Source organism: Dendrobates tinctorius, unplaced genomic scaffold, assembly GCF_039654945.1.
Source record: "Dendrobates tinctorius isolate UK_male_01 unplaced genomic scaffold, ASM3965494v1 ptg000039l, whole genome shotgun sequence".
Classification (NCBI taxonomy): domain Eukaryota; kingdom Metazoa; phylum Chordata; class Amphibia; order Anura; family Dendrobatidae; genus Dendrobates; species Dendrobates tinctorius.
This window is the reverse complement of record NW_027361707.1, coordinates 32,890,416-33,012,311: the sequence shown is the minus strand read 5'-3', so window position 1 is coordinate 33,012,311 and position 121,896 is coordinate 32,890,416. Positions and strand designations below refer to the sequence as shown.

Genomic DNA, 121,896 nt, shown 5'->3' with positions numbered 1-121,896 from the left:
GATACCGGCAGGGGGGCCACTCGCTGATCGCTGTCACACACAGCGATCTCGCTGGTGAGATCGCTGTTACGTCACAAAAGTTGTGACTCAGCAGCGATCTCGCTACCGAGATCGCTTAGTGTGACGGGGCCTTTAGGGCATCTGAAGGCTGTAGATCCAGTCCTTGCAATTTTATCCATGGGCAGCAGTGGAGCTTAAAAGGAAATCTTGTAAAGCCACCAATTAGCAAATTAGAAAACTGTTAGCCAAACGAGGCTTCATCCAATCGTTCAGCTGGCAGCTATCTTAGCCATTCCTCCCATACACCGTAGTGCTCGTTTGGCCAAGTGCTCCTGTGTTCTCTATGAGAGAGCTGGTGATCGGCATCTCTCCCAGAAGCTTATCTCTGGGAGAACAAATCCAACTACAGTCTCAAATCAGACAACTCCCTCGACAATCAGATGGCTGGTGACCCCATACACATTAGCGTGTTGTCCACACATGTCGACATCAGTTGGTGCAGTCAACATTATTCTACTGTTTATTAGATGTGGGGGATACTTTATATCTCCCTGCCACAAAACATGAAGGTTTATGGCATTATTAGAAATTTCACTGCAAAGTGGCCAATTCCTTTAAACTCCTATTAATGGTGTAAAGATATCAATAAATGTGCTCCGTCATATCAAACACTATTACCAATACTGCTAAAAAGTTATTTTTTATGCTCTTATTTTTTTTTGCAACACTTATAGAATATTATCCAATCAGAATAACAGAATTTATCAGGGAGTGCAAATATCTTATTTATTCAATTAACGTCCGTTTCCATTATTAATACAAAGAGAAAACCAAACAGTCATCACTGTCATCCATGATGGTGTCAATCCACTTCCACTATTGGGACTACAAGCTGGGTGACCAGGAAAGTCCACGCACTGCAGGATCCGGACAGGTCTGCCGGGGAGATGGGTACAGGAAAATCTGTCATTATATAGAGTATACTGTGCCAGTAAAATCAACACATTGTGTGGAGAACTTATAAAAGCTAAAAATCACAGGGGTGGAGGAATCTACAATAACCTCCATTGTCACCAGCTGTAGCAAGCTGTGACATACCGGCTGCCAGTCGTAAAATAACAAGACCCATATCTGGTGCCATGGACACGATAAACTAAATTATTGCCTTATTATAATCTTTGCTGCTTCTCCTCTACGAACCAATTTAAAGGAAAGTCAGATCCTTTATGCTGCCTTGTCTGAGGCGCAGCGTGGGGTAGTGAAACATTGATTTTAGTGGCCTGTCAATTAGGAGTTAATGTGAAGTCGCTTTTGAGATCTCCCATCTTAATCTGTGCAGAGTACAGTCAGCAAGTAGACAACTGACAAAACTGATTATTAGGTTTCTGCCTATGCACAGTAACTTAGAGAAACCTATCAATGGCTATGGACGCCATTGACATGGAAAGACCATAATGTATCCATGGTGCGGGGATCTGGCATTATAGAACTTTTCATATGAAAGGTTCACGATTGGGAAGAATAAAAATCTAACCCTGCAAGTGCAAACCTAATATGAGCATAGGCTGAGCTGTACCAAGAGCCAGGGAATATTGGCTACACAATTCAGATTCAGGACTGCAATTGCCAGATTCAAGGGCTGACATATGTACAAGGCCGGCTTCACATTTGCTTATGGAGGAGCTGTGGACGTCTGCGGACTTCCTCTGTGAAACTCCGCCCACGGCCGCACCTCCTCCGGTCAGCTCCGCCTACGTCCGCATACTTCTGCGTACCCCATCTTTAACATTGGGTACGCAGGTCGTGCGGATGTATGCGGATACCTCCGCATGCGTCGTTTTGACAATGCGGCGACCTGCGTCAAATGCATCATGTTGTAATTTTATGCGGGCGCCGCATCGTCAAGATGACGCATACGGAGGCATCCGCATACATCCGTACGACCTGCGTACCCAATGTTAAAGATAGGGTACGCAGGTCGCATGCAGAAGTATGCGGACGTAGGCGGAGCTGACCGGAGGAGGTGCGGCCGTGGTCGGAGCTTCACGGAGGAAGTCCGCAGACATCCACAGCTCCTCCATATGCAAATGTGAACCTAGCCTAACACGTACAATCTTCACGTGTAAACGTTTTATTAATGGCGCTCTACTAATGTATTGTTACTTACCGATAATTGTCATAGCAGTGGTACAAAAAACCTCTGTGAGACAAGACAGATTCTAATGTAGCTGTGCTGTTCCTTCCACAGGAATCCCTGAGAAAGAGGATATTAAGCATTATAACCTTTGATCTATCTATTGAGATGCTGTAAAAAAATGAGACAAATCCTAGTTGGCTTCCACAGCCAGATTTGGCGCCATCCACTCAGCTTTGCAGGATCGGGCAGCTCATGGTTTTTCACCCTATACAGGAATCTGGACTTCTCAGCAATGGCCCCTGGATGGCATATGTGGACTAGCTGATGACTGATGGAGGGAGTTGAGTGATTAAAGAGGTCCTGTCACCAGGTCAAAAGTGCCTAGTTTTTGCTCTTATTTTATTCCCTCTGCTCCACGGAGTATTAAATTTTGTTTTATATCAAATCCTACATTTGGAGAGAAATTTTTTATTTAATTTTTATGGTCTTTAGTTACTAGGGGGGCATTCCTCACAGGTTTCTCCGGTGACGTGTCTTTAGGCTGCTCTGTGTAATTTCCCTGTAAGAGAAAAATCAGCAAGGGTCTGATAGATACCAAAAAGCTAAATAAATGCTCAATAGGCAAATTCTAATACCAGCAAGGAAAGATAATCTGTTCTATTATTTCTAAACACTGTTTTTCGGTGATTCCTTTGTATCTCCGTTCATACTGCACCCAAACACACAAATGATACACTATTTGAAAGGTAAACTTGCTCTCTTCAGCAAGAAAATAGCCAAACAAACCACTCATCCACGATTTGATCACAAAATACAGTTTAAACATTAATTTTCATAAACCTGCAGTAAGGAAAATTGACCTGCAGGTGGCACCACAGTACGCCAAAGCACACTACCAACACATTTGTAAGCATGCACTGCCTTTTCGCTGATTACTTCGCCCCACACACACACACACTATACACCATTTGAAAGGTAAATTTGCTCCCTTCAGCAAGAAAACAGCCAAACAAACCACACATCCACGATTTTATCACTAAATGCAGTTTAAACATTCATTTTCATAAACCTGCAGAAAGACATTATGACCTGCAGGTGGCACCTCAAAAGGAAAACATTTTTTTGGCCTCTACTTATCAACACAATTTATTGTATTACCAATCTACTGTAATGCAGTGACCCCTGTGACAGCTAGGGGGCGCTATGTGGGCTCCCCAGGTCATGCATACAGGCATTCCCTCTGTGGTGATGCAGAAACAGTGACTGGCAAGGTTGTGAATGGCTGATGTATATCACAGGGATGGATGCTCCCTGAGATGCAACCCGGAGTGTTTTATTATTAGTGCACGTGTGCCCTAATATAACGGTTAGTGCACCTGGGTCCGGGTTATGGGTAGCTATGAGAGATGGGAGGGTCAGGCTACCCATATTACCTCACCTTTGGATGAGGGTGCTGGCTGTACCCGTTTTCCTTCAGGACCTGCAGGTATTTTCAGGACCTGCCGTGAGGTCATGACCAGGTGACCAGCCATGTGATCCATACCTCACCTGGGGGTGGGGTTACAGCTACATAATGAAGGTGTGTTTAGCACATGAGAGAGTGTTGGGAGTCTGGATTGTGTACAGACTTCCATGTGTCCAGGTGGGACACTACAGAGTTGTCTGTGACCTGGGAGGTAGAAGGCCTCCTGTGTTATGAATGGGTCACCGAGGAGGTTAGCAGGCCCAGGCTAAGCCACAGAAAACCAGACAGGTTGGTAACTAAGCAGATTGCAGACCCCTGATCCTGTCCACACAACTAGCAGTAGCTGTGGAGCGTACCTATGATGATCCTAGATGCCTCGGCACAGCCGGAGAGCTAACTAAGCCTAAAGCAAGAAAGGGGAAATCTAAACTTCCCCGGAGCAGACCCCAAAGGAATAGACATCCCCCAGACATATATTGTTGGTGAGACAAGATGAAAACACAAACGCAGGCAGAAAAATAGACTGAGCAAACGATGGGGCCCCACACTGACTAGACAGGACAGGAAAGGAAAGACACTGTCTGCAATAACGCAAAAAAAACCTGCAAAAATCCAACACGTCTGATGCACAAAAAACACTGAAGTCGCATGACTTCGCCCCCACTATATCAGCACTCTGGTATATTCTGAAAGCAAAGCAAAAAGAGACTAATATAACAGGGGACAAAACAAACTGGCACAAGAAGTAACATATGGGCGGTGATTCAGCACAGCCCCAGCCGGAGCTGGCTGACCCGTAGAAAACAGAGATAGACAAAGCCAGGTAAAATGCAAACAGAGTAGCAAATGAACCCCTCAGCTGAACATGCAGGGACAGAGCAGGAGTCATCAGACCTCAGGAGGCACAGGAAGAAAATCACCAGCAGGGATAGAGGGAGTCGGCTGTCTTAAATCCCAATCTGAAACCCCAGATCTCCAATCGTCATCCTCATTTTCAGTTGGCAAGCCTCTGTCAATCAGATCAGCTCCACTACCTCCAGTAACCACCAGAGGAAGCCCAGAAAGAGAACTCGCAACCCCTCTGTCAATCTGACAAGCACCACTAACTTCAGTAATCACCAAAGGGAAGCCAGAGAGAGAGTTCACAACACTCCTGTGTGTGTGGCTCCAAGCCAACCCTGCTTGCTGGATATCGCACAGCCTGGGGAAGCAGTGCTGGCTTTCCTGAACCAGAGGAACGAGGTCTGTGAGATACCTCCAGAGTGGATGGTCGGACAACCGTGAGTGTCACTGACCCCGGTCAGTAAGAGACTGTACTGTCCTATGGAACTGAGTGTTTAACGGACATTGCCCTGGCCCTGTGCGTGAACAGGGTCTGAGGGAGCAAAGCCCTGTTTATGGACATTATTGTTTTATGTTGCCGGACGTAAAGGCTGACTGCTCTGTGCTTGTTTACATTTAACCAGCTTGCTTTTTCTGAAATTGCCTGCGCCCCCCCCCCCCCCCCCCCGACGACCAATGTGCGAAAATTTCGCCAGGGCCAAGGTAGTCTTATGAATAGAATAAATTATAACTTTATAGATGAGTAAAAGGACATAAAATAAAAACAAAACAAACACAAAGATCACCTTATTATCTAATAGATAAAGATCAATGTGGGTGTGCATGTATGTATGTGTGTGTATGACCGGGATTGGCATCCGCACCGTCGCAGCTACAGTCACAAAATTTGGCACACTCACACGTCTGGACCCCGAGAGCGTCATAGGCTATGTAGTGAGGCGAAATTTTAACCCCGCGCGTTCCAATTCACCAAAAAATTTTGGCCCTATCTACATAATGGGGAAAAAGTGAAAGGAAAAGTGTTGGAGGCAAATTGACAGCTGCCAGATGTGAACAAGGGGGACTGAAAGAATGAGAGCGATGGTGCCAAATAGTATATACCGTACAGTTGCTAAGGTGGGGCCCTGACATGGGATACTCACCACACACGGGGATATGAACACACACACAAAATGCGTCACACACTACCACGTGCTTCAACACATAGACCACCCTCAGCACACATTTCACCACACATACACCAACCTCGCCACATAAAAGCCGAAACACAAAAGTCGCCACTCAAATCTTGCCACGCTGTCCCAGAGCTGTTTAAAAGATGAAAAATGAGCTGTGATTGGTTGCTATCAGCAACAGTTTTCTTTGTAGACAGTTGTGGTAACTGAGGCCTATTATTCTTATCATTTCTATGGTGTTATCGTCCTTCTGTAAAGCTGGAAATGACACAATTTATTACCGTGCCAACACAGACCACCCTCTGACACAGACTGCAGGGGGAGCCCAGTATCACACAGGATAGGATTAGATACACGGCTCAGCACACAGTATCACACAGGATAGGATTAGACACATGGCTCAGCAGTCAGTATCACACAGGATAGGATTAGATACGCAGCTCAGCACACAGTATCACACAGAATAGTATTAGATACATGGCTCAGCAGACAGTATCACACAGGATAGGATTAGACACATGGCTCAGCAGACAGTATCACACAGAATAGGATTAGATACACGGCTCAGCAGTCAGTATTACACAGGATAGGATTAGATGCACGGTTTTTATGTGCAATATAATCATTACAATTTGTTATAGCTAACCACAGTTGGTTACTATGCCCAGGCAACGCCGGGCTCTTCAGCTAGTAACTACATAAAATGCAAGTGCTCAAAAGATTCGATCTCACCAATGTGCCATGATGAAATATATTCTTACAAACAGGATTGCAGGAGCAGATATTAAAGGGGTAATTTCTATTTTGCCCGGTCGTGACCCATGTATTGCTCTTGACAAGGACAGTACCAGAGTGTGGCAAAGTGCACTTCCACTTTATATGGTTATACTAGGTGGTCTTTGTGTGTTTGTTTCTATTCTAGGTCCTTTTAATCTTAGAATAAAATATAAATTTATAAGATTATCTTTCCTTGCTGCTATATTTTCACTATAAGCAACACCCCCTTAGTAAAGACCATCACAATTAACATATTGGCCACATTTCCAGAACCATATGGCAGTTTAAAAAAGCCAACAAAACTCAGAGGAGCAGCGGGAATAAAGTAAGAGGAAAACTGGTCACTTTACCTGGTGACAGATAAAGCAGATTGTTCAGTATTAGAAAGACAGCGAAAAGGACAAAATCAGATGCAAATGTGAAGTCTGGTCAGATCATTAGTAAAAGAATGGAAAACCAGACATCCAACTTATATGCTTTTAAGGAGCCTCAACAAACATATGTAAATCAGATCCACAGCCACCTGGCTGTCCACAACATGACACTGACTACTTTCTTGGTGAATAGGAAAACAGCTAAGAAAGGTAAAATAAAAAACATCTTGTACTTGCCTCCTGTGCCAGCGCCGGGTCTCCCAGGGCTCACAGGACATTGTTATGTCAAGGGAGCCCTGAAGCCAACCATTAAGAGGCCGCCTCACTCTCATTTCACTTGTACGTAACTGACATCTGGAGAAAGTCAGAGGAGCAGCAGCAGCTCTGACTTACACTGGATGTCACTTTCATTTGAAGGTAGTGGGAGTGAAGGGACCCATTAGCGGCCACCGATTGACTTCAAGGCTCACGTGACATAACGTTCCGAGAGACCCGGCACCGGCGGGGAATACAAGCCATTTTTATATTACATGATGGAATATTATAATTCAGAACGGGTTGTCCAAGCAGGGAACAACCCCTTTAATAAAATATCTGAATTCAGGTTTCATAACAATTATTTATATATTCTCCATTTTCTATATCTAATATATAAAGCTGAAGTGTGTGTGTGTGTATGTATGTATGTATGTATGTATGTATGTATGTATGTATGTATGTATGCATGTCCGGGATTGGCATCCGCACCGTCGCAGCTACAGCCACAAAATTTGGCACAGTCACACGTCTGGACCCCGAGAGCGTCCTAGGCTATGTTGTGAGGCGAAATTTTAACCCCGCGCGTTCCAATTCACCAAACAATTTTGCCCCTATCTACATAATGGGGAAAAAGTGTGTGTGTGTGTGTGTGTATCAAGCCCCGCCCCTCATTATGATGTCATAATGGTTGCCATTGCGACGCTGATGTCATCATAGGTTGCAAGCCCCGCCGCTCATTATGATGTTATAATGGTTGACTATGGGAAGGAGGATGTGTGATGGGTATATGGGCACTGGACTATGGGATGGAGGATATGTATGACGGGTATATGGGCACGGGACTATGGGATGGAGGATGTGTGATGGGTATATGGGCACTGGACTATGGGATGGAGGATACAGTCATATGTTAAAGTTTGGGCACCCCTATTAATGTTAACCTTTTTTCTTTATAACAATTTTGGTTTTTGCAACAGCTATTTCAGTTTCATATATCTAATAACTGATGGACTCAGTTATATTTCTGGATTCAAATGAGGTTTATTGTACTAACAGAAAATGTGCAATCTGCATTTAACCCCTTCACTACCAAGGGTGGTTTGCACGTTAACTACCGGGCCAATTTTTACAATTCTGACCACTGTCCCTTTATGAGGTCACAACTCTGAAACGCTTCCGTGGATCCCGGTGATTCTGACATTGTTTTCTCGTGACATATTGTACTTCATGTTAGTGGTAAAATTTCATTCATATAACTTGCGTTTATTTATGAGAAAAACGGAAATTTGGCGAAAATTTTGAAAATTCCGCAATTTTCCAACTTTGAATTTTTATGCCCTTAAATCACAGAGATATGGCACACAAAAAAGTTAATAAGTAACATTTGCCACATGTTTACTTTACATCAGCACAATTTTGGAACCAAAATTTTTATTTGTTAGCAAGATATAAGGGTTAAAAGTTGACCAGCGATCTCTCATTTTTGCAACACCATTTTATTTTTACGGACCACATCACATTTGAAGCCACTTTGAGGGGTCTATATGATAGAAAATACCCAAAAGTGACACCATTCTAAAAACTGCACCCCTTAAGGTGCTCAAAACCACATTCAAGGAGTTTATTAACCCTTCAGGTGCGTCACAGGAATTTTATGAATATTTAAAAAAAATTAACATTTAACTTTTTTTCACAAAAAAAATTACTTCAGGTTCAATTTTTTTTATTTTACCAAGTGTAACAGGAGAAATTGGACTGCAAAAATTATTGTGCAATTTGTCCTGAGCACGCTGATACCTGATATGTGGGGGGGAACCACTGTTTCAGCGCATGGCAGAGCTCAGAAGGGAAGGAGCGCCGTTTGACTTTTTCAATGCAAAATTGGCTGGAATTCTGATCGGATGCCATGTCGCGTTTGGAGAGCCCCTGATGTACCTAAACAGTGGAAACCCCCCACAAGTGACCCCATTTTTGAAACTAGACCCCCTAAGGAACTTATCTAGATATGTGGTGAGAACTTTGAACCCACAAGGGCTTCACAGAAGTTTATAATGCACAGCGGTAGAATTAAAAAATCATATTTTTTCCACAAAATTATCTTTTCACCCCCAATTTTTATTTTCCCAAGGGTAACAGGACCCTAAAAGTTATTGTGCAATTTGTCCTGAGTACACTGATACCCCATATGTGGGTGTAAATGACTATTTGGGCACATGGCAGAGCTCGGAAGGCAAGCAGCGCCATTTGACTTTTTTGGCTGGAATTGAGATCAGACACCATGTCGCGTTTGGAAAGCCCCTGATGTACCAAAACAGTGGAAACCCCCCACAAATGACCCCATTTTGGAAACTAGACCCCCCAAGGAACTTATCTAGATGTGTGGTGAGAACTTTGAACCCCCAAGTGCTTCACAGAAGTTTATAACGCCCAGGCGTGAAAATAACAAAAAAAAATTTTTCCACAAAAATGATATTTTTGCCCCAAAATTTTTATTTTCCTAAGGGCAACAGGAGAAATAGGACCCCAAAAGTTGTTTTGCAAATTGTCCTGATTAGGCTGATACCCCATATGAGGGGGTAAAACACTGTTTGGGTGCATGGCAGGGCTTGGAAGGGAAGGAGCACCATTTGACTTTTTCAACGCAAAATTGGCTTGAATTGAGATCAGATGCCATGTTGCGTTTGGAGAGCACCTGATGTGCGCAAATAGTGGAAACCCCCAATTCTAGCCCTAGCCCTAACGGGAAAATGGAAATAAATACATTTTTTTAATTTTATTATTTTTCCCTAACTAAGGGGGTGATAACGGGGGGTTTGATTTACTATTTATGGCGGGTTTTATGTTTGACAGCTGTCGCACGCTAAAAGACGCTTTTTATTGTAAAAATAGTTTTTGCATCACCACATATTGAGAGCTATAATTTTTCCATATTTTGACCCACCGAGTCATGCGAGGTCTTATTTTTTGCGGGACGAGTTGACGCTTTTATTGGTATCATGTTCGGGCATGTGACATTTTTTGATCGCTTTTTATTTCGTTTTTTGGGACGCAGAATTTACAAAAACCAGCGTTTCATGAATTTCTTTTGGGTGGTGCGTTTACGCCGTTCCGGGTGCGGTAAAATTTATAAGGCGGTTTTATTCTTCGGGTCAGTACGGTTACAGCGATACCTCATTTAGGTCGTTTTTTTATGTTTTGGCGCTTTTATGCAATGAAAACAATTTTATATAAAAAATAATTATTTTTGCATCACTTTATTCTGCGAGCTATAACTTTATTTTTTCGCTGATGCTGTATGGTGGCTCATTTTTTGCGGGACAAGATGACGTTTTCATCGGTACCATGGATATTTATATGCGTCTTTTTGATCGCGCGTTATTGCACTTTTTGTTCGGCGGTATGATAATAAATTATTTTTTGCTTCGTTTTTTATTTTTTAAGGGGTTCGCTTAAGGGGTTAACTATTGGGACAGTTTTATAGGGCGGGTCGTTACGGACGCGGCGATACCAAATATGTGTACTTTTATTGTTTTGTTGTTTTTTTTTATTTCCAAAAAATGAATTTATTGGGGAATATTTTTTTTTTTTTTTTTTTTTTAATTTGGCGATTTTTTTAAAATTATTTTTACACTTTTTTTTACTTTATTACAATGTCCCATGGGGGACATCACTGTCCTGTGACAGATCGCTGATCTGTCACATCACAGATCACTGTGACAGATCAGCGATCTGTCACAGGCACTGCACAGGCTTCCTCATGCCTGCGCTTTGCAGGCACTGAGGAAGCCAGCTTCCTGCAGGCCCCCGGAGGTCCCCGTCGCCATATTGGATCCGGGGACCTGCAGGAAAGGAGTCCCCCGCAGCAGCGCTGCACATTGCGCTGCCGTGGGGGGCTCAGGGAAGCACGGAGGGAGCCCCCTCCCTGCCGATGCTTCCCTTTAACCCCCGGTACACCGCGATCGTGTTTGATCGTGGTGTGCAAGGGGTTAACGTATCGGGGGCGGTCCGTGACCGCCCCTGACACATTGTGCCGGGTGTCAGCTATGATAATTAGCTGACACTCGGCCGCGATCAGCGGCGCTCACCACGTGGGCGCCGCTGATCGCGATGACGTAATATTCCGTCCATGGTAATTAGGTCCATGGTCACATGGACGGAATATTACGTCAATTGTAGGTAAGGGGTTAAACAAAATTTGACCGGTGCAAAAGTATGGGCACCCTTATCATTTTCTTGTATGTATGTATGTATGTATGTATGTCCGGGATTGGCATCCGCACCGTCCTAACTCCTAACTACTTTTTACTGACTTCCTGAAGCACTAAATTGGTTTTGTAACCTCATTGAGCTTTGAACTTCATAGCCAGGGGTATCAAATCATGAGAAAAGGTATTTAAGGTGGCCACTTGCAAGTAGTTCTCCTATTTGATTCTCCTATGAAGAGTGGCATCATGGGCTCCTCAAAACAACTCTCAAATGATCTGAAAACAAAGATTATTCAACATAGCTTTTCAGGGGAAGGATACAAAAAGTTGCTTCTGTGCAGGTGCCGGCGAGCAATGCTACTTCTGCTCCGGTGACCTGCAGCGCTTGTCCGCCCCACTTTATTCCACCCTGCATGGTTAGTAACAATATGATTGTACGATTATTAAATATATATAATATATGGATCTTCCCAGCCTGAGAATATCAGCTCCCAGCTGTCTATTTTACCTTGGCTGGTTATAAAAATGTTATTTACTGTATTCAATCATAAAAAGCTGTCCAATAAGCTCCACAGGGTGCAATTTTAATATAGGAAGATGGTTGTGCAACTATATGCCTATCTATCTCATATCTATCTATATCTCATATCTATCTGTCTATCTATCCTGTTACGAGACTGGTGTAGCACTGCTGGAATCCAGTGGCCTGATGAGCACGAGCAGAAACCGCAAACGGTGATAGAAGTCTTTGGAAATAGAAAAGGAGTTGTAGGAAACAATCTGGTAATAAGTAAGAACAATCAGGGTAAGACAGTTCAGAAACTGGAGACTGGAGCTAGACTAACAGCTAGACACGATACTCAAGCAATGAGTGAGATATCCATGTGGCTTTAAGTAGGCCCAAACAGGAAACAAGACAGATTCCACAGGTTCAGTATCTGCCATCTTAGTAAAGGTCAATTGCAGAACAAAACAGCAGCCTCCAGTGGTAAGGAGTAGAGATGTGGCACAATTATCAAGGTGAACAATAGCAGCCACTAGTGGTCAAACTGAGAAGGGCGACAGTAATTCTGACACTCCTATATCTATCTCTCTATCCCATATCTATCTATCCATCTAAATAGATAGATAAATAGATAGATAGACAAAAATATTCATCAACATATATGAGACAACCAGATCCACGTAATATCGCAAGTACCACACTCCTTTTTAGTCCATTATTAAAAAAAAAATGTCTTTGACCTAATAAGAAACAAAGGCAAACTTATACAATAATAAAGATGGCAGCCGCGTGGGCACTTTAATCTCAAAGTACTCTGATTGGCTTATGGATGATGCTGCACACAGACCTACGCAGTAAGCTTGCCAGGAAGGCGAGAAAAGAAGGTTTTTTATATCCTACAGCAGTTTACAGCTGGGTGAGCCCCTTATTCTAATATGAAACACACGATGCAATTATATTAATTAAATATGAATAGCACTGTCATATGTTTAATTTCTTATGAAATATGTTATAAATACTGCACTGTCACTTTAAAGAGCATGCCTAAAGGATATCACTTGAATGAAATGTTTATATAATGTACCACAGTATATTTTTCACTTGATATGTTCACAATGTTGTAACACCTCCTTAAATTGTATGTTCACCCTCAACATTGCTTGAGAAAGTCTCATTGCAGCCGAATTGTTGCCACACCACCATGGCTATTAAAGTACCCTTTGTATTTTGGTAAATACTTTAGTGCTGCCTTTTTTTCCCAGTTTTTAGATATGTTTATCTCATATCTATCTATAATTGCACAACCTATGCATATAATAAAACTGCACCCTGTGGAGCTTATTGGACTGCTTTTTATGATTAAATAAATGACAAAAAACGACATAGGGTCCTCTCCTTTTATTTTAGAACCAGCCAAGGTAAAGCAGACATCTGAGGCTGATATTATCAGGCTGGGAAGGTCCATGGTTACTGGGCCCTTCCCAGTAGTGATGGGATTTAGTTTTCCTCGTCTCAGCTGCATGATTTGCGACTTGTAGACAGGCTGAATACTTGTGGGAATTCCCTAACAAACAGGCATTCCACACATGTAGCAGTCGCAAATCATGTAGCTGAGGCAACGAAAACTAAATCTCCAAGCACACCAGAATACTTGGAGACCACCCGAGCATAGTCGCTCATCACTACATCCCAGCCTAAAAACACCAGCTTGGAGCCACCCCTGAAGTAGGACATCACATGAGATGCTCCAATTCTGGTGCTTTGACTGCTTTGAATTCCCCTGGTGTGGTGGCAATTGGGGTAATGGTACTTGAGATTGATGTCAACTGTGAATTGTCCAAAAAGACAGATGCCATCAACCCCTGGGGTTAGTAATAGAGAGGCATCTATCAGACACCCCCATTACTAACCCAGTAATAAAAATTCTTTATTTAACCAATTTAATTGAAAAAAAACCCCATGCAAGTCAGATATAGTCAAACAATTCCGACGTAGTCCAGAGTGGCAAAGAACGTCTGAAGAGCGGTGAGGTTACTGACCTAGTGATGCTTCACTTATGGGACAGTTGGTATTTTTAGGCTTGGAAGGGCCCAATAAAAATAGATCTTTCCAGTCTGATATTAGCTCTCAGATGTCTTCTTTACCTTTGATTGGTATCAAAAAGTGTGGGAACCCCACATTTTTGCATTTTTTTTAATTGTGTAATTGTAAAAGTAAACTTCAGATGGTGAAATTTTATAATATGTTGGGGGACACATATATATATATATTCTGCAACCGTCGGAATTCACTGGAGCGGTAGTAGCATTGACTTGCCGGCACCTGCACACAAGAAACACAAAGATAATGCCCATAGAAAACTAAAGTGGAATATCGCAATTGCAAGATGATTTCTGCACAACAAGACCACTGATATGAGGCACACAGGTATGACTATTTTAAGCATTCTATAACCTGTATGCCCATATAGATAGGTTAGATACGTGCAGTGGGTGACAAATTCCTCTTAACATGTATGGCTGTATAAAGACACTATAGATCGGGCAGCATGGATCAGCTGTCAGGTTCCCTTTAACCCCTTAATGACCGCCGAAACGCCTTTTAAGGGAGGCAGTTAAGGGTACTTATTCCTCGGCGCTGAGATTAGGGTTAGGGGTGTGTTGGGGTTAGGGTTGGAGTTAGAATTGGGGGGTTTCCACTGTATAGGTACATCACGGGGTCTCCCGCCATTGATTCCAGCCAATTTTTCATTCAAAAAGTCAACCGGTGCTCTCTACCTTTAGAGCCCTGCCATGCGCCCAACCAGTGGATTTCCCCCACATACAGGGTATCGGCATACTCAGGAGAAATTGCACAGCAAATTTTATGGTCCATTTTCTCCTGATACCCTTGTAAAAATAAAAAAAGTTTGGTTCCAAAATAAATTTTCAGTGAAAAAAATATGTTCATTTTTTACCTTCCACATTGCTTTAGTTCTCGTGAAGCACCTGAAGGGTTAATAAACTTCTTGAATGTGGTTTTGCGCACCTTTAGGGGTGCAGTCTTTAGAATGGTGTCACTTTTGGTATTTTCTGTTATATTGACCCTGCAAACTCACTTCAAATGACAGGTGGTCACTAAAAAAATGGTTTTACAAATTTTGGTGGAATAATGAGAAATTGCTGGTCAAATTTTAACCCTTATATCGTCCTAACGAAAAAAATGATGTTTCCAAAATTGTTCTGATGTAATGTAGACATGTGAGAAATGTTATTTATTAACTATTTTGTGCGATATGACTCTCTAATTTAAGGGCATAAACATTAAAAGTTTGAAAATTGCATCATTTTCAAAATTGTTGCCAAATTTCCCTTTTTTCATAAATAAACGCAAGTCATATCAAATAAATTTTACTACTAACATGAAGTACAATATGTCATGAAAAAACAATCTCAGAATCAGCAGGCTCCATTGAGGCGTTCCAGAGCTATAACCTCATAAAGTGACAGTGGTCAGAATTGTAAATATAAAACTCCATGGAAACCAGCTGTACACAAGGCAAGATAAAAGCTCTCATCGCAGGAGAATGACAACAAATAGAAAAAGAAAGTTGCTTATTTTCATGCAAATTAAAGCAATTTTTTTAACTTGAGAATACCCCTGTATAAAAAGTAATAAGTAAGAATTCTGAAAGCCTTGAAGATCTATTTGTACTTACACATTCACTCCATCAATTTCATCCATCACCCAAATGTTGATGCTGGAAACTTTGTCTTTTTGAAAATTTGGTATTTCAAAGTCAGCTAAAAAACTTGATAGGATAAAAAGAAACTCAAAATTATAAAATGTTATGAAATATTGACAGTTTACAGTAATACAATAATATAATGGAAAGCCGGGTTCTAATTAAACTGCCTAAACTTTACACCGAAGAATTGGCCAAATATCAATCCTCCACTTCTGTAGTAAATTGGTCCAGCTGACTTAAAGGAGCAAGTCACAAACTTGGCTGATCATGTTAATACTGGCGAATCAGATCTTTTTTTAAAAAAAGAAAAAAAATCGTTCAATCTTATGACTTCTCACCTGGGAACTGGGAATGCGCCTCCCGGTGTTGATCCATTCAGCATGATCTGTATTTCACCGTGGCTGTGCTTGGCATACTATAATGTAAGGAAGACACAGAAAAGACAGATAACAGATTTTTATTAAGGTGGTTGCTTTTGATCTGATAATTTAAGTAAATTCTTGTAGTCTCTATGAAAAATAAAAATCTAAGGAACCTTTTCTTAGAAATGTGTGCAGTATCTCTAGGGAAAATGACTTTTCTTTACACATTCTTAGGGCAGGTGCAGAAGGCCGTAGATTCGCTCATCTAAGAGAATCAGACGATTATGCAAATGACACTCTGATCAAACTATGATCAGAGTGTGGTTAGAGATGGGATCAGAGTGTGGTTAGAGATGGGATCAGAGTGTGGTTAGAGATGGGATCAGAGTGTGGTTAGAGATGGGATCAGAGTGTGGTTAGAGATGGGATCAGAGTGTGGTTAGAGATGGGATCAGAGTGTGGTTAGAGATGGGATCAGAGTGTGGTTAGAGATGGGGTCAGAGTGTGGTCAGAGTGTGGTTAGAGATGGGGTCAGAGTGTGGTCAGAGTGTGGTCAGAGTGTGGTCAGAGTGTGGTCAGAGTGTGGTCAGAGTGTGGTCAGAGTGTGGTCAGAGATGGGGTCAGAGTGTGGTCAGAGTGTGGTTAGAGATGGGGTCAGAGTGTGGTCAGAGTGTGGTCAGAGTGTGGTCAGAGTGTGGTCAGAGTGTGGTCAGAGTTGGGATCAGAGTGTGGTTAGAGTATGGATAGAGTGTGGTCACAGTGTGGTCACAGTGTGGTCACAGTGTGGTCAGAGAGTGGATAAAGTGTGGTCACAGTGTGGTCACAGTGTGGTCACAGTGTGGTCACAGTGTGGTCAGAGAGTGGATAAAGTGTGGATAGAGTGTGGTCAGAGTGTGGTCAGAGTGTGGTCAGAGTGTGGTCAGAGTGTGGTCAGAGATGGGATCAGAGATGGGATCAGAGATGGGATCAGAGTGTGGTCAGAGATGGGATCAGAGTGTGGTCAGAGTGTGGTCAGAGTGTGGTCAGAGTGTGGATAGAGTGTGGATAGAGTGTGGATAGAGTGTGGTCACAGTGTGGTCACAGTGTGGTCACAGTGTGGTCAGAGAGTGGATAAAGTGTGGTCAGAGTGTGGTCAGAGTGTGGTCAGAGTGTGGTCAGAGATGGGATCAGAGTGTGGTCAGAGATGGGATCAGAGATGGGATCAGAGTGTGGTCAGAGATGGGATCAGAGTGTGGTCAGAGATGGGATCAGAGTGTGGTCAGAGATGGGATCAGAGTGTGGTCAGAGTGTGGTCAGAGTGTGGTCAGAGTGTGGATAGAGTTGGGATCAGAGTGTGGTCACAGTGTGGATAGAGTGTGGTTAGATTGTGGATAGAGATGGGATCAGAGTGTGGTCACAGTGTGGTCACAGTGTGGTCACAGTGTGGATAGAGATGGGATCAGAGTGTGGTCACAGTGTGGATAGAGTGTGGTTAGATTGTGGATAGAGATGGGGTCAGAGTGTGGTCAGAGTGTGGTCAGAGTGTGGTCAGAGTGTGGTCAGAGTGTGGTCAGAGATGGGATCAGAGTGTGGTCAGAGATGGGATCAGAGTGTGGTCAGAGATGGGATCAGAGTGTGGTCAGAGATGGGATCAGAGTGTGGTCAGAGATGGGATCAGAGTGTGGTCAGAGATGGGATCAGAGTGTGGTCAGAGATGGGATCAGAGTGTGGTCAGAGATGGGATCAGAGTGTGGTCAGAGATGGGATCAGAGTGTGGTCAGAGTGTGGTCAGAGTGTGGATAAAGTGTGGTCAGAGTGTGGTCAGAGTGTGGTCAGAGTGTGGTCAGAGTGTGGTCAGAGATGGGATCAGAGTGTGGTCAGAGATGGGATCAGAGTGTGGTCAGAGATGGGATCAGAGTGTGGTCAGAGATGGGATCAGAGTGTGGTCAGAGATGGGATCAGAGTGTGGTCAGAGATGGGATCAGAGTGTGGTCAGAGATGGGATCAGAGTGTGGTCAGAGATGGGATCAGAGTGTGGTCAGAGATGGGATCAGAGTGTGGTCAGAGATGGGATCAGAGTGTGGTCAGAGATGGGATCAGAGTGTGGTCAGAGTGTGGTCAGAGTGTGGATAGAGTTGGGATCAGAGTGTGGTCACAGTGTGGATAGAGTGTGGTTAGATTGTGGATAGAGATGGGATCAGAGTGTGGTCACAGTGTGGTCACAGTGTGGTCACAGTGTGGATAGAGATGGGATCAGAGTGTGGTCACAGTGTGGATAGAGTGTGGTTAGATTGTGGATAGAGATGGGATCAGAGTGTGGTCAGAGTGTGGTCAGAGTGTGGTCAGAGTGTGGTCAGAGTGTGGTCAGAGTGTGGTCAGAGATGGGATCAGAGTGTGGTCAGAGATGGGATCAGAGTGTGGTCAGAGATGGGATCAGAGTGTGGTCAGAGATGGGATCAGAGTGTGGTCAGAGATGGGATCAGAGTGTGGTCAGAGTGTGGTCAGAGTGTGGATAAAGTGTGGTCAGAGTGTGGTCAGAGTGTGGTCAGAGTGTGGTCAGAGTGTGGTCAGAGATGGGATCAGAGTGTGGTCAGAGATGGGATCAGAGTGTGGTCAGAGATGGGATCAGAGTGTGGTCAGAGATGGGATCAGAGTGTGGTCAGAGATGGGATCAGAGTGTGGTCAGAGATGGGATCAGAGTGTGGTCAGAGATGGGATCAGAGTGTGGTCAGAGATGGGATCAGAGTGTGGTCAGAGATGGGATCAGAGTGTGGTCAGAGATGGGATCAGAGTGTGGTCAGAGATGGGATCAGAGTGTGGTCAGAGTGTGGATAGAGTTGGGATCAGAGTGTGGTCACAGTGTGGATAGAGTGTGGTTAGATTGTGGATAGAGATGGGATCAGAGTGTGGTCACAGTGTGGATAGAGTGTGGTTAGATTGTGGATAGAGATGGGATCAGAGTGTGGTCACAGTGTGGTCACAGTGTGGTCACAGTGTGGTCACAGTGTGGTCACAGTGTGGTCACAGTGTGGATAGAGATGGGATCAGAGTGTGGTCACAGTGTGGATAGAGTGTGGTTAGATTGTGGATAGAGATGGGATCAGAGTGTGGTCAGAGATGGGATCAGAGTGTGGTCAGAGTGTGGATAGAGTGTGGTCAGAGTGTGGTCAGAGTGTGGATAGAGTGTGGATAGAGTGTGGATAGAGTGTGGATAGAGTGTGGATAGAGTGTGGATAGAGTGTGGTTAGAGTGTGGTTAGAGATGGGATCAGAGTGTGGTCAGAGTGTGGTCAGAGCGTGATCGGATTCTTTCAGATTAGGAGAAGATGGAGAGAAAAATGTCTCCATCTTCTCTATATGAGGCCTTAGAAATCAGTCTTCACTCAGATGTAATCCAAGTGCAGTCCAATGTTTCCGCACACACAGACTTGCATGACCAATTGAGAGCCGAATATTGGATCAAACTCTGGCATGCAAATTTGAACATGTGCACGGCCCCATAACATTACATTGGTCCGGAGTGATCCGATGTTTTGTCCGATTGCTCTCTGACTGAAAATACGCTCATCTGCACCTGCCCTAAAGATGGCCACACAGGTTCATTAACTGATGGATTGTTCATTCGACTGTTATTCCTTCCAACCTCACCAAATACATGCCAGGTCGTTTTGGCCAATCGTGCTGGTGTTCTCTATGGGAAAGGGGAGTAACTCGCTGCAGCATATTTACTTTGAGAACAAACGATAAGTCATATTGAATTTCAATATGCCCAACATTATTTTTCCTATCTGACGTCTGCCAAATATTAGCTGATCATCCACTGTAATACATATTTAACTTCTGGCTGTTACTAAAATTGATGGGGTCGGCCAACTTCAGTCTAATATATAAAATCACCTTAATCTTAGTGCTGACTATCAAAACTAATACGGAATCACATTGAATAAATTTAGAGTATAGAGCTAGTGGTGCGTAGAGTTGAGCGAAACGGGTCGGTCAAATTCAAAAGTCGCCGACTTTCGTTAAAGTCGGGTTTCGCCGATCGAAACCCGACCATAGCGTGAGGTCGGCCATGCGGTCGCCGACCCGAGCGCCAAAGTAGGATTTCCCAGAATGCTTGCACGTGACTTTTTTCAGCCACTGAGCAAGGACGTACACTGGGCGACGAAATGACATGTGCAGCGTCCGGGGAGAGAGAGAGTTTTTGCGCACTTTAAAAAAGCGGTCCGGCATGTAGGTGTGTTTCCTGTCCTCCACTCCCTGCCGACTTTGCTTCCCCATTGACTTGCATTGGGTTTCGTGTTTCAGTCGGACCTCCGACTTTTCCCGATAGTCGGCCGATTTCGTTCGACTCGACTTTTGAGAAGTCGGGTTTCATGAAACCCGACTCGGCCCTAAAAAATGCAAAGTCGCTCATCTCTAGTGGTGAGAAGTCAGATACAATGACATTTCTTTCATGGGTACAGTTACATACCCTATTCAATAAAACTGTTCTTATTTTGGAAAATACTACCCTGAAAAAAAAAATCTCAGGCCGACCCCGAAGCTTCTTCCTTTGCAGTCTTTGCCGCTTATGCCTCTCTTTATGTGGATGAGTCCCGTGAATGCGACTAATTTACACGTGGCTGCCCAGTGTTCTCACCGTTGTTGTATTATTTGCTGCAATAAATTATATGCCACTTGCTATAACCACGTGGACAACAATGTGAATCTCTCCTAAATGCAAAAGCAAGAAGTTTGTTGATTTTGGCACAGAAAACGTGCCGGAATCCACATGGAAAAAAAAAATTGGCAACACCCCGGTAAGGCTGGTTTTACACATTGCTTATTTGGTGAGGATTTTATGTGCATATCATTAAAACTGAATTCTTCCGCGTTTCTGCATCACAAATCAGCGCATATTCTTTTTTTAGATGTGTATTTTGTTACAGAAACCAAAAACCACAACAATACAATCTTAGGACAGCTGTTTAACCTGAAGATTTGGGGTCCGTATTGAAATAAATAAGTAAAATCCTCACCAAAAAGGTGCATTTTCTCAATGGAAAATATACTGTGAATTTACAAAAATGGAGCAAAAGCCAATTTTTTGCAGGATTCCGCACCCAAAAAGAAACGGCAGATGTGAACGAGAGGGAGATAAAACTCATCCACTGCGCATTTTAATATGTAGAAAATCCACTCATAAAATCTGCACCAATTACATGATGTGTGAAACCAGCCTGAGAGGACACCTAAAGAATGAAGTAACCAGGAAGTGCTCTTCCACATCTCCACCATTTCTCTCCATCCCATTACAAATTTTGCACTATTAGCAAGTTTGTATTGGTTTTTATTGTGGCCTCGGGGGTAGAGTTGAGCGAATTTGTGCAGATTCAGCTCCGAATACGATCGGAATCGAATATTGTTTTTGCAATATTTGTCGAATGCAACCGAACGTCATTAGAGTCAATGGGAGTCGAAATTACCAAAAATGTTCGGAACCGATCATAAGACAAACATTCGGCATGAATATTGTTCGAATATGTCAAAATCAGATTCAGTTCAGGGCCAAAATCTGAACAAATTTCCTCATCTCTACTCAGGGGTATCATATATAGACCCTCAGTAATAACTTACAGTAACAGAAGCAAGCCTCCAGAAAGACTCCTCAGCATTGTGTTCGCACTCCGACGTAACAGGACAAGAGTCGTAGTTAAATCCTAAAGCCAGAGATGATATACTTACATATACAGTTGTGCTGAAAAGTTTACATACCCTAGCAGAAGTTTTGCTTTCTTGGTCTTTTTTCAGAGAATGTGAATAATAACACCAAAACTTTTTCTCCTCTCATGGTTAGCAGTTGGGTGAAGCCATTTATTGTCAAACTACTGTGTTTTCTCTTTTTAAATCATAATGACAACCCAAAACATCCAAATGACCCTGATCAAAAGTTCACATACCCTGGTGATTTTGACCCGATAACATGCACAGAAGTTGACACAAATGGGTTTGACTAAAGGTAATATCCTCACCTGTGACCTGTTTGCTTGTAATCAGTATGTGTGCATAAAAGCTGAGTGAGTTTCTGGGATCCAGACAGACTCTTGCATCTTTCATCCAGCCACTGATGTTTCTGGATTGTGAGTCATGGAGAAAGCAAAAGCATTGTCAATGGATCTACGGGAAAAGGTAGTTGAACTGTAGAAAAAAAACAGGAAAGGGATACAAAAAGATTTCCAAGAAATTGATAATGCCAGTCAGCAGAGTTCAAACTGTGATTAACTAATGGAAAATCAGCGGCTCTGTAAAAGCAAAACCACGGTCAGGTAGACCAACAAAAATTTTGTTCACAACTGGCAGGAAAATTGTTCAGGGTGCAAAGAAAAACCCACAAATAACATTAGCTGAAATACTGGACTCTCTGAAAACTAGCAGTGTGGTTGTTTCAAGTTGCACAATAAGGAGACACTTGAACAAAAACAGGCTGCATGGTAGAGTTGCCAGAAGAGAACCATTACTGGGCAAATGCCACAAAGTATCTCGCCTACAATACACAAAACAGCACAGACAAGCCTCAAAACTTTTGGAACAAGGTAAAATTGGAGTGATGAGACCAAAATTGAACTTTTTGGCCACAACCATAAATGTTACATTTGGCGAGAGGTCAACAAGGCCTATGATGAAAGGAACACCATTCCTACTGTAAAGCACGGAGGTGGATTGCTGATGTTTTGGGGGATGTGTGAGCTACAAAGGCACAGGTAACTTGGTCAAAGTTGAAGGGAAGATGAATGTAGCATGCTATCAGCAAATATTGGAGGCACATTTGCAATCATCAGCCCGGAAGCTGCGCATGAGACGTACTTGAATGTTCCAACATGACAACGATCTAAAACACAAGGCCAAGTCGACCTGCCATTGGCTACAGCAGAACAAAATGAAGCTTATGGAGTGGCCATCTCAGTCTCCTGATCCTAATATCATTGAGCCACTCTGGGGAGATCTCAAGCGTGCAGTTCAAGCTAAACAGTCCAGGAATTTACAGGAATTGGAGGATTTTTGCCAAAAAGAGTGGTCAGCTTTACCATCTGAGAAAATAAAGAACCTCATCCACAACTACCACAAAAAAACTTCACGCTGTCATTGATGTTAGAGGGGGAAATACACGGTATTAAGAAATGGGGTATGTGAACTTTTGATCAGGGTCACTTGGATGTTTTGGGTTGTCATTATGATTTAAAAAGAGAAAACACAGTAGTTTGACAATAAATGGCTTCACCCAACCACTAACCATGAGTGGAAAAACATTTTTGGTGTTATCATTCATATTCTCTGAAAAAAGGCCAAGAAAGCAAAAATTCTGCCGAGGTATGTAAACTTTTGAGCACAACTGTATGTAACTGATAATTATGGAAGAAAATTATACAAGATTTATTTATACACTTCTGTAAAGCGATAATACATACATATACCAGGTAAATTTACCTGGTATACATATATGCACATTTTTTCCACAGACAATTTTGAAAAATCTTATCTGCATCTACCGTTATGGTTTTTTTTAAGCCCTTCATGGCGATTTTCCATTCTCATTTTTTCCTCCGTTTCTTCCCAGAGCCATAACTTTTTTTATTTCGCAGTCAATATATCCATATGAGGGCTTGTTGTTTTTGCGGGACAAGTTGTAGTTTTGAATGACCCCATTGATTTTATCATAAATTGTACTGAAAAAAAGGGGGAAAAAAAAAACCAAGTGCGACAAAATTGCAAAAAAGTGTAATAGTTTTTGGGGCTTTTTATTTACTATGTAAAATGGTAAAACTGACTTGGCACTATGATTTCCCAGGTCAGTACGAGTGAGTGCACAGATACCAAATGTGTAAAGTTTTTGATGAAAAAAAATTTGGAAATTTGTAAGAAAAAAAATACTTGCTTTTGTCACCATTTTTGGGATTCCGTGCTGTGTGATGGATTATTTTTGTGCTCCAATCTGACGTTTTTGCTAATACCATTTTTGGGGTAGATACAATGTTTTGATTTTATGGCAATGTTGCGTAATTAATGTAATTTTGGCATTTAATTTTTTTTTTTTTTTACGCTACACCATTAGCTAATCGGATTAATTTATTTTATATTTTGATAGATCGGACATTTATGTATGCAGCGATACCAAATGTATAATTTTTTTTTTTTTTTGTAATTGCTTTATTTTCATTGGGACAAAAGTTGGGTGATTTGAAAGTGTTTTTTTTTTTAAATTAAAAAAAAAAAAAAAAAATTGTCTTTTACTGTACGAAATGGTCCCCTTAGGGAACCTGAAGTTGTGTTCATCTGATTGCTTGCGCTATATGCAGCAGTGGATCAGCACTGCTAAACAGAGAAAATCACGATCTCCTACGATCACTGCCATGGACCGGCGTTTACAGGAGGATCATAAAGACAGGTGTTGGGGCTGTCAGCAGACCCCCGGCTGTCATGACAACCTATCGGCTCTCTGCGATCCCGTCACAGGCGTGAAATGACACGCTCCCTGTCAGCTCAGAGATTGACAGATGGATTTAGCAGGTGAACAGTGACTGTCAGAGCTCCACTCCACCTGCGGCTGTTAAAGGCACATGATGGTTGATAAAATCAGCTGTCATGTGCCAGGAAAGACGCGGGCTCAGTATGCGAGCCTGCATCAAAGGCAGGGACATGACATATGACTTACATGTACATCATGCGTCGTGAAGGGGTTCTAAAGAATTTTATCATTGAGATTTGCGGGCAGAGAAAATACTCTCAGACAGTAGTATATCCTTTGGCTCACTGATAGTTCTTCTACCACCCAGACACAGTATCAGGTCTTGAGTTTGAGTCTCAGTCAGAATGGAGGTACAAAAAGGGTCTGAAGATTAAGTAAATGTATAGCGAAATCCACTGGTCCCAACTACTGTGGGCATTATTCCTGTCTCGTGACATCATTGGGCTATTTCTTGCATTCTCATCAGTCACATATATATACTTTACCTTGACGGTTGTCTCACCTGAATGACTGCTCATCCCACAAAAGTACAAGTTATCGACCAGCCATCCCATTAAGGTGTCACCTAGAGGCAAATAGCGGTTTCCACGATCTGACAATCTGTGCACTAGATGTTTGTTGTTCTCCCAGAAGAGCGACTATAATGAAGAAATAGAGTAAATATCACTGTCCATCCATACTGTATCACTCTAGATTCTCGTCTCCTGCTCTGGAAATCTCTGTGCGGCCACGTATTATATATTACGCCTTTTAATATCAGACTAGGGCGACACATTTTTGAAGATCAGGGAATGGATGGCGCTCCTGCTGGATGGGCGCACAAGTAAGGTTCCACCCTGAATTCTTGTGGGTCGGGACTTGTAATCACAACTAATGAACGAGTTTGTGCTGCAACCAGAGAATTGCCGGGTCCATGACAAGATAGTTATCAGAAATCCAGCTCTGCTCGTGTGGCCACAAATCCTAACCCGATGGGTGTCACATAATGCACATTTGTCCAGCAGTGGCCACCCAAGAAGAAATCTGTGGCACCCTTGGCTTTCACTGACCGGCAAAGACCCCTGTCATTATAATTAGTCCGGCTCCATCTATACAATCACATTAATCTATGATTTTGTATATAATACATTTGATACTGAACCTTATTTATGGGGATGTCATGGGAAGTCAGGTTGATGTAGTGCTCATAATCAGATGGGAATACAGAACATGGATCCTTGCTGACAAAAGCGCTTTTAAAGGCTAACCATATTGCTGAACAGTTCTTGTTCCTGTAGTGATTATAAAAAAAAACAGAAATTTACGGATTATTTATTATTATTATTATTATTATTTTATTTTTATATCTGGGTGTATAAGTAAGATTTGCTTAACATATGAGGCTTCAACTTATTCCACTGCATAGCCATATTGCCCTTTTGCAGAAAAACAAATAAACAATAGTGCATTGTGCAATACAGCCTAATGCCTTCACTATTTAGAAGTTGTATAGCGGTATTATCTGGACACTTAAATGGCAGTTTTATTTTTTCTACAACAGCTGCAGGCTTATGTTGGTGAAACTATCTTGTGTTGACTTGAACAGTTTGGTTATATGTGTGTACTTCCGCTCTTTACCGTACTGCATGACCTTTCGTTTGTGTTTTTTGTCACTTTCCTTCCTGTAATCCTCCATGTTGTGCTAATGAAGATAATGATTGCTGTATGTCCCAAGTAAATTAGCTCAATAAGAGCGCTGATGATTCTACTGCAAGATTTGTAACATTACTGTACTTGTCCATGAAATGCAAGTACTCTAAGGTAAGTGTATAGCAGTGAGTTATGAGAGTACTATATTTTAGTATTATTTGAGTCCCATATAGAGGTATTGTTTAGGCAATGTAAGGCAGTGCGATTTCGACATCATACTGTGCATCAATATTGTGTGGGGATTGTACAGAGGTCCTTTAATTATTGCCACACCAACCTGGGGGATCTGGGGGTAAAAGATCACTGTGTATTGTGAATCGCAGATTTTCCATTTAACCTGTATTTTTAGATCTCATATTAATTTGATTTCCTTTGGTGCTGAAGAGGTTAACAACCCTTTATATGCTGGTCAGAAACATGCAGCTCCATTTCAGCTGCTTGGGATCTGGTCCTTAAGGCTATGTGCACACGCTGCGGTTTTTGCTGCGGTTCCGCTGCAGTTTTGGCCCTGCGGAACCGCAGCAGTTCCGCAGACATGGTACAGTACCATGTAACCCTATGGGTTTTCAAAACCGCTGTGCTCATGCTGGGGTTTTTTCCGCGCGGTTTTGCTGTGTTTTTTTTCCCGCAGCATGTCAATTGTTTCTGCGGATTCCGCTGCGGTTTCACACCTTTAACATAGTAGAGGTGAGAAACCGCAGGGCAAAACCGCAGACCAAACCGCAGGTCACTTTACCTGCGGTTACGCGGGAAAAAACCCGCAGGTGAATCTGCAGCGTGTGCACGTAGCCTAACTCTTCCTATAAAACCTGGCCAGAATCTGTCTGCCTTGCCAGTGAAAGCTCTGCTTTCTTGCTCTTAGGAGACGCTGTGCTGAAAAGGAGTTTGTTGATGCTATTGGAGATTCATCTTCCTGCTTATTTTATTTTACATTGTCAGAACTGCCTGAGAATAGTGAGCAGATGATCTTATATTTTATATAACTAACCATAGCCTACCAAAACAGTCTCACTGTCCTGAAGTGCCCTATAATGGAGAACCTAGTTGACCACAAAGCATGAGGACGGAGCCATCGTCTCAAATGTGGCCGCCTGTAGGAGATCCAAAAATCAAAAAACTGACCAGCACCTATGAACAGGATAAAGCAAGTGTGAACAGGTGCAAGTTGCTATGACTCCACGATATACAAACAAGAGAATACAGCCGCCTCTGTAAGAAATGCCATCTCCATTAGTGCCTGGGAATCGGCTCCCACTACAGCAGACACATTGGGTAACCTCTGAAAAGCGGCAATACTGATTATTGTAGCTCACGGCACTCACCCCACAGAAGGATTCACGGTTTCAATGTAGTCATAACACCTGCCAATGACAATATTTTCCAAATTTGGGGTGGTACCTGGCCCCTTCCATTGATCCGTGCCTTCCAACTGCATGGTGAAGATCATTCCAAAGAACAGGGTTTCGAAGGTGAAATGGGAGGATTTCATAATGCATAAGAAGCAGATACACCTGCAAGAAAAACAATATTCTCCACTAGCACACGGCAAAATTCTTTGTAGAGAATCCCCCCAAAAAACCCTGTACGCCTTTGTATAACATTGGAGAGACATGAAGGTAGATAATGATGCTCTAATTCACTTACAGCAGCCTTAGTGCTGCTGAGCTGTAAAACTGTTGTGTGTGTATAAGCACCAAGAACGTGTTATTGCTCAGAGCAGGGAAGTCTTTCTTAATTGCACAAGAAGAAATCCAATCTATTTTTGTCGCAAAGTATATGGCTCATGGATGGATCGATAATATTTCTGCATTGCCATGACTGCACGCACACAACCATATGCTGAGGTTTCCCATTAAATAGGGCTGTGTAACAACTGTGAAAATGCTTAGGTTATGTTCATACAGTTTTTATGTGTTTTTCTTTTATGTGTGCCTTTTTTAAGTTTTTTGTGCACAAGGCAATTTTTGTTTCTATTGATTTAATGGTCAACTTTGTAATGATTTTTCTAGCAGAAACAACTCAAAAGTTGATATGTTGCTGAAAAAATGTGAAAAAGAAGAGCACGACGTGTACTGCAATTGTTTTCCCATTGATAGTAATAGAAAGCTTATATTTTGCGGTTGTTTTTGAGGCGTATAGCACATCCCATCAGGATGTACTATCATAGCCTGTATAAAAGCCGAGGCAGGGAACGCAGCAGCCAATTAAGGTTGATTTAAGATAGTGAGAGGAGATCACAGCTCAGCAATAAAGATGGGACCTAAAATAATGACAAATATTCCAGACATCAATCTATATATAACTGCAGCAGTGAAAAAGAATAGTGTAGTAGTCAGTGGAGATGGGCAGAAATTCACATTCGATTACTTTGACAAATTTTCCTTCAAAATTTGATCTGCTACAAATAAATTAGTGCATATGTCAACATTGGAAAGCTGATTGCTTGGTAAAATAAACAAGGGGGAAAGGGATGACCCCATTGACCATAAGAGCTTATTCTCTACAGAACAGAGAGACTTAGATCAGTTACACACGTCAGTGGCTCCGGTACTTGTAGTGACATTTTACTCACTGTAAGGTAGCGCTCACTGTTTGTGTTGGGGGACACTCACTTGGCTGCGATATTGAGGCACACAGGAACACTTTCTTACGTAAACAGTCCATACGGTTTATTTTTACTCAGCATAAACCATACCGTAGGTCGTGTTGCACATCACAGACCTAACTCATAGTCCAGAGCACTTACAGGATATGGCTTCTCCTTGCAGTCCCTAAACACGTTGGACCTCTCTGTCCAATGACCGTGGGCGACCGCACGCCAAAAAGTTCATTAATGTTCATAGAGCAATACAAGCACCAACAGTCTGTGGAGGTACCTTACAGGAGCTCCTGCTCCAGACGCTGACTCTTTGTTAGTCCTCTCTCCCAGGGAAGCTGCCTTGCTGGGATCACCGTCCTTGTGACCAGGGCATTCCAGATAGTCCAGACCCGCAGAAGGTCAGTAGCTCCCCCAACGCAGGCCGGGTGCTATTCAGGACGTCCTTCCCCTCCTGGGACCATCCAACACACAGGCCTCACCGAGTGCTATTCAGGGATCCGATCCTACTCCCAGGATCTCCCAACACACCGGCCTCAACAGGTCCAGGGCCTCAGCATGTGTTCTTCCGGAAGGTAGCACATCTTTCAACACCTAGACCTTCCACACAAACGAATTAGGTCCATGCCCGCTCCCCCCCATGTGACCAGACCCCAGGCACATTATATGGTACATAAACACACCCACAGGTGAGGTATGGATCACATGGTCATGACCTCACTACAGGTCCTTTTACACACCCAGCCACACACACACAGGCTTTACTTTGGGGGTTCAGACATACGCCCCTGGGTGGGTTTGTAGGTGACTGGTACCACCCATCTCACCAAGTCACCTGGAAGCTTCCACAATGTAAAACAAAAGCATCAGCAGTATATTCCGGCTTCCATTACAGGGCACCCACCCCTGTGATACGTATCGGCCATTTACAACCCTGCTGCTCACCTTCCCCATCACAATAAAGGAAACACCTGCATGCATGTCCTGGGAAGCCCATACAGCGCCCCCTAGCTGTCACAGGGGTCACTGCATCACATCACGTACCAGAGACACTGACACACGTAGACCCATTCAAAAAATGGGTCTATGCACATGTCAGCGTGTTTTCACGGACCGTGTGTATGTGTACAAAACACGCTGACATGTTCATTCGACTCACGGCCCGCAAAACATGCCGCACACGTGCATACAGAAAACAGTGCACACTGTCAGTTTTTCATTCATTCTCCTCAGCTCGCCGGCAGGGAGAATGATGACAGCCGGCTTCAGCACCAGCCGCCGGGGGACAGCGCCTTACGGTAACGTTACTTCCCCGGCGGCTGTCTGTGTGGTCCTGATGTGTCACACGGGTAGCACACGGTTGCCACACGTGTGCTGCACGTAGAACACACATGGACACACGGACACTGATATCTTCGGTACCGTTTTTTCTGGTGCCAGAAACATCAGGACTTGTAAAACCGGCCTTAACGAGTGATCTGGATTTGAAAAATGACTCTGCCGTACAGACTGTGCTCCAATGGGAGCCACTGATCTGTGATGGCCTAGGTACTGACCACCAATGTACAAGGTGTGATCATCTGCTACATGTCTTCATGGCCCAGCCTGCTCTCTGATGCCTGCAAATTGAATCTCAAACTTCGTGTTTGCGTGAAACCGCAAAATTCAACTAGAATTTGATCCTCCTTGGATCCATCTCTAGCAGTTAGCGAATAATACAGATCTTCCGTTGATAGAAGCAGCAAGATAGAAGAGGTGCCTCCAAAATTGCTGGACTCAGTGTGATTGATCAGTGATATGGAGGAGCTGACATCTGTCCTGCTGCATTTGAATTTTTTATTTTATTTCTTCATTCATAATGTGCTATAATGCAGTAGAAAGCCAGTACAAACAATACTTTTAGAAGAAAAAAAATCTGATCTCAGCATCAGGCAAAATGTGCTTGATTGCCACAAACGATTGTACTGAGTTTTTGTATTTCTAATGGAATCGTATTTGTTAAGGGGGAACTATTTTATTTTGGGTTTATTTTTTGCATTTCAGAGAAGAATTTTCACGAAAAAACAGAAATTGAACTGCGACTGTCTGCTGGAAAAATTGAGTGTGTGCTAATTTTTTTTGGGAAATTTGTTTTACTAGTCAAATTTTAGGGTATATGTACATGCCACACCAATACATCGTTCTGTAGCAAATGCTGACTTTTTGGACATGGACCTCACCTACCTACCATTTCTTTTGACATCATGTTTGGGAAGAAGGTTCACTTTTGTTTAAAAAAAAAAAAAAAAAAAAAAAATCTATACATTCAACTTTTCAAGTCTGTATTTGCACACATGGTTTATCAATCCAGTTTAACAACTGCATACACCACACCTATATTCCAGTCTGCTGTTAAATTTTGCTTTTTCTACCTACTGATCTAGCATTTTTTGTTATGCCTTTTTTGGCAAGGGTTAAATAACTGTGGTTGGAAAGTTTGTCAAAAGTTAATTATAGTGTTGTACAAAATGTATGATAAAAGAAAAAGTCGCAATGTCAATAGATAGAGTAGAGTAAAGGAATAAAAGAAATCATACCATGGCTAAAGGCCCTTTTACATTTAGCGATGCACCGGCGATCCCGACCACGATACGACCCGGTCAGGATCTCTGGTGTATCGCTAAATGATCGCTAGTGAGCTGACACACAGGCAGATCTCACAACGATGCAGCAGCGATACAGCGGACGATACTTACCTTTCAGACGTGGCGATGAAGACGTCCTCCCGCCCACCTCCACATGTCGCTCATCGGCACCACAGGAAGCCCAGCAGGAAGTGCCCGACGAAAAATGGAGCCGGCCGATCTCGCGCGATCAGCGATGGACAGCGGGGGAGCCGGTCGGAGGTAAGTATCACACATAGCGATATCGCTATAACGTCACAAAATTGGTGACGTTATAGCGATATTGCTAGCGATATCGCTATGTGTAAAACCCCCTTAAGAATGTGGGAGATGCTAAAAGATAAGCAACAGAATCACCATCATTGGCACCAGATGTGCAGCAGTAGTACTAACAAGCTCAGGCCTCAAATTGCATCTATTGCCTCCGGCAAGCATTTTACTGGAGAGGAAGAGGTGCGGCGGAATCTTTGGCACATTACTTGTCTGAGTCACAGCAGGATGATATTACCTCTGACAGCGACACCATCAGTTTCAGTGTTCTTCACAAAATGATCTTCCTGATCACAAATGTGTGAACTGTTTTTAACTACCAAAAAAAAAAAATGAAAAGTCTGTTAGTGAACTGTTAGTAAATGTGTTAACAAAGCCTTGGTAATATCAAAGAGCGTGAAAAGAGGTTGTAGAAAGTCCTAGCAGTTTGAGGCTGGACAGTATTGTGCTTGATACAAATTTACTGCCAATTAGTGATGAGCGAGTATACTCGTTGCTCGGGTGTCCTCCGAGTATTTTGGCGTGCTCGGAGATTTAGTTTTCGCCGTCTCAGCTGCATGATTTGCGACTGCTAGACAGCTTGAATACATGTGTGGAATGCCTGTCTGTTAGGGAATTCCCACATGTATTCAGCCTGTCTGCAAGTCGCAAATCATGCAGATGAGAAGACGAAAACTAAATCTCCGAGCACGCCAAAATACTCGGAGGACACCCTAGCATGCTCGGGAAAACCCGAGCAACAAGTATACTTGCTCTTCACTACTGCCAATCAAATTTTGGGTAAAAATTATTGGAACCTTACAAATTCAAATTTCAAAAAATATGATCAACTCCAGCTTCTAAATCCCAGACCCAAAATCCAGTACCCCAAATTACAGGTACAGATTTTTACAATACTAAGGCCAACCACCTCAGTGGCACATATCTACCATCTAGGACATTACTTCTTGCTTTCTTAGGCCAGGTTCACATAGTGTTAATGCAGTCCGTTCAATGCATAGCTCAAATAGATTTAAATGGAAAATCTGAGGGTTTTTTTGTTTTAAAAATTTTTCTGTGGTATAAAAAAGTAACATTTTGATGTTTTGATGCAGAACACAATTTGTATACTGCTCAAAAAAATAAAGGGAACGCTATTCCATTTGCAACAGGCTGTTTGTGTTCCCTTTATTTTTTTGAGCAGTATATATTAAATTTAATGTCCTTCTGCAAAAAAACTTGCAAATGCGTGGGATTCTGACTATGTGCTGTGGTGATTCGCCGGTTTCTGAGCAGGGACCAGATGGTAAATATGTGTTATACGTACTCCCAAGCCCATCCAGTGGACGCAGCCTCACACTTTTTTGGAGTGACGCCGTTCAATTTCCAGCAGGACAATGACAATAAACATACTGCCAGATGTAAAATGAATGCAAAGTATATTCATGTGTGTGAACGTCCCAGTTACAGTCCTGAAATCCCATTTAGACAATTTAAGTGCTCTAATCGCTGCCTCCGCTCCACAGAAACTGAAGTTTAATTAGACAAGCTAATTAGGGTGCTTGGTGAACCCAAGAAGTTTAGTGCACCATTCCGCCCACTGATTTTGCATATCATCGCTTCCCTCACTTGTGATTGACAGCACCATCTTGCCTGAGCTTTCTCTGCAGACTGTGCTCCCTACATGTCCCTACAGCACTGTCAATCACCAGTGAGGGAGGCGGGGACATGCAAAACCACTGCACTTTGGCTCTTGGCCACATCCAGGGTGCACCGAGCAGCCTAATTGCCATGCTTGATTAAACTTCAGTTTCTGCATAACGGAGGCAGCGACAAGATCACTGAAAGTGGGATTTTTATTAGTGCAATATCCCCTTCAAGGCTATAAGCTTAGATTATACTGTCAGTTTGCACCACCAGACTCCTTTTAATATCACATGGAGCCTCAGTCTGATCCCCCATCTCCTTTCTGAAATTATGAGCTTGTGGGATTCGCATACGCAAGTTATTTAATCTGAGCTTTCATCATACCTTCCCCTTTAACCGTTATTAGTCAGTATGTTATCTAGGCTATGCTTCTTCTTATGTAACATCCTGTTTACTTACAAGTGCTTCTCACAAAATTAGAATATCATCAAAAAGTTAATTTATTTCAGTTCTTCAATACAAAAAGTGAATCTCATATTATATAGGGTAATTACAGAGTGATCTATTTCAAGTGTTTATTTCTGTTAGTGTTGATGATTATGGCTTACAGCCAATGAAAACCCAAAAGTCATTATCTCAGTAAATTAGAATACTTTATAACACCAGCTTGAAAAATGATTTTAAAATCCGAAATGTTGGCCTACTGAAATGTACACTCAATACTTGGTCGGGGCTCCTTTTGCATCAATTACTGCATCAATTTCCATCTCCAAAAAGCTTGTCAGCAGAGGGAAGCATGAAGTGCTCTAAAATTTCCTGGTAGACGGCTGCGCTGACTTTGATCTTGATAAAGCATAGTGGAGCTACACCAGCAGATGACATGGCTCCCCAAACCTTCACTGATGGTGGAAACTTCACACTAGACCTCAAGCAGCTTGGATTGTGGCCTCTCCACTCTTCCTCCAGACTCTGGGACCTTGATTTCCAAATGAAACGCAAAATTTACTCTCATCTGAAAACACCTTGGACCACTGAGTAACAGTCCAGTTCTTTTTCTCCTTGGTCCAGGTAAGACGCTTCTGGCGTTGTCTATTGGTCATGAGGGGCTTGACACAAGGAATACGACACTTGTAGCCCTTGTCCTGGATACGTCTGTGTATGGTGGCTCTTGAAGCAATGACTCCAGCAGCAGTCCACTCCTTGTGAATCTCCCCAAAAAATTTTAATGGTCTTTTCTTAACAATCCTTTCCAGGCTGTGGTTCTCCCAGTTGCTTGTGCACCTTTTTCTACTACACTTTTTTCCTTTCACTCAAGTTTCCACTAATATGCTTGGATATAGCACTCTGTGAACAGCAAGCTTCTTTAGCAATGACCTTTTATGGCTTACCCTCCTTGTGGAGTGTGTGTCAATGACTGTCTTCTGGACATCTGTCAAGTCAGCAGTAGGGAGGAGCAAGTATACTCGTTAGGATGCGGTACTCGGCGAGTAATGCGGTACTCGCGGTACTCGAATCCTGGCGAGTATTTCAATACTCGCCTTGCAATATTCGGCACAGCCTAGCACAGTCCCCGCACAGCCCAGCACAGTCCCCCACAGCCTGGCACAGTCCCCGCACAGCCCAGTATAGTCCCCGCACAGCCCAGCACAGTCCCGCACAGCCCAGCACAGTCCTCGCACAGTCCAACATCCTCCCACACAGCCCGGCATAGTCCCCACACAGTCCTCGCACAGCCCAGCACAGTTCTGCACAGGCCAGCACAATCCCACACAGCCCAGCATAGTCCCCGCACATAACCTGCAAAGCCCAGCACAGTCCTGCACAGCCCGACATAGTCCCCGCACAGTACCTGCACAGCCCAGCACAGTCCCACACAGCCCGGCATAGTCCCCGCACAGTACCTGCAAAGCCCAGCACAGTCCCGCACAGCCCGGCACAGTCTTCGCACATGCCAGCACAGTCCCGCACAGCCCGGCACAGTCTTCTCACAGACCAGCACAGTCCCGTACAGCCCGGCACAGTCTTCGCACAGACCAGCACAGTCTCGCACAGCCCGGCACAGTATTCTCACAGGCCAGCACAGTCCCGCACAGCCTGGCACAGTCTTCTCACAGGCCAGCACAGTCTGGCACAGTCTTCACACAGGCCAGCACAGTCCCACACAGCCTGGCACAGTCATCGCACAGTCCCAGCCCAGCCCAGCACACACACAACCCATTACTCGAATTCCCACAGACTTACATTGGACTCGTTACGAGTACAGCGAGTCCGAATACTTCACTAGTCGTTCATCCATAGTTAGCAGTCTTCCCCATGATTGTGGAGAATACAGAAACAGACTAAGGGACCTTTTTAAAGGCTTAGGAAGCCTTTACTGAGATAATGACTTTTGGATTTTCATTGGCTGTAAGCCATAATCATCAACACTAACATAAATAAACACTTAAAATAGATCACTCTGTTTGTAACAACTCTAAATAATATATGAGTTTCACTTTTTGTATTAAACAACTGAAATAAATTAACTTTTTGATGATATTCTAATTTAGTGAGAAGCACTTGTGTAGTTGAGTGCAGGCTGCAGCAAAACATATATATTTTTTTGTGTATAGAGATAGACCTGTCAGAAGTACACATTTTGGGGAACACTTGCGTAAATCGATATCACTTTTAACCATTTTATGGCATTTTCTGTAAAAATGGGACAATTATTTATAAATGGGACAGTTGGTGGAGATTCATTCATTCATTCTATACGCTATAATTGTTCAAAACAGTAAACGTCCTGAAATATCTGGTAGTAAGAGATCTGGGAATTCATTAATAGTTGCACTAATGTATAGACCTCCATCAATGAAAATGGAGGAAGGGTTGAAATATTGCATATTTCAGTCTTTGGAAGTATAAAAATATTCCCCATTACACAGTTTTTTGAATACTGTATATAATAATAATAATTTTATCAGCAGTCAATTTTTGCTGCAAATATAACTGTTGAGATATAAAATAACGATGGAACATTATAAGTAAGCAACATGGCGTCATCAAAAATATCAAATACCCTGATGGGCTGTGTGCATCTAAAATTCAGGCCTTCATCCAGGAATTTCCAAACGAGCGGCACCCACATCCTGAAGAATGTGACACCCACCCTTTCCGTAAGCCCTTCGCTATGGCACTACAGATGGACACGATTTTCCCGTCTTCCAGGCGTTCTCGTAAAATATCTTGACAAGTCATTGCAGAATTTAGTTTCTATCAGTTCATACATAGATCTCACCTTCATTATCTGTAATTAAGACCAACCATAATAAACTGAGAAGGTTCTGGCTAATTAAATCCTCTCAATTACCAGAAAAGGAAGCCAAGAGGCGGCAGTTCAGCTGAGATTAAACCTCAGGAATGCCGCTAATCCTATCTTTTGTTTTGCACTTGGGATATCACCATCACTGAGGGAACGTCTTCTCCTGGATGCATAACCATAGCTGTCACTTGATTGTGTGGTCAAGGAGAAGAATTAACTACGCTGTAACCTTCATTCTTCTTACACTTATCTGGATGATCACAACAGACTTGTTGTTGTACTCGTACAGAGATTAAGGGGAGGATTTTCTATCATTGACGTGTAAGTTCTTGTTCCTTTGAATAAAATGATTTGATGCACAAAACCAGTCATCGTGAAGCAGAATTAAAGTATAAAAATGTAAGTTCCACAGGGAGCGTCTACAAATCATCTACATACCGCCAATGTGTAATCTGAAGATCCTCCGAAGAAAAATTATATGTTATGTATCTGCATGAAGTTGGCAGAAAGAACGAACGTAACCTGACGAGTGCCTCAAAAACATAGTAAAAAAAAAAAGTAATTACACATAATAAATTATTGGATGAACTACATAACTAAAATTTTGTAGTGCCCCTGTTAGTCTTACCTGGTGAGGTGGATACTCAAAGCCCAAGATTGGGGTGGGGATACAGGCCATGGGCGCTCGTGCAGTAAGAAGTTCCGGCATGTGGAAACAAATAGCAGAGGTCCTCGAGACCGCAGACAGGTAGCAGAGGTCCTGGAGACCGTAGACAGGTAGCAGAGGTCCTGGAGACCACAGACAGGTAGCAGAGGTCTTTGAGACCGCAGACAGGTAGCAGAAGTCCTGGAGACCACAGACAGGTAGAAGATATCCTGGAGACCGCAGACAGGTAGTAGAAGTCCTGGAGACCACAGACAGGTAGAAGAGATCCTGGAGACCGTAGACAGGTAGCAGAGGTCCTGGAGACCACAGACAGGTAGCAGAGGTCTTTGAGACCGCAGACAGGTAGCAGAGGTCCTGGAGACCGCAGACAGGTAGAAGAGATCCTGGAGACCACAGACAGGTAGCAGAGGTCCTGGAGACCGCAGACAGGTAACAGAGGTCCTGGAGACCACAGACAGGTAGCAGAGGTCCTGGAGACCACAGACAGGTAGCAGAGGTCCTGGAGACCGCAGACAGATAGCAGAGGTCCTGGAGACCGCAGACAGGTAGCAGAGGTCCTGTAGACCACAGACAGGTAGCAGAGATCCTGGAGACCGCAGTCAGGTAGCAGATGTTCTGGAGACCACAGACAGGTAGCAGAGGTCCTGGAAACCGCAGACAGGTAGAAGAGATCCTGGAGACCGCAGACAGCAGAGGTCCTGGAGACCACAGACAGGTGGCAGAGGTCCCGGAGACCGCAGACAGGTAGCAGAGATCATGGAGACCGCAGTCAGGTATCAGATGTCCTGGAGACCGCAGACAGGTAACAGCGGTTCTGGAGATCGCAGACAGGTAGCAGAGGTCCTGGAGACAGCAGACAGGTAGCAGAGATCCTGGAGACCGCAGTCAGGTAGCAGATGTCCTGGAGACAGCAGACAGGTAGCAGATGTCCTGGAGACAGCAGACAGGTAGCAGAGGTCCTGGAGACCGCAGACAGGTAGCAGCGGTCCTGGAGACCGCAGACAGGTAGCAGAGGTCCTTGAGACCGCTGACTGGTAGCAGAGGTCCTGGAGACCGCTGACAGGTAGCAGAGGTCCTGGAGACCGCAGACAGGTAGCAGAGGTCCTGGAGACTGCAGACAGGTAGCAGAGGTCCTGGAGACTGCAGATATTGGATGCGGTTTTCTCACCTATGATTTGCAGTAGCTTACACATGAAATCCACATTAATTCTGCAGCACAGTGTTCTCTATTATAGACATCTGGGTATCATAGTTAGAACTGAGCAAATTTTTTTGGATTTGGATCCGAATACGATAGGCATCGAATATTGTTTTTGCAATATCTGTCAAACACAGCCGAATGGCATTAGAGTTAATGGAAGTTACCGAATATGTTCGGAACCGATCGTCAAACATACATTCGGCACGAATAGTGTTTGAATATGGCAAGAATATGTCAAAATCAGATTTGGGGACAAAATCCAAACATATTCGCTCATCTCTAATCAGAGTGCGGAGACTCGAAACCTCTTCTGTGGGTCAGGTTGGAGAACTGAGAGAGGGAAGAGTTTATTGGAACAGAGGAAGAGGGCAGAGCAAAGTGCCCAGGATGGAAGCAGCACAATGTATGTAACATGTGCAGGGCTGTATTTGCCACTAGGCACTTGAGGGCACGTGCCTAGGGCGCCAGGATGCGAGGGGGCGGCACCTGAGCAAGCTTTTTTTTTGGTCTGCGGTCATCCCGCCTGCGGCTGTGGATGTCAGGGGGCACACAGTGTAGAGCAGACTCCCCGCACACAGCGCTACGGACTGGGGCAGAGATACCTCAGCCTCTGCCCACTCCTAGCTCGCTGTCACACACTTCTGGAAACCTTACACAGTGACGTCAGTAACCGCGTCACTTAGCTAATCAGGCCTCGACCGGCATGCTGACGTCATCCGACTCCAGCCATACCCCTCCCCATCCAGAGAAGACCCCGCCCCTCCTGCCGCCGGCTAATTCATAGTGTGACAGCTCGGCGCGTCGGTGCAGTTAAAGGTGTGTGGGCGCGTGGCCGGGAATCATCTGTGTGTCGCGTGAGGGAGTAGGATGCAGATCAGCACGGGGTGCGGTGGGCTGAGGCTGGTTCCCATATCCCCTCGGTCATTATACAAGAGGTGGGCGCTTACTATGCAGCACTCTGGGATGTATGTATAGTGTATATATCAGTGTGTAAAGTTTCTTATGCGGTGTTGCTATCAGTGTGTCAAGAGTTGGAGAAGAGGGCTGCATTGACAATCCAACACAATGGGCAGCACTTTTAACACATTTTATAAGTGGTCATAAACTTGTAAATAACTCATGAAAGTATAACGTTACGTTAAAACCAAGCACACCATTGTTTTTCTTGTGAAATTCTCAATAATCTTGATGTGTCACATGACCCTGTTCCCATTGAAAAAAATAAGGTTGGATCCAAAATGTTCGACTTCAAAATGGCCACCATGGTCACGACCCATATTGAAAAGTTTCCCCCCTCCCATATACTAATGTGCCACAAACAGGAAGTTGCTATCATCAACCATTCAATTTTATTTAGGTGTATCCATATAAATGGCCCACACTGTATATATATATATATATATATATATATATATATATATACACTGCTCAAAATCAAACTTCTGTGAAATCAAACTGTCCACTCAGGAAGCAACACTGATTGACAATCAATTTCACATGCTGTTGTGCAAATGGAATAGACAACTGATGGAAATTATTGGCAATTATCAAGACACCCTCAATAAAGGAGTGGTTCTGCAGGTGGGGACCACAGACCACATCTCAGTACCAATGCTTTCTTGCTGATGTTTTGGTCACTTTTAAATGTTGGTTGTGCTTTCAGACTCGTGGTAGCATGAGACGGACTCTACAACCCATACAAGTGGCTTAGGTAGTGCAACTCATCCAGGATGGCACATCAATGTGAGTTGTAGCAAGAAGGTTTGCTGTGTCTGTCAATGTAGTGTCCAGAGGCTGGAGGCGCTACCAGGAGACAGGCCAGTACACCAGGAGACGTGGAGGGGGCTGTAGGAGGGCAACAACCCAGCAGCAGGACCGCTACCTCCACCTTTGTGTAAGGAGGAACAGGAAGAGCACTGCCAGAGCCCTGCAAAATGACCTCCAGCAGGCCACAAATGTGCATATGTCTGCACAAACGGTTAGACACTGACTCCATGAGGATGTTCTGAGGGCCCGACGTCCACAGATGGAGGTTGTGCTCACAGCCCAACACCATGCAGGATGCTTGGCACTTGCCAAAGAACACCAAGATTGGCAAATTCGCCACTGGCGCCCTGTGCTCTTCACAGATAAAAGCAGGTTCACACTGAGCACATGTGACAGACTTGACAGAGTCTGGAGATGCCATGGAGAGCGATCTGCTGCCTGCAACATCCTTCAGCATGACCGGTTTGGCAGTCGGTCAGTAATGGTATGGGGTAGCATTTCTTTGGAGGGCCGCACAGCCCTCCATGTGCTCGCCAGAGTGAGCCTGACTGCCATTAGGTACCAAGATGAGATCCTCAGACCGCTTGTGAGACCATATGCTGGTGTGGTTGGCCTTGGGTTCCTCCTAATGTAGGACTATGCCAGACCTCATGTGGCTAGAGTGTGTCAGCAGTTCCTGCAAGATGAAGGCATTGAAGCTATGGACTGTCTCGCCCATTCCACAGTCCTGAATCCGATTTAGCACATCAGGGACATCATGTCTCACTCTATCCACCAACGTCACATTGCACCACAGACTGCCCAGAAGTTGGTGGATGCTTTAGTCCAGGTCTGGGAGGAGATCTGTTGTGAATTCACTTTCTGGCCTCGCTCTGGCTATTACTGAAGGTAGTGGAGCTGGTCCGATTGACGGAGGGGTTGCGAGTTCTCTTTCTGGGCTCCCTGTGGTGGTTACTGGAGGTAATGGAGCTGATCTGATTGACAGAGGCTTGCCACCTGATAATGAGGATGACGATTGGAGATCCGGGGTTTCAGATTGGGATTGAAGACAGCCGACTCCCTCTAAGTTTTGAAGGCTGCAGGTCCTGACGGCATCAGTACAAGGCTAATCAGAACCTGCGGGCACCAGCTGAGTGAGATCATTAGATATCTGTTCAATATGAGCCTGAGAATAGGTATAGTACCACAACTGTGGAAATTATCGTGTGTGGTACCAGTTCCGAAGAAACCTTATCCGAAAGACCTTAATGACTATAGACATGTAGCATTGACATCACACCTGATGAAGGTACTAGAGAGATTGGTTCTCACACGTCTCCGTCCTCTAGTGAGCTCGGATATGGACCCTCTCCAGTTTGCCTACAGGCCGGGCATTGGTGTGGAGGATGCCATTATCCACCTTCTAGATAGGACTCTCTCTCACCTGGAGAAACCTTGGAACACTGTGAGAATAATATTCTTCGATTTCTCTAGTGCTTTTAATACCATACAGCCAGGTCTACTGAGAGACAAGCTGGGCCTTGTTGGCGTGGACCTCCAACTCTCCACCTGGATCCTTAACTACCTCACGAACCGACCTCAGTTTGTAAAGGTTCGGGATAGTGTGTCAGACACGGTGATCTGCAATACAGGGGCACCTCAAGGTACAGTTCTTGCCCCTTTTCTCTTCACACTGTACACTGCGGATTTTAAGTGCAACTCATCTAGCTGCTACTTGCAGAAGTATTCTGATGACTCTGCAATAGTAGGCCTCATCACAGGAGGAGATGAAAGAGAGTACAGAGATACTAGCCAAGCTTTTGTGGAGTGGTGTCAGAGGAACCACCTTAGGATTAATTCCGGGAAGACCAAGGAATTGGTGGTGGACTTTCGCAAGGGAAAAAATCCACCAGTAGTGGTGAACATTCAGGGAAATGACATTGAGATAGTCGACACCTATAACTACCTTGGTGTGATCCTCAATAATAAGCTTGACTGGGCCCATCACTTGGATGCAGTGTACAGGAAGGGCCACAGTAGGCTTTATCTGCTCAGAAGGCTGAGAGCCTTCGGAGTTAGGGGGGCACTCCTTGCATCCTTCTTCAACTCTGTTGTGGCATCAGTCATCTTCTTTGGTGTGGCGTGCTGGGGTAGTGGCATATCAACCAGGGACAGGAATAGGATGAACAAACTGATTAGAAGGGCCAGCTCTGTCCTGGGATGCCCCCTTGATCCAGTTCAGGAAGTAGGCGACAGGAGGATACTGGCCAAGGTGAGCTACATGGTGCAGAATGATTCCCATCCCATGCATGAGACCATGACAAAGATGTGCAGTACTGTCAGTGACCGGCTACTTCATCCTAAATGTGAGAGGGAGCGCTATCAAAAGTCCTTCCTTCCTGCTGCAGTTAGGCTGTATAACCAGCACTGTCCAAAACGGAGAAGACCCAAACAGTGAACTGATAGATCCAAAGTTGTGATAGTCCGGTTATATATATATTTTTTTTTTTTGTATATGTACCTACCTACTGTCAATGTAATGCCTTTATGCATCTGTATCTGTACTTGTTCCTGCCTTGCTGCTGTAATGCTCTGAAATTCCCCATGGTGGGACGATTAAAGGATTATCTTCTTATCTTATCTTATCTTATCCCTGCTGGTGATTTTCTTCCTGTGCCTCGTGAGGTCTGATGTCTCCAGCTATGTCCCTGCATGTTCAGCTAAGTGGTTCATTTGCTATTCTGTTTGCATTTGATCTGGTTTTGTCTATCTCTGTTTTCTGAGGGTCAGCCAGCTCCGGCTGGGGCTGTGCTGAATCACCGCCCATATGTTACTACTTGTGCCAGTTTGTTTTGTCCTCTGTTAGATTAGTCTCTTTTTGCTCTGCTTTCAGAATATACCAGAGTGCTGATATAGTAGAGGACGAAGTCATGCGACTTCAGTGTTTTTGTGCATCAGACGTGTTGGACTTTTTGCAGGGTTTTTTGCGTGATTGCAGACAGTGTCTTTCCTTTCCTGTCTAGTCAGTGTAGGCCCCATCATTTGCTCAGTCTATTTTCCTGCCTGTGTTTGTGTTTTCATCTTGTCTCACCGAAAATATATGTTTGGGGGCTCTCTATTCCTTTGGGGTCTGCTCTGGGGCTGTTTAGATTTTCCCTTTCTTGCTTTAGGCTTAGTTAGCTCTCCGGCTGTGCCGAGGCATCTAGGATCATCGTAGGTACGCTCCACGACTACTGCTAGTTGTGTGGATAGGATCAGGGGTCTGCAATCCGCTTAGTTACCAACCTCTCTGGTTTTCTGTGGCTTAGCCTGGGCCTGCTCTCCTCCTCGGTGACCCATTCATAACAGTGATCCCTCAGGAGATCATCCGCCGCCTCATCAGGAGCATGCCCAGGTGTTGTACAGTAGGGAGGTCATACAGGCACATGGAGGCCACACACAATACTGAGCATCTTTTCCTTGTCATGAGGCATTTCCACTGAAGTTGGATCAGCCTGTAATTTGATTTTCCACTTTGATTTTGAGTATCATTCCAAATCCGGACCTCCATGGGATATTCATTTTGATTTACATTGATAATTCTTATGTTTTATTGTTCTGAACACATTCCACTATGCAATGAATAAAAATTTGCAACTGGATTATTTCATTCAGAGATATCTAGGATGTGGTATTTTAATGTTCCCTTTATTTTTTGGGCAGTGTGTATCAGTTACATCTTTATATCTATGTATTCTATGTGTATATGTCTATTCTATCTATTCTATTCTAACCTGTCACGCTGTGATTATACTGTACTGTATGTGCTGTTCCGTCTAAGTTATGCTTCTGTGGTTTGCATAGATTGTATTATTATTTCCATTCTTGTTTAATTGTCTTGCATTTCCGGGTCAGGGTTCAGCTCTTCTCGTCCTTCTAGCAGCCATTGTTAGTTTCACTTTCACCTGGGAGAGACATGCTTGTACCGAGCTGTGAAAGGCATCAGTTTTTCGACCACTTTGCTGTATCACTTTGTTAACACTCTGCATGTCTGGAGAACTTATTGTACTACCAATCATACGCTGTATGTCCAGAAATCCAATTAAACAAGTCTGGACTGTACAACCCCGGGTGTGCATCATCTCTCCGGATGCTGAGCAACATGGTCCTGTCTGCCCTGTATTAAGGAAACAAAAGTAGGACCTCTCCCAGCCCCTATTCACCAGCCACATCTTCATTCGCCTCATGCGGGGACAGAACAATCGAAAAACTGCCTTGAAGCCTGGCCAGAATTACCCTTATTTCCCTATCCACATGCCTGCGCTCTGCCTGCTCACATACTGCAGCCCTGCTCTGCTAAGAAACTGTCTGCAGCGTCACCCCAGACAGCATTGTGCATAGAGACTCTCTGTATATTATACAACATCGCTGCAGATTGTCGGACTGCAAAACCCCACAATTCTCCAAAAACAGCTTGGGAATCTTGTCAGGACGTCTTAACTAAGCTGCACTGCGATTTCCAGCCTCCAATTCAAAAGTTTAGTTTCTTAAAGAGACAGTGCACCTTCAATCAAAATGACCGAAAAAGACCCTGCACAGTCTCCCACTGCTGAAACAGAGCAAATACAACCTGATACTACCCATTATGAAGAGCGGAAAACAGAGCCAGCTTCAGAAACAGGTCAAGACTCACAACCGGTACGCTCCCTTAAGCCAAGGCTAAAGGTCTTCGAGTACTATCGTTCCACGAAGGATGAGTTCAATGACAACCTGGACGACCTATGGGCACGAGTCACCTCCCTCATGTCAAGCATCCAACGCCACAAAAATTATGCAGGGAGTCTACAGGACACTGTAAAATGGCTAGATACGGCCCACGGAAGATACAAGAGACTATTCACAAGGTACGCCGCCTTCCTAAAAGACTCTAATATTGATGAAGCTTCATCAGAGTTAAGCAAAGTAGATTCCACAGACAGAGAAAGGAACGCCGCCGTGCAAGACGCCAAAGATAAAGCGGAGCTCCGTATAGCTCATCTGCAAGAATCAAGATCCCACAGGTCAGGCTCATCCAGACACTCTTCTTGGTCATACAAATCATCCTGCTCAAGAACTTCAACCCTCAGCGACAGAATTCTAGAGGCCCGTTTAAACGCAGAGCGATCCAAACTAAGACGTTCCTTTACAGAAAAGAAAGCAGAAGCAGAGGCAGAAGCCAAGAAAGCAAAAGCAGAGGCAGAAGTCAAGAAAGCTGAAGCAGAGGCTCAAGCAAAGAAATTGCGCTAGCTGAAGTAAAAATACTTGAGCAAGCATTGAACCAAACCCTCGAACCGATTTGCCTACCACCACTGGAAGAAGATGACCCAGCTGTCCATACCAGTGATTACTTGCAGAAACAGATATCTGCAGCACACACCTTCTCCAGCGATGTTCAACCCAACAATGTGGAAACGTCCAAGTCAGCCCAACTTATGGTGCCAATGTTACCCACAGCATCTGCAGAGACCCAAGACCAACGCCATAATGTGTCCCCTCAGGAGCAGCAATCATAACAAGTCGACCACAAGACGCACTCCAGTCCATCTCCACAGTTTAAGCCGCAGTCATCGAATTCTCCAGAGATTAAACCACAGCTCAACCCTGCAGCAACATCATTCTACCCGGAAACAATTCACCCCTCCGCGCAACACAGCTTATACGCCCGAGGGGCACCACAAGCTAACATGGTAACAAGGAGTGAAGGATCAGACATGTCCGAGTTTGCCAGGTTTATGTTGAACAAATAGCTAATCAGCACCAGCCTCTCAAAGTTTGATGACTGTGCAGAGAACTACAGAGCCTGGAAAGCAACCTTCAAGATCGCCATTGCTGACCTCAACCCATCCATGGAACAAGAACTCGACCTCATGGTTAAATGGTTGGGTCCTGACTCCACAAACCGTATCAAGAGTTTTCGGACCGCTTACGTGGGGAAAGCTGAAGCAGGTCTGGCTGTTGCCTGGCTGAGACTCGAAAAACCTATGGCAGCGATGAAGCCATAGAAAAGTCCTTATTCAAGAGACTGCAGAACGTTCCAAGGATCAACCTTAAGGAAGCCCACAAGCTTCTGGACTTAAGTGATCTGCTTATGGAGCTGGAACTTGCAAAGAGAGACCCTCGTCTGTCTAGATTATGCTACCTGGACACTGCCCATGGGGTGAACCTAATCATCTCAAAGCTGACACATTGTCTGCAAGAGAAGTGGGCAGTGTGTGTCTCCAGGTACAAAAGGTCACATGATGTCACCTTTCCTCCATTCAATCAATTCTGCAAGTCCATCGACGAACAGGCCCAAATGAGGAACGACAATAGACTTCCTGGAGTCTAACACTGCAGCTCCAGCAACACCCTCATCAAGGTATGAAAGTGTCACACATAGACGCAAGGACTAGTGTAAGCGTCAGAAAGACTAACCTGCCACTACCTGTAGTAACTGCCGATAAACAGTACACTATTCTGTCGAGGGATAAGTCTTTCAATCGTGAGTGTCCCATTCACAAAAAAGCACACTCATTGAACAAATGTAGAGGCTTCAGGTCCAAAACCATGCAGAAGCACAAGAAAATCCTCAGTGAACTTGGGGTGTGTTTCAAGTGCTGCGCCTCATTAGAACATATGGCCAAGGACTGCAAATCTGCCATTAAGTGTGAAGAGTGTCATAGTGACAAAGACCCATCAGCTTTGTATCCAACCTCAGCCACCAGCGATCCAGCAGTCGCAGTTACCTCTAGTCCGGCTACAAGCCATGGCGGAGAGCCAGAGAATAATGCCAAATCTACCATGGCTGTCTCCTGCTCATGCTCAGAGGTATGTGGGGAGAGCCAAAGTGATAAATGCTGTGCCAGGATATGCCTAATCAGAGTTTATCCAGAAGGGCAACCAGAGAAGGCAGTAAAAATGTACGCCATCAATGACGATCATAGCAATCGATCCCTAGCTGGACCTAAGTTCTTTGAAGCCTTTGAAATCAAGGGACCAGCAACACCCTATACTCTGAATACTTGGTTGGGCCACATAGAGACTAGCGGCAGGAGGACACAAGCTTTCATTGCTTCTCCTATCAACGGAGGCATAGAAATACCCCTACCTGTGCTAATCGAATGCGACCAAGTACCCAATCAAAGGGATGAGATTCCAACCCCAGAAGCTGCGTTCCACCAACCACACCTAAGGCACCTAATCAGCGTTATCTCACCTATGGACGCAGATGCTGAAATCCTACTTCTGCTCGCCAGAGACAATTTAAGGATACATAAGGTCCGCCAACAGTGTAATGGTCCTGACTATGCCCCCTATGCACAGAGACTCGACTTGGGGTGGTAGTCATAGGAAATGTGTGCTTCGACCGAACAAGTGTCGATTCATTTAAGACCTATGTGCGCCGGGACGGAAGAACTACTTTCTGCAAACCATGCCCTCATCACTATGAGGTGATAGAGAAGCCTCCAGATCGTGTACAGCTGCCTGATGTCATTCCTTCTCCCTATGCAGAAGACTTGGGAAGATTGGTGTTTCATACAACTAAGATGTATATCTTTGTACTGTGTTAGCCAGTGGATAGAAAAATATTCAGGATTGAGAGTCCTCAGTAGTTGATACCTTTTAATGGCTAACTGAAAAGATGGTAATACATTGCAAGCTTTCGAGACTACTCAGGTCTCTTCATCAGGCAAGACTAATACAAAATCTGAAGTATATGTGACTTCAGATTTTGTATTAGTCTTGCCTGATGAAGAGACCTGAGTAGTCTCGAAAGCTTGCAATGTATTACCATCTTTTCAGTTAGCCATTAAAAGGTATCAACTACTGAGGACTCTCAATCCTGAATATTTTTCTCATACAACTAAGGATGACAACGAGGTAGCCCCGTCAATGGAAGACAAGGAATTTGTCAGGGTAATGGACAATGAGTTCCTTAAGGATGAGACCAATCACTGGGTTTTTCCCCTACCCTTCCGAGCTACCAGGGTAAGACTCCCTAACAATCATGAACAAGCCTTGTCCAGATTCAACTCTCTCCAGCGCACACTTAAGAACAAACCGGAGATGAAATAACACATTGTCACCTTTATGAGCAAGATATTCTGTAATAAACATGCGGAGCCAGCACCTCCCTTAAAGGAAAACGAGGAGTGCTGGTACCTACCCTCATTCGGAGTATATCACCCACGGAAACCTAAGCAAATTAGAGTTATCTTTGATTCAAGGGCCAAACATCAAGGCGTATCTCTCAATGATATCCTCCCCACGGGTCCTAATCTTACAAACAACCTAGTAGGAGTGTCGATGAGGTTCCGGAAAGAGCCCATTGCCATCACCACTGACATTGAACAGATGTTCCACTGTTTCATAGTCAGAGAAGACCATAGGAATTTCCTCAGGTTCCTGTGGTGCAAAGACAATGACCCCAGCAAAGAGATGGTGGAGTATCGCATGAGGGTGCATGTATTTGGAAACAGCCCTTCCCCTGCAGTGGCAACCTATGGCCTGCGGAGAACCGCACAAGAAGGAGAGTCCAAATATGGAACAGACGCCAGAGACTTTGTAGAGAATGACTTCTACGTAGATGATGGACTAAAATCTCTACCCACAGAAGAAGCAGTGATCGACCTACTCAAGAGGATCCAAGGTATGCTGTACCAGCTAAGCTTAGATTGCACAAAATTGCTTCAAACAGCCTGGCCATCATGAGAGCCTTTGAGTCAAGTAACCACGCACCAGGATTCAAGGACATAGACCTGGGACCAGACAGTTCGCCTGTGCAGAGAAGCTTAAGGTACTGTCACACTTAGCGATGTACCAGCGATCCCGACCAGCGATATGACGCAGTCAGGATCGCTGGTACATCGCTAAGTGGTCGCTAGTGAGCTGCCACACAGGCAGATCTCACCAGCGACATCGCTGGGGACGGGGGTCGCTACTTACCTGTCACACTAGGCGATCCTGCGTCCTCCCGCGCGCGTCCACGCTCGTCGCTCGTCTCTCCACAGGAAGCGCCGCAGGAAGCTGACGACGAGAAGCGATCCTGAACGTTCTCGCGCGATTAGCGATAACCAGCGGGAGAGCGGGTCGTAGGTAAGTATCAGACACAGCGATATCGCTAGCAATATCGCTATAACGTCACAAGTTATAGCGATATTGCTAGCGATATCGTTTAGTGTGACAGTACCTTTAGGCTTGAGGTGGAACCTGTCAGTCAACACCTTCAGTTTCCAAATCAACTGTGCAGGCAAACCATTCAATAAACGTGGTGTCCTGTCAGTGGTGAATAGCTTATACGACCCACTGGGATTCGTAGCACCAATTAACATACAAGGTAAATCCCTTCTGAGACAGCTTTCCGAAACTGTCAAGGACTGGGATGCCCCACTCCCTCCTGTTAAGGAACCAAAATGGGAAACCTGGAAGCAGTCATTGTGTGCTTTGGATGAAATCCATATACCAAGATGCTACTCCAGAATCTCACTTGCTGCTAGCACTAGGACGGAACTCCATGTGTTCTCAGACGCATCCACAGAAGCCATTCAAGCCGACAATCAAGATCACGTTGGGTTCATCTTCGGCAAGGCTAAGTTGACTCCCAAGCCTGACCACACTATTCCCAGGCTTGAACTCTGTGGGACCGTGCTTGCAGTGGAACGTGCAGACTTTATACAGCATGAGCTGGACACCAACATAGACGACATACAATACTACAGTGACAGTAAAGTTGTCTTAGGTTACATCTACAACCAAACAAGGCGCTTCTACATGTATGTCAGTAACTGCATCGAGAGAATAAGAAGGTCTTCCAAGTGTGAACAATGGCACTATATCCCATCTGAACTTAATCCAGCTGACCATGCCACTAGACCTATGTCTATAATGTCCTTTGCTAACTCTTCTTGGCTTTCAGTTCCTAAGTTTCTGTTGGAACAGAAAGGAAGTGAACGTGTCCAGGAAGTCTTCAGGATCCGGATGGCGATTCAGAAGTCTGCTCCGTGGTCAGTGCTTTGGCTACGAACACTAAACCAACCTCCAGCCTCGGTTGACAGTGCTTCGAACGCTTTTCCAATTGGATGAAACTTGTCAAGACTATAGCAAAGTTAGTCCAGATTGCGAGATCTTATCACAACTCACGTGGAGACAAAGAGTGTCACGGTTGGCACGTCTGCCATGAACCACTCTCTGCCGAGGACATTTCTCACTGTGAGTCTCTTATAATACGTTACGTCCAGCAGAGCGTATTCAGTACTGAATGGGAATGCTTATACCACAAACAGCAGATCCCTCTGAAAAGCCCCATTGCCCAATTTAATTCAGTAATGGACAGCTTCGGTTTGCTGAGAGCCGGTGGTCGTTTAGATCGAGCCAAGATTGTGGTTTCAGAGCAACATCCTTGCATCATTCCCAGTATACATCACATCACCGATTTACTGATCTGGCACTTTCATGAAAAAAACGAACACCAAGGCAGGCAGATCACAGAAGGCAAGTTACGGTCTGCAGGACTTTGGATTATAGGTATGAAAAGACGTGTAGCAGGATCACTACATCGCTGTGTGCAGTGTCGTAAAACCAAAGGAAATGCATCAACAAATGGCTGACCTGCCCACTGACAGACTGAGTGCCGAACCGCCTTTCACGTACGTTGGCTTAGATGTCTTTGGGCCATGGATGGTATCTCCACGCAAAACTCGAGGCGGGTATGCCAACAGCAAATGTTGGGCCGTACTATTCACTTGCATGAGTGTCCGTGCCGTTCACATAGAGGTGATAGAGTCTATGGACACATCCAGCCTGATCAACGCTCTCCAGCGTTTTCTAGCGATCAGAGGACCGGCGAAACAGTTAAGGTCCGACCGCGGAAGCAACTTCATTGGTGCATGTCGAGATCTGGATATTGACACCAAGCCAATTCAGGATCAACTGTCAGAAAGAGGTTGCACCTGGATCTTCAATCCTCCGCACAGTTCTCACATGGAAGGTTCCTGGGAAAGGATAATTGGGATCTCACGCAACAACTTGAACTCTATGCTTATGGACATAAACTCTTCAAGGCTTACGCATGAGACCTTGATTACTCTTCTGGCTGAAGTTTCTGCCATAATCATCTCAAGACCACTTGTCCCAGTGTCAATGGATCCCGAAATGCCAACCATTCTTTCGCCAGCTACTCTTCTTACCCAAAAGACTGGGAACCCGCTAACAGTCAATGGAGAGTTTACTCACGCAAAAACCTAACAGAAACAGTGGAAACATGTGCAATACTTCGCTGATTACTTCTGGAACAGGTGAAAAAAGGAGTATCTTGTGATTCTGCAAGGAAGAAGAAAATGGCGACAGAGTAAACCGAACTTGAAAGAAGGAGACATGGTGATAATGAAGGAACAACAAGCTCAAAGGATTGACTGGCCTATGGGAATCGTTACAAAAACTTTCCATAGTCAAGAGGGTAAGGTCCGGAAGGTGGAGCTGAAGGTCCTTAGGAAAGGTGAGCCTAAGACATTTCAGAGGCCAATCCACGAGCTCATATTGATACTACCAGTTGAGCATGTTCCGGTAGGATGAACCATGAACAGAACACTGCCCTAGTACTTCGTCCATTGGATTACCGTTGGGTTGGAGATAGTTTGGCCTAGTGTGGCTTCTCCGATCCGAAGATGGGTATCTTTGGATTGTCTCAGGAACTATCTGTCATCTACCTCGTTTTGACATTTTTATTGCATTGCATGCATATTTGTGTTTGTTTTCTAGGTTGTTGAACTTTAATTAAAAAAACAAAACAAAACATTAATATGGTGAATTCACTTACGGAATTTCAGACGGGGAGTGTGCTGTTCCATCTAAGTTATGCTTCTATGGTTTGTATAGATTATATTATTATTTCCATTCTTGTAAAATTGTCTTGCATTTGCTCTGCTGCCACCTGCTGGTCTTTTTTCTATATAGCAGCCTGCAGCTAATTAATCCTCATGGCATGCCTTCCACTTCTGGGTCAGGGTTCAACTCTTCTCTTCCTTCTAGCAGCCATTGTTAGTTTCACTTTCACCTGGGAGAGACATGCTTGTATCGAGCTGTGAAAGACATCAGTTTTTCGACCACTTTGATGTATCACTTTGTTAACACTCTGCATGTCTGGAGAACTTATTGTACTACCAATCATACACTGTATGTCCAGAATTCCAATTAAACAAGTCTGGACTGTACAATCCCTGGTGTGCATTATCTCTCCCGACGCTGAGCAACATGGTCCTGTCTGCCCTGTATTAAGGAAACAAAAGTAGGACCTCTCCCAGCCCCTATTCACCAGCCACATCTAAATTCGCCTCATGCGGGGACAGAACACTGGACGCGGCGCATGAATTGCTGGCTTTTCAGCTCTGTCTATCTATCTATCTATCTATCTATCTATCTATCTAATATATATGTGTGTTTTGAAGAATATTTCCTTTAAAAACGATGTGTAAATGACATGGAGAATTTCTCCATGTAAATACTCATATGAAACTTGCATTGCAATCGGATAGCAATCGCACTGCATTCGCATGTAAATTGGATGCTAGGTATGAAAACTCGGATTGTAATCCCATGAAAAACGCATTAGGCTATGTGCACACGATGCGGTTTCTGCTGTGGATCCGCAGCGGATTTGGCCCTGTGGATTCGCAGCAGAACTGCATCTGTACAGTAGCATTAAAGGCTATGTAAAGCAAAATCCGCAGTGCACATGCTGCGTTTTTTCCACGCAGATTTGCTGCGGATTGAAAAATACAGCATGTCACTTCTTTTGTGCGGTTTTGCTGCAGTTTTCCACCTGCTCCATTCTAGAAATCCGCAGGTGGAAAATCGCAGGGGAAAACCGAACAAAACATGCAGTAAAACCGCACAAAAAATGCTCTAAGTCCGCTGGAAAAATGCAGGTCATTTGACCTGCGGATTTGGTAAAATCTGAGCGGAAAATTCCACAGCAGATTCCGCACCGTGTGCACATAGCACTCATCCGACTTTGCAAAAACAAAATCGGACTGATTTTAAAATCGCTAGTGTGTCTCTGCCCTTATACTCACCTCTCATTATTATGTCATGTGATCTCTGAGACCAATCAGCACTGGCTTCACTCTCCTTTCCTACAAACGTAATTGACATTCAGAGGAAGTCAGAGCTGCGGTTGTCCTCTCACTTCCTCCGGATGTCTTGATTTTTCCTAAGGCGGGGAGAGTGAAGTTGTAAGGAGGAAGACAGGGCTGCAGGTACCTGTGCTGTGCCGGGTCCGGAACTATCGAGGCTGCGTTTCCTGGGGGAAGGAATAGGGGACCGAACAGGCCCCATGACCCAGGAACCCGGATGGAAGCTGAGGGAAGAAGTGCGCGAAGCTGCAGAGAGGCCCCCTGCCGTCAGCGTGCGAGCAGCAATGCAGGCAGCGCGCTATGCACCCGAACCGCTGGCACTGCGATGAACTGCAGCAGACTGACAGCAGAGGCTAAGAGGAAGTGCGCACAACGGCAAACAGTTTTGGTGTGGACAGCGACATGCAGCAGAGAGAGAGAGGCGCTCCGTCCCTTGAGCTCCGGCGCTCCGCAGGCCTGCGTCCGTTTTCTCCCACCGCTACCAGCGGGGACTTGAGAGAGAGGTGCAGTGTGCCCGGTGACAGCCAGAGAGCAAGGTGTCATATGCTACTCTTCCGTGAATACAGTGCACGTGCCACATAAGAGAAACCGGGTACGGGACAGACATTTGCTTCCTGATTTGCCAGTTTATACTTGCCGGTCTACGTTGGACGCGGACAGTGCTGTGGCCTTAACTGTCTCGGCCGCATCAATTTATGGACTAGGGGCTCAGCGGCAGGTACCGGAGACCGACCGCTGCCGCCAGAAGACAGATTGTCACTTAAAGGACCGCATCTGTGATCCCAGCCGTCGACCGGACTACAACCCCCAGCAGATCATCGGGTGAGGAGCATAAAGGACACGATAGGTTTACTAACTGGACTGTTATTATTCTGCATTTACTGTTCTTATCATCTACTCTCTTAACCATTCATCTCCCTGCGAGGAGTTAACCTCCTGTCCGTCACTTCATCCCGCAACCTGCTTACAAAGTCAGCGTTGATTGGCCGTAGGGGTCGCGTGACATGATAATGTCATGTCAACTCCGGGAGAGCCAGTGTCGACATCACTGGAACAGCACCACCACCAGACGTGAGTACAGTTGTGGCCAAAAGTATTGACACCCCTGCAATTCTGTCAGATAATACTCAGTTTCTTCCTGAGAATGATTGCAAACACAAATTCTTTGGTATTATTATCTACATTTCATTTGTCTTAAATGAAAAAACACAAAAAGAATTGTCCTAAAGAAAAATTGGATATAATTCCATACCAAACATAAAAAAGAGGGTGGACAAAAGTATTGGCACTGTTCGAAAAATCATGTGATGCTTCTCTAATTTGTGTAATTAACAGCACCTGTAACTTACCTGTGGCACCTAACAGGTGTTGGCAATAACTAAATCACACTTGCAGCCAGTTGACATGGATTAAATTTGACTCAACCTCTGTCCTGTGTCCTTGTGTGTACCACATTGAGCATGGAGAAAAGAAAGAAGACCAAAGAACTGTCTGAGGACTTGAGAAACCAAATTGTGAGGAAGCATGAGCAATCTCAAGGCTACAAGTCCATCTCCAAAGACCTGAATGTTCCTGTGTCTACCGTGCACAGTGTCATCAAGAAGTTTAAAGCTCATGGCACTGTGGCTAACCTCCCTAGATGTGGACGGAAAAGAAAAATTGACAAGAGATTTCAACGCAAGATTGTGCGGATGTTGGATAAAGAACCTCGACTAACATCCAAACAAGTTCAAACTGCCCTGCAGTCCGAGGGTACAACAGTGTCAACCCGTACTATCTGTCGGCGTCTGAATGAAAAGGGACTGTATGGTAGGAGACCCAGGAAGACCCCACTTCTTACCCCGAGACATAAAAAAGCCAGGCTGGAGTTTGCCAAAACTTACCTGAAAAAGCCTAAAACGTTTTGGAAGAATGTTCTGTGGTCAGATGAGACAAAAGTATAGCTTTTTTGGGCAAAGGCATCAACATAGAGTTTACAGGAGAAAAAAAGAGGCATTCAAAGAAAAGAACACGGTCCCTACAGTCAAACATGGCGGAGGTTCCCTGATGTTTTGGGGTTGCTTTGCTGCCTCTGGCACTGGACTGCTTGACCGTGTGCATGGCATTATGAAGTCAGAAGACTACCAACAAATTTTGCAGCATAATGTAGGGCCCAGTGTGAGAAAGCTGGGTCTCCCTCAGAGGTCATGGGTCTTCCAGCAGGACAATGACCCAAAACACACTTCAAAAAGCACTAGAAAATTGTTTGAGAGAAAGCACTGGAGACTTCTAAGGTGGCCAGCAATGAGTCCAGACCTGAATCCCATAGAACACCTGTGGAGAGATCTAAAAATGGCAGTTTGGAGAAGGCACCCTTCAAATATCAGGGACCTGGAGCAGTTTGCCAAAGAAGAATGGTCTAAAATTCCAGCAGAGCATTGTAAGAAACTCATTGATGGTTACCGGAAGCGGTTGGTCACAGTTATTTTGGCTAAAGGTTGTGCAACCAAGTATTAGGCTGAGGGTGCCAATTCTTTTGTCTGGCCCATTTTTGGAGTTTTGAGTGAAATGATCAATGTTTTGCTTTTTGCTTCATTCTCTTTTGTGTTTTTTCATTTAAGACAAATTAAATGAAGATAATAATACCAAAGAATTTGTGTTTGCAATCATTCTCAGGAAGAAACTGAGTATTATCTGACAGAATTGCAGGGGTGTCAATACTTTTGGCCACAACTGTATATGTGTTAGTATTTTTCTGGGGGGAAATATAGGGATTCAGCAGGGTAGTCTAAGTAGTGAACAAACCCTGTAACGCACCACTCCAGCGTTGTTGTTTTTTTTAAAATTTTACTCTTGGAGTGGTGCCACTAATGTAAATACCCTGCCTCTACTCTTATACTTACCAGCCGCCGTCTTCCTCTGTTCTCGGTGACACCCTCGCGTGTCTTCTGCAGGTTGTGATCTGCCGGATCGCTCCTGTGTTTGCTTGTTGGACCGAAAGTCACAACTCAATGTAAGGGAGGACACAGTTGTGTTTTTCCCCATATATATGATATGTGTGCCCCGCCCGCTTACTTTATCACAATGCACATGCTGCGGGTGAGGTACTGACTCGCTGCGCTGTGTCCTGCAGCTTCCTACTAACCCTATGAGATGATGAATAGAGTCGTCCCATACCTTGGAGAATCTGTGAGTCCAGAGTGACCCCACTTCTAATGGCGGAAGATTATGCTTGCAGGAATACGTCTTACTACTTTTCCACTCAGCTCCTGGTAGTTAATATTCACTTATTACAAAGCTCCTGTGTTATTAAGTCTCTGTGGCCATTATCATTGCACTTTGATCCTCTCGACTTCTGCACAGACAACACTAAAGGGAACCTGTCACCCCCCCCAGGTGTTTTTAAGTAAAAGAGCCACCTTGTGCAGCACTAATGCTGCATTCTGTCAAGGTGGCTCTGTTACTTAGCTTCCATTCCACCGCAGAAATAATCGCTTATAAAATTGTTCAAAAATACCTGAATTTTGACAGGGGGGCAGGTCTTTCCCCCTCTGACAGACGCCTCGCATCCTTCACTCATTTCGTATTTGGCGCCGCCTCCTCAGTTTTCTTTTGAAATGCGGCGCCTGCGCTGTACTATATCTTCTTGGGCATGCGCAGTCAGCGCTGCCCGTGCTCTCAGATCACATCCCGACCTTCATATCGCGCGGCCACAGATCCCGCCCCGCAGTCGCTTATGATTTATGCACACTGCGGGGCTGGGAATCTTGGGCATGAGAGCCGCAGATAACTACTGCGCATGCCCGAGATTCCCAGCCCCGCAGTGTGAATAAATCATAAGGGACTGTGGGTCGCCCTCCCAGGGCTGTGGGGTACTCGGTACTGGGCCGGTCTCTCAGAGGGGATTGTCACAGCAGCGGTGACCCGGTCCGTGGCCCTGGGCGCCCATGTAAAAGGGGTTTGAGTGGGGAATAAAGTTTATAAGTGATTCGTGACGCCACCTGTGGTGTTCGGCAAGGGAGGTGTTAAGCCGACGCTGCAGACAGATCCTCTGGGACAGATGGTGTGGTGCAGCAGTGATGGTGTAGCCCTCCACAGGTAGGGCTGTTGGTCCCAGGGCAGTGCAGCAGAATGCTTATGAAGAGGGTGCAGTGTTTGGCCCAGAGATGTAGCAGTGCTGAGGATGTTGCAGGAAGGAGGCAAGGACACAACAGGGTGCAGTTTCTTTACCTTTACTTGGCAAACGCAGTCCAGGGTCCTGATTACAGATTGCACAGGAGCAGGCTAGCCTGGAAGCAACTCAGGGATCTCTCTATCAGATGGGTTGTGTAGTCTCCTTCCTAGCGCTGGCTTGAGGTACATGCAGTACAGTGTTACACTGAAGTTCCTCCTTCTTATCGTCTCTTAGAACTACCTCGTATGGCAGACAGCTGTAGCCCTCTATCTCTCTTGGCTCACCCATCGCTGTTGTGCCTCTGAGTCTTAGTTGGGAATAGAGCATTTACAGCTTCCTATTCCTCTGGTTTCTGTTGCAGGACCTTCAGTATCCATACAACCGTGGAGACCAGACTCCAGATCATGCGCTCTCACTGTGAGGGAGCTCTCTTTCCTCAGCTCAACCTCCAGCTTCTCTCCACATGTCTACACTTGTTGCCCTCCTCACACTAACTGCTATTTCCGCTCCTGGCCCTCAGAGCGCGCTCCTCCCCCAATCTTGGTTCAAAGCTCCCTCTGCTGACCTGAGTGGGAACTGTGTTGCATGACATGGTTAACTGCTAGAGAGACCCTTCATTGCTTCCAAGCATGACATCACCCTCCCTGGAGGAAGGCAATGCCATTGTGGCGACCATATTCCTGGGGACGCCACATTCCCCCCTAGTGCAAGTCAGCACTCCTGGGCTGATAAAAGAAAACATGAATAACATATAAACATGAAAACAGTATGAAGGTTACAAGATTTTGAAAAATGAAAAAAATGTACAAAAACCACAAGTTCCAAAAATAGTCCTATGATGATAAGTCCAAGCATCATTGTCCATGGGCCATTCCTGGGCAAATGGTGAACTATATACAAATTGGTGACCACACAAGTCCTGTGGTACAATGTCCATAAAACAAAATTGGCAAATTCAAAGGAAACTCTTACAGATTACCTGTAGGCACAAACTTGAAGACAGTGACATATATACACAATTTCAACATTCACATAAACTTAGCTAGATACGATATCTGATGGGTGGTATACCTTGTGTAGTATGGGTAGACCTGCGTAACACTGGTGTGACTGGGGATCTTACTGGTTGTCTAGAGCTAACTACTGGTGTAGTTAAACTAGGTAGTATTCTCCTACTGACTCTTAGTCTCACCGTGGGTATGACAGATTCACCATTGGCAGGGCGAGGATTCTCTGGCTCCACTGCTGGTATGGCATCTGCTACCTGAACTTCCCGATTTTCAGAGTTCTCATGAGTCACTTCTTCTTGTACTACCAGTTGGGGAAATATCAACACTGGCACCACTATAGCATCATTTACTTTAGTCCAATTTGCAGGGAATTCTCCAAGTATGGTGCTGACCTTTTCTTCTTCCACGGGTTGGATGTCATTTTGTTCTTCCATTCTTCTTTTAGCTGGTCAGGGCATAATTTCAAATGATCCCTTGATATTTCTGCTGAGGTTTCTCCTCCATCTTTACTAATAAGGCACACCTTGGTATTGTCAAAGTTTGAGGGTAGAATGGTGTAGGGTTCAGCTTCCCATTGGTCATCCAGGTTATGCAGTCTTCTTTTCCTCTTGAGGACTTGTTCTCCTGGTGACAAAGGAACTGCAGGGGCATGCTGATTGTAATTCCTCTCTTGTTTTTGTCTTGCCTGAGCTAGACTCTTTTCCACACATTCTTGTACTCTTCTGTACTGTTGCTGCCTCTCTTGTCCCAGTCAGCATCTGGTGACGTCACCTCAGGTGTCAGGACTCCCATATCCAAATCAATAGGCAGTTTACCAGGCCTCGCTCTCATTAGGTAGGCTGGAGTGCAGTTGGTGGAATTCACAGGAATGTGGTTGTAGAGGTCTACCAGATCTGGCAACTTTTCTGGCCACAGATTCCTCTCCTCCAAAGGCAAGGTCTTCAGCAGGTCGATCACCACCTGGTTCATCTTCTCACACATGCCATTGGTCTGTGGATGGTATGGGGTTGTCCTGATCTTCTTACAACCGTACAAGTTACAGAATTCCTGGAACACTTCTGCCTCCAAAGCTGGACCTTGATCTGTAAGCACTCGCTCAGGATATCCATGCGGTCTACAGAAGTGCTGTTGAAAGACTCTGGCTGCTGTCCTGGCTGTTTGATCTTTGACAGGCACAACTACCAGGAATCTTGAGTAGTGGCCCACGATGGTAAGAGCATAGATGTAGCCCGACCGGCTTGGGACCAACTTCACATGGTTCAGGGCAACCAACTCGAGTGGCTGCTTGGTCACTATTGGCTGCAGAAGAGCTCTCTGGCTGTTTCAATCCTTTCCGCGCAGGTTACATTGTCCACACTCCCGGCACCACTTTTCAATGGCTATCCTCATACCAGCCCAGTAAAATCTCTCCCGGAGCAAGGCTTCCAACTTCTTCCATCCGAAGTGTCCAGCTCCATTGTGGTATGCTTCCAGGACAATTGATGCCTCTCTCTTTGGGACTACCACCTGCCAGACCAGCTCATGAGTGCGGGCATTGATACTCCTCCGACACAGCTTTCCTTCATAAATGAACAGCCGACCTCTTTCCTTCTACAACTGCTGAGTTTCTTCAGGAGCATCCGACTCTGGGTGTGAGTCAGCTTGTGACAGTAGCTCCTTCACCAGGCGGACTGCGGGGTCACTATCCTGCGTTTCTGCCCAATCGTGATGGGGCAATGGATTTAGGTAGACCTCTTTCAAGCCAGACCTTCTGATTCTCACTCCTTGGGCACGTTGGGCTGCAATTGGCCGGTGGAAGGGAGGTAACTCTATTTCTTCAAGAGCCTCAGGGTCTTCTCCTGCATCTGGCAGATTAGGCATCCTGGACAGCGCATCAGCATTGGCATTCTTGTGCCCTCGGTACTTGATGGTAAACTCATAGTTAGACAGCTGAGCCATCCATCGCTGCTCCAGTTTTGCAGTGTCCAAGTGAGTCAACGGGTTGTTGTCGTGAAAATGGTAAACTTGGCTGAAGCTAGGTAATGCTTGAATCTTTCAGTCACAGCCCAGACTATGGCAAGGAACTCCAGCTTGAAGGAACTGTAGTTGTCAGGGTTCCTTTCAGTGGGACGAAGCTTCCTGCTGGCGTTGGAGATCACCCTTTCTTTGCCATTCTGTACCCGTGACAGTACTGTTCCCAGTCCCACGTTGCTGGCATCAGTATACAACACAAAGGGTCATAATCTGGGTAGGCTAGAACTTCCTCTCCTGTGAGAGCCATCTTCAGTCGGGTGAAGGACCTCTCCAACTCCTCAGTCCATTCAAATGTGGAATTCTTCTGTTTGGCTTTCTTGGACTGCCCCACCAGAAGATTTTGCATAGGAGTGGCTAATTCAGTGAAGCCTTTGATGAACCTTCGGTAGTAGCCTACCAACCCGAGGAATTGGCGTACTTCATGGAGGTTGCTGGGCTTCGGCCAGTCCCGGATGACTGTGACTTTGTCAGGGTCTGGTGCCACACCTTCTGCACTCACTACATGACCGAGGTACTGTACCTTGGGCTTCAGGAGGTGGCATTTGGAAGGCTTCACCTTCAGGTCAAAGTTGGACAAGGCTTCAAACACCTCAGCCAGGTGCTCCAGATGGTCTTCATAAGTCTTGGAGAAAACAATGACATCATCAAGGTACAACAGGACTGTCTCAAAGATCATGTGTCCCAGGCAGCACTCCATCAGCCGTTGAAATGTTCCTGGGGCGGTGCAGAGCCCAAATGGCATGTAATTGTACTCACAGAGACCCATTGGGGTGGTAAATGCTGTTTTCTCCTTGTCTGCCTCTGTCACGGGAACCTGCCAATACCCACTAGTGAGATATAAGGTGGAAAAGTAGTTAGCAGTTTTAAGTGCAGCTAATGACTCTTCAATTCTGGGTAATGGGTAGGCATCTTTATGTGTAATGCTGTTAATTTTTCTGTAATTAACACACATTCTCATGGTACCATCCTTTTTCTTTACAAAAACTATTGGAGCTGCCCAGGGGCTACAACTGTCTCTGATGACCCCTGCTTCCTTCATCTCTCTCAACATACCCTTGGCACATTGGTATTGTGTTGGGTGTATAGGCCGGTACCTTTCTTTAATGAGTGGATGATCTCCAGTGGGGATATGATGTTGAACCCCTTTTGCCTTCCCAAAATCTAGAGGGTGCTTACTGAATACCCATTCATATTCCTGGGTCACCCTGTAAACCCCATTTTTCTGGTATGAAGGTGTAGAGCCTGTCCCCACCTGCAATTGCTGGCACCACTCCTCTTGCTGCTTGACAGAGCCATTGTCCTCCACCTGGTCGGATGAGACCAAGGGCTCTGCTGCCTGCTTTGCATTGTTACTGAGAGTGAGCAGCTTAGCAACTGTGGCATACCGAGGTATTGTGGCCTCCTCCCCACAATTCAAAAGGCGTACAGGGACTCTCCCTTTACGTACATCAACTACCCCTCTGGCTGTCAGGACAGTGGGCCTGCTATCAGAGTATACTGGCTCTACCAATGCCTGGTAATCTTTCCCTCTGAGGCCTATAGCTGCCCGACACCAAATCAACATTTCACATCTGGGCGGTATTGCAATGGGGAAAGCATCACTCACTCTGATGCTGCCAATTTCTCCGCCAGAGTTCTACCTGCTGTCTTTGCATCAGGGCCATGATCTCCTTCTGCAGGACTCTTTGTTCACTGGAACCAGCAGTCTCAGCCACCTGTTGCAACAAGATAATAACCTCGGAAAGACAATTTTCAATTACATTTGTACCAAGAGTCATCATGGGATTACATTCTCGTCGATCAATATCCACAACTATCAGACCTTGAGATTTTAACTCCACTCTCCCCACTTTAACAATAATTTCTTTACATCCCACTTGCGGTAAACACTGACCATTACTGGCAACTACTGTCAGTTCATCAGTTGGGCCACGGGTGAGTTCAGAGTCAGCCCAATACCGCTTGTAGAGAATATAGGGCATAGTGGTCACCTGGGAGCCAGTGTCCAGCAAAGCGTTCATGGGGATGCCATCAATCACCACTGGAAGGATCGGTCTACCTCCCACATACTTGGCTCGCCAGTTCCTTGGGCCTTGTGGTCCTACTCCTGGGGGTTGGCCCTCTGAGCCAGGGGTTACTCGTTTAAAGGACAGAATCTTGCAAGATTGCCTGCCTTGTGGCAGTGACGACAGATGGGATGTCCGTCCTGGTCATAGCGGTCGTTGTTTCTCCCTCGGAGTGGCGGGGTTCTCCTTCTGGAGCCACGGGACATCCTCTGGACTGGAAGCAAGCTGGATCTTCTCTCTGGAGGACACCTGCAGGGACTGCATTGTTTTAGTAAGTGCAGCCATACCTTTGGTCAACTTCTGGACTTGAAGACGCAGCTCTTCTGTTGGATCTTTATCCAGAGTCTGTGCATCAGCCTCCACAGGGATGGAAGGGAAAGATGTTGCTTCCTGGTGGTAGGTGATCGCTGGGCGCTTAGGGGGCGCTGGACAGCTGACAGTTGATTCCTGCAGTACCCGAATAGCCCTGTCCTTAAAATCAGCAAAGTCCAGGTCAGGGTTTTGTAGGGTGATGATGCGCAGCTGGCTCTGTGGGTACTGGATAGGAGTCCTTCAATGAACTGCTCTTTTAACAGTTTGTCTTCCTCTTTCACACTGTCAGGATCAATTTGCTTGACGGCTCACAGAGCCTCCTGCAGGTTAAGAGCATAGTCCCTTATACTGTCCTGTACTTTCTGTTTACATCCAAAAAAGCTCACCTTGATTTCAGCGGCAGTGCGGGTGTCAAAGGTGCTCCTTAGCTTAGCCAGGATCTTTTTAACAGTCTCTTTATCAGTGTCCTGCCAGGCTTTTACTTCTCTCTGTGCTGCACCTTAGCTGCCCAATCAGGATGTTCACCTTCTGACTTTCAGATAGAGGCTACACCTCAAACAAACTACACAGTCTCTCTTTAAATTCACTCACGGTATGGGACTCACCCGAGTACTGCGGTGGCCAGGCCGCTCCCGGTATGTAGGGCATAGACAGCGGCATTATGGGGACCGCTGCGATGGGTGCTACCGGAGCTGCAGTCACGTTCGGCACTGCAGATTGCGGCGCTGAGGGGTTGGCGGGGGAGTCCGCCGCCGCATTGGCGCTTGCTTGAGACATTCTCCTTCCCCCCTAGTTAACGGTTGCCAGGCCCCGGGGTTGAGCAGCTTACCGGCTGTAGGCATCAGCTCCTCCCCTTCTCGCGCGCTGTCCTCTCTTCACGCGCGGCACTTCACTTCTTCACGCTCTGTGGCAGGCTCCGCCCACGAAGGCCTGCCCCTTTTCTTCCCACGCGTGCCAATCAGCGGGATAATGGCGGCAATGGCGCCAATTTCGCACACAGTCTATAGCACACAACAGTCTCTGGCATACAGGACCCGGGGATACCGGGCTCCGTAATCCTGTTCGTGATGCCAAAATGGGTTGCCCTCCCAGGGCTGTGGGGTACTCGGTACCGGGCCGGTCTCTCAGAGGGGATTGTCACAGCAGCGGTGACCCGGTCCGTGGCCCTGGGCGCCCATGTAAAAGGGGTTGAGTTGGGAATAAAGTTTTTAAGTGATTCGTGAAGCCACCTGTGGTGTTCAGCAAGGGAGGTGTTAAGCCGACGCTGCAGACAGATCCTCTGGGACAGATGGTGTGGTGCAGCAGTGATGGTGTAGCCCTCCACAGGTAGGGCTGTTGGTCCCAGGGCAGTGTAGCGGAATGCTTATGAAGAGGGTGCAGTGTTTGGCACAGAGATGTAGCAGTGCTGAGGATGTTGCAGGAAGGAGGCAAGGACACAACAGGGTGCAGTTTCTTTACCTTTACTTGGCAAACGCAGTCCAGGGTCCTGATTACAGATTGCACAGGAGCAGGCTAGCCTGGAAGCAACTCAGGGATCTCTCTATCAGATGGGTTGTGTAGTCTCCTTCCTAGCGCTGGCTTGAGGTACATGCAGTACAGTGTTACACTGAAGTTCCTCCTTCTTATTGTCTCTTAGAACTACCTCGTATGGCAGACAGCTGTAGCCCTCTATCTCTCTTGGCTCACCCGTCGCTGTTGTGCCTCTGAGTCTTAGTTGGGAATAGAGCATTTACAGCTTCCTATTCCTCTGGTTTCTGTTGCAGGACCGTCAGTATCCATACAACCGTGGAGACCAGACTCCAGATCATGCGCTCTCACTGTGCGGGAGCTCTCTCTCCTCAGCTCAACCTCCAGCTTCTCTCCACACGTCTACACTCGTTGCCCTCCTCACACTAACTGCTGTTTCCCCTCCTGGCCCTCAGAGTGCGCTCCTCCCCCAATCCTGGTTCAGAGCTCCCTCTGCTGGCCTGGAGTGGGAACTGTGTTGCATGACATGGTTAACTGCTAGAGAGACCCTTCATTGCTTCCAAGCATGACATCACCCTCCCTGGAGGAAGACAATGCCATTGTGGTGACCATACTCCTGGGGGCGCCACAACTGCGGAGCGGGATCTGTGACCGCGCGATATGAAGGCCGGGATGTGATCTGAGAGCACGGGCAGCGCTGACTGCGCATGCCCAAGAAGATATAGTACAGCGCAGGCGCCGCATTTCAAAAGAAAACTGAGGAGGCGGCGCCAAATACGAAATGAGTGAAGGATGCGAGGCGTCTGTCAGAGGGGGAAAGACCTGCCCCCTTGTCAAATTTCAGGTATTTTTGAACAATTTTATAAACGATTATTTCTGCGGTGGAATGGAAGCTAAGTAACAGAGCCACCTTGACAGAATGCAGCATTAGTGCTGCACAAGGGGGCTCTTTTACTTAAAAATGCTTGGGGGGGGGGTGACGTTTCCTTTAAGGGTCAAGATTTCAGATGACCCTTTTTTTTATATTTGCTGTTTTTTTTTTTTACTTTTTAATTAATCTATAAATTTATTTATGTATTTACCGCATCCTCAAAATGTGCTTTTGTTTTAATTCTCCAAAAGCTGTCTGATTTCCATTTGCCTATGAGACAAAATGGGCTTGATTCACCAAGACTGGCATTTTGGATACCATTCTTCAAGAAGAGAGTGTGAGAATTATGTGCGCCAAATTCACTAAGAGGCGCCTTATAATGAATTTGGCGTATCCGACAACTGCCGATTTCCATCGTCAGAAATATTCCTCCGGTCAGGGGGCTGGTGTACATTCATGGTGTAATTTATTCCACTTTTGCAACATTTCAAGGTGTTTTATGGCAGAAAAGGTCACCTTGATGTATCTTGCCCAGAATGGCATTATAGCTTGATGTAATACATTTTTTATGTTAAAATTTCTGTATTCAGATCATTTTTCCTGGTAGAATATAAATTAAAAAATGATGAAGAGCAGAAAAATTCATAAAAATGGATTACACAGCAAATTGTAAATGTCTTTTTTTGACGATATGTTATTTTGCAGATATTTTTTCTCAGCAGTCGTCTTGTTAAGCATTGCGATGAATGGTAACACAAGATCCACCATTCACAATAGATGATAGTCACAGCTTACCTTCTCCTCCTCCCAACACAATGACCTACAGACCTCTGGACATAATAACAAATGACCAGTGGAGCAGAACAGCCGGACTCTGCGCAGCTTCTTCCACACCAACCGTCTGTTTATGGACCTTGCGTGTGCACTAGGCACAGTCATGGGGAACAGAAAAGGGCTTTCCCCAAACTGTTTCCAAACTAAAATTGTCCTAAATGTCTTGTGCTGAAGTATTCAGATTTCCCTTCACTGGAACCAAGTTGCCAAGACCGACCCCTGAAAAACAAACCCATAATATTATCCATCTTCCACCACTTTTCACACGGCACAATGCAGTCAGGTAACGTTCTCCTGGCATTCACCAAGCCCAGACTTGTCCATCAGACTCCAAATAGAGAAGAGTGACCCGTCATTGCACAGAACATGTTCCCACGGCTCCAGTTGCGATATGCTCCATCTGACACTCAGTATTGTGCTTGGTGATGTAAGGCTACATGCAGCTGCTCGGCAATGAAGCTCCCGGCGGGGTCGCATTGTTTATGCTGATGTTATTACCAGAGGAGGTTTGGATTCTGCAGTTGTGGAGTCAGCCGACTATTGGTGACTTTTCTGCTCTCTGCACCTCAGCGCTCAGTGACTCCACTCTATAATGTTACGGGGTCTCCACTTTTTGGCTGAGTTACTGCGGTTCCTTCCACTTCTCAATATCACTCACAGGTGATGAGGGAAGATTTAGTAGGTAAGAGATGTTAGGACCTGACTTGTTACATCAGTGGCTCCTATTACAGGGCCGCGCTGGACCACTGAGCTCTACACCACCAGCCGTTCTGTCACATGGTAGTAGACGCAGATGGCATGGTGGAGAGTCGGATGTTATACAACAGGGGGGCGAAGGGCATGATGTTAAACACCTTGAGTGAGAGGACGGATGTTACTGTGGCGCCCCTGAGGGTTCAGTCGCCACAGAGGTACTGCACCTCCTCCTGAGGTGTGGTACCCCACCATTCAGGTAAGGTGGAGATACCTGACCACACTCCAACACCTGCATCCCACACAACACAGTAGTTTAGCAAAGCACCCTTTGGTGGCCCCCTGCTTGGAACACGAAGCGTGCTGGGAGGCGGGTGGAGTTTAGTTGGCAAAAAAAGAGCGGGAAGAGTTTAGGATTTAGTCAGTCTGACTCAGAGAGTCGGTGAGAGAAGCTCCCCTGAGTGGGATGGATGAAGGAAGTGCTGCAGCAGACCTCAGGGACCTGGGTCTGCTGGCACAGGAAAGAGATATTGAGCAAGCCTGATTCTCCATAAGAAAGAAGGATTAGTACAGAACGTAAGGAGAGGAGGATTAAGGATTAGGGTTAGAGCAGAGCCCTTCCTCAAGTTCTAAGCACAAGGCCGGGGTCCGGTCCCCCTAGGTTGTATGGATACTAATGGTCCTGCAGCAGACACCGGAGAAATAGAAGTTGTCACCACTTTATTCCCACACAAGACTTGGGGGCACAACAGCAACGATAGTGAGCCAGGACTTAGTAGCAAGGAGTCCCCGAAGCAGGCTACAGCTGTCTGCCGTACAAGTAGAGTTCATAGGAACATCTGACAGGAGGCACTCCAGTGTAACTCAGTACTGTGAGTACTTCACTATAGGCGCAAAAGGGAGACGTTCAGGGAGACGCACATATGTTGGCGGAGTGTTGGAGGGGAGTACTTCATCTTGCCTGGAAGTTGGCAGAGCCACTGACCCAGAGGACAAGGCACATATGTGGGCACCTGTATGCACAACAGACTGTGAGTAAAGCTTTGGAACTACATGCCCTGGTGTCCTTCACTTATTCCTGCGTCAACACACCCAGCACTGCTACATCCTTGTGCCTAGCCCTGCACCATTCACGTTTCTCCCCTATCTCTTCATCTACACTGCCCTGGGACTACAGCCATGCCTTTGGAGGGCTACACCATCATTGCTGCACCACACCATCTGTCCCAGAGGATCTGTCTGCAGCGTCCGCTTAACATCTTCATTGCCGAATACCACAGGTGGCGTCACAAAACATTCATTAATAAACTTTATTTCATCACTCAACATGACCCCCCTTTTACAATGGACGCCCAGGGCCACGGACCGGGTCACTGCCAGTGTGACAACCCCCATTGAAATCCACCGGGCCCGACTCCGAGTACCCCGCAGCCCTGGGTGCGAGGGCGATCCATTTTACACTGGGGGTGAGAGCCGAATGTTATAAGCCGGGGATCGTATATTATACAACAGTGGGCAAGGGGCCAGATGTTATACACTGGGGGGAGTGACTGTATGTTATACACTGGGGGGAAAGTGGTTGGATGTTATACATAGGGGGGCGCGGGGCCAGATGTTATACACTGGGGGCAAGGGGCCGAATGTTATATAATAGGGGGAGGGGCTGTATGTTATACACTGGGGAGGCAAGTAGTTGGATGTTATACACAGGGGGCGAGGGGTCAGATGTTATGCACTGCGGATGAGGGTTGTATGTTATACACAGGGGGGGCGAAGGGCCGGATGTTATACCCAGGGGGGCGAAGGGCCGGATGTTATACACCAGGGGCGAGGGACCGGATGTTATACACTGGGGGGAAAGGGGCCGCATGTTATACATCGGGGACGAGGGGGCGGATTTTATAAACCAAGGGTAAGGAGCAGTATGTTATACACCAGTGAGCGAGAGACCGGATGTTATACACCGGGGTCAAGGAGCCAGATGTAAGGCTGAGTTCACACGTGGGGTTTTTTTCGCGTTTCCGCGGCGGTTTTAACAGCGCGATTTTGCCGCGAAAACGCGAAAAACAAGCATCACATGCATTCCTATGGGATTCCGCAATGCTGTGCTAATGCTGCGTTTTTTACCGCGGCGGAATCGCTTCGCGGTAAAAAACGCAGCATGCTCATTATTTTGCGGAATCGCGGCGATCCCGCACCCATAGGAATGCATTGTTCCGCTTCCTTCCCCCATGTGGCTATGCCCACCATGCGGAAAGTAAGCAGAACAATTGCGGATGGTACCCACGGTCCGGAGGAGAGGAGACTGTTCTCCGGGCTTTGGGTACCATATCCCTGTAAAAAATAGAATTATAAAATAAAAAATAGTGTTATTCTTACCTTCCGGCGTCCCACGCAGCCGTTCCCAGTAGTCCTTTGCGAAAATGCCCGCGATGGTGTCCGATCTCGCGGGATCGCGAAGTCTCGCGGTCATTCGCGCGACGTCATCGCGAATCACCGCGAGACGTCGCGATCCCGCGAGAACGGATGTCATCGTGGGCATTTTCGCAAAGGATTACTGGGAACGGCTGCGTGGGACGTCGGAGGGTAAGAATAACACTATTTTTTATTTTTTTTTACATCTTTTACTACTGATGCTGCATAGGCGGCCTCAGTAGTAAAAAGTTGGTCACACTCGTCAAACACTGTGTTTGACGAGTGTGAGCAACCTGTCAATCAGTTCTCCAAGCGATGCTACAGATCGCTTGGAGAACGCTAGCAATTCTGGAAGCTAATTACGCTTGCAAAATGCTAGTTTTTCCGCGGGAAAATCGCGGGAATTTAAAATGCGATTTTCCCGCGGAATGGAATTCCGGAATTCTCGCGGTAATTTCCGCGAGAGTTCCATTACGTGTGCACATAGCCTTAGACACGGGGTCGAGGAGCCAGATGTTAGACACCGGGGTCGAGGAGCCAGATGTTATACAATGGGGGGAGCGAGAGATCAGATGTTACATACCGGGGACGAGAGGCCAGATGTTTACACCAGGGGGCGAGGGGCTGTATGTTATATATTGGAGGGCAAGGGATTGGATGTTATACACTGGGGGGAGGAGCCAGTTGTTACACAATGGGGGGGGCGAGGGGCCAGATGTTATACACAAGAGAGCAAGTGGCCAAGATACAAAGGGCGAAGACCCAGATGTTATACACTGGGGATGAGGGGCTGAATGTTTTACACCGGGGGACAAAGGGCCAGATATTTTATACTGGGGGGGCAAGCGGCCAAATGTTATACACGGGGGGGTGAAGTGCCGGATATTATACACAGGGGGCGAGGGGCTGGATGTCATACACTGGGGGCGAGAGGCTGGATGTTATTCATTGAGGGGCAAGGAGCCGGATGTTATACCCCGGGGGTTGGCGAGGGGCCAGATGTTTTACACCGGGGGGGGAAGTGGCCAGATGTTATACATTGTGGGGTAAGGAGTCAGATGTTATACACCGGGGGGTGAGGGGCCAGATGTTATACACTATGGGTTGAGGGGTCTGATGTTATAAAATGGGGGGTAAGGGGCCAGATGTTATACACCAGGTTGGTGAGGGGCCAAACGTTATACACCGGGGAGTGAGGAGCCGAATGTTATACACCAAGGGGGCAAGGGCTGGATGTTACACCCCGACAGGGTGAGCTGGATGTTATACATCAGGGGGCCGGATGTTATTCACTGGGGGGATGAGGGGCTGGATGTTATACCCTGGGGGGGTGAGGGGCCGGGTGTTATACACCAAGGGGATGAGGGGCTGGATGTTATACCCTGGGGGGGTGAGGGGCCGGATGTTATACACCAGGATGGTGAAGGGCCAGATGTTATACACCAGGAGGGCAAGGGCTGGATGTTATACCCCGACGGGGTGAGCTGGATGTTATACATCAGGAGGCCGGATGTTATACACTGGGGGGATGAGGGGCTCGATGTTATACACTGCGGGGGTGAGGGGTCGGATGTTATACATGGGGAGTGAAGGACCGGATGTTATACATGGGGGGTGAGGGGCCAGATATTATACACCGGGGGTGAATGGCCGGATGTTATACATGGGGGGGTTAGGGACTGGATATTATACATCGGGGGTGAGGGGCCGGATGTTATACATGGGGGAGTGAGGGGCCGGATGTTATACATCGGGGTGAGGGGTCGGATGTTATATATGGGGGGTGAAGGGCTGGATGTTATACATGGGGGGTGAGGGGTCAAATATTATACACCGGGGGTGAGGGGCTAGATGTTATACATGGGGGGTGAAGGACCGGATGTTATACATTGGGGGGTGAGGGGTCGGATATTATACATCGGGGACGAGGGGCCAGATGTTAGACATCGGGTGTGAGGGACCGGATGTTATACATCGGAGGTGAGGGGCCGGATGTTATACATGGGGGGTGGGGGACCAGATGTTATGTATGAGGGGTGAGGGGCCAGATGTTATACATGGGGGGTGAGGGACCGGATGTTATATATGGGGGGTGAAGGGCTGGATGTTATACATGGGGGGTGAGGGGTCAAATATTATACACTGGGGGTGAGGGGCCGGATGTTATACATGGGGGGTGAAGGACCGGATGTTATACATGGGGGGGTGAGGGGTCGGATATTATACATCGGGGATGAGGGGCCAGATGTTATACATCGGGGTGAGGGACCGGATGTTATACATCGGAGGTGAGGGGCCGGATGTTATACATGGGGGGTGAGGGACCAGATGTTATTTATGAGGGGTGAGGGGCCAGATGTTATACATGGGGGGTGAGGGACCGGATGTTATACATGGGGGGTGAGGGGCTGGATGTTATACATGGGGGGTGAGGGACCGGATGTTATACATTGGGGGTGAGGTGCTGGATGTTATACACCGGGGGATAAGGGGCTGGATGGGGGGGTGAAGGGCCGGATGTTATACACCAGGATGGTGAGGGGCCGCCGAATTTTATACACCGGAGGGGTGTGGGGGGTGAGGGGCCGGATGTTATACATGGGGGGCGAGGGGCCGGATGTTATACATGGGGGGCGAGGAGCCGGATGTTATACATCGGGGGCGAGGGACCGGATGTTATACATTGGAGGTGAGGGGCCGGATGTTATACATGGGGGGGTGAGGGACCGGATGTTATGCATGGGGGGTGAGGGGCCGGATGTTATACATGGGGGTGAGGGGCCGGATGTTATACATGGGGGGTGAGGGACCAGATGTTATACATGGGGGGTGAGGGGCCGGATGTTATACATGGGGGGTGAGGGGCCGGATGTTATACATGGGGGGTGAGGGACCGGATGTTATACATGGGGGGTGAGGGGCCGGATGTTATACATGGGGGGGGTGAGGGACCGGATGTTTTGCATGGGGGGTGAGGGGCCGGATGGTATACATGGGGGGTGAGGGGCCAGATGTTATACATCGGAGGTTAGGGGCCGGATGTTATACATGGGGGGTGACGGAGTGGATGTTATACATGGGGGGTGAGGAGCCGGATGGTATACATGGAGGGTGAGGGGCTGGATGTTATACACCGGGGGGGATAAGGGGCTGGATGGGGGGGTGAAGGGCCGGATGTTATACACCAGGATGGTGAGGGGCCGTCGAATTTTATACACCGGAGGGGTGTGAGGGGTCAGATGTTATACGTGGGCATGAGGGGGTGAGGAACAGGATATTATACATCGGGGGCGAGGGGCCAGATTTTATACATCGGGGGTGAGGGACCGGATGTTATACATCGGGGGTGAGGGGCCGGATGTTATATACATGGGGGGCGAGGAGCCGGATATTATACATGGGGGGCGAGGGGCTGGATGTTATACATGGGGGACGAGGGGACGAATGTTATACATGGGGTGCGAGGGGCCGGATGTTATACATGGGGTGCGATGTTATACATGGGGGGCGAGGGGCCGGATGTTATACATGGGGGCGAGGGGCCGGATGTTATACATGGGAGGCGATGTTATACAAGGGGGGCGAGGAGCCGGATATTATACATGGGGGGCGAGGGACCAGATGTTATACATGTGGGGCGAGGAGCCAGATGTTATACATGGGGGGCGAGGGGCCGGATGTTATACATGGGGTCCGATGTTATACATGGGGGGCGAGGGGCGAGGGGCCGGATGTTATACATGGGGGCGAGGGGCCGGATGTTATACATGGGAGGCGATGTTATACAAGGGGGGCGAGGGGCCGGATGTTATACATGGGGGCGAGGGGCCGGATGTTATATACATGGGGGGCGAGGAGCCGGATATTATACATGGGGGGCGAGGGGCTGGATGTTATACATGGGGAACGAGGGGACGAATGTTATACATGGGGGGCGAGGGACCAGATGTTATACATGGGGGGCGAGGTGCCAGATGTTATACATGGGGGGCAAGGGGCCGGATGTTATACATGGGGGGCGATGTTATACATGGAGGGCGAGGGGCCGGATGTTATACATGGGGGGCGAGAGGCCGGATGTTATACATGGGAGGCGAGGGGTCGGATGTTATACATGGGGGGCAGGGGCCGGATGTTATACATGGGGGGCGATGTTATACATGGAGGGCGAGGGGCCGGATGTTATACATGGGGGGGCGAGGGGCCGGATGTTATACATGGGAGGCGATGTTATACAAGGGGGGCGAGGGGCCAGATGTTATACATGGGGGGCGAGGGGTCGGATGTTATACATGGGGAGCGAGGGGCCGGATGTTATACATGGGGGGCGAGGGGCCGGATGATATACATGGGGGGGCGATGTTATAAATGGAGGGCGAGGGGCCGGATGTTATACATGGGGGAGCGAGGGGTCGGATGTTATACATGGGGGGCAGGGGCCGTATGTTATACATGGGGGGGCGATGTTATACATGGGGGGTGATGTTATACATGGAGGGCGAGGGGCCGGATGTTATGCATGGGGGTGCGAGGGGCCGGATGTTATACATGGGAGGCGAGGGGACGGATGTTATACATGGGGAGCGAGGGGCCGGATGTTATACATGGGGGGCGATGTTATACATGGGGGGGCGAGGGGACGGATGTTATACATGGGGGGCGAGGGGACGGATGTTATACATGGGGAGCGAGGGGCCGGATGTTATACATGGGGGGCGATGTTATACATGGGGGGGCGAGGGGACGGATGTTATACATGGGGGGCGAGGGGTCGGATGTTATACATGGGGGGCGATGTTATACATGGGGGGGCGAGGGGACGGATGTTATACATGGGGGGCGAGGGGACGGATGTTATACACGGGGAGCGAGGGGCCGGATGTTATACATGGGGGGTGATGTTATACATGGGGGGTAGGGGCCGGATGTTATACATGGGGGGCGATGTTATACATGGGGGGTGATGTTATACATGGGGGTGCGAGGGGCTGGATGTTATACATGGGGGTGCGAGGGGCCGGATGTTATACATGGGGGGCGATGTTATACATGGGGGGTGATGTTATACATGGGGGGTGATGTTATACATGGGGGGTGATGTTATACATGGAGGGTGATGTTATACATGGAGGGCGAGGGGCCGGATGTTATACATGGGGGTGCGAGGGGCCGGATGTTATACATGGGAGGCGAGGGGACGGATGTTATACATGGGGAGCGAGGGGCCGGATGTTATACAAGGGGGGTGAGGGGCCGGATGTTATACATGGGGGGCGAGGGGACGGATGTTATACATGGGGAGCGAGGGGACGGATGTTATACATGGGGGGCGATGTTATACATGGGGGGGCGAGGGGATGGATGTTATACATGGGGGGCGAGGGGTCGGATGTTATACATGGGGGGCAATGTTATACATGGGGGGGCGAGGGGACGGATGTTAAACATGGGGGGCGAGGGGACGGATGTTATACACGGGGAGCGAGGGGCCGGATGTTATACATGGGGGGCGATGTTATACATGGGGGGGCGAGGGGCCGGATGTTATACATGGGGGGCGAGGGGACGGATGTTATACATGGGGAGCGAGGGGCCGGATGTTATACATGGGGGGCGATGTTATACATAGGGGGGCGAGGGGACGGATGTTATACATGGGGAGCGAGGGGCCGGATGTTATACATAGGGGGGCGAGGGGACGGATGTTATACATGGGGAGCGAGGGGCCGGATGTTATACATAGGGGGGCGAGGGGACGGATGTTATACATGGGGAGCGAGGGGCCGGATGTTATACATGGGGGGCGATGTTATACATGGGGGGGCGAGGGGACGGATGTTATACATGGGGGGCGAGGGGTCGGATGTTATACATGGGGGGCGATGTTATACATGGGGGGGCGAGGGGATGGATGTTATACATGGGGGGCGAGGGGTCGGATGTTATACATGGGGGGCGATGTTATACATGGGGGGGCGAGGGGACGGATGTTAAACATGGGGGGCGAGGGGACGGATGTTATACACGTGGAGCGAGGGGCCGGATGTTATACATGGGGGGCGATGTTATACATGGGGGGGCGAGGGGCCGGATGTTATACATGGGGGGCGAGGGGACGGATGTTATACATGGGGAGCGAGGGGCCGGATGTTATACATAGGGGGGCGAGGGGACGGATGTTATACATGGGGGGCGATGTTATACATGGAGGGCGAGGGGCCGGATGTTATACATGGGGGAGCGAGGGGCCGGATGTTATACATAGGGGGGCGAGGGGCCGGATGTTATACATAGGGGGGCGAGGGGACGGATGTTATACATGGGGGGCGATGTTATACATGGAGGGCGAGGGGCCGGATGTTATACATGGGGGAGCGAGGGGCCGGATGTTATACATAGGGGGGCGAGGGGACGGATGTTATACATGGGGGGCGAGGGGACGGATGTTATACATGGGGAGCGAGGGGCCGGATGTTATACATGGGGGGCGATGTTATACATGGGGGGGTGAGGGGACGGATGTTATACATGGGGGGCGAGGGGTCGGATGTTATACATGGGGGGCGATGTTATACATGGGGGGACGAGGGGACGGATGTTAAACATGGGGGGCGAGGGGACGGATGTTATACACCGGGAGCGAGGGGCCGGATGTTATACATGGGGGGCGATGTTATACATGGGGGGCGAGGGGCCGGATGTTATACATGGGGGGCGAGGGGACGGATGTTATACATGGGGAGCGAGGGGCCGGATGTTATACATGGGGGGCGATGTTATACATAGGGGGGCGAGGGGACGGATGTTATACATGGGGAGCGAGGGGCCGGATGTTATACATGGGGGGCGATGTTATACATGGGGGGCGAGGGGACGGATGTTATACATAGGGGGGCGAGGGGACGGATGTTATACATGGGGAGCGAGGGGCCGGATGTTATACATGGGGGGGCGAGGGGCCGGATGTTGTACATGGGGGGCGAGGGGACGGATGTTATACATGGGGGGCGAGGGGACGGATGTTATACATGGGGGGCGAGGGGCCGGATGTTATACATAGGGGGGCGAGGGGACGGATGTTATACATGGGGGGCGAGGGGATGGATGTTATACATGGGGAGTGAGGGGCCGGATGTTATACATGGGGGGCGATGTTATACATGGGGGGGCGAGGGGACGGATGTTATACATGGGGGGCGAGGGGTCGGATGTTATACATGGGGGGCGATGTTATACATGGGGGGCGAGGGGATGGATGTTATACATGGGGGGCGAGGGGTCGCCATGCACCGTATGTGTGGCCTGTGTTTCTCGTCAGTGTGCAGCGGTAGACTACAATGTAAAGGACAGTGATGCTACAAATGAGGACATTTGTAGTTCTGGTGGCCAGGAGATCGTGGCAGCCACAAGTTCTCTACTTCATACAAATAGAGGACTGTTGGCCACTGACCACTGTGACCAGTAATGAAAAAACCAGTCCTGACGCAGGAGAGGTGGAGGGGTTCCTGACATTACTGCACACATACAAATGGGTTGAATTCGCTTAATACTACAGCTCCCAGCATGCATCAGTAACACCATGACATCAACATCGTTGGTAAAGCACAGACAGCGCAGTGGACGCATGCCCTTTCTTTCGCTGGCAATGCGCATGTGTTTTAGAGCGCCGCCGAAAAGACTTGTCCGAGAACCGCGCGTGCGCAATAGCAGTAGCAAGTCGGGGCGTGACGCCGGGCTATGGCTGCGCGCAGGCGCAGTGGCGGTAGGCCGTAGTTGCGCACTTGTAATGAGGAGTGTGGCCGCAGGTTTGTTCCCGTCCTGGTAGCCGCTGGCCGCCTGTGGAGCTGCGCGTCGTCTGCCCTGTATGGAGAGTGGAGAATGGCTCCTTTCCCGGACGAGGTGGATGTGTTTACCGGTCCGCACTGGCGGATGAAGCAGCTGGTGGGGCGGTACTGCGATAAGGTAAATGTGGTGTGAACCGGGCAGAGACGGTGCGGCCCGGGCTGGGACTACTGCCCCCAACAGGACGGCACACAGTGTGCACGGAGCCTGAGCTAGGAGGAGGGGGAGTGATATATACAGTATATAGAGTAATATGGTGTATACGGGCTGTACACACCGTGTGCGGTATATAGAGTGTAGTGTATGGTGTATACAGGTCATACACACCGTGTGCGGTATATAGACTGTAGTGTATGGTGTATACAGGTCATACACACCGTGTGCGGTATATAGAGTGTAGTGTATGGTGTATACAGGTCATACACACCGTGTGCGGTATATAGACTGTAGTGGATGGTGTATACAGGTCATACACACCGTGTGCGGTATATAGCGTGTAGTGTATGGTGTATACAGGTCATACACACCGTGTGCGGTATATAGACTGTAGTGTATGGTGTATACAGGTCATACACACCGTTTGCGGTATATAGAGTGTAGTGTATGGTGTATACAGGTCATACACACCGTGTGCGGTATATAGACTGTAGTGGATGGTGTATACAGGTCATACACACCGTGTGCGGTATATAGACTGTAGTGGATGGTGTATACAGGTCATACACACCGTGTGCGGTATATAGAGTGTAGTGTATGGTGTATACAGGTCATACACACTGTGTGCGGTATATAGAGTGTAGTGTATGGTGTATACAGGTCATACACACCGTGTGCGGTATATAGACTGTAGTATATGGTGTATACAGGCCATACACACCGTGTGCGGTATATAGACTGTAGTGTATGGTGTATACAGGCCATACACACCGTGTGCGGTATATAGACTGTAGTATATGGTGTATACAGGCCATACACACCGTGTGCGGTATATAGACTGTAGTATATGGTGTATACAGGTCATACACATTGTGTGCGGTATATAGAGTGGAGTGTATGGTGTATACAGGTCATACACACCGTGTGCAGTATATAGACTGTAGTATATGGTGTATACAGGTCATACACATTGTGTGCGGTATATAGAGTGGAGTGTATGGTGTATACAGGCCATACACACCGTGTGCAGTATATAGACTGTAGTATATGGTGTATACAGGTCATACACATTGTGTGCGGTATATAGAGTGGAGTGTATGGTGTATACAGGCCATACACACCGTGTGCGGTATATAGACTGTAGTATATGGTGTATACAGGTCATACACATTGTGTGCGGTATATAGAGTGGAGTGTATGGTGTATACAGGCCATACACACCGTGTGCAGTATATAGACTGTAGTATATGGTGTATACAGGTCATACACACCGTGTGCAGTATATAGACTGTAGTGTATGGTGTATACAGGCCATATGTATTGTGTGTGGTTTAGTGTTATATGTGCATTTATACTATCGTGTGTGTACGAGGTGTCCGAAGCGGGTTCCGCGTGTGTGCGAGGCGTCCGGAGCAGGGCCGCGTTTGTGCGAGGTGTCCGAAGCGGGTTCCGCGTGTGTGCGAGGGGTGCGGAGCGGGGGCCGCGGGTGTGCGAGGCGTCCGGAGCGGGGCCGCGTGTGTGCGAGGCGTCCGGAACGGGGCCGCGTGTGTGCGAGGCGTCCGGAACGGGTTCCGCGTGTGTGCGAGGCGTCCGGAACGGGTTCCGCGTGTGTGCGAGGCGTCCGGAACGGGTTCCGCGTGTGTGCGAGGCGTCCGGAACGGGTTCCGCGTGTGTGCGAGGCGTCCGGAACGGGTTCCGCGTGTGTGCGAGGCGTCCGGAACGGGTTCCGCGTGTGTGCGAGGCGTCCGGAACGGGTTCCGCGTGTGTGCGAGGCGTCCGGAACGGGTTCCGCGTGTGTGCGAGGCGTCCGGAACGGGTTCCGCGTGTGTGCGAGGCGTCCGGAACGGGTTCCGCGTGTGTGCGAGGCGTCCGGAACGGGTTCCGCGTGTGTGCGAGGCGTCCGGAACGGGTTCCGCGTGTGTGCGAGGCGTCCGGAACGGGTTCCGCGTGTGTGCGAGGCGTCCGGAACGGGTTCCGCGTGTGTGCGAGGCGTCCGGAACGGGTTCCGCGTGTGTGCGAGGCGTCCGGAACGGGTTCCGCGTGTGTGCGAGGCGTCCGGAACGGGTTCCGCGTGTGTGCGAGGCGTCCGGAACGGGTTCCGCGTGTGTGCGAGGCGTCCGGAACGGGTTCCGCGTGTGTGCGAGGCGTCCGGAACGGGTTCCGCGTGTGTGCGAGGCGTCCGGAACGGGTTCCGCGTGTGTGCGAGGCGTCCGGAACGGGTTCCGCGTGTGTGCGAGGCGTCCGGAACGGGTTCCGCGTGTGTGCGAGGCGTCCGGAACGGGTTCCGCGTGTGTGCGAGGCGTCCGGAACGGGTTCCGCGTGTGTGCGAGGCGTCCGGAACGGGTTCCGCGTGTGTGCGAGGCGTCCGGAACGGGTTCCGCGTGTGTGCGAGGCGTCCGGAACGGGTTCCGCGTGTGTGCGAGGCGTCCGGAACGGGTTCCGCGTGTGTGCGAGGCGTCCGGAACGGGTTCCGCGTGTGTGCGAGGCGTCCGGAACGGGTTCCGCGTGTGTGCGAGGCGTCCGGAACGGGGGCCGCGTGTGTGCGAGGCGTCCGGAACGGGGGCCGCGTGTGTGCGAGGCGTCCGGAGCGGGGGCTGCGGGGTGTGCGAGGCGTCCGGAGCGGGGCCGCGTGTGTACGAGGTGTATTACCATAAGTTTGAAAGGAATGCGGCCCCCCAGCTCAATTTTTTTTTATGTGCGGCCCATTTACTCTGCCGAGTTTGAGACCCCTGAAATACGGTATATACACCGCAGTGTCACGTACATTGCTGTATTATGTTATAAGTTCTAATGCTCCGTACCTGATATGCAGTATAACGTACAGCGTATACAATGTAACCTGTATTATGTCCCGGTTGTTATGCACAATGTCTGCTATATACAGTGTAATACTGTGTATATTCCCCTGTACAGATTACACTGTAGACATAATGTGGTTTAGTGTTATATGTACATTTATACTATCATGTATAATGTTCAGTGTAATATCTATTATCAGATACAGTTTATAAAGCATCACGTACAGTGTAGTGCCGGGGAGGACACATCAGTGCTGCAGCCATAGGGGCCCCTCATTCCTCTATTGCAGGTGGAATTTGTGGATTATGATGAATTATTGACCTGCACAGGGCCCATATACTGTCCCTGCACAGGGGCTGCTTCTGTCTGTCCGCACCTGGTGTAGTAGTGTTATTGTATATACTGGACATTATATATGATCTGTGTATTGCCATATACAGAATGTAATGCATTATGTGCATTATATACAACATAGTGCTGTGTGATAATGTCCGGTTTATACAGTATGTTGTAATATGTCACCAGGTATAGGTAACAAGGTACAGTATAGTGGTTATATACGGTATATCACAATGTGTATTACTGCACACAGGTTACATCATGTACAGCATATACAATACTAGATGTAGCGATTATAGTGTATACTAAATACAATGAATTAACCTTACTGAGGTTATATACAGTGTGGTGCTCTAACATATAGCACAATACAAGGGCGCATTCTGATGTTCTCATGTGAATGCCACCCATTGTTTTCACGGATATCACTTGTACCAGTGATAATCTATGGAGTCATTCACACGTCCATTAAAATTGTCACAGAAAGCCATATTATAGCACCAGGCAGTCGGCGGCGGCGGCACCCACGTCATCCCTACACCGCACTCCCTCATTGCTACCCCAGCAGCCTGATTAAGGTCCAGATTCAGGACCAAAACTTTAATTACCGGTGGTTCTCACGGCCTCATTGAATAACATTGGTCCGAGTGCAATACAAAATATCGTCTGATTAGGCCTGTTTCACACACCCGTTTGTCACCATCAGTCAAAATCTGCCGATTTGAAAAAAAAACGGATCCGCCATTTATCTTGGTGGATCTGTTTTTTCCCCATTGACTTTCACTATCGGCGGATTTTGACAGAGGATCGTCCGTTGCATCCGTATTTCTGCAGATCCGCCAAAATTTTGGCGTCCGCCGAGATCACCGAACGGACAATGCAACGTTTTTTTTTCGTCCGGATCCGTATTTTCCTCTTTTGCTACATGTTTAACCCTAAATCCAATCTGGCTGCTGGATAAAAAAAAATCTCTCTCTCGCCTCCACTCACCTCGACATGGCCCGAGATCTCGCCTCCTCTGACCGCTACATCGCCGGTAGTCATTTTCTCTTTTCAGCCGCAGTTCCTTTAAAATTCCGAAATCGGCGGATCCTGGCGCACCAACGGACCGGTGGCTTCCGTTGGTGTTTCATCGCCCACGGATCCGTTATCCGCCATTTTAGTGGCTGCCAACACACAGGAAAAACGTAAGTGTGAAACAGGCCTTAGACGCAAGTGTGAGCGAGCCCTAAACCTGATAGTCAGACTACACAAAAAGGTCAGTAAGTAATATCTCCCTCACCTCTGCTTTAATTCAGGACCATGTTTACAATGTTTTTTTTTTTGTTGGGTAGTTAGAAGGTAGCAGCAATTTTTTATTTTTTTTCCCAGGGAATTTACTAATCTTAATTTTTTTAGAAACCTATTCAGATATGAAGGAAGTACATTGGGTGTCCTACATATTGGGAAAAAAACAGTGATGCCCTTTTGGGGAGGAAGCGGGGAGGGTTGCTGTTTTCTTGTATGTCAGGTCAGGAAAAAGACCTATTAGTGGTCTCGAAGGGGGTCGAGGTCAGTTTTTCTTCTGAGCTGTATATTTTTGGTGCCTTCCATTATTAAACTAAGGTTTTTAATGCAAAAATTCATAATTTGCATTTTTGTAATCACCATTTTAGTCTTGTTTTTCTTTTCTGCCTTTGTGGATATTGTCCTATTCATCAAAACTGCGCCCAGTGGTTGAATGCTGCGTACATGAAAGATGCTTTTCCTTCACTCTTCTGCCTGTTCTGTCCCTTTTTGGAGTTATGGTGTACGATCTCGGGAAATGTTGCATGTTGGTCTTCAGCTGCTCAAAAGAACTATAAAATGTACACCAGGTAGATGAGACACCACATTTGGGGAAAAACAAAAATGAAGTCACATCATAAACTTGGGTCGAAAACATGTGGCGTTAGCTAACACAGCCCTTGTTGATGAGCAAAAAAAATGGTTGAAAAAATGCAAAAAGGTACAAAACTGATAATGAATTGGGCAAAAACAAATAAAATTAGGAACTCCACTGATTTCAATGATGGATCTGCCCCTTAATGTGATGTAACCTGCTGTAATAGTGCAGTGAATGAGGGGGACGTTTGCTCTGAGCGTATTCTGCATTTCTGCTTGCTCATGCTTATACTGCAGTCTGTATATAGCGGAGAGCTGACGGCTCGATCACAAGTATATGCATTGCATCACCTCTAGGGTTGTGTGTACGTGTGTGTATGTATATGTACACACACACACTGTTATGTGTGTGTGTATGTATGTATGTGTGTGTGTGTATATATATATATATATATATATATATATATATATATATATATATATATATATATTATAATGTAAATGCATCGCAGTCCTGGTTCAGGTGGTGACTTCTGGCTTGTGTATTGATCTCTATCAGCTCAATGGATGATATTGTACACAGGCATCCATGTACATGGCCGCAATACCAGACCGACAAGGAGAAGGATGGAAATAAGTATTTGTTGCAGATTTTGCTTGTTGACTTAAATAGGGAAGTCAAGATTCGCTGAAGATTTTGTTGCCAATGGATTCCTGTAAAATCCCCTTTTTTCCTGAACATCGAGCCAGACCATGTGTCAGATCATATGTTGCCTCCTGTAAATGTATGAATAATCCTGAGGCGGCGCACCTTATTGTCACTGTAAATACTTTTTTTTTTTTTTTTTGTATACTGTTGGTTAGTCGTGATACAATTTTTCACTTACTTGACATTATTGAATCTCACTAAGTTTTTGAAAGAGCAGGCAGTAGACATAATTATCTTGTGATCCTGTAAATGTCTCTATAAAGGTGTGTGCACCTGGGTGATGTGTTTGGTGTCTTGCGGATCGATCAGTGGATGGCAGGGACATTGTACCAACTCTAATCAGTCCTGGTGTAAAAGAACCTTTAGTCTTGTAGTTCCAGGCACCCACTCACTGCAATTTTCCGTTATTGCCATTTTTTCCCATATAACATTTGGCCCCGTTTGACAACATTCTATATAATGCTGCACATATTACTCCAATTTGCTGTGCAAGGCAAAAAAACCCCCTTTTATTATATTCCCCTCTGGGGCTGTCTGGTGGGTGCCGCTGGTCTTGGTCCAGTGCCTCTTGTCTTCCTGTGCTTTGCGTTATCAACACAGTGTTCCCCTTCGCGTCTGTGCACAGGCGCACTCCTCTCTGCCCTGTCGGAGGGCAGCGCAGGGTCCTGTAATGCACAGGCGCTCTTTTGACCTTTTACGGCGCATGCTCAGAACTGATCACAAAAGGGTGCTTGCGTGGAGGGGAACACTGGACGACGTAGGAAGCGTCATCCACACCAAGCATAGGAGGACAGAAGAGAGGAGGCAATTGGACCGAATCACTCCGTAGGCAAGTATAATAAGTTTTGGGGGTTTTTTTCCCCCTTCTCCAGCAGCTATTTTTTTTTTTTTTGGACTGAAAAGCTGGTCAGTCTGAGGAATACTTCACTAGTCAGAGCAGGAGGAGAACCTGACATCTATAATACTATGCCACAAACTCATGACCTCACAAATCTGGTAAAATGAAGATAATGTGGCCAACCCCTTTAAACCGACCTCATACTTTCGTATTTGCTGTCAAACGTGTGTTCCCACGTGATGTTTGCCTTGAAAACGCAGCATTGCGCTCTCCCAGGGAAGTGAATGAGATTCTTCAATCCTGAAGTCTCGAGCACACGCTGCTTATTTTTTTGCCTTGCAGATTTGAAGTCATTTCACATCTGCAGCATGGAAAGAAATGTTTCCAGTGTTTCTGGCGTGTGTTTCACCCAAACCACGTTAGAAGAGTGCAGCATTTTATTCAGCGTTTTTCCTGCCGGCGTCTCCTTATTTGCTGCAGATTTTTCCGCTGGAAATACTGCATGTGTGTACACGCTGCAAATATCCGTCCGTCTTGGGATTATTCCTGCGTGATAAGTAGGACAGTCCCGGACATGTATGCCCAGGGGACGGTGACTGTTATCTAGAATGTTTTCCTATATGTCAGTATGCTTCTAACTTGATAGGATGTGAACACTGAAAAGCAGCAAAATAATCACCAAGGATGGGGCTGGTCATGGTTTGCCGAAAAAAAAACCCAGCGTGCCATATCTGTGCCAATACGCAAAGCGGAGGCAATCTGCTGACTTCAGTGGCAGCAAGCGTGCATGAGTATGGGGGCGTGGGGTCAAGTGTATAGGCACGTCTTCCACGAGACAGACGCCATGCCAAGGTTGTTAACACTTGTAGGCCCCAGGAATTCTTCTGGCCCTTTAACGTGTTTGCACATTATGATGAAGAACTTTACACAGCGGAAAAGTTTGTGGCTTTTTATGAGCAAAGAGATAAGAAAGTTTGTGAACGTCTGGGACGTGACCCGCTAATCTTTCCCTTTCAAGAGCTGTACGGATAGAAGCCATCATTAATGGCCGTGGGAATGCCTACATGTGCAGATATGTCTGTGTGGTCATGATTAGCGTTTGCTTTAATTATGCTAAAGGCAGCCATTATACCACTCATTACCCGCCTGACTAAGCGTCCTCTGGAAATCTGCTAAAACCTGCTAATCCCAGGTGGAGAAGAAAGCCGCATCCCTGAGCGCTCATCAGGCCGGTAATCCCCGAAGCCTCAAGGTCAGCGCTTGGCAAGTGAGTACCAGACCCCAAAAAGCTCTTACCTATATAGACTATCGGGCTGTTCACATGTCAGATATTTTCCTCGGACTGAGTGTTCCATGCAAAATCATGGTGACATGCCTGATATTGATCCAAGTGTTGGATCAAAATTCGACGTTCAAGTCTTTGGGTCCAGGAAAGAATCTGCCCGCGTTCTTATGCCGTCCGTGTGCTGCCTGTTTTTCAGTCTCTGATAGGTGGAGAATCTTTAAATTTTTTTCACTAAAAAAAAAAAACTGTCCGCACTCCGCTGAAAATCTGATGAGACTCAGTCTGTTTTTCTTGTACGTCAAAAAAACTGAGGCCTTATTATGGGCGCAGCTCAGCTCCTTGATCGCTCCAGGTGAAGTCATGTTTTTTAAAAAAAAACAAAAAAAAAACATTTGGTTTGATCAATATATTTTTGTGCTGCAGCGAGCAGCACTCCTTATATCTGAGGTTCAGTGATATGTAAAGCCTTTTACAGCTTCCTTAAAGCAACTTGTAACTTAAAGAAAAAATATCAGAAAGGAAACCTCTGCCTTAGACTTTCTGCAAGCAACAGATCAAGCATTGGTGTAGAAAGTCAGCCATTCTTACCCTCCACATTCTGTTTTTTTTTAGCCCCATGGCCCGAGGCGAATCGTTCTCCTCTTCACGCACACTTATTTTCTAAATGCAGTGAAGGTGCTGACAAAATAAAGACCAAATGATTCCTTTCCACCATTGATCACTGTGTCCTAGCGTTCTATGGCGACATGTGACTCATTGCAGCGTTAGATGTAATGATTTCTTAAGGTGTCTCGCTGTGATCTCGTTTGTGGCAACACGGTCTCGTATGTTTCGAATTGTGTTGGGTTTTCTGTTGCTGGTCACAAGTTGCACACATCACTTTCGTCATGCAAATTGTCTGCAACTCGGTGATCTTGTTCACAGCCAAATTAGAGCTCTAAAGTAGTGGTGCTATAGCAGGTCGCATAAATGTTGTGGTTGCGCCACTTGTCCTTGTAGCTTCAGTTTAATGGCACAGTCTAGGACCACATCCTGTTAATTAGCTCATACCAGACTCCTGTGCATCTGCCCTGCCCACATGCAGCAGCATCCCGCCGCGCTGTTACTGCAGACTTGTCAGTCCTCACATTACCCACTGTCGGGATTCCTCAGGCCCGGAGCAGGCGAGCGCATGACCCTCAGTACAAGTGTATTGAGGGAGGCTGGGCATGTGTAGTTGGAGGTACACTACATACCCGGGATATCCAGACGGTACGTACGCGCTGTGACTATTCATAAATCTGCTGTCACAACCAGTTAGTGAATCCAAGTCTGTACTGATCACTGACCACCTTCTATGAGGGTCGCATGTCGCCTTTCAGCACCGAGGTCCCAAGTTGAAATCCAATCAAAAGCGGCATTTGCATAGAGCTTACATGTTCTCCTTGGGTTTCTTCAGGTTTCTCTCATATGCATGCTATGTAGATGGAGGTGGTATAATGTGTTGTAGATCCCTTTTTTTTTTTTTTTTTTAATTGCAAATTTTGCTCCAGTCCTTTCACAGTCTCAGGCTGGTTTCACACTTGTGTTTTTTAGTGTTGCGCCTTGGGCGCTATCGTGCGCATGCGCTTTGCTCCCCTATATTTAACATGGGTGCGCATGGTCTAGCGCATGCACGTGTTCGTATGCGTTTTTTTGTTGTGTGTGCCTAGGTGCCCTGGACGCCACCTGTTGCATTTTTGGTCCGTCCGACCTATTTCAAAAAAACGCATGCTCACGGAATGCGCAAAAAATCAGCATTACTGTCTATGGGAATGCACGCGTGTGCTAGAACATACGCACGCATGCGTTTTTTCAGTTAACATGGTGACAAACTAGGTAAATCGCGTGCGCAAAAAACAGCAAACGCATGCAAAACGCATGATTTTTTTGCATGCGTTTGGTATGCGCACGAGGCGCAGCGCAAAAAAAAAACGCTAATGTGAAACTAACCTTAAGCTCTACAACCACCTTAAATAATTCTAGCATTTCTCCAGTCTGTTATTAGTTCCTTTTTATAATGTTGGGAACACTGATGTAATCGCCTGTGGGCCTTTCATCACACGGCGTGCGTGACACGGCTTTTCTCTTATGAGGCTGGGTATTTGTGCTGTAGGTTAGTCATCTTCATTTCCACCGGCTTCATTAAGGATGGTGACAATTGGATCAGACTTATCTTTTGTTCTTTATCTTTCCTACAATTTTCTTGTCTTAAATGAACACCAATGTACCGGTTTTGCTTCTCACACAGCTCTCCAAGACCAATTTCTCCAACAATAATGATTTCCGGGCTCTGCTACAGTCCTTGTACGAGACCTTCAAGGAGTTCAAAATGCATGAGCAGATCGAGAACGAGTGCATCATCGGCCTGCTGCAGCAGCGCAGCCAGACCGTGTACAACGTCCACTCCGACAACAAGCTCTCCGAGATGCTCGTCCTCTTTGAGAAGGGGCTGAAAAATGTCAAGGTAAGCTTCCGATTGCGTGCGGCACTACCATGCTTGCAGAATTCAAGGGGTCTAGGATAGGACATTTTTCTTTCGAACAGCGCCCCATTCCGCTGTTTGGTGGCCACACGCGCCAGACTTTGCCCAATAATTAATGAGTTCTGGGAATTGCTGAGAGTGAAGGATCGGTTTTATTTGGCCATTGTCAATCAGTAAATCCGTCCGCTAACAGGTATAATTGCATTTTCTTTTATTACCTAGTAGATTTCGCCTATAAAGGTTGTTGGGGATGCCAATGTGGATTGGGGGTAGTCTATTTTCATATGTTCTGTCAACTTCAGCATTAAAATACTTGGATTAGAAATTAAAAAACAACAAAAAACCCCAACCACCATGAAAAGTTTCCTATCCTAGAGTCATGTGATTGCTAAATAAATGAACCCCCATCATTTGGGAGAGGTTGGGGTTGTCGCTTGCTTTCTTACAACATATGAGGGAAGTCTGAGATTGTGCAGAGGGTTGTGACACCCCGTCCTGGAAGAGATTTTTCTCACCATAAATATTCACCCCTGCTGACATCTAATGTCACTTGTAAAAGTTCACTAGGTTTTGCTGCGCTGACAAGTTTTGTGCTTTAAAGCCGAGGTTCATATGCCGCACATAAAAGGTCTTGTGTGACTCTGTATTCTGCGCTCTCAGGATGAATATGAGCAGCTGAACTATGCCCAACAACTGAAGGAGAGGCTGGAGGCTTTCACCAGCGACTTCATCCCTCATATGAAGGAAGAGGAAGAGGTGAGTGCTCCGTGCTCGGGGGCAGATGAAGGGCATTGTGATCTTTGCACCAGTCCTAGCTTTTCACTCTCAGGTCTTTTCAGTGGATTTTCTTTTATTTAAACCAATTACTTCCTCTGATTGGTCCTGCTCCACCGATTCTGCAACATTTTTGTATGCGTGCCATTCTGTTACAAGGTTATACCCCAGGTAACAGATGAAAATTTTCCTTTTAAGCAACTGGGCATGTACCACGGAACTTCTTTGTGGACATTTGCTCTTTCTTCTCGGTGTCTGACTTTCTGTGGGGTTCATCCAGTTGGTTACTGTCGAGGTTCATAGCTTTTAAAAGTGCAAATGTACAAGGGAAAAAAAATTGTTCTAAAATCATGTTTGTTTGTTTTTTCTGTTGTATACGCCCAGTTGGTTAAAGGAAAAATGTGGATCTTTATTAGCTGGGGTCACAACTTTTGGAACAGGAGCACCAAGGAAAAAAAAAGTCTAGTTTCCACAGTCGGTGGAGCAATCCCAATTGGAGGAGTAACTTGGTTTAAATGAAAGGGAACCTGTTGTCTATTTACAGCAAAGTAATAGTGTTATCGGGCTAATCTGCAGGTTGATAGCCTTATGAAGGTGCCCAGCTGCGGCACCCAGGAGAATAGGAACTTTATCCCTCCCGGGATCTGCCGGCTTTCAGTCTTGCCGATGTCGCTGTCGTCATCACTCAGAGCGGCAGCTGGTAACGCGTGCCGCTGCACTGACCTAATAGGTGCTCTAAAAAAAAAATCAGGGGATAGGTCCTTCTTGACCAAATTGCCTTCATGCGATATTTACATGTAGACTAAACAGGCACCCTTTTAGGTTTTTCAGCCAATGTTGATGGAGTACTTTACTTACGATGAGCTCAAGGACATTAAAAAGATGGTGATTGCCCAGCATTGCTCCCAGAAAGACCCCACAGAGCTTCTCAGAGGGCTGAGTCTCTGGAATGAAGCTGAGGAGCTTCAGAAGGTGCTCAAGTATTCCGTGGATGAAAAGTCGGAGAAGGGTAAGGCCTATTGCCACTGTGCTTAATGCTTTAAAAGGGTCTTTCCACAAAAAAAATAACACATCGCCAATCCACAATTGAGGTGATAACTGATCGCTGGCGGTTCTTTTCCTCAGTTCCTTCTGCAGTCAAGTGAATGGAGCAGCATGGTTGTAGACCATTCAATGTGTTTCTTTGGAAAGCACCTTTAAGGCTAGATGTACAGTATGATTTTTGGCCTTGCAGCACAAGTTTGCCTTACTGCAGTGCCAATTGCGACATTCAGGGAAGCATGATGCAACAGCTGCAAAAGCGCAAACCGGCTTGGTTTCATCATAACCACATTTGCTTCATTAGTTCTGATTTAGCTCTGTAAAATTGTGATCTTCATGTCACATGGCCAAAAGCTGCTGCGTAGCCTTAGGCGAATGCTTTGAATATTGACGCACATTAGAATTATTTACTAGTAACTTGTACAATAGTTTGGGCACTCAAACCCCTTTGCGACCTTGGTCGTATCGTTCTCTTTGATGGTGCATCGGCGTTGAACCTGCATCTTTCCTGGCACATGACTGCTGATTTGATCAGTGGACATGTGCCTCCAACAGCCGCAAGTGGAATCACAATCCACCTGAGGCTGTTAACATATTAAGATGTTAAAAGTCGCTGTTAATCTCTGAAGCGGCATTTAACTAGCGCAACCTGAAAGTGTCGCTAGACACGCCCATCGGTGCCCAGTCACACAATCAGGGGCACCAGTGGGTTGTCACGACAGCCGGTGGTCTGCAAAAGACGACGGTACCTGTCATTGTGAACTTCCTTTTATTGCGGAACCGTCGCCCGCATTTGTAGGACGTGATAAGCATTTATGCTATCGCAGATGTATGGAAATTGATAGGTATTCTTTAAACAATGATTTGAAAAGTTACTCATAGTTTCCTAAATTGTTATTCATAATTGGGGAGCAGCTTCCATGCTGTCCTTGGTCTCAGTAGCAACATTAAACAATGGCCGGTCGCCTCACTGCTGTATCCTATGGACTGACCCAGGAGTTGCCGTTTTGGACAGTCTGTAGCCCCCAGTCCTTCTCACTCCCTCTTGTTGCGGTTATCTGGTACATACGGCGTGTTTCCTACATTCTCGTTTTACATGGTCCTTGTCCTGATACCTTCCAGCACACAGTAGTTATATGGGAGGTGATAGGCCCGTAGGCCATCAGGGCGGCACTAGGAGTTATTTCTCATCTTCTCTTCTTGTTATAGAGCCAGCTGCTCAGTCGAGCGCAACATCCATTTGTCATCTTCCTCCGGAGGTAATGCTGAAAATTTTTAGTTACCTTAGTCCGCAGGAGCTGTGTCGTTGTAGCCAAGTAAACAGTAAATGGGCACAGCTGGCAAAGGCTGGATCTCTCTGGAGGCATCTGTATCCTGTGCTGTGGGCAAGAGGTGAGTCACAGCGCTGTTAAGTTGGCTCCATGTGTCACAACTGGTTCAACGAAGAACAGATCCATCTACATAGAATTCTGGCCCAGGTTTCTGGCACAGCGCTTGTGCAGGCACATACGAAGAGTAGAGCCCCGGCCACCGTACTTGATACAAGTCATGGATTTGAACACTGACAACCCGGTGACATTATAAGTTGTAGCTTTAATCAAGATTATCGATATCGTAGAACTCGTGGCTCAAAGATGTTCTCCAATTTTAGACATTCATGACTTGTAGATGTTGGTCCCACCTCTGGAGCCTGCACCTTTCTCCAAAATAGGAGAACAAGCATAGAGGTGGGTTGACATGTGCACGCCTGCTCAGCTAACTATCATCGCTATACCCATTGGGGCTCAAAATCTAAATTCCTTATTTCTATGTCGTTGGCATGTAGGAGGAACATACAGATGTTTTTTACGGGATTTTAACCCAGGACTCTAGTGCTGGAAAGGAACAATGCTATTCACTAAGCCATTATGCTGCCCTAAACTGTCACATAAGTGATTGAGGGGTCACACACATGCCGGCCACATATCCATTCACTCTCCACCTGGACGCAGTCACCATTAGCTTCCTCACCAGATGAAACAGATCTGAGGAGGCCACTCAGCAGATAAGTGCAAGTCCCAAAGAAGGGATCTGTATCTATCAGACATTCCTATAAATGTGTAGGATTGGAACACCCCTTTAATGTACATCTGTTGCAGATGAGACATTTTTCGTCATATCCCCTTGCCCTTCGGAGATATGGCATTTCATGACACTAATGCTTTGTTTTTGGAGATAACTATTGTATAATGTCTTTACAATATTGAAGTCAGGTGGCTTCTCCTCTCTGCTGTTCAGGTACGTAAGAAAAAAATGGGCACATCCATCCGATTTCAGTCCTCCCTTTTCTGCTTTTCACTTTATTTTTGCAGCATATTTAATGGCTAAAGCTGACGTTAGATAAATGTGAGCTGAGGCCTTCAATGTCTGTGACGTGGCCTGATGTAACATGGATGGATGCATCACTGCTGGAATATACGGAATATGCCTAATCCACGCTGCCTTTCCCTGGCAGTGGCCATGGCACTGCCAGCTCCTTTGTAATGCCAGCTTTCAGACTTTGACTGCACACATGTTCTATGTATGTAGTAGATCAGGTTCTATCACTACTTCTCTGTGACACCCAGTGTTTGTGTCTGGGTGAATAATTAAATAGGACGTGTCGTGTCTCTATAACGGACACCATCCTGATTCCATCTCCGCTTGCATTGTATTTCCCAGTTGTGTGACACAGTGGGGACAATATATTGCTTGTTCATGCCTTGTCATAGTTGCCTTGTCTTCAGGTTGATAGATGTGCCACCCTTTTGTTTTTTTCCTTTTTGCATTGTGATAAGTGTCCTTTTATAGGGAACTGGTACAATGGGGCACCTGCTCACCTGGACACGGAGCCAGACGAGGACTGGGTGTCCAGTAGGAAGGATGAGAGCCGTGCATACCAAGAGTGGGACGAGGATGCTGACATTGATGAGTCAGGTATTGGAGCCTTCTGATAGGGGTCTCGTGTAAATGAACGAACTACCACGTAATATATGGCACGGCCAAAGCCACCAAAGAAAAAAAAAAAAGAGGAGTTGACCTTCTTTAGTGGGTTATGCTCATCTGCTGTGAAGATTGTGGCCTGTTCACCCTGCATGAAACTAGGTAAAGAAGGCTTTCTCATGCCTTTGTTCATCAAGTGCTTCTTTTCATTACAGAGGAGCCTGAAGATGATGGGTATTCTTCATCCATAAGCGTGGCACAGCAAGAAAAGGAGCTACTGCAAGGATTAATTCAGAATGTTCTCCCCCACGTTGGTCATTCAGTGAAGACCCTTGTACTTGGCTACAGTTCGGCAGCTAGCAGCAAAATGGTAGGACCAGCCCAGATAGAGATTTCCTGTGATTAGTAGCTCAGGCATCTTGTATAATTGGCGTTTTCTGATTTATAGATTCGTCAGATGCTGGATTTTTGCCCCAATTTAGAACACTTGGATTTTACTCAGACGGACGTTTCAGACTCTGCTTTTGATGGGTACGTTGATGTAATACAGGAAAGCAATCCTCCATGTTTATGTTCAAAGTAAAAATCTCCAAAGTGAGTTTTGTGTGTCCGGTAAGCCCCTGTGATACTTCTCAGCAGCTATCACTTTGGAGTAGGTACACACATACCGATTTGCATCAGAAAATCTTTCACCCAAAAATTTTTTATCAATATATGTAAGGTATTGGTTGATATTAAGGCCTTAATACGGAAGCTGGCAAACTAACGTCAAAGTTCCTTACACTTGCCAGTCCTACTCTAACATGAAAACCTCAAAAAGAGGAAAAAATCCTCCAAAAAATTCTGAAACAAAACAGACAGGCCTAAATGCATCTGCACTGATACAGGGTGCAGCGGACCCAAGTAAAATGGCAGCTGCACAGGTGCATAATTACCAAATTAAACAGCCAGCCTACAATCAGGGATTGGCCGTGTGGTACACCAGTGCAGAGAAAATAATCCGCATGTGGCTGTGTTCTCTTAGGGGGGCTGCCCAGTGCCAACTAGAATGCATCCCGTGCGGATTATTTTCTCTGCACTGGTGTACCACACGGCCAATTCCTGATTGTAGGCTGTCTGTTTCATTTGGTATTTATGCACCTGTGCAGCTGCCATTTTACTTGGGTCCGCTGCACCCTGTATCAGTGCAGATGCATTTAGGCCTGTCTGGTTTGTTTCAGAATTTTTTGGAGGATTTTTTCCTCTTTTTGAGGTTTTCACTCCCAAAAAATTGCAGTATACAGTACCTGCAAAATGAATGGGATTTCGGCAATCCCAAGTACACATACGAATGTGTGCAAACGCAAGACCGTGCGCCCCCCCCCCCCATGTTAAAGATAGGGGCGCATGACACATGCGCATGGATGCGCCGCAAACGCGGCGCACAGCAACGCTAATGTGAAACCACCCTTAGTGGTTATCCTGCCGAGAGACTTGTTTTTGGTGCAGAAATGTCTGCAATTCGCAAACTTTTTTCTCTACAGGTCTCTTATATGATGATATATGGCTCTTAGCATCATATGACATGATTTGTACAGGATCAGAATGAACGTGATCATTTACCTTGTGATGTTAGATACCCAAAAAGGCAATTGCTATGTAATATCTGGATAGTACCTGCTTTCAGGTGGCCACAAAACATGCTCTTCTTTCTACACAATGCCCCAGAGGTCAGAAAGCTGATAAGACAATATACGTTTATGGCATCTCCATACCCCATGAATCAGAGGGTCCTGATGGGTGCAGGACCCTCTACTGGGACCTAGATCAGTTTTAAGAATAGGGTCTGGGTACTGTCAGGAAAAGACATGCGTATCTTTCTCCATTAACTTCTATGAGAGCTCTGATAACTACTGAGCGCACAATACTCCCCTTCCTCTTTGTCCCACAGGCCTGGCTTAGGCTGGTTTCACATTCGCGCTTTTTAAGCGCACGCACGGCCGGGGGTAGCTCCGCCCCCGAGCCGGCTCTCTGCCCGGCGTGCCCGCCCCTTCCTTGTAGCGCCGCCTCCTAGCGCACAGCGGCGCCTGCGATCGGCGCACCCTATCTTTAGCATAGGGTGCGCAGATCGTGCGCAGGCCGTGCGCTAGTTGCGCTTTGACCTGCGCTGCGCACTTTTGACGGTGCGCCGTGCGCACCAAATTCAAACTTTTCGGATTTTGGCGCGCAAGGCGCACCGTCAAAAGTGCGCAGCGCAGGTCAAAGCGCAACTAGCGCACGACCTGCGCACGATCTGCGCACCCTATGCTAAAGATAGGGTGCGCCGATCGCAGGCGCCGCTGTGCGCTAGGAGGCGGCGCTACAAGGAAGGGGCGGGCACGCCGGGCAGAGAGCCGGCTCGGGGGCGGAGCTACCCCCGGCCGTGCGTGCGCTTAAAAAGCGCGAATGTGAAACCAGCCTTACAGACGTCGTAACAGATGGATATGAACTTTAAAGCGCCACTCCAGAGTTTTCTTTTTCAGCGCTGGAGTGGTGTTTTAAATCTAAGATCCTTGCCCCCGTTCTTATACTCACCTTTTAGCGGCTTCACCTTTTACCAACACCGTAACGGTCCGGGGAGCCATGTTGCGTCCGCAGCTAATGACTTGCAGGACGTCAGATGTTACATCACAAGAGCTCAACACAAGTCTGAGAGCCAGAACGAGGGTCTCATAGACTTGTATTGAAAATAAACCTGCAGAGAACACTTTTTTTCACCTGAGACTGACTGGAGCAATGATGGAAACGCTGGAAAAGCACCACTCCAGCGGTGCAATAAAAAAAAGCAAAATACTCTGGAGTGGTGCTTTAAAGGGAATCTTTCCGCAGACTTTTGCTATGTAAACTAAGGACAGTAGGAGATGGGGGGTGAAACTCTTAATTACAGTGATGTGTCACTTATTAGGCTGTGCGTTGTTCTTTCAATACAATCAGTGTTTTATCAGCAAGATATGATCACTGCTGGGCTAGCTGTCTTGTGCCTCCTGGTCCAATCCCAGCACTGATGAGCATCTTACTGTCAGTATACAATGTACATAAAGACCTCTTGTGTGGGCGGGGGCAGCTTTCTGAGCTCTGCTACATCTATACCAGAGAATTTTGATTTTATCACAACTGCTGCAACCAGTAAACTAAGTGACACATCGCTGGAATCAGGTTCTCTTCCCCTACATCTTGTTGTTTCAGACGAGGTAGCAAAAAACCTGCAGACAGATTCCATTTAAAATGATGATCTAGCATCAGGATGTTTTTCCATTTGCTTTTCTTTTATTTTAATTTTTTTTTTCTCTTTCAGGTGGTATTTTGGTAGTTGTCAAAGCCTTCGTCACATTGATTTTTCTGGATGTGAGAAGATCAGTGACATGACGTTAGAAAGGTTGAGCCTTGCACTTGGCATGCTACCTTCTTACAGAAAAGCTTTATTTAAATGTTCCCGAAATAACAAAAATGTTAAATTGGCCTGGGGGAGAAAAGACATGGCCAACAGGATGAGGACTAGCACCATGCAATGCATCGGTGGCCAATGTGGGCTCTTCTCTGAAGAGTTATGGACACGCTGTAGCCCCTCTGATGGGTATCCGTCTGCACCTTTCTGGATTTTACATTCTGAGAGGCTGGCTGACATCGAGGATGCCGCCGACTGGAAGTATAGAAATACTGATGGACTTTGTGTATTGGAGATGTCCTCCAGTATGAATTGTTTTTCTAATGGGTTTTGCAACAGAAAGCCTGGAGTGAGGACTAATGGCAGCTGGCAGCAGCGATATCTCTCGGATGCTTACACCTATTGTGGCCATTCATTTTGTTCTGCTGGAGCAAAGCTACGGACTATACAAGCACTCCCAGAGCCCTCCGCATTGTGCCAAGGTGGCAAAAGGACTCCGCAGTCAGAGGGTAGAGACGCTTACTCTGGGGGTGCAATGTCTGAGCCCCGCGCTGCACGTGTGCTACAGTTACTCAGCCTCTCCGGGTGTCATCAGATCACGGATGGTGGTCTCAGGTACATGGTCATTACTTTCGCTTAGTAGCATTTTCCATCTGATTGCTCGCACTTTATTGCAGTAATAAACATTTATAGATGTTTGGAAATGATCGTAGAACCCACTGAAATGGAGTTTTCCCAAAATTCGAAGTTAGCCCCCCGCCCGTATTATAGGAGATAACTCACTGATCACTATCGGACCGACCCCCTAGAGATCACGATAACGGGGCTTTGTGAATCCCCGTCTGGATTAGAGCAAAGGTACAAAGCTCATCCTTTGCTCCATTCATTGAGAGTAATGGAAATAGTGGAGTGTTGTACTCTTTCTCCGGCGCTTTCATATCTCCCAATTTATGGAAGACCCATTTAAACCGTATCTGTCATCAGATCAGTGGGCATGGTTATACAGCTCTGTTAGACCCGATGAAGCTGCTCTACTTTACGAACGGAGTCTGCTACCATTTACGTGTGATTTTTTTTTTTTTTTTGTTAGTACACCTGCCTCATCAGGTCTAAAAGACTTATTTAATATGTGCAGTTGGTATTGTGAAATGTGGGGACAGATTTGCTTTAGGATCACCCCGCACCCCATTGTACTTTCACTGTGTGAATGTAATGTACCTGGCTGTAAGAGATGGTCGATCATCTGTCTCTTCTGGTCTCCCGTACATTGTAATCGCCAGTTATATTTCCTCTCCTTCAGCATATATGATACATATGGAAGTGAGATCAGTAAACAGGACAGGCCTTGTAACTATATCTAATCCATTACCTGACGCTGAACTCAAAGGAGCGATTGTTGCACCCACTGACAACTCTGGCCCGAAAAGGAAATTCTCCTAATAAAAGGGATGATGTCCCACTAAGTCCAAGTTACCTCCTACCAGAGGGGTAAATTGCTGGAGATCCGACCTTTGGATCAACAGCCTAAACTTGCACAGTGGGAATAATGTGGTAGCAGGAATGACTACTACTCCATCATCTTCTATGGGAGCTTCAGTGTGCGTGCGTGGTCACCACTCAGGGAGTAAGGACCCCCAATAATCTTGTTGATGGTCGTAGTTGATGTGCTGAGTGGGACAACCTCTTTAACTCCTTAATGTAAATTGATGTAGATGTACATGATTGAGGCGCCCATGTGGAGGGGGCCCTGGAGCGAAGCTGTACCCACACACTGTAGATGCCGGCACCAGTGTATAACAGCAGCTGGCGGCTCTTATCGCTGCTATCAACCATTTACATGGACGGTACGATTATGGCAATATCAAACTTGTAAGTTTTTTTTTTTTTTTTTCTTTCTGTGTTTAAACAGAAAATCAGAACTTGTCTCTCACTATCTTTTTTTAGATCTGTAACTTTACCTGTATCAGGTTTTTTTTTTTTTTTTTTGTATTTTTAACTAATGCAGTTTTTGGATACATACAATATTTTGATCGTTTTCTACTACTATTCTATTTTTTTTGTGAGATGTTCGATGACTGAAAAAACATAAATCTGGCGTTTGAGTTTTTTTTCTTTGCTTCGTTTACCATACAGATTAATTACTTAACGGATTTTATGAACTCTGCAATGCCAGATATTTTTGTGAGATTTTTTTTCTATTCTATATCTTTTATTTATTTTTTTTTTTTTATAAACCAGGGGTAAGTCAATTTTTTTTATAATTTCTTTTTAAACGCATATATATATATGTATATATATATATATATATATATGTGTATATATATATATATATATATATATATATATATATGTATGTAGATTTTTAGGACTTGATCCTGCAAACCATTGTTTGCTCTATATACTGCAATAACAGGAGTTTTGCAATATAGTAGTGTAAATTATGGTCTCTTGAAGGTTCGCCTATGGCTGGGCTTTCCAGGAATACCTAGATCGTAGCCTTAGGAGCCCTTCTGCATATCTCTAGCTGCAATTGTTGACATACTAGCAATTCGCAATCGCATCATAAGGGAAGCAGATGGTGAACGGCGTGCGTGCACTGGTGACCACACCATTTACCTGGGTAAACGGCAGCAATTGGAGCTAGCTCTGGTGGCTGCTGTTACGGACAGCTGCCGGCCTCTGCTGCATGGATAGGTTATCTGCTAGAGGAAATGTGGGGGTCCCATCCAAAGCGATATGAGTGATCACTGGTGCCCCAAGAAAGGCACCTGGTACCGCAACAAGCCCTTGCTTAAGACCCCGTCACACATACAGTGCCTACAAGTAGTATTCAACCCCCTGCAGATTTAGCAGGTTTGATAAGATGCAAATAAGTTAGAGCCTTCAAACTTCACACAAGAGCAGGATTTATTAACAGATGCATAAATCTTACAAACCAAAAAGTTATGTTGCTCAGTTAAATTTTAATAAATTTTAAACATAAAAGTGTGGGTCAATTATTATTCAACCCCTAGGTTTAATATTTTGTGGAATAACCCTTGTTTGCAATTACAGCTAATAATCGTCTTTTATAAGACCTGATCAGGCCGGCACAGGTCTCTGGAGTTATCTTGGCCCACTCCTCCATGCAGATCTTCTCCAAGTTATCTAGGTTCTTTGGGTGTCTCATGTGGACTTTAATCTTGAGCTCCTTCCACAAGTTTTCAATTGGGTTAAGGTCAGGAGACTGACTAGGCCACTCCAACACCTTGATTTTTTCCCTCTTGAACCAGGCCTTGGTTTTCTTGGCTGTGTGCTTTGGGTCGTTGTCTTGTTGGAAGATGAAATGACGACCCATCTTAAGATCCTTGATGGAGGAGCGGAGGTTCTTGGCCAAAATCTCCAGGTAGGCCGTGCTATCCATCTTCCCATGGATGCGGACCAGATGGCCAGGCCCCCTGGGTTAGAAACAGCCCCACAGCATGATGCTGCCACCACCATGCTTGACTGTAGGGATGGTATTCTTGGGGTCGTATGCAGTGCCATCCAGTCTCCAAACGTCACGTGTGTGGTTGGCACCAAAGATCTCGATCTTGGTCTCATCAGACCAGAGAACCTTGAACCAGTCTGTCTCAGAGTCCTCCAAGTGATCATGAGCAAACTGTAGATGAGCCTTGACATGACGCTTTGAAAGTAAAGGTACCTTACGGGCTCGTCTGGAACGGAGACCATTGCGGTGGAGTACGTTACTTATGGTATTGACTGAAACCAATGTCCCCACTGCCTTGAGATCTTCCCGGAGCTCCTTCCTTGTTGTCCTTGGGTTAGCCTTGACTCTTCGGACAAGCCTGGCCTCGGCACGGGAGGAAACTTTCAAAGGCTGTCCAGGCTGTGGAAGGCTAACAGTAGTTCCATAAGCCTTCCACTTCCGGATGATGCTCCCAACAGTGGAGACAGGTAGGCCCAACTCCTTGGAAAGGGTTTTGTACCCCTTGCCAGCCTTGTGACCCTCCACGATCTTGTCTCTGATGGCCTTGGAATGCTCCTTTGTCTTTCCCATGTTGACCATGTATGAGTGCTGTTCACAAGTTTGGGGAGGGTCTTAAATAGTCAGAAAAGGCTGGAAAAAGAGATAATTAATCCAAACATGTGAAGCTCATTGTTCTTTGTGCCTGAAATACTTCTTAATACTTTAGGGGAACCAAACAGAATTCTGGTGGTTTGAGGGGTTGAATAATAAATGACCCTCTGAATAAACTTTTCACAATTTAAAAAAAAATTAAACAAAGAAATAACATTCTTTTTTGCTGCAGTGCATTTCACACTTCCAGGCTGATCTACAGTCCAAATGTCACAATGCCAAGTTAATTCCGAATGTGTAAACCTTCTAAATCTGCAGGGGGTTGAATACTACTTGTAGGCACTGCAGCGATCTCGCTAGCGAGATCGCTGCTGAGTCACAATTTTTGTGACACAACAGCGATCTCACCAGCGAGATCGCTATGTGTGACACTGACAGCGACCGGCCCCCCTGCCGGTATCGCTGATCGCTGCAGGAAAGGTCAGGACTTTTTTTGGTCGCTGGTCTCCCGCTGGCTAGCACGCATGGCTGCGTGTGACAGGCGGGAGACCAGCGATCTGGTAACTAAAATACACATCGGGTATCTAGGGACGCACGTCCCTTGGATACCCGATGTGTATGTTAGTTACCAGCTTCCTGCATCAGCGCGCTGGTTACTAACGTGCACAGTGACGCCGGGTGTCGCTGTGCTGATCGCTGGTGAAGCTGTCTGTTTGGCAGCTCACCAGCGATCACATAGCGATTCACCAGCGATCCTGACACATTGATATCGTCAGGATCGCTGGTGAGTCGCTATGTGTGACTCCAGCCTTACTCGTGCGGAGCTGAGGTGTAATACCCTGCACAGGTGTACAAGCAAACCATTGTGCCTACATACACATAGAAAGGGCCGCACTGTTTGTTCTATTTGCCCTTGGTGGGACCCCCCCCCCCCCATTAGAATCATTGTTATGGCATTTGAAGCAGATTTGCCACCAGATTTCAATATGCAAATTGAATATATTATGTAGATCTCTCGGACCTAGTGAGGCTGGTGCTCTTACTTTTGTGAATCATTACAGAATGGCTGTATAATAATGTGTTTCTTTGAAAATAAGACAAGGGTTTTTTTTACTCCAAAAGATTGTTAGGACATTTTTCAGGTGATGTTTTAATTATGTTTCCACAAAGAACAAACAACTATTTTTTTAAAATATAATATCACATTCTGGAACATCAGTATGACTGCAAACCCTGAATTCCATTATGAATTTCTTGAGATCCTTTTTCCATGTACGGCAATCTCCTCTTTACATTAGGCTGACGAACGATGGGGTTAGAAGATCACTAATGGATCATTCTGTACCCGTACATATCATGTTCTCGGTAGCATAACAAGAACAAACATCATATAATCCAATTATTAAAATGAGCATTTTATGAGTCCAGCCAAACAGTGAATACATATGAGACTCGTGCTTTCTCAGTCTGCCCTCCCAGCTTGATTACTGGCTGCAGCTTGTACTGCGCAGTGTGAGATCTTAGCAGGGAGGAAGGACACTGAGGAGCAAGCTGGCAGTCAGGCTCGATGGTTGGAGACTAAGATTAAACACTATCATAAATAATTATACCACTATTCTGTCATGTTATCAAAGTGCACCAAGCACATCAGGTCTGTTTTAATATATGTAGATTGTACTGTGAATTCTGGTAACTGATCTGTTTTAACCCACAATCAACACCTAAAACCCCTACGAAATACCATAATGGTTGAGCCTGCTTGTTGCCTCTCCATTCATTTTCTGTAGAACTGCTCGAGATAACCGAATAGAGAATAAATGTGGAAGCATGTGCGTTCATGTAGGCCGCTCCATTAAAATAGAAGTCCCCCAATTCCCAGACAGAGCAGAAGTGCCTGATCATTGGTGCGCCACACTGCTTAGTAATTATCGCCTGTCGTGCAGACAGGTGATAACTTTTCCTTAACGGATTACCCCTTGTATATGTTATGATTCTGGGGAGAACCTGTTTATGACCTGTCCACTTGATTGATGGAACCCCCACGATCAGTAGCGCTATGTTTTGAGATCTCCATTGGTGCTATAGAATTTTCTGTCATTGAATGTGAGCTGCAATTCTCAGCAATGACATCCTGGCTCTCCAGCCTCCCCTCCCTGGAACTGATTACAGCTGCTTGGTGGATGTGCCAGGTGTCAAGACCCCTGATATTGGTGACCTATTCTAAAAGCTCATCAATATACGTGTAATGGGTATCCCCTGTAACCCTTTATGAACAGTTATGTCCTCATATTATAGTGACCCTTTAGAAGCTGCTGTGTCCTCCTCTACCTGGGCCCTATAATGTACAGAGACACCTTATTATCGGTAAACCACTGGGTAAATCTGACATGGCGAATGACTTGGGGATCCTAGTTAATGATAAACTTAACTGGAGCAGCCAGTGCCAGGCAGCGGCTGCCAAGGCAAACAGGATCATGGGGTGCATTAAAAGAGGTATGGATACACATGATGAGAGCATTATACTGCCTCTGTACAAATCTCTGGTTCGACCGCACATGGAGTACTGTGTACAGTTTTGGGCACTGGTGCTCAGGAAGGATATAATGGAACTAGAGCGGGTACAATGAAGGGCAACAAAATTAATAAAGGGGATGGGGGAACTACAATACCCAGAGAGATTAGAAAAATTAGGATTATTTAGTCTAGATAAAAGACTGAGGGTGCGATCTAATAACCATGTAAAAGTATATAAGGGGACAATACAATTATCTCTCCGAGGATCTGTTTATACCAAGGAAGGTGACGGTCACAAGGGGGCATTCTCTGCGTCTGGAGGAGAAAAGGTTTTTCCACCAACATAGAAGAGGATTCTTTACAGTTAGGGCAGTGAGAATCTGGAATTCCCTGCCTGAGGAGGTTGTGATGGCGAACTCAGTCGAAGGGTTCAAGAGAGGCCTGGATGGCTTCCTGGAGCGAAACAATATTGTATGTTAGTTATTGTTAGGTTCTTTAGAAGGACGTAGATCTGGGGATTTATTCTAACAGAATTTTATAGGCTGAATTGGATGGACTGTCTTTTTTCGGCCTTACTAACTATATTATTATGTGGTGTATTCTTCCAGGTCTGAGCACAAGGCTCTGTTTATTTAGAAAATGTATAGGATCCGCTCCCTCCTCCTGAGAAGAGACTCCCACCAGATTTTGTGCTCACTATATTGAAAGTAATACTAATGACATGCATGTGAGAAAAGTCTTAATTTCATTTTCTGTCCATTTTTTTTTTTTTCTTCTTCTGAGAACCAATAGGCCCCCTTTAAAGGGAACCTGTCATGTCCTTTGTAGCATGTGAAGTGTCCTCAGTGCGTTGTTAGTGGTGCAATGTGCATCGCCAACATGTTTTTCCCCATTAAAATCGCCTCTGTAATCCTTACAGAAAGCCACTTTATATAGTTCTATCTTACCTGCTTGCTTAGTCATAGTGAGGAAGTCAGATACAACCATAGAAAGTGGTTTTCTATAAGGATTACAGGGGCGATTCTAATGGGGAAAACCGTGTTGGTGATGCACATTGCCCACTAGCAACGCCCTAGGTGCACTTCTCATGCTACATATGACATGACGGGTTCCCTTTAAGGCTGTGCGCCCACGTTGCGTTTAAGCGTTCCCGACGCTTTTTTGCTGCAGTGGAAACGCTTAAACGCTAACAAAGCACATCCCATGCAATCCTATGGGATTCCGCAGTTGCTGTGCCTGTGCCGCAGCATGTCCATTAACATTGCAGAATCGCGGCGATTCCGCCTCCATAGGATTGCATTGAAACGCTCACTTTACGCATGTGGCTATACCCACCATGCGTAAAGTGAGCACCTTATGTGCAGATGGTACCCAGGTTCTGGAGGGGAAGGAGACTCTCCTCCATGCCCTGGGTACCATAATCCTGTTAAAAATAAATTAAAATAAAAAATCGTGATATACTTACCTTCTGTCGGCCTCCGGAATCCTCCCGCCTCTCAGCGGTGCTGCCGGCATCTTCCGTTCCCAGGGATGCATTGTGCGAATCACCTGAGATGACGTCGCGGTCTCGTGAGCCTAACGTCATAAAGGTCCTTCGCACAAAGCATACCTGGGAAAGGAACGTACCGGGAGCACAGCTGATGACATCGGGAGGCCGTCAGAAGGTGAGAATAGCCTTTTTTTTTTTTTTTTTTTTTTAACACTCTTAACACACACTCACTATGCTTGACAAGTGTGACCAACCTGTCAGTCACTTGGAAATTGCTTGGAAAAGCACTAGCATTCTGCAAGCTAAAAACACTTGCAAAACGCTTGTGTTTTGTGGGAAAATGCATGTGAATTCAACACGTGTTTTACCCGTGGCAGGGAGCTGCGGACATTTCTGCAGCATTTCTGCAACGTGGGTAGAGTTGAGCGACTTCCGTCGGATCGGGATTCATGAAACAAAATTTGTTTCAGATGAAACTGGTCCGACTAGGGCAAAAAAAAGTCGGAGTTTCGTCCGAAACCCGACCCCAATGCAAGTCAGTGGGAAATAAAAGTCGGCATTGAGCGGATGACATTCATCCACTCAATGCCGACTTTTATTCCCCATTGACTTGCATTGGGGTCGGGTTTCGGACGAAACTCCGACTTTTTTTGCCCTAGTCGGACCAGTTTCATCTGAAACAAATTTTGTTTCATGAAACCCTATCCGATGGAAGTCGCTCAACTCTAAACGTGGGCACTTAGCCTCAAAGTGAAACTGTAATGTAAAGCTGTGGAGGGCCGTGTTTAGCCCGTGACTGCATTACAATAAATCTTTCCCCAAGAGCACTGTAAATAGGAGCTTTCTTACACTGTGAAAGCAACTAAAAAATCCCCCCAAAACCCCCTTTAAGAGGAGAATCCGCAACAAGCAGATGGCAAAATGTCCTGCATTTCTCATATTAGAGATGGCGTCATTCTAAAATCCTGATAATTATATGTTTGGGTTAATTACAGGGCGTTGACTTTAGGCGGAGGATTACCGTATCTGGAACACCTAAACCTCTCTGGATGTCTCAATGTGACTGGATCTGGGCTCCAGGATCTGGTGTCGGCGTGTCCAACTCTTAATGATGAACACTTCTACTACTGTGACAACATTAATGGTAATGTGCATTGTCTGAGGAGCGTGCCTTCTCTTCATGTCCGGTGTGCTTGGCCCTATGAAGTATTTAGCCCCATGAATTAAAGAGCTGTCTGCCCCTTTAGCCGAGCGTAGAGTGCCAGGAGCTTCTCGTCATTCCGGATCTATCTGAAGGGAAATGCTAGGCTAAAAAGAGTTAGATAACGCCCTCCGCAGAGTGCTACTGATTGTAGGGCTCATCCAGTAGGTATTTAGCAGTGTGCAGACATGTCTGAGCAGTCGCAGGTAAGCTCTGTGCACGGTGCCATGCAGCAGGGACATGGTGTGCTTCGGTAGGTTCATATATGTAGTAGATTTTCCATACAGAACATTTACACTGACAATACATTTTACAAAACCTCGTGCAGACTAATCGGACAGGCCGGTCCCCGGCTTTTAAACTTTTTTTTCTCTGACACACCGCAGTGTATCGAAGACCGCACACGAGTCAGTGCCTGATACATGTTGTCCAAGGATTAGCTGTCAGGTTCCCTTTAAGCTGGTATCTCCAGAAATGCTAGTTACCTGCAGATAAAGGGTTAAACCACAGGTAAAGGTAAATGGCGTTGACACCCTGTGTAGCCGGATTATGAGAGGCTGCTTACAAGCGCTGGTGTCTCTGCTGGCGCTAGACTATCTCGCGCATGCGCACGGCGCCTTCTCTCATCATTGATCCTCTGAAGCCAAATCTATGCTTGTCGGCTGCAGGGAGGTACACTGTGCATGATGGGAAGTGCAGAAGACTTCTGATCACGCGCTATGCGCCTCTCTGAAGCCGACACACGTACACCCGTCTTGTGAGGATCAATAAAGTGAGGGAAAAAAGCCGCACGCATGCTGCGCTAGGTAAGTATAACGCTGGCGATGACTCCAGCACCTGTAAGCTTCAGGGGTATGAGATCATGTTAAGCCGACTAGTCTGGGAACACTAATGCCCCATCAACTAGTCAAAGGCTTCATTTGCATATAGTAAATGGACCTTAGAAATACTTTTTCTAAAGATCTATGTATGTAATAGTGATGAGTGAATGAGCTCCGATATGGTGTCATCAGAGCGCACGCTGGTGCCACTGAGTATCCTTGGCGTGCTCAGCGGCTGCATGTCTGGTGGCTGTTCCAACAGCCGCAACTCATGTATGGAGTACCTGTTTGTTAGACAATCCTTGCATGTGTTGCAGCTGTTAAACAGGCGTGAGACATGCAGCAACGGGTACTTGAATGTGTTATTCAAGCACGCCAGGGACACTCTGTTAGCACCCAAGCATGCTCATATAACACCTTATCCAAGCACATTCGCCCATTACTACATTTCACGCAATGAATGAGCATCTTGCAGTGTAAACGCCTCCTTACTTCCAATTACAAGTAGTTGGTTCCATTCGCTAAATCGGGTTAATGCTTTTTTTTTTCCCCACTATTTTTAATTGCATTTTTTTAATGCGTTTTTATTGGGGGTTGGGGGGATATGAGATTTTTTATGCTTGTAAATAAAACTGCTCTGTGCTGGTCTGTAGGGAAAATCCGCAAATACATTTCATATTATTGCACCATCAAAAAAAATGACTTCTTGAAAATGTCATAATTGCACTTCAGGTCAGTTTCCGTAGCTTTAAAAACAAAAAATAAAAAGCACATGCAGCATAAGATTTCTATAAATCCAATCCACTCTGCACACAGTTTTATATGCTGATTTTTCCCATAGACTTGCATTAGATAGAGGTGTTCAGCACTTCACTGTATCAAAGTTTTGTTAAAGCCAAATAACAAGATGTATCAAAAAATCAAAAGCAAAGCAGCTTTATTTAGAACGTGACATCGCAACAAGAGATAAAGACTAAAAAACGCAAGGGTAAAAAAAAACCTCATCCTCATATACCCATCATGGGAAAGTGGCCTGAAGTAGTAAATCCTAGGTAAAGTGCAGCTCTGTAGCAAGGGCTTTGTATATCCAGTACATTAAGTCACGTGGTTTTTGCAGATTTTCTACCTAGACCGATAGCAAAGTGCGGCAACATTACGGCACGCAACCCTGGAGGCATTGCACTGCGTTGTCAGATGACTCCTCCACATTAATTACAGAGGACCATGGGGGCAGAATTGGGGGATTTATAATTAGACTATAGGGGAGTGTGTCCCTTGGATCAGCAACAGACAGTAAGGTGTCCTAGAATCCGTGCATTCCTTTATGTATCACACGTAGCCATTACTTAGCATTGACTCTTGGTTCTTCTCTTGGTGTGACTGTCATCCTGTGTAATCCTATTGATTGCGTCTGTTCACCCCCGTTGTGTTCTCATGCAGGTCCTCATGCTGACACGGCCAGTGGATGCCAGAATCTGCAGTGCGGTTTTCGGGCCTGCTGCCGATCTGGTGAATGATCAGTTCTTTTCTGACTTCTCCCCACTCATCTGAGCAGCCATTCTTTCATGCACTTTACCTTTCTATCACACGCTGTGTGTAAAATCCTGTTTTGGATCCTTATGGAGTTTTTTCCTTGAAGTTGAGCAGCATACATCATAGTTCTTGAGCAAGCTGTCCAGTGTAGTAACAGTTTTCGCTTAATAAAACTTCATTGTCTGAAATCCTCCTAGTTTTTGCATTTTTTTTTTTTTTCTTGTTTCTGCTATACATTGAAGTGCAATAACCTGATAAAGAAACTAGCGTTTGGTCTCAACAACGACCCTCGGGAAATCGACTGCCGACACAGCGGGAACAGCGCCAGCACGGATGTGTGCTAAAGAAGGAGTGAAATTATTAACTTAATGTCCTATATAGACGTTTTCTTCTGCATCACATGTTTCTATAGAATCAAATCATTATGGGCCTTACAGGGACTCTCAATCACATCTGGGAGCATCATGATGTGTAGGGGGCAGAGATCCTGATTCCAGCAATGTCTCTTCCTTGTTGCTGTAGTTTTTTTTTTTTTTTATAAAATCCGTTTTATTTCCTGCAGATTTAGCAGTGCTCTAAATCTTGAGCGCCGTATAACTCCGCCCCACCACTGATTGGCAGCTTTGAGTGCACTGTGCATACGTAGAAAAGTGCCAAGCAGTGGTGAGGGCAGCTTTATACAGATCTCATGAATATGGAGGACTACCTGGTAGCAGGTTTACTAGTTCTCTAATGATGATCTTCTGTTAAAACAGTGATTTTTATCAAAACTACAGTAAGCAGCCCAGTAACTGGCACATCTCTGGAATCAGGGTCACACTTTCCAATATGCTGCTCTCAAATTAGGTGGCAAAAAACCTGGTGACAGATTCATGTCAAAGGCCTTTTAAATTTCATGTCTCTTAATTGAGTCTCCCATGCTGCTAACTTTCCAGGAGACTACATTAAGTTGATTTGATTAGAATATTACTTTGTGGTAGCCCATATAAGGGAGGTAAAATATTTCTCCGCTAAAGTGAAAAGGGCAGCACACTGCAACAATGAGAAATAAACCAGAGACATACGTTAAATAAAAAAACAACCCTTCTGCTCAAAAACGGCATAAATGAGCAATAGGGCAGTAACACCCGAAGCATAACACCAACTACATCCACTCACCCATGGCCAAAAAGCTAACTAGGGCAGATACAAACGAGCATCAGATCCACTTGGACAAATCTTAATCTGTGGGACCGTACACGTCTGATTTTTCTTTTCGGTCTCTGTCCATGGAAAAGAAATTCTGTATGCCTGAGATTGAAATGGTACTTGGATCACACTTGTCCATGTAAGTCAGGTGTGTAATTACCACCCTAACGCCAGGTCTCCTGACCCAAACAGCAGCATGTAAGCCTAAGGCTGCTAGTTCAGGTCAAGAAACATAATGTGGTTGTGTATAGTGATGAGCGAACGTGCTGGAATAAGGTGTTATCTGAGCATGCTCTTGTGCTCAGTGAGTGACTTCGGCATGCTCGAATAATATGTTTAAGTCCCCGCGGCTGCATGTCTCGCGGCTATTAGACAGCCACAACACATACAGGGATTGTCAAACAAACAGGAAATCCCTGCAGGTGTTGCAGCTGTCGAACTGTGGTGAGACATGCAGCCACGGAGACTTGAACATATTATTCTGGTATACCAAAGACACTCCACACCCAAGCATGCTCAGATAACACCTTATCCCAGCACGTTCACTCATCACTAGACGTGTGAGTTCCTACCTATTTATAGACTCAAAATGGTTGGAGCGTACTTCAGGTTTATGTCTTGCCTTTTATTCAGACGGCATTCCTGAAGATTGCGCCAATCAAGGTTTCTCTGGTACTGATGGACTGGAATTCATGTAAAGCGGTAAACCTATAACCGGAAAGGATAAATCGTGAAAGCTGAAGGCATCTCTATATTGTGAGCATCGCCTTTGCACCTTTTGGATAAATAATCATGAGACTTTGGAACTTGTGAGTCTGGTAGGTCTCGCCATATGGTGTAACGTAACATCCCAGTGGAATCTCACTACATCATGTGCTGGATGTCTTTCTCTGCCCCCATCTGCATCAGCTGATTAGAAGCAGATTCCCCAAAATTGGAGTGAAAGCATACAGTGCCGAAATGTCAAAACTGGACACCACCGCTTATTAAGGTATCTGTAGATGGTAATCTATATAAAAATGTGTATGTGTATCAAGCCTCGCCACTCCACACACGAAGCCCCATATAATAAATATCTAATATGTGAGCACAACCCCCATCTGTGGATGTCGGGCACTCAGACCATCCTCAAGGAGTCTGTTTCTAACAGTTTGTGCAGACACATGCACATTTGTGGCCTGCCTGGAGGTCATTTTGCAGGGCTCTGGCAGTGCTCCTCCTGTTCCTCCTTGCACAAAGGCGGAGGTAGCAGTCCTGCTGCTGGGCTGTTGCCCTCCTTCAGCCCCCTCCACGTCTCCTGGTAGTGACTCCAGCCTCTGGACACTGCGCTGACAGACACAGCAAAACCTTCTTGCCACAGCTCGCATTGATGTGCCATCCTGGATGAGCTGCACTACCTAAGCCACTTTTGTGGGTTGTAGAGTCCGTCTCATGCTACCACGAGTGTGACAGCACAACCAACATTCAAAAGTGACCAAAACATCAGCCAGAAAGCATTGGTACTGAGATGTGGTCTGTGGTCCCCACCTGCAGAACCAATCCTTTATTGAGGGTGTCTTGATAATTGTCAATAATTTCCATCTGTTGTCTATTCCATTTGCACAGCAGCATGTGAAATTGATTGTCAATCAGTGTTGCTTCCTAAGTGGACAGCTTGATTTCACAGAAGCTTGATTGACTTGGAGTTATATTCTGTTGTTTAAGTGTTTCCTTTATTTTTTTGAGCAGTGTATGTGTCATATATATATATACAGTCATGGCCAAAAGTATTGACACCCCTGCAATTCTGTCAGATAATACTCAGTTTCTTCCTGAAAATGATTGCAAACACAAATTCTTTGGTATTATTATCTTCATTTAATTTGTCTTAAATGAAAAAACACAAAAAGAATTGTCCTAAAGCCAAATTGGATATAATTCCACACCAAACATAAAAAAGAGGGTGGACAAAAGTATTGGCACTGTTCGAAAAATCATGTGATGCTTCTCTAATTTGTGTAATTAACAGCACCTATAACTTACCTGTGGCACCTAACAGGTGTTGGCAATAACTAAATCACACTTGCAGCCAGTTGACATGGATTAAAGTTGACTCAACCTGTGTCCTTGTGTGTACCACATTGAGCACGGAGAAAAGAAAGAAGACCAAAGAATTGTCTGAGGACTTTAGAAACCAAATTGTGAGGAAGCATGAGCAATCTCAAGGCTACAAGTCCATCTCCAAAGACCAGAATGTTCCTGTGTCTACCGTGCGCAGTGTCATCAAGAAGTTTAAAGCCCATGGCACTGTGGCTAACCTCCCTAGATGTGGCCGGAAAAGAAAAATTGACAAGAGATTTCAACGCAAGATTGTGCGGATGTTGGATAAAGAACCTCCACTAACATCCAAACAAGTTCAAGCTGCCCTGCAGTCCGAGGGTACAACGGTGTCGACCCGTACTATCCGTCGGCATCTGAATGAAAAGGGACTGTATGGTAGGAGACCCAGGAAGACTCCACTTCTTACCCCGAGACATAAAAAAGCCAGGCTGGAGTTTGCCAAAACTTACCTGAAAAAGCCTAAAACATTTTGGAAGAATGTTCTCTGGTCAGATGAGACAAAAGTAGAGCTTTTAGGGCAAAAGCATCAACATAGAGTTTACAGGAGAAAAAAGAGGCATTCAAAGAAAAGTACACGGTCCCTACAGTCAAACATGGCGGAGGTTCCCTGATGATTTGGGGTTGCTTTGCTGCCTCTGGCACTGGACTGCTTGACCGTGTGCATGGCATTATGAAGTCAGAAGACTACCAACAAATTTCGCAGCATAATTTAGGGCCCAGTGTAAGAAAGCTGGGTCTACCTCAGAGGTCATGGGTCTTCCAGCATGACAATAACCCAAAACACACTTCAAAAAGCACTAGAAAATGGTTTGAGAGAAAGCACTGGAGACTTCTAAGGTGGCCAGCAATGAGTCCAGACCTGAATCCCATAGAACACCTGTGGAGAGATCTAAAAATGGCAGTTTGGAGAAGGCACCCTTCAAATATCAAGGACCTGGAGTAGTTTACCAAAGAAGAATGGTCTAAAATTCCAGCAGAGCATTGTAAGAAACTCATTGATGGTTACCAGAAGCGGTTGGTCGCAGTTATTTTGGCTAAAGGTTGTGCAACCAAGTATTAGGCTGAGGGTGCCAATACTTTTGTCCGGCCCATTTTTGGAGTTTTGTGTGAAATGATCAATGTTTTGCTTTTTGCTTCATTCTCTTTTGTGTTTTTTCATTTAAGACAAATTAAATGAAGATAATAATACCAAAGAATTTGTGTTTGAAATCATTTTCAGGAAGAAACTGAATATTATCTGACAGAATTGCAGGGGTGTCAATACTTTTGGCCATGACTGTGTATATGTATGTATGTATGTATGTGTGTGTGTGTATATATATATATATATATATATATATATATATTCCTTGCTAAAGTATTCGGCCTCCTGGAACTTTTCAACCTTTTCCCACATATCATGCTTCAAACATAAAGATACCAAATGTAAATTTTTGAAGAATCAACAAGTGGGACACAATTGTGAAGTTGAGCGAAATTTATTGGTTATTTTAAATTTTTGTGGAAAGTCATAAACTGAAAAGTGGGGAGTGCAATATTATTTGGCCCCTTTACTTTCCGTGCAGCAAACTCACTCCAGAAGTTCATTGTGGATCGCTCAATGATCCAATGTTGTCCTAAATGACTAATGATGATAAATATAATCCACCTGTGTGTAATCAAGTCTCTGTATAAATGCACCTGCTCTGTGATAGTCTCAGGGTTCTGTTTGAAGCACAGAGAGCATCATGAAGACCAAGGAACACAGCAGGCAGGTCGGTGATACTGTTGTGGAGAAGTTTAAAGCCGGATTTGGATACAAAATGATTTCTAAAACTTTAAACATCCCAAAGTGCTCTGTGCAAGCGATCATATTGAAATGGAAGGAGTATCCTACCACTGCAAATCTACCAAGACCCGGCCATCCCTCTAAAACTTTCATCTCATACATGGAGAAGACTGATCAGAGATGCAGCCAAGAGGCCCATGATCACTCTGGATGAACTGCAGAGATCTACAGCTGACGTGGGACAGTCTGTCCATAGGACAACAATCAGTCGCACTGCACAAATCTGGTCTTTATGGAAGAGTGGCAAGAAGAAAGCCATTTCTCAAAGATATCCATAAAAACGTGTCGTTTAAAGTTTGCAACAAGCCACCTGGGAGACACACCAAACGTGGAAGAAGGTGCTCTGGTCAGATGAAACCAAAATCGAACTTTTTGGCAACAATGCCAAACGATATGTTTGGCGTAAAGGCAACCCAGCTCATCACCCTGAACACACCATCCCCACTGTCAAACGTGGTGGCAGCATCATGGTTTGGGCCTGCTTTTCTTCAGCAGGGACTGGGAAGATAGTTAAAATTGATCGGAAGATGGATGGAGCCAAATACAGGACCATTCTTGAAGAAAACCTGTTGGAGTCTGCAAAAGATCTGAGACTGGGACGGAAATTTGTCTTCCAACAAGACAATGATCCCAAACATAAAGCAAAATCTACAATGAAATGGTTCACAAATAAACGTATCCCGGTGTTAGAATGGCCAAGTCAAAGTCCAGACCTGAATCCAATCGAGAGTCTGTGGAAAGAGCTGAAAACTGCTGTTCACAAACGATCTCCCATCAAACCTCACTGAGCTCGAGCTGTTTGCCAAGGAAGAATGGGCAAGAATTTCAGTCTCCCGATGTACAAAACTGATAGACATACCCCAAGTGACCTGCAGCTGTAATCGCAGCAAAAGGTGGCGCAACAAAGTATTAAGTTACAGGGGCCGAATAATATTGCACGCCCCACTTTTCAGTTTTTAAATTTCCACAAAAATTTAAAATAACCAATAAATTTTGTTCAACTTCACAATTGTGTCCCACTTGTTGATTCTTCAACAAAAATTTACATTTGGTATCGTTATGTTTGAAGTATGATATGTGAGAAAAGGTTGAAAAGTTCCAGGGGGCCGAATACTTTCGCAAGGCACGGTGTGGATGTATGGCATACACCGTGTGTGTATGTAGGCACATCTTCACCACAACAGATTACACTGCCTGTGTTGCCCATAGCAACCAATCACTAAGCGTCTTTCATTTCACCAGAGCTGTTTAAAAGATGAAAGCTGAGCTGTGATTGGTTGCTATGAGCAACAGTTTAACTGCTCAACAGACTCTGCCCGGTTGGGAGAAATCTAGCATCCCCGTGATCATAAGCTCCCAGCCATTGTCTGCCCCTCAAAAAGGAGCAGAGAGCACATGACGGAAATAAATCACCCCCTCTTACTTCCTCGCTCTATTGTTACCGGCATAGAAAATCACATAATCAGCGTCTGCATTGCCAGGTTACATAACAGCACATCTCCAGCAACTCCCTGCTCAGCGTCACCCTGCTCGGGACTATGGGATGGAGGATGTGTGATGGGTATATGGGCATGGAACTATTGGATGGAGGATATGTATGATGGGTATATGGGCTTGGGACTATGGGATGGAGGATGTGTGATGGGTATATGGGCATGGGATGGAGGATATGTATGATGGGTATATGGGCATGGGACTATGGGATGGAGGATATGTATGATGGGTATATGGGCACGGGACTATGGGATGGAGGATATGTATGATGGGTATATGGGCACGGGACTATGGGATGGAGGACATGTATGACGGGTATATGGGCACGGGACTATGGGATGGAGGATATGTATGATGGGTATATGGGCACGGGACTATGGGATGGAGGATATGTATGATGGGTATATGGGCACGGGACTATGGGATGGAGGATATGTATGATGGGTATATGGGCACGGGACTATGGGATGGAGGATATGTATGATGGGTATATGGGCACGGGACTATGGGATGGAGGATATGTATGATGGGTATATGGGCACGGGACTATGGGATGGAGGACATGTATGACGGGTATATGGGCACGGGACTATGGGATGGAGGATGTGTGATGGGTATATGGGCACGGGACTATGGGATGGAGGATATGTATGATGGGTATATGGGCACTGGACTATGGGATGGAGGATATGTATGATGGGTATATGGGCACTGGACTATGGGATGGAGGATATGTATGATGGGTATATGGGCACGGGACTATGGGATGGAGGATGTGTGATGGGTATATGGGCACTGGACTATGGGATGGAGGATGTGTGATGGATATATGGGCACGGGACTATGGGATGGAGGATGTGTGATGGATATATGGGCACGGGACTATGGGATGGAGGATGTGTGATGGATATATGGGCACGGGACTATGGGATGGAGGATGTGTGATGGATATATGGGCACGGGACTATGGGATGGAGGATGTGTGATGGGTATATGGGCACGGGACTATGGGATGGCGAATATGTATGATGGGTATATGGGCACGGGACTATGGGAATGAGGATATGTATGATGGGTATATGGGCACTGGATTATGGGATGAAGGATAATCATAATTTGCTAAAACTGACCACAGTTACTATGCCCGGGCAAAGCCGGGCTCTTCAGCTAGTATCCATTATATGACAGATTGGACAAGAGGTTGTGGTTTCCAATATGGAAGAAAACCACAAAGCAAATGTCAACACAGCCTAAACATTTTAATCAATGTTTATTATTACAATTAAGTCTGGCCACTGTATGGATAAAAAGTTTTGGGACACGCGTCTTAGACATTGAATTCAGATGTTTCTGTAAAGTCCCATTGGAAGAAGTTCATCAAATCTAGCCCCTTGCCATGCGGTCCACTTTTCCCAAATTTTGTGAAACTTAATTCTGGCATGGGCCTGTAGTAGGATAATTGTAGTTTCCAGCTATATGGGAACAGTTTGGGGAAGGCCCTTTTCTGTTCTCCATAACTGTCCCAGAGCATAAAGCTAAGTTTTGAGTTTGGTGTGGAAGAACACGACTCGGTGCACAGAGCCCTGTCCTCAAACCCATTCAACAATTTTGGGATGAAATAGAATAGAGATGTGAGCACGGCCTTTTATCCAACATCATGGGCTGTCCTCACATGTGCTGTTTTGGATGAAAGAACAAAAGTCTGTCACAAGACGCCCTCCAAAATTTTGTACAAAGTCTTCCAAGAAATGTGGTGTAATAGCTGCAAAGGGACCAACGCAATATCAATGGCTATGGTTTTATGTGTGGGGACATTATACTGTATGGAGCCCTGTTTGGGTGTATTATACTGTATATAGTACTATGTAGTGCCCATTAAACTGTATGGAACACTATGTGGAGACATTATATTGTGTGGAGTACTTTGTGGGGCCATTGTACTGCATGGAGCATTATGTGGGCCCAATATACTGTGGAGCTCTATGTAAAGCCATTATCCTGTGTGGAGCACTATGCTGGTCCACTATACTGTATGGAGCCCTGTTTCTCTTATACTGTATAGAGGACTGTGGGGCCAATGCCATTATATTGCATAGAAGACTGTGGGGCCCATTATATTGTAAGGAGCTCTATGTGGGGCCCATTATATTGTAAGGAGCTCTATGTGGGGCCCATTATATTGTAAGGAGCTCTATGTGGGGCCCATTATATTGTAAGGAGCTCTCTGTGGGGCCCATTATATTGTAAGGAGCTCTATGTGGGGCCCGTTATATTGTAAGGAGCTCTATGTGGGGCCCGTTATATTGTAAGGAGCTCTATGTGGGGCCCGTTATATTGTAAGGAGCTCTATGTGGGGCCCATTATATTGTAAGGAGCTCTATGTGGGGCCCATTATATTGTAAGGAGCTCTTTGTGGGGCCCATTATATTGTAAGGAGCTCTTTGTGGGGCCCATTATATTGTAAGGAGCTCTATGTGGGGCCCATTATATTGTAAGGAGCTCTATGTGGGGCCCATTATATTGTAAGGAGCTCTATGTGGGGCCCATTATATTGTAAGGAGCTCTATGTGGGGCCCATTATATTGTAAGGAGCTCTATGTGGGGCCCATTATATTGTATGGAGTTCTATGACGGGCCCACTGTACTGTGTGGAGCACTAGGTGGGGCCACTATGCTGTATGGAGCCCTGTTTGTGGCCATTATATAGCACTATGTGGGTCCCATTATGCTAGATGGAGCACTATTTGGGTCCATTATGCTAGATGGAGCACTATGTGGGTCCCATTATGCTAGATGGAGCACTATGTGGGTCCCATTATGCTAGATGGAGCACTATGTGGGTCCCATTATGCTATATGGAGCACTATGTGGGTCCCATTATGCTATATGGAGCACTATGTGGGTCCCATTATGCTATATGGAGCACTATGTGGGTCCCATTATGCTATATGGAGCACTATGTGGGGCCATTATACTGTATGGAGCACTGTTTGTGGCCATTACACTGTAAGGAAGGCTGTGTAGGGATTGTAGTTGGAGAATCATGCTGTGATGGGGTCACCATTCTATCTTGGGGGGGATTGAGGAAGGGGAGCTACAGCAGGCTCATACTGGGCTTGTGGAGGTATCTTACTGTGTTTGTCGGGCCCTTTTGTTGGCATCATACATTATCTATTATTCAAGGTTTCTATCTGTTATTACATATGTAAATTAATCCATTGGGCCATATGCCTTTTCCTGCTCTTACATAACATATAATATTCCAGTATTTTATATAATTAAAATGTACTTTGTTCCTTGCGAAAAACCCCTTTAAGTTTGTTTCCATAGGGAAATGTTCATCGTTATAGATTTGATAAGGAAAAACTTCTTCAATTGTAGACATTTTTTTTTTAATAAATATTAAGGTTGGTTCGTGACTTTATCCAATCTTTTCATTTTGACGCTCGGTGTGTTTGAGTTTGACGTCCCAGGGGTAGAATAAATGACACCGAACGGTTGTGTTTTGAGGCAGCAATGATTTGTTTTTATATTCTGAATGATGAAATACCAGGAGAAAAAATAATGTGGGCACGGCTGGAGACAGCAGCTACTTTTCCTTGTTCTGGAGACATCTTGGGCCAAGTATCATACTATAGACGTATTATGCCGTTGGGGAATGCTGCACAGGATGGCAGGGTGTGACCTGTGGAGAAATGCAATTGTATTACTTGATTTGACCGCAGATCTTCTGAAACTGTATATAGTGTTTATCTGAAGTGAAAAGTAAAGGGCCACCTGCAGTCCCATGTAAAACCATAGCTAAATAAGCCTCATTTATCAAAACTAACAAATGTATCATTGCACGTGAAAAAATTAGCTTCAATGGTTCCAGAGGATCTTTTATGGTGGAGTGAGTGGTGTCGAACCTGAGGTGCCATAGCCCCTCAGGTTCTTCTCCTGCATCAATTTTGAGGCGTTTTAGAAAAAAAAAATTTTTAAGCTTTATTTGAAGCCTTTACATTTGACAGTGTCTACGTGACGTGGACTCCATCAGCTTCAAAGAAATGACATGCATCTTTTTTTCTTTTTTGCACTAGGGGTTTTTCAAAACCTGTTCAGGGGAAAAAGAAAAATTACTCAAACCCTCCTATGAACAACAAACTGTATTTCCCGTAGAAATAGATGGGAAACGTTATTGAGGAGTGTTTTGGAGTAAATCCGCTCAAAAACAAAAACCCAAGTACACAGTCTTTGAAATCAGTTGCGTTATATATGAGGACATAATAACATCTGGTCCTTAAAGTCTTAAAATTTAAGCAAATACAAGCACAGATGAACAGGAACACGTGATACATTACATCATGTAATTATGCGTTACTATCAAAAATACAGAAGCGGGGGTGTGAAAAATGAAGTACACCCTATGATTCTATACTTTGGAATTCAAAGATGTTTATGGTCCACTCAATGACTGCAAGGTGCCCTGACTTTGTGCCTGCAAAAGAAGCTGAAATGATCATCCCTCCATCACCGTGCTTAACACTTGGTATGAGGTATATGTGCTGATATGCTGTTTTGATTTTCATCAAGCATGGTGCAGGACATTATGGACAGACACGTCCACTTTGATCTGCTTTGTCCAAAGGACACTGTTCCAGGAGTATTATGGTTTTGCCACTTTGCAATCTTTAACTTTGCTGATATAAAATAGTAGAGTTGTTAGGGACCTCCATGGGCATCGTGTCCAACTCCCTGCTCAATGCAAGATTCACTAGACCGTCCCAGACAGATGTCTGTCCAGCCTCTGTTTCGAGACTTCCATTGTAGGAGAACTCGCCACCTCTTGTGGCAGCCTGTTCCACCCATTCATCACCCTCACTGTCAAAAAAACATTTTTGAATTTCTCATCTGTATCATCTTCTCCCTTTCAGTTTCATTCCATTGCTTCTCGTGTTTTGTGTATGTTCTCTTTAGAAAAAGAAAACCCCTCCAAACAAGCAAAGTGTGTTCAGTCTTTTTCCAATTGCGCTTAGAACTTGAATATTTAACATGCTGAGGCCTTTAGAGTCTGTGCTGGAGCTCTTTAGTTTTCTGCAGTTTTTCTGAATATTGCATGACCTGACTTTGGGGTGAAGTTGTAGGGATGTCCAATCCTGGGAAGACTGACTGTCTTGAATTGTTTCTCTTAGGAATAAATTTTCTCAATACAGAATAATGGAGTCCAAATTGTTTGGAATTTACCTTTTAACGCTTCTTTGATTGGTGAACAGCAAAAATGGCTTCTCGAGATTATTGCTGATGTTTTAACTCCTTCATATTGAGTTATCATATGCCTGAATGATCCAGACCAGCAGACTGCCAAAACTTCTGCTTTTTATATATGTAATCACACTTAATGATGAAAAATGAATCTAGGGCATTTACTATCTGGCTGTTCTTTACCCTCTTAATTCCTTTTGAAGCACTAAGGGTGTTCTTAATTTTCCATACACTGCTTTTGTTTTTTGGCTTTGTCATTACATACTTTTTATTTAACAAATAAATTATCTGTTTTCACATCTAACGGTTGTATTTTTTTTTTTTTTAAATTGTATCCTGATATGTAAAACCACATAATTCATAGAGGGTGTACTTAGTTTCATTGTGACTGTAGCCTAAAAATTTAGCACTAGATTCTTTGAAAAATACTGCCATGTAGTATCTCTATAGACACTAATGTCTGCGGGTCTTGTGAGACATAAGTTCATGATCTCTAAAAAGCAAAATAAAAACCAGCCTTGTGTTGTGGAAAAAAATGATTCAAATGAATGTTTTATTATTTTTTTTAGTACACGAGTCCTCCCATATCAGGGGTCTAATAATAAAAATGCATGTTGCCTATTTCAACCAATCAAGGCCTTGCTTTCATTTCTTAAGCAGCTATAGTAAAATAAATGCTACGTTCTGATTGGCTGCCATGCACAGGTTTTTTTTTTAGACAGTTCTGATGAATCTGACAACATCAGCACGTGTGATGACAAGTAATTATTCTAAGCTGCAGCTGTCTGTTTTTTGCCTTATGTGGAAGAAACCAAAGATGGGAAAAGTCCTGGTGACAAAGTACTGCTACATAGCTAATATGTTGCATGACATTTGACATGGCGCTGTCTTCTACAACCTCCCCTTTTGTAGCAGAATTTGTTGTCTGTTCCTCACCCAGTTTTAAGCATGGCAGTTTATTTTTACGTTAATGATTGTGACTGTGAAAGTGTGCCTAGAAGGCTTGATGCTGTTTTGAGTGTTTTGATCCCTACCCGATCAAAAGATATCACTTATCCTAGGATATATGATAACTTGTTTTAACTGGAAGACTCCTTTAACACTTCTGTTTTTGAAAGAATTCTAACTTTGGAGCATTTGTCCAGACGAGCCAAAACCTGTTGCACATTACTGTCTTTATATATTCCTCAACATCGAAATTGCAACACCAAGAAGGATAAGCATAATGGAAGTCACAGGATTGATAAATTTTTTTATCCTCTTAATATATTGTAGTACTTATATTATATAGCACTGTCTTCCCCAGTTCGCGCCTGTTCCAGCTCACACCAGTGGTGCGTATGTGGAGGAGCCCCGGGTGCTCACTTCTGAAGAAGCTTGGTGGATCCAGGGAGTCATCCAGGAGAAGTGGCGGGAAGGCTGCGTTGTATAGGAGTTGCAGCGCCGCCGTGGAGGAACTGTCTGGCCAGGTAACCAGCGGAGTGATCAGATACTTTGACCTCCTCAAGGAGTTATGGCTTCATTTGGGAGGATAGTACAAGAGAAAAGGTATATGTAAATGCCAGATCTATGCGTTGCAAGGGCCCCATACAGGAATGGGACCAGGTATCGTTTGTGAAGGAGTCGGGGCCCTGGGGGCCATATGTGGTGGCTGTGCAGTGATAGGTGACCTACAGCTCCTGCAGCCAGGCACAAGGAAGCGGCGCCTGGACTGAGTGAGGCGGCTGCAGATATGACATCAGAGCCGGAAGCTCTGGGGGCCATGGGACTGCCGCAGGAGGGGACACGGAGCCTGAGAAATAATGGGGACTCCTATTCCAGTGGATCCTCATCCCACACATATATTGTAGTACAGGGTCCGCATGCAACCCACTACACCCACCAACGGTCATGCATTGAGTGACGCGACCCCTTTTAAAAATGTGTGTTGTGCTGGTTGCACCTGAGGAAAATGTATAGAGACTGTTCCGCTTCTCTTAAGATCAAGGAGCCCAGTATGGCACCAGGGCTGAGGTGTCAGGGGTGGCCATCACTGTCACAGATGGAAGACTGGCTCTGTTTTTCTCCTTCGCCTCATTGGGGGACACAGGACTGTGGGTGTATGCTACTGCCGCCAGGAGACTGACACTAAGTGAATGAAAAAAAGGTTAGTTCCTCCTCCACAGTATACACCCTCGCCTCAATTGCAGGCGAAACCAGTTCTTGTTTAGTGTCCTAGGAGGCACACATGTCTGGTCTTTTCCAGACTTTTTTTTTCTCTCTCCCATGAAGATGAGACGGGGCGACGGACCCTATTGAAAGGGTCCGATTTCCCCAAACCAACAATGGGCGAGCACGTGCGAGTGTCGCCTCCACGTATCCTCTCCCGCGACGTGGCACATGATGCCGGACTCGCCCTGACCACCCTAAGGTATTGAAACCCTAGGCTGTACGAGACAGGTAGTCTATGCGGCCTCCTACTGCACCACCAATGCAAGGACTGCGGTAGTGGAAGGAGGCGGACGGTCCCTTTCCTCGTCCCTTGGAGGGAGGATGGAGTTAGGGTGCCTGCACCGTCCTTGATTTTTTGATGCAGCCCCCCTTCCCCCCCCTAACCAGAGGATCAGCTGGAGCTCCAGAGGTGAGGCACAGAAGGAGGTAGGCTGGGAGGGCTCCTGAGACCCCCAGGGTCGGCACATTTTGGATCCCTGGGCTGCAGCACGGGTTCGGGAGCCAGCATGTGTCCCCACAGCTGTAGCGCTCGGCAGCGCTTGTCCTGCCCAGGCCTCTCTTTCTGGCGGTCCCGCCCCCGTGTCCAGGCGGGTGCCTTAAATTTAGTCCCCGGCTACTGCCGGTACCATAGGCAGAAGTCCCGCCCCGTGATGCGTGTACTTCCAGCG

The 121,896-nt window shown here is 45.9% G+C and overlaps 2 protein-coding genes across 10 annotated transcripts; one reads left to right on the top strand and one right to left on the bottom strand.

Moving 5' to 3' along the window:
- Positions 1 to 760: 760 nt before the first annotated feature.
- Positions 761 to 56,460, bottom strand: LOC141088494 (ADP-ribosyl cyclase/cyclic ADP-ribose hydrolase 2-like). 9 transcript variants are annotated; one of them, XM_073574606.1, is made up of 10 exons: positions 56,358 to 56,424; positions 31,769 to 31,846; positions 27,324 to 27,512; positions 25,454 to 25,583; positions 24,815 to 24,950; positions 21,426 to 21,508; positions 15,805 to 15,881; positions 15,437 to 15,529; positions 2,168 to 2,254; positions 761 to 936 (listed from the first exon to the last, which is right to left on the bottom strand). In XM_073574606.1, exons 3-10 carry the CDS (start codon positions 27,488 to 27,490, stop codon positions 795 to 797), a joined length of 915 nt encoding a protein of 304 aa, XP_073430707.1. In that variant the 5' UTR covers positions 27,491 to 27,512; positions 31,769 to 31,846; positions 56,358 to 56,424; the 3' UTR covers positions 761 to 794. The 9 variants fall into 9 exon arrangements, with proteins under 9 accessions (XP_073430707.1, XP_073430706.1, XP_073430710.1 ...); XM_073574605.1 differs by lacking the exon at positions 56,358 to 56,424 and adding an exon at positions 56,084 to 56,212; XM_073574609.1 differs by lacking the exon at positions 31,769 to 31,846 and having other exon boundaries at positions 56,358 to 56,460.
- A 20,240-nt stretch (positions 56,461 to 76,700) lies between these two features.
- On the top strand, positions 76,701 to 107,354 carry FBXL5 (F-box and leucine rich repeat protein 5). Its single transcript, XM_073574601.1, has 11 exons — positions 76,701 to 76,997; positions 87,136 to 87,351; positions 88,030 to 88,125; positions 88,966 to 89,152; positions 90,394 to 90,576; positions 92,014 to 92,139; positions 92,361 to 92,515; positions 92,594 to 92,676; positions 95,459 to 96,163; positions 104,607 to 104,755; positions 107,074 to 107,354. Exons 1-11 carry the CDS (start codon positions 76,914 to 76,916, stop codon positions 107,148 to 107,150), a joined length of 2,061 nt encoding a protein of 686 aa, XP_073430702.1. The 5' UTR covers positions 76,701 to 76,913; the 3' UTR covers positions 107,151 to 107,354.
- Positions 107,355 to 121,896: the final 14,542 nt, after the last annotated feature.

What these genes read in the sequence shown, in the direction of transcription:
- LOC141088494 (XM_073574602.1), bottom strand. Translation starts at nt 28,842, where the DNA reads ATGAACATTAATGAACTTTTTGGCGTGCGGTCGCCCACGGTCATTGGA. An exon ending in ACCGTGAATCCTTCTGTGGG is followed by an intron (nt 25,584 to 27,323) that starts GTGAGTGCCGTG and finishes TAATCACTACAG; the next exon opens with GAACAAGAACTGTTCAGCAA. An exon ending in TGGGATGAGCAGTCATTCAG is followed by an intron (nt 21,509 to 24,814) that starts GTGAGACAACCG and finishes CTCTGGCTTTAG; the next exon opens with GATTTAACTACGACTCTTGT.
- FBXL5 (XM_073574601.1), top strand. Translation starts at nt 76,914, where the DNA reads ATGGCTCCTTTCCCGGACGAGGTGGATGTGTTTACCGGTCCGCACTGG. An exon ending in TCCTGTGCTGTGGGCAAGAG is followed by an intron (nt 90,577 to 92,013) that starts GTGAGTCACAGC and finishes GTCCTTTTATAG; the next exon opens with GGAACTGGTACAATGGGGCA. An exon ending in CTACTGTGACAACATTAATG is followed by an intron (nt 104,756 to 107,073) that starts GTAATGTGCATT and finishes GTTCTCATGCAG; the next exon opens with GTCCTCATGCTGACACGGCC.